This window comes from Oncorhynchus tshawytscha, linkage group LG13 (assembly GCF_018296145.1).
Source record: "Oncorhynchus tshawytscha isolate Ot180627B linkage group LG13, Otsh_v2.0, whole genome shotgun sequence".
Taxonomy (NCBI): domain Eukaryota; kingdom Metazoa; phylum Chordata; class Actinopteri; order Salmoniformes; family Salmonidae; genus Oncorhynchus; species Oncorhynchus tshawytscha.
This window is the reverse complement of record NC_056441.1, coordinates 27,349,061-27,482,072: the sequence shown is the minus strand read 5'-3', so window position 1 is coordinate 27,482,072 and position 133,012 is coordinate 27,349,061. Positions and strand designations below refer to the sequence as shown.

The window sequence follows — 133,012 nt, the reverse complement described above, 5'->3', positions numbered from 1 at the left end:
GATGTGCAGGAAAATGCTATTGTTGACATGGTTGTTGTCAACAATGCAATAAAACTGGGAGATTCAAGATAGAGTGCTGGCTGATAATGATATATTTGAAAATGTTAATTCTGTCAGCACAACAACTATTGCTCGAGTCCTAAAGAAACACCAAGTTACAATGAAACAGTTATACACTGTACCGTTCGAGAGAAACAGTGAACGGGTAAAAGAGCAAAGATACCAATATGTCCAGGTAAGACGTCTGAGGTTACGTACACAGCTATACAAAATATTTACAGTAAAAAAAAACTTTCTACAGTAAAACTGTGCACTTTCTGTTTTTCAGAGAGTAATGGAAGTGGAAGCACTGGAAAGACCACATTCATTTGTATTTATCGATGAAGCTGGATTTAACCTTGCCAAAACATGGCGCAGAGGAAGGAATGTTATAGGTCAAAGGGCCACTGTGGAGGTTCCAGGCCAAACGGGGGGAAATATCACCATGTGTGCTGCAATGGCCAATGATGGTTTGCTTCTCAACACACCACTCATTGGCCCATACAACACAGAAAGGCTTATAGCTTTCCTAGAACAGCTCTATGTTCAGCTAGTGCCAGCAGAACAGGGGGAGCCAGTAAGAAACCCCCAAGTTTTTGTCATAGTTTGTGATAACGTTGCTTTTCACCACTCTGCAGCTGTCACAGATTGGTTTCCAGCATATCACAGATTTATGGTTTTGTACCTGCCTGCATATTCACCCTTCCTCAACCCAATAGAGGAGTTTTTCTCTGCCTGGAGGTGGAAAGTGTTTGGTCACCACCCACATGACCAAATGTCTCTTTTGGAAGCCATGCCATGAGGACACGAGTCCAGAGGACTGCCAGGGATGGATAAGGCACTCCAGAAGGTTCTTCCCCAGGTGCATGGCAAGAGAAAACATTAGATGTGATGTTGAAGAAAACCTGTGGCCTGATGCTAGAGAGAGGCAGGATTAGCCCCTCAATTATTTGTTCGAATTACAGTATGTACTTTTAGTTTCTACCTTTTTTTTCTCATTACTGTAATTCCGTAAATTACTACAGACTATTGAAGCAAACTGCTAATTTTCATTTACCTTAAAGAATTGTTATGTTCTAAAAATTTTAATAAATCATGTGAAAGAATGTCACTCTTTTCTTTGAAGAAAATATTACTTTGTATGAAGTCACTGAAATTGTTCAAACTGTAAAGATGAAAAGTTTGTATTTTCTGTATTGGTGTTTGATGCTAGTGTTTTTACTCTCAGTGTGTTCTGAGTGACAGTGTGTGTTATCTCAGTGAGGGTTGTGCATAGTGTTTGGCTGCACTGAGCGTGTTTTGAGCCATGTGTTAAGAGTTGTGTTGCTTGGAATGAGTTTTGCAGGTGATGTGAACTGTTTAGCTCAGGTGACTGTTGGTAGTGCAGACTGTAGTTAGAGTTTTGCACATGTGACTCCAGTTGTGCCCACTGTCGTTTAGCAATCGAAAAAAACTGTAAAAGGGACCACCAGCTTTCATATGTTCTCATGTTCTGAGCAAGGAACTTAAACGTTAGCTTTTTTACATGACAAATATTGCACTTTTACTTTTTTCTCCAACACTTTGTTTTTGCATTATTTAAACCAAATTGAACATGTTTCATTATTTATTTGAGACTGAATTGATTTTATTGATGTATTATATTAAGTTAAAATAAAAGTGTTCATTCAGTATTGTTGTAATTGTCATTATTACAGGAGTAGTTGGACCAGGGAGGGGAGTAGTTGGACCAGGGAGAGGGGTAGTTGGACCAGGGAGAGGAGTAGTTGGACCAGGGAGAGGAGTAGCTGGACCAGGCCGAGGAGTAGCTGGACTAGGCAGAGGAGTAGTTGGACCAGGACAAGGGAGAAGGAGAGGTAGGGGGAGAGGAGTAAGAATGCGTGGTGGTGTTTAAAGGAGAGTAAGAGCTGTTGTCACTGATGACGTAAGAACCACCACCACGGACCATGTGATAAACCACGATCTATCGCTGAGAGATGCTGGTGAAAGAGCCCAGCCTAATCTCATACAGTCAACTGTGGCTTCCATTATCCAGAATTTTCAACAAACCAACAGGTATGTAATGCATTTCACAAGGGCTTCTTCTATCATTACTGTTGCTATGTCCCACAGTAACTGTAGACCACCAGACCCAATGCAAATACATATGTTGTTTTTTGTTCCTCAAAGGACGCAACGTCTTCCTCCCTCGGAGGAAGAGGAAAGCTCCTCCGTGAAGACCAAGAGCATGCCATTGTAGGATTGGTCATTGCTGACAATGCAGTAAAACTGAGAGAAATTCAGAGCAGAATTGTAATGGACAACCTGGTATTTCACAATGTGGAAGCATCAGCCTGACTACCATTGGCTCGGACTCTGACCAAATACAGAGTTTGAATGAAACAGTTGTACACAGTTCCTTTTGAAAGGAACAGTGAGTGGGTCAAGTAACTCCGGCACCAATACGTACCAGGTATGGTGTCTATCCAATATGTCTTGTTCTATAGTGAGATTTACACTATGGGGTCAGGGAACTCCGGCACCAATACATCCAGGTATGGTGTCTATCCAATATGTCTTGTTCCATAGTGAGATTTACACTATGCTACTCTACATGTAAACATGGGTTACAGTACATACAGTAGGACATACTGAAAAGCATTTACACATACTGTGTTTGATTAGTTTCAGAGAGTCAAGGAGTTGGAGGCTAATCAAAACCCACATGAAATCATTTATGTAGACGAGGCAGGGTTTAATTAAAAACTTCTTAGGGCTAGGCCCCTTTTTTCTCCACTTCCTGTCTGAATGACATGCCCAAAGTAAACTGCTTGTTACTCAGGCCCAGATGCCAGGATATGCATGTAATTGGTACCATTGGAAAGAAAACACTTTGAAGTTTGTATAAATGTTAAAATAATATAGGGGAATATAACAGAATAGATATGGTAGGAGAAAATCCAAAGAAAAACCAACCACAAATAGTTTTTTTGACAGCCGATGCTCTTACAATGGAAAGTACAGGGGCATACTGAATTCTAGCTCCCAGGATGCATTTCCTATGGCTTCCACATGTGTCAGCAGTCTATTTTTAAGGTTTCAGGCTTGTAACTTCCAAAACGAATAAGAAATATCAGTTTTAGTACACAGTCTTGGAAATGTGTGTATGTGCGAGCGATGAAGACAGAACGCACCTGCTAAAAATCGGTTTCCTATTGAACATACTTCTTTCCGTAAGAATTATTATAGTTTCATTACATTTTAGGGTATCTGAGGTGTATATTGAAACGTATTTTGACTTGTTGAAACAAAGTGTATGGGTAGATTTTCGGATTCCTTTCTCTGCCTGTTGAACGAGTGGATTACTCAAATCAATGGCGCCAACTAACCAGACTTCTTGGGATATAAAGAAGGATTTTATCTAACAAAATGACACTACATGTTATAGCTGGGATCCTTTGGATGACAAATCAGAGGAGGATTTTCAAAAAGTAAGTGAATATTTAATTGCTATTTGTGAATTTATAAAAACTGTGAGGGTGGAAAAATATTTTGATGTGGGGCGGCGTCCTCAAACAATCGCATGGCATGCTTTCGCCGTAATGGCTACTGTAAATCGGACAGCGCAGTTAAATTAACAAGAATTTAAGCTTTCAACTGATATAAGACACTTATATTTACCTAAATGTTTAATATCCATAATTTGTATGATTATTTGAATTGCACTCCCTCCAGTTCACCGGAAGTTGTCCCGGTAGAGGAACGTCTAGCCCTAACCTGGCAAAAACACGTCGGCGGGGAAGAAACGTCATCGGGAAAAGGGTCACCGTTGATATGCCAGGTCAGAGAGGAGCAAATATCACAATGTGTGCTGCAATCTCGAGTGCTGGTTTGTTCCTGCAGAAATGTCAGATTGAAACCTACAACAAGCTTTTGTTTATAGCTGACCTCCACCAACAACTGGTGCCAGAAGCAGAAAGGGAAAAGGTGGGGGGGGGGGACATGAGGACATTTGTGAATGTATGGGACAATGTAGCATTCCACCATTCACATGCAATCACAAACTGGTTTGCATCCCATCTAAGAATGGTTTCCCTTTTCCTCCCCCCCTACTCACCTTTCCTCAACCCCATTGAGGATTTTTTTCTGCCTGGAGGTGGAAAGTGTATGATCATCGGTCACATGACCAAATGTCCCTCCTGGATATGGATGCCGGCTGCTGACACATCTCAGCTGAAGACTGCCAGGGGTGGAAAAGGCAGGCCAAGCGTTTCTATCCAAGGTGCATAGTGAGAGACGACATAAGGTGTGATGTGGATGAGAACATGTGGCCAAATGCTGAAGATGGTATAGATTAGAACACGACTGGGCATTTTAGAGATTTTTCCCTTCTGGAACCAAAGGTCATGTATGTTGGATGTGTTGTTGATCCAAAGGTCATGTATATTGGATGTGTTGTTGAACCAAAGGTCATGTATGTTTGATGTGTTGTTGAACCAGAGGTCATGTATGTCGGATGTGTTGTTGAACCAAAGGTCATATATGTTGGATGTGTTGTTGAACCAAAGGCCATGTACGTGTATGTTGGATGTGTTGTTGAACCAAAGGTCATGTATGTTGGATGTGTTGTTGAACCAAAGGCCATGTACGTGTATGTTGGATGTGTTGTTGAACCAAAGGTCATGTATGTTGGAGGTGTTGTTGAACCAAAGGTCATGTATGTTGGAGGTGTTGTTGAACCAAAGGTCATGTATGTTGGATGTGTTGTTGAACCAAAGGTCATGTATGTTGGAGGTGTTGTTGAACCAAAGGTCATGTATTTTGGATGTGTTGTTGAACCAAAGGCCATGTATGTTGGATGTGTTGTTGAACCAAAGGTCATGTATGTTGGATGTGTTGTTGAACCAAAGGTCATGTATGTTGGATGTGTTGTTGAACCAAAGGTCATGTATGTTGGATGTGTTGTTGAACCAAAGGCCATGTACGTGTATGTTGGATGTGTTGTTGAACCAAAGGTCATGTATGTTGGAGGTGTTGTTGAACCAAAGGTCATGTATGTTGGATGTGTTGTTGAACCAAAGGCCATGTATGTTGGATGTGTTGTTGAACCAAAGGTCATGTATGTTGGATGTGTTGTTGAACCAAAGGTCATGTATGTTGGATGTGTTGTTGAACCAAAGGCCATGTATGTTGGATGTGTTGTTGAACCAAAGGCCATGTATGTTGGATGTGTTGTTGAACCAAAGGTCATGTATGAATGTATGTTGGATGTGTTGTTGAACCAAAGGTCATGTATGTTGGATGTGTTGTTGAACCAAAGGTCATGTATGTTGGATGTGTTGTTGAACCAAAGGTCATGTATATTGGATGTGTTGTTGATCACTGGCAGTAATTTCATGTTGCTAATAAAGCTTTTACTGCAGCAATTCTGTCACATACTATTTTTGTTGTACTGTACATTCTATAAAGTAAATATGACTCATTCACTTCTAGATAGTATGTTGCCAAAAATGCACACATTCGACGCTCAACCAAAAAATGTGGAGTGGTTTACAATAAAAAAAACTGTGGATTTCATTTCATTTCATTTTGTCTATTTTATGCAGGTAGAACTGAAACGTGAAAAGTAATGCAGTTTTTGAAATGTAATCAACTGTTAGTATTTTGAAAGCCGTTGTGCTATAATTGACTACATGTTCCTCTTGGATAGAAAACATGTGCTAGTGTTTTGACAGAAATGAGATATTGAGTCGGGTTTGGCGTGTTTTGATAGAATGTACGGAGAGAAAGTTTTTTGCATTTTGAAGTGTGGAGTTGGTCTTCAATGAACAAAATGTGGTTCTGAGCAGAAATGAACTATTTGTCTAATTGTGTGATGTAGGTGTGTTGCTGTGTTAAGAGTTTAGAAAAAGTATCTGAAGTATATGTAAACGCTTGTTAAAAACTGTAATGGCTAATGTTACGAATGTGTGGGGGTGCAGTTGATAAAATGTCTTGCTTGAGTCGTGTAGCTGGGGTACTACAGTAGGTGGTGTGCTTGGTTTATCCATACGTAGGGCATTAGTCTCAGGGGGAAAGCTCACTCCAAAACTGTGGAGAATCATCCCATAAGCTTGAGTAAGATTACCTTCAAACTCTGGTATACACCATAAACTGCCATTGTATAGCTCTGATTAGGTTGAAATCCTTTCTTTGGATAAGTGTTTACTCAAACACACAAAGATGATCAATTCCAGCCTGAAATATTGTACCCAGTGGAGTGGAAGCTTTATTGGGGTGTTTTTTAGGATGGGTGTGAGTCAACACCAGCTCCCGTGTCTTGCTGCATGTCTCCTCTCTTACTCAGTAGAGTGCGTGTGTTCTACTTCTGTCCCGACAGCTTGAAGAACACAGCGAGAGCTCTGGGATGAGTAGTGTGTGTTTGGTCAGGGAGGCGGTGGGAAGCGATGAGGGGTAGAGGGCACTGCCGCAGAGTATGGAGAAAACAGTGGGGGAGAGATTATGACAGATCAGACTTCCTGCTACAAAGACAAATTGTTACACCTTTCCTATATTCAAGTTATTTGAAACATATTCAAGTTATTAGCCTCATGAACATACAAAGATGGTTGCTGTTTCTGTGCCACAACTGTTCGATCTTTTAAATACGTCTTTACTGGTAACCAGAATGTGTTATGTGTTATGTGGCTACAATTAGATTTTTTGAAGTGTGGTTTTTTGATTGCTTACTAAAAAGCTATTGTTTACCTTCTATATTTCTAAATACATAATGTATATTTGTTTGGCTACCACTCAAATCATATTTTGGCCCAACAATCCCCAGGTCTCAATGATAATGTCTCCAATTCGTAGTAAACTGGCTGATTGAAACACCCTCACAACAGAGTGTGTACTCACAGAGGATGTCTACAAGCAGTATGACTAACTCGGGTTCGAGTCTGCGTCTCCATAGAACCACACGACTCTGTTAGCCTTCAGAGCTAAACCCTCAGTAATAAGTCATGAAGCAAACACAGCTCTTCCTCAACTCATCTGAGGCAAGGTTAGTTATCAAGCAAGAATGTGTCACTATACCACTTCCGTTACAGCAGCAAGATATATTTTCATGTTGTGCTGCCTTTTAAACTGTCTGAAAGTTACACACTGTGGACTGGAGCCCAGCGAACAAGGTCAATATTGGGACGAGTGATTAGCTAGTGGTGACAGAGTGTGATCAATGACTCTGGGTGTACGTGCCTAACATACAAAATGATGCCTGTGGTCCGGTGAAGCTGTGATCAATAAGGCAGTAATCAATATTCACCAGCGTCAAGAGAAGGAAGCGTTCCATCTCCGTCCCGTTTCTCCTGGAACCAAGGCCACTGACTGGCATTTTTTAAATGACCCTCTGTTCCCTGCAGCAGTGAATCTAACACACGCGCGCGTGTGGGGACATAGAGGTTGCCTCTGTCCAAGGTTGGATATGCCATTCTAGGAGATACTTCCCTCGATGTTTGGCAAGAGAAAACGTATCTTGTGATGTGGACGAAGTATTGTGGCCAGACCCAGGCCGGAGAAGAGATGAAGCATAGCTTAGCACTGGTGACTGCCCCCCTACAAATTCTAAAGAATATACTTTTGGTTTACATATGTTTATGGTTTTGTTGTATGCTACTCTATACAACAATAATGTTTGGCCTAATAAATATTTTCTGTTTCTACATTGCATTGGTGTTTACAGTGTACTTGTTACCCCTCTCAGCAGATTACTTTCACTGTGGAACATTGTATTGAAATGTAGATATAAGCCTATGAAAGACCAAAGAGCTTTAGATTTAGAACAACAGTGTTTACATGGTATATCCAAAAATGTACTATTATGAAAGCAGTGTTTGCCATTGGAAAGCAGTGTTAGCCATTCTTTCTGACATGTGTTTATGGCATTTTGAATGCAGTGTTACATTTTAAAGGAGATGTGAGGCATTTTGCATTTTGTGTGTGCAGTTTTAGGAATTGTGTGTAGAGTTTTGAAAAAAGGAGACAGTTTTGAAAACGTGTGTAAGCAGTTGGAAAAAACTGTAATACGACGTTGGAACAAATATCCCACGTTTTTTTTTCAAGCTTCCAACAGGGAGGATGGACATACAAAAACACCCCTATAAACTTGTGACATTAGCTAACTACTACAGGTCCAGAACCAGTTAAAAGGATAGCATTAACAGAGTGGGCACTGTGGGCAAATATCAAAGCTCATCTTCTCCCTCATTTTCTGTGATTAATGCACAGCTGTCATCAACATAGCACGTTGTGATGAATCCTGCCTTGATGCTGTAACCTGCTGAGAAAATGCTTCGGGTTGGCAGCTGCAACCCCCGTAAAAATATCCAAGCCAGTTCCCTGAACCGACTGTACCGTCCAGTGCTGTACAGAACACCTTATCCTTTTACCATCCTGCCAGTACTGGTGTGTTTCTGCTCCTGTTTGTGTGACACCGTGCATATGACATCATGGCTCTTCCCCCACCACCCACCCACGTCTTCTCTCCTTCTCTAGCCACTTCATCAACATCCACCCACAGAGCCCAGAGGCCACCCACTCGATGCGTCTCTCGTCGCATCTCCGTCTCAGTGTGCGTGTGTGCAAGAGTGTGTGTGTGCATCATATGTAAGCCATGGCTCCTGTAACATTGGCTCAAGGCAGATGGAAGTAGGCCAAGGTTTGGACAGTTAACACCAGAAGGGACTTGGTGGTGAAGGGGAGGTGTGTGTGTATGTGTGCGTGTGTGTGTGGAGGGAGTAGTGTAGGACTATAATCCCGATCACGCCAGTTTAGGGCTGGCGATGATGATTCTACATATGCAGATAGCAAACCCATCCAAGGGGTATAACAACGGCCTCTGATTCACTGTTGTTTTATAAATATGCTAAATATGAGACACTGCTGACAGTGGAGCTAGGAAGCACAGACAGATTCATAGATTAAGTTATGCTGAATCGAAGGGTTCTAACAGACGGAGAAAGAAACCTCCCATCAAGAACAATAAAAATGTCTGTATCCTGCTATATTGTGCCTCAGAACGCATCTGAGCACCAGAACCTCCTGGCAATAGTTTTAATCTGGCTCTGACTCGGATTTATAGTTTACTGCTGTTTGCGTATTGCTGCTCTTATAATGTGAAGAAACAGCCTCTCTGTTGCATTAGCCCAAACGTTTTTTTGATGCGAGTGTTTATATTCATTTGGGATCTATCGCATCCCACAACTGTCCCAGAGTACGTATGGAATATGTTTTTCTCACACAGAAGGACAAGTTGACCAATAGGTTAGGTAAACTGAATGTATGTACTATGGGGCATTTTAGATTGACATACCTGTAGGCTAGTGTTTTTGCTGTTCGTCAGACATACTCATCTTGTTGGCTGGCGAAAAGTAAATTTAGACAGTTCTAAGATCTTCAATATGCACCTAAGAATTCAGTAAGAAGGACACGTGCAGTTGCATCTCCGGTGTGTCTGTCTTCACTTGTAGCCTACTTTGGAGCTGAGATGCCTGTGAGAAGGACCCAAACACGTGACGGGCATTGGCTAATAATAATTCAGATTTATCCCATGATTGACACGTCTTTCAGCCATCTGTCATGCATATACAATAGATCGCCCTCCACCTGATCAATAGAAATATGTTATTATGTCTCGGGGAACTGAGATGATATGTACGCAATAGGCCATTTTGATGGTCTCAGTTCATCTCTCCATGACATTAGGCAGAATAAGGACAGCGAAGAGACTTTTGTGTGCAAGAGAAGCACGAGGAAAGATAAATCCACCCCAGCTGAGAGCTCAGAGCTCTGTGTCTTACCATACTACATATTGATTAGTTCCTTAACTACAGGGAGAATTCAGTACAGAAAGGAGAACATTTATCTAATTCCAACTCCAAAACAAATTGTGATTAAATCGCAACCCTCCCCTGATCGAGATCGAGGACTATAGAGCCTCCAGTCGTCTGGTAATTCGATGTGTGTGTCTATGTGTACATTGGCATGCGTGTCTGTGTGTCTTGATGAGATGTATTTTGACCTAAATGAATAGCAGGTCAAGTGCAGAGTCAGTAGGGTTTAACACTTCTGTGGGAGCCGTAGGAGCAGAAGAGTAAACAGCAAATGACCAGCAGCTCTCAGCAGCAGGCACTCGACAGCCCTGCCCCTTCTCACCCCTAACCCACCATTAGTCTTATACGCAAATGGGATGCCTAAACATGGGATGGTCATCACAATTCTGGCTCTAGGTCTCTTTGCTGACTTCCATTATAGCCCCAGTCCCCAGAGGGAATTAGCTGGTAGTGTTTATATAGTATGAGCTGTAAGTGTCTGTTTATACATGTTATCGACCAAGGAGAGGAAAATCAACAGGCTACAATGTATTTATTACTGAGCAACAGGGAACAGTTAGGTTTGGAGCTTACAGTCACTGTCAACTACTGACCAGCGCCCAGAGCTGATTTCCATATTCCAGTAAATGTTGTTTACTTCATTCTGAGTGTTGTTTGGTTTAATTTTGTTGTCATTTTGGCTTTTGAAAGGCAATAGCTTTTATGGTGAACACACACATCTGGACCATTGACTAAATGGACTTAATTTATCCACAAAGCCGTTCAGCGGAGTGCAAATATCTAGTCGACAAGCACTGTACTCTTTTAGGCAAACAAATGACAACACTAATGTAGGCTGTACCTCTACAGCCTTTTACATACAGACCCACGGGCAATGACTAACAGAATACTGTTTTGAAGATCAAGTCAGTTAAGATAGAATATACAGTTGAAGTCGAAAGTTTACATACACCTTAGCCAAATACATTTAAAATCAGTGTTTCACAATTCCTGACATTTAATGCTCGTAAAAAATCCCTGTTTTAGGTCAGTTAGGATCACATGCTCTTGAAAAGGTCTAATTAATAAACGCTAAAGAAAACGTATCTTTGGGGGAGTTACGGAAATTCTAAATTGGCTTATTTTAGAGGAATAGACCAAAGAAAATCAGAAGTAGTTATGATCTAATACAGATCCATAGTGGGAAATGTTATCAAGAAAATGTTCATCTTAAAACAGTGATCATGATCTGATCATGTCAATGCTTTACAAAAACCATACACTGAATTATGTGGTTAGAGCAATTTGTAGCTCACTAATGCTTTAATCTCTAATCACTCATTCAGATAGAAATAGAAATGTTTCCAAAAGCAATTAGAATAGCATGTTTTGCTGAACACACAGCAAGAGATCAATTATCTTTACTCATCTGCCTCTGTCCACAGATACACCAAGATGAAGACATCCACCAACATCTACATCTTTAACCTGGCTCTAGCGGATGCCCTAGCCACTAGCACATTGCCCTTCCAGAGCGCCAAGTACCTGATGGGGACCTGGGCGTTCGGAGAGGTCCTCTGTAAGGTGGTCATCGCCATTGACTACTACAACATGTTCACCAGCATCTTCACCCTGACCATGATGTCTGTGGACCGCTACATCGCTGTGTGCCACCCAGGTAAATGGAGAGAAGCATTCCACATGGGACCCTATTCCCTTTATAGTGCACTACTTTTAACCAGAGCCTAGGGAGTCTCTGGTTAAAAGTAGTGCACTTAATAGAGAATAGGGTGCCATTTGGAATTCATCCTGATCAACTCCTATCCTCTCGCGTAAATAAATGAAAGGGTGCTTAGAACCAATAATCCACCACATAAAATGTAAAAAAAGGCCAGCAGTCACTGTAATATATATTGCAATTGAACCGTAATTTCCTGTGTCACCCAGTGAGAGCCCTGGAGTTCAGGACGCCTGCCAAGGGTAAGATCATCAACGTTCTGATCTGGGTTCTGTCCTCTGCCATCGGAGTGCCCATCATGGTCATGGCTGTGACCAAAACGACAGACAGTGGTGAGACAGCATTGTTAAACTAGCACGTTTTTTTACACTTCTTTCAAAAGGTTTTCTTGTATAGCCTCACCCATGTTGGAGTTTTCATCATTTGAAACTCAACATGTTTTGGGCAATTTGTCTGTTAAATTTTTTGTTTTTTAATCCCATAAGGGGATAAATCCCTCTTACTGCAAAAATGTACAGTATATTAAATCTTTGGTCAAAATATAAATTATCTCTATAACATAAACCTACTATAGTCTCCTCTCTAGAACTGTCTGTTTTTTAATCCCATTAAATAAGGGGATTAAGTCCCTCTTCCTGCAAATTTACAGTATGTTAAATCTTTGGTCAAAACCCCTCTCTCCGCCTTTCACCCCTCTCTCCGCCTCTTCACCCCTCTCTCCACCCCTTCACCCCTCTCTTCCTAGGTCAGACTATGTGCACGCTGAAGTTCCCCGACCCTGACTGGTACTGGGACACGGTCACTAAGATCTGCGTGTTCATCTTTGCCTTCATCGTCCCTGTCATGGTCATCACCATCTGCTATGGTCTGATGATACTGCGTCTGCGCAGCGTCCGCCTGCTCTCCGGCTCTAAGGAGAAGGATCGCAACATGCGCCGCATCACCCGCATGGTACTCGTGATCGTCGCAGCCTTCATCATCTGCTGGACACCCATCCACATCTTCATCATCATCAAGACCCTGGTGGAGATCAACTCTACGTAAGAATTTGTTTTGTGGACTTTTATTTTCTTGTTAATTTTACTGTGTGCTTGTATTGCTTTTTTATTAATCTTGCTTATTTTATTAGGTCAAATTACTTGGAAAAAGGGCATAAAATAAAATGAATTATACATCATTTATCATTGCTTATTATTAACAGGAACCCCTACGTGAAAGCCAGTTGGCACCTCTGCATTGCGCTGGGCTACATGAACAGTAGTCTCAACCCTGTTCTCTACGCTTTCCTGGACGAGAACTTCAAGAGGTGCTTCCGGGACTTCTGCCTGCCCTGCCGGACCCGCGTGGAACGCAACTCCCTCAACAGGGGTCGGAACGCCAACAGGGAGCCCGTGTCCGTCTGCACTCCGACTGTAGCTGGGAAGGAAAGGAAGCCTGTATGACTAGGCATGGACCAGATCCCTTGTGGTTCTGGTTCTCAATCCAGGAGGGCCCAGCACGACTTGCAGTCTGAGGTCACCCAGATCTCCACAACAGAGTTCTGACAGGATAAGCATTGATTTGAGTTGAGTTGTCAGTAAAGAGGGGTCCAAACCACACCATAGGTTTTTTTTTGGACCACATAATTGATATTCCTCCCAGTGAGATTTAGGAATGTTCTTTATTGTTGCTCAGAAGAAGACAGATTCAATGTTTCACCATAAATCGTTTTCCGCTATCCAGAGACAATCTGTGACGGTGCCAGAGCTTTTGAGTAGCGCATTTCTGGTTTGTGACAAATGGATGTCTGGCTGCAGAGAGAATACACAGGATGTTGTCAAGGACAGTGGTCCAAAGAATGCCACATGGTTTCATCAATTAGTCGTCCTTGTTTGTGACTGTTTGTGCAGATGACAAGCTGCACAAATATGGGACTGGGGATGTTGTTAAAATATAGGCAACAGGGTAAGGGAAACCACCAAATGAGTAGACACAGTGCAATCTCCAACTATTCAGACCCCTTTTCTACAATTTGTTACGTTACTGCCTTATTCCAAAATGTATACAATTACAGCCTCAAGTCTTCTTGGGTATGACGCTACAAGCTTGGCACATCTGCATTTGGGGTGTTTCTCCCCTTCTTCTCTGCAGATCCTCTCAAGCTCTGTTAGGTTGGATGGGGAGCGTCACTGCGCAGTTATTTTCAGGTCTCTCCAGAGATGTTTGATCGGGTTTAAGTCTGGACTCTGGCTGGGCCACTCAAGGACATTCAGAGACTTGTCCCAAAACCAGTCCTGCGTTGTCTTGGCTCTGTGGTTAGGGTCGTTGTCCTGATGGAAGGTGAATCTTCACCGCAGTCAGGTTCTGAGCCCTCTTGAGCAGGTTTTCATCAAGGATATCTCTATACTTTGCTCTGTTGATCTTTCCCTTGATCCTGACTAGTCTCCCAGTCCCTGCTGCTGAAAAACATCCCGACAGCATGATGCTGCCACCACCATATTTCACCGTAGGGATGTTGCCAGGTTTCCTCGAGACGTGACGCTTGGCATTCAGGCCAAAGAGTTCAATTTTGGTTTCATCAGACCAGAGAATCTTGTTTCTCACGGTCTGAGAGTTCTTTAGGTGTGTTTTGGAAACTCCAAGCTGGCTGTCATGTGCCTTTTCCTGAGGAGTGGCTTCCGTCTGGCCACTCTACCATAAAGGCCTGATTGGTGGAGTGCTGCAGAGATGGTTGTCCTTCTGGAAGGTTCTCCCATCTCCACTGAGGATGTCTGGACCTCTGCCAGAGTGACCATCGGGTTCTTGTTGACCTCCCTGACCAAGGCCCTTCTCCCACAATTGTCCAGTTCGGCCGGGCGGCCAGCCAGCTCTAAGAATAGTCTTGATTGTTCCAAACATATTCCATTTAAGAATGATGGAGGCCACTCTGTTCTTGGGGACCTCCAATGCTGCAAACATTTTTTGGTGCCCTTCCCCAGATCTTTGCCTCAACACAATCCTGTCTCGGAGCTCTACGGACAATTCCTTTGACCTCATGGCTTGGACTCTCTGACATGCACTGTCAACTGTGTGACCTTATACAGACAGGTGTGTTCCTTTCCAAATCATGTCCAATCTACTGAATTTACCACAAGTGGAAAGTGGAAAGTTGTAAAAACATCTCAATTGATGATCAATGGAAAGGATCTGAGTACAAAGGGTCTGAATACTTATGTAAATAACGTTTTTCTGTTTTTTAATTTGAATACATTTGCAAAAATATCAAAAAACCTGTTTTTGCTTTGTCATTATGGGGTATTGTGTGTAGATTGATGAGGACCCCAAAAATATTTTTACACATTTTAGAAAAAGACTTTAACAAAATGTGGAAAAGTCAAGGGGTCTGAATACTTTCCGAATGCATTGCCTTGGTTGATCTTCTTTCTATTCCCTGGGAAGCAAGCACCTGTAAACTTACATTGATGAGGAACTTTAAAGATTGCTGAGGCATATTCTAAGCATCACACTTAACTCTACTCTTCCATGGAGTCAAATTAAGATCTCATGGGAAAAACAGAACATTATTTTCCACTTTCTCATCTACTTCAAAACAAAAGGAAAAACAGTGACATTTCACATGTAGAAGAAGAAACTACAGATTATTTTTGACAGGTTGGATGATGGATGAAAGCATTCTTTAGTGCAAAGCACTAGGGCACGAGACACAGAATCAACATGGGAAAATGGGGCTGATAGCTATGTGATTCTGTAGCCAACATAATTTTTTTATACTATATACTGTAAATAAAAACATTGCGTAGAGAATTCCCTACTGACTGACAATACGCTCCGACACCGCAGTTGTTGTCAAAGTGAGATAATATTACAACACTCCTGATATGAATTGAATATTTTATATTTTATGACATTCGCAACATGGAACATTTCTACATTAAAATCTACCACAGAGCTCTGTACCTGCTTGTGCCCTATAGCTGAGAATCCAGGGTTGTTCTATCTACTGTACCATAGCATTTCCTTTCCAACGACACCTTGGCTGTCGGCTCCAATCCTACTTTCATGGGTAGGTTTTATCGGTTGGAGCAGAGAGGAGCAGAGAGGTGGAAGGGACCACTGAGAGGAATAACTAAATAGTTATAGACCACTGATTGAGGTTGGAGGAGCAGACGGAAGACGCTGGGGCTGCATAGTCCAATCATGATCTACACTCTTTGTGAATGCATTACTACTCTGATGAATGTGAAAATTGAACAACAACTGCAGAACACTCACTGTGTACAGCACAACAACTTTAAACTGGAAGAGTATGGCGGCTTGTGAAACCGAAACCACAAACCTCTTGAGAATCACTGAGCATTTATATAGTTGAACAAAGTGAGATTTGAATAGGACTCACTATCTGTGTTACTGTGTAATTGGAGAAAAACATTGTGTCATCTGTCAAATAAAATCTATGGCAGATTAAACTATGCTTAAATAAGGATGCATTGAAAAGGCATCCTATTCTCTATATAGTGCACTACTTTTGAACACACAGTAGGTCCATTCTGCTCTGGTCAAAAGTACACTCTTAGGAAAAAAAGGTGATATCTAAAACCTACAAAGGGTTCTTTGGCTCTCCCCAAAGTAGAACCCTTTAAATAACCATTTTCGGTACCACGTCGAACCCTTTCCATAGAGGGTTCTACATATGGAACCCAAAAGGGTTCTACATTTTTGGGACAGCCAAAGAACCCTTTTGGAACCTTTTTTTAATAAGAATGTAGTGCACTATAGGGAATAGGGAGCAATTTGGCACGCAGGCTCTATGAAACTGTGCAGTTGGAGAGAAACATTGTGTCATCTGTCTAAATAAATCTATGGCAGATTAGAGAGACTTAACTATGGCATTAAGTCATGATAAGATTCCTAAAATAGATGATCGTAGCGCTCAATTATACTTTGAGGGCATCAATCAATGATAGCCATTAAGTTGAAAATCACCCTTCGTATTTCATAGGCTATAATTTGAGTTGATTATAGGGTATACATTCTCCCGGTAACCTTGCAAAAAATCAATGCTGATGAAATATCCAGCCTGTAAATCCTGCCATAGATTGCACCCCACATGGCACCATATTCCCTATATAGTGCACTACATTTGACCAAGTGGTGCACTATGCACGGATTAGGGTACCATTTCAGACGCAGTTATAGTTTTGAATGACCTTGGACATGATGCTATGTCACAAACCACTGTGACAAACTACAAAATGATGACGAAAGTTTTGTGAATCATTTAGCCAAATGATACTAGCTAGCACAGACTAAGAAATCAAATATAATATAATTACTGATTATGTCGACTTCATTCTTACAGGTGTAGGATCTTAATTGCTGCTGTGAATTTTTCTGCACAGTAGGAAATGGAAACTTGTACAGTATTTGAGTTTTGAAAAAGGCTTCCCGAAGTTTGCAATTTCCTATTTGAAATTACAAACTTAACTTAAGAAAAATGTATCACCTCCTACAAGAATTACCATGAATTATAAGCCACATAATCATTTCCCTTTCCTATTGCTGCATGATTATTTTCCTGTTGTAGCCAACTGGCTCAAATTAAGATCCTCCATCTGTAGATTACATGTAACTACTATGGTTAGATATTTCTAATGATGTGTATCTGTATGTCTGTGGACATACTGAAGTCAGAAGGATACAACAGCTGCCAAAACAAAAGTCAGTTCAAAACTAAAATCACTTAACATGACTTTGTAGTATACAAAACATTAAGAACGCCTGCTCTTTCCATGACATAGACTGTCCAGGTGAATGCTATGATCCCTTATTGTTGCCACTTGTTAAATCCACTTCAATCAGTGTAAATGAAGGGGAGGAGACAGGTTAAAGAAGGATTTTAAGCCTTGAGACAATTGAGACATGGATTGTGTATGTGTGCCATTCAGAAAGTGAATGGGCAAGACAAAAGATTTAAGTGCCTTTGAATGAGGTATGGTAGGTGCCAGGCGCACCGGTTTGAGTGTGTCAAGTACTGCAACGCTGCTGAGTTTTTCACGCTCAACAGTTTCCCGTGTGCATCAAGAATGTTCCATCACTCAAAGGACATCCAGCCAACGTGACAACTGTGGGAAGCATTGGAGTCTAAATGTGCCAGCATCCCTGTGGAACACTTTTGACACCTTGTAGAGAAAAATTGAGGCTGTTCTGAGGTCAAAGTTCGCTAACTTTTTCAGTTATAGGTGAAACAACTGGTGTATGTGATTCTGTATGCTTTCTTTATGATAACTTTATGATATTTTCATAGTGATAATTGATCACATAGTCTACTGCTGAGGCTAGCCCTAAATGCTAAAAACAAAAAAAGAAAGGAACTGATTCAGTCCGACTAATATTGTAAAAATGTAATTATAGACCGAGACTATTTTATACCTAGTCTTATTTGCAGTGTATTTCATGGCAGTGACTAAAAATGCTTCAGCACTAAGAACACAGACTACTGAATTATTTACAGCTGAATCAATTTCTGGTTTATGTGCTCGTCGCTTTTGTCAGTATTCCTGAGACCCACCTTATATGTGATTTCTAACATCATGTATTTACGTGGTAGCAACAAAGGAAGATAGTGTATTAAAATGTGAACAGCCTACACCGTTATGTATTACAGATATGATATTGACATGTTGACATGCATTACCTTTGCAAACAAGCACAAATCTACCGGGTAGAGATATTTAAGTACTTTTCTACCCTGTAACAATGTTCACACCTTCCGTAAATGAACTGTACATGGCAATATAATGGCCATCTAAGTATGGTTTTAACACCCTTTAATACACATTGGGATCATAAAGGTAACAGTACATCACACTGAAAAAAAAGCGTGCTAATGTCACAAATTAGAAAATGGCCACTACAACAGGAACGGTTGCTAATAGCCTACTATAGCCTTCTTGCCTCTGAGTGTCTGCTATAGAATAATGGATGTTATTTTGATTAAGGCTAACTCCTGCATCATTTTTCTCGAAACCCGCTGTCAATAGCTGCAGCATTGTACCTTTCCGTACTCTCTTTATGTGAATCACTCTTTGTGTTGAATCTCCTATCTTCTTTGTTCACAATCTGTCGTTCCTGTTCACACTTTATATAAGAGTTCATCTGCAGATGTTCAACAAACTATCTGTAGGCAATCAGCAGCATTTCAACAGCTTGTCTTTAGCCTACAGATTGACTATCTCATCCAAACAAAGTGTTTCCTATATTCTTTCTATCACTTCTTCTGCCGTGCTTTGGATATTGCAGGTAGCTCATTTTTTCATGAATTAATATAAATCGATATGGAACTCCTTTAAAAACGCTAAAATATTGGAACATTTCTGTAACATTAATAAAAAAAAGATGTATGTTTGCTTGTATTCAATGTATTGCCAGAGACTGTAAGGTATTTGTGGTATTCATACTTGAGTCCATCATGGTTAACCTTGCAGTGGTCATGCAGTAATCCTTATAGTTTATAGTTTAAGATAGATGAGCATCTATTGTAAAAATGCATTGATGAACGAACAGCAAGCCAAGGTGTTTTACAAGAAGCCTGTCTCGGATTATTGATTAAAACAACACAAATCAATAAAAATGAACATGGTAGCAAATTATGTGTCCCAATTTGTAAAAACCATGGGATGATTTGTGGAGCCAATGGTGCCTCACACCCATTCACATTATATTATGTTTTTTCTTGTGTTCCTCCATTTTATATGATATGTTACGAATGGTCTGGTGGAGGAATATCGGTAGTACAGTATCATACGTCTTGTTGCGTTAGCGTTTGTGGCTAGCATTAGCTAGGCAAGGGGTTAGGGTCAGGGGTGTGCTATGTCTAGTTTGAGGAACTGTGGATGGATAGCTAAACTGTGAGTTGCTGTTCTCAGAGTACACTGTAACAGTCAAAAGCCGAAAACAGAAGAACAAAGACCAAAAAAGACCACTTTATTTGGATAGTCCATCTGTAGATGCTCTACAACTATCAGTAGCATTTCAACTAACTATCTACTATCCCTAACCCTAGCTCTAACCCTAACCTTAACCCTTACCCTAACCTTAACCCTAACCCTAAACCTTATTCTAAACCTAACCATAACCCTAACTTTAGCAAGCAATTGCTTATCAACAGAACATTTGTTGGTAGTATGTTGGTAGCAGAGCATCTGGACTATCCAAATCAAGTGTGACCCAAAGACCTTCCCTACATAATTCATTATGAACCAATAAGTCTATGGAATTCACTTAAATTGGCAGTGAAGTCAAAATTATTTTCCTTTATATATATATACATATTTCCACTCTGTGAGGTTGAAACACTTTATGAAAAAATGCCCTTTTATTGTAAGAGCTTTTTTTTAAGCCCTGTTCAGGTGGGATGGAGTTTGTGGCCCACCGCATGACATCACAACCTGATCTGATTATTCTGAACAATTATTCTGACCAGTCATCTTTTATTTGCAAATGTATCTTCCCACTTTGAAGGGGTAGGCTAGAGTGTAGACAATCCTGTTCGCCAATCAGAGCTGTGTATGTAAATATATTGAAATTTCAAATCACATCTATTTATAAGATGTCACAAAGTGTTTATACAGAAACCCAGCCTAAAACTCCAAACAGCAAGCAATGTAGATGTAGAAGCACGTTGGCTAGGAAAAACTCCCTAGAAAGGCAGAAACATAGGCTCCGAGGGGTGGCCAGTCCTCTTCTGGCTGTGCCGGTGAAGATTTAAAAAGCACATGGCCATTAAGGCCAGATTGTTCTTCAAGATGTTCAAATTTTCACAGATGACCAGCAAGGTAAAAAATATTAATCACAGTGGTTGTAGAGGGTGCAACAGGTCAGCACCTCAACACCTCAGGAGTAAATGTCAGTTGGCTTTTGTAACCAAGCATTCAGAGGTCGAGACAGCAGGTGCGGTAGAGAGAGAGAGAGATAGAGAGGGAGGGAGAAAGAGAGAGAGATATAGGGTCGAAAACAGCAGATTCGAGACAAGGTAACACGTCCGTTGAACAGGTCAGGTTTCCATAGCCGCAGGCAAAACTGCAGAAACTGTATCAGCAGCACGACCAGGTGGACTGGGGTCAGCAACAAGTTACCAAGTCAGGTAGTCCTGAGGCAAGGTCCCAGGGCTCAGGTCCTTCGAGAGAGAGGGAGAGATGGGAGAATTAGAGACAGCATACTTAAGTTCACACAGGACACCAAATAAAACAGGAGAATTTGACCAGATAGGACAGACTGAGCCTAGCCCCCTGGCAGATAGACTATTGCAGAATAGATACTGGAGGCTGAGACAGGAGGGGAACACTGTGGCCCTGTCCGACAATATCCCTGGACAGGGCCAACCAGGCAGGATATAACACCACCCACTTTGTCAAAGCACACTCCTACACTACTAGAGGGATATCAAAACCACTAACTAACTTACTACCCTGAAACAAGGCAGGGTATAGCCCACGAAGTTCTCCTCCAATGCACGAGTGGGAGCAAAACCATACAAGAAGGTCACGTCAATGACTCATCCCACTCAAGTCGAGTATAGCTTTAAAAAACCTGGCACGACGTGACGCACCACTCCTAGGGACGGCATTGAAGAACATTAGGAAGTCAGTGACTCAGCCCCGTAATAGGGTCAGAGGCAGAGAATTACAATGGAGAGAGGGGAGCCGGTCAGGGAGATACAGCAAGGTTGGTTTGTCACTCCAGTGCCTTGCCGTTCACCTTCACACCCCTGGGACTGACTACACTCAATCATTGGACCTACTGAAGAGATGAGTCTTCAGTAAAGACTTATTAAAGGTTGAGACTGAGTCTGCGTCTCTCACATGGATAGGCAGACCATTCCAAAGAAATGGAGCTCTATAGGAGAAATCCCTGCCTCCAGCTGTTTGCTAAGACATTCTAGGGTCAAGAAGGAGGCCTGCATCTTGTGACTGTTGCATACGTGTAGGTATGTATGGCAGAACTAAATCAGAGAGATAAGTAGTAACAAGTCCATGTAATGCTTTGTAGGTTAGCAGTAAAACTGTTAAATCAGCCCTAGACTTCACAGGAAGGCAGTGTAAAGAGGCTAGCACTGGAGTAATATGATCAAAATGTTTTGTTTCTAGTCAAGATTTTAGCACTAACTGAAGTTTATTTAGTGCTTTATCGGGTAGCCAGAGAGTATCGCCGACACCAAATATCGCCGACACCAAAAATGTGAATATTATCTGCCATGGTCCGATAGGAATTCAGGGTTCTCAGTGAAGAACGCTGTATACAGCCCAGGAGGCCTGTAAACAGTAGCTATAAAAAGTGATTGAGTAAGTTGCATAGATTTCATGACTAGAAGCTCAAAATACAAAAACGCAGTCTTTTTTTGTACATTGAAATTTGCTGTCGTAAATTTTGTGGGATTCGCAGGGGATATGGTCACTAGTGTAACAAGGAGGAGAGGCCTCATTTAACACAGTAAATTCATCAGGCTTGGGCGGTCAATCACATCAAGGTTATGATCAGTGATTAGATCATTGACTAGTGAGTGGAATTGAGGGATCTAACATTATGTAGTCCTATTTTGAGATGAGAGGTATTATCACAATCTCTGTCAATAATGACAGGATTAGATGAGGCTTTATTCAGTGAGATTGTTAAGGCGAACACCGCCATGTTTAGTTTTGCCTGACCTAGATTGAGGCACAGACACGGTCTCAATGGGAAAGCTGAGCTGAGTACACTGACTGTGCTGGTGGCAAACTCCACTAATCTGGCAGGCTGGCTAACCGCCTGCTGCCTGGCCTGCAACCTATCTCATTGTAGAGCTAGAGGAGTTAGAGCCCTGTCTGTGTTCGTAGATAAGATGAGAGCACCCCTCCAGCTAGGATGGAGTCTGTCACTCCTCAGCAGGCCAGGCTTAGTGTATGAAAGCTAAGGAGATGGAGAAAATACCTGTCTCTGGATTACATCTTCAAACTAAGGGCAATCATGGCATCCGTGACAGAGGGAGAAGTGTCATTCAATGTCTAGCTAACTACGTTTTCAGATATTACACATTTCTAATTTTGTCATAAACTCGTTTTCATTTCAAGTCACTGCGAGCTGTTGGTAGACGTACCTGGTAAATTTACTTTGGCTTATCTACTCTGATTTCAGAGCACTCTAGTCTGAGTGTGCCAGAGAATAACTGACAAATGTACAAACTCTCAACACCCGTTGAATTGTGGCGGCAGGTAGCCTAGTGGTTAGAGCGTTGGACTAGTAACCGAAAGGTTGCAAGATCGAATCCCCGAGCTGATAAGGTAAACATCTGTCATTCTGCCCCTGAACAAGGCAGTTAACCCACTGTTCCTAGGCCATCACTGAAAATAAGAATTTGTTCTTAACTGACTTGCCTAGTTAAATAAAGGTTAAAAAAAATAAAAAATGGCCGGTGTCAGTAAACATTGGAAAAAAAGCATAAATTGTTGCCAGCAGCACAGATGCAGTCACCAATGCTCTGGATAACATACAAACAGTCTAACCAGCTCTGCCAGGATGAGACAGAATGCTCAGATCAACCCTTAAGGAGATGGGCGGGGATAAAGCTTAAGAGCTGAACGATGCTGAATGGGTGTTAGACAAAGAAGTGCTCTCAAGTAGGCGTACCACAACATTTGTAAAGGCCATTTCCTCAAAAGTGAAGTTTCAAGATTAGTAACTTTCAAAGCAGAATTATTTTGCCATTGTAGTGTATGTGACTTCCGGCGCCGACAGAGATGGCCGCCTCGCTTCGCGTTCCTAGGAAACTATGCAGTATTTTGTTTTTTTGTGTGTTATTTCTTACAATGCTACCCAAGAAAATCTTAGGTTTTATTACATACAGTCGGGAGGAACTATTGGATATAAGAGCAACGTCAACTCACCAACATTACGACCAGGAATACGACTTTCCCGAAGCAGATCCTCTGTTTGGCCTACCACCCAGAACAATGGATCGGATCCCTGCCGGTGACCCAAAACAACGACGCTGTAGAAGGGGCAGACGGAGCGGTCTTCTGGTCAGGCTCCGTAGACGGGCACATCGCGCACCGCTCCCGAGCATACAACTCGCCAATGTCCCGTCTCTTGACAACAAGGTAGACGAAATCTGAGCAAGAGTTGCCTTCCAGAGAGACATAAGAGACTGTAACTTCATTTGTTTCACGGAAACATGGCTCACTCGAGACACGCTATCTGAGTCGGTACAGCCACCTGGTTTCTTCACGCATCGCGCCGACAGAAACAAGCATCTCTCTGGTAAGAAGAAGGGCTGGTGTGTATGCCTTATGATTAACGAAACGTGGTGTGATCATAACAACATACAGGAACTCAAGTCCTTTTGTTCACCTGACTTAGAATTCCTCACAATTAAACACGAGTCTGCATTTATTGTAGCTGGGGATTTTAACAAGGCTAATCTGAAAACAAGGCTCCCCAAATTCTATCAGCATATCTATTGTGCTACCAGGGCTGGCAAAACCCTAGATCACTGTAATTCTAACTTCCGCGACGTATATAAGGCCCTCCCCCGCCCTCCCTTCGGAAAACCTGACCACGACTCCATTTTGTTGCTCCCAGCCTATAGACAGAAACCAAAACAGGAAGCCCTGTGCTCAGGTCTGTTCAACGCTGGTCCGACCAATTGGATTCCAGGCTTCAAGATTGCTTCGATCACATGGACTGTTCCGCATAACGTAGAATAACAAAATTGACGAATACGCTGACCCAGTGAGCGAGTAAATTAGCAAGTGCATCGGTGATGTTGTACCCACAGCGTATATTGAAACATTCCCCAACCAGAAACCGTGGATTGATGGCAGCAAAACTGAAAGTGCAAACTACTGCTTTTAATCAGGGCAAGGCTACCGGAAACATGACCGAATACAAAGAGGCTATTCCCTCTGCAAGGCAATCAAACAAGCTAAGCGTCAGTATAGAGACAAAGTGGAGTCTCAATTCAACGGCTCAGGCACTTTGTAATTAAAGATGTGGAACTCAATTCACGCTGCGCTTTGGTCCGCTCATTTCCAAAATCGTGACAGAATATCCCACCAAAAGAGGACCGAGCAGCGTATCCACGAGGTAAAGGAGTTTTGGACATGGGAAGAAGTGATGGGTGGATGCGAGACCCTTCCTTGGTGACAGACGGAAGTTAATAATGGAGGACAGTGACGACGTCAGGGTTCGCGTCCACAGAAAGCCCAAGGACAACCCCAATAATTTTAGGGTGCACAAGGGGTGGCCGGCTGAGCCGTGGGAAGAATCAGAGCACATGGAGCAGGCGATAGAGAAGTGGTCAGTCGACCCAAGGAGAGTGCCAGAGCCCTCATAGGAGTTGATGGAACAGTGTGAGGAAGGATACCGGAGAATAGAGTTGATTAGGAGTATGCGGCAGCGCAAGCGTGCTGAAGAGCGGGTCATCAGTCCGGTGCCATATGTGATGGCTCCACGCACCAGATCTCCAGTGCGCCTCCTTAGCCCGGTACGTCCTGTGCCGGTTCCTCACACTCGCCATGAGGAGGGTGTCGTGAGTCCGCTGCCAAATAAACCCCTAGATTATTTTTTGGAGGGGGCACAAGGAGCTGGCAGTAGAACAGCGGAGACTGTCAGAGCCTGTTTGTGACTCGGAGGAGAAATTTGATGAAAGATTCCGGACAGAGGTGGTACGATGAGAATGCTGCCGTACAGGCGTGCGTAAGAGCATGACACCAGTCCGGTGCCATCTGCACCGGTTTCACGCATCTGGCCTCCAGTGCGCCTTCCCAGTCCGGTACGTCTTGTGTCAGCTTCACGCATTCTCCCTGAAGTGCGTGCCACCAGTGCCTTCTCCCTGCACTAGGCCTCCAGTGCGCCTCCCCAGTCCGGCATGCCCTGACCATCGAGAGCCCTCGGTTCTCTATGGTGTTTAGGTCAGAGCGTGACTGGGTGACTGGGGGGGTATCTAGTTTATAGATTTCTAGGTTGGTGGTTTGTGTGGTTCCCAATTAGAGGCAGCTGGTAATCGTTGCCTCTAATTGGGGATGATATTTAGGTAGGCTTTTTCCCCACCTGCATTTGTGGGATATTGTTTGTGTTCGTGTGTTTGAGCACTACATCGTCACGGTCTTTGTAAGGTTTGTTATTTTGTTTCTAGTTTCACTTTGTAATTAAAGATGTGGAACTCAATTCACGCTGCGCCTTGGTCTTCTCATTTCCAAAGTTGTGACACTGAGCCAGCACCATCTTCAGGTTAGCCTTTACGTCGGTAGCCTTTAATCGCTGGAGGATTATTTTTAAGTCTAACATTGCGGGGAATGGAGTCGCCAATGACTAGGGTTTTAATTTTGTCAGAGCTAATGGTGGGAGGCTTCAGCAGCTCAGTCCCCGTAACCGGAGGAGGAGAGACCAGAGAAGGCTAAAGTTCTGTCTCTGACTTGTTGCTTCGTGGGGAAAAACTGGTTAGAAGTTTCTATCGGTTTAATGAGCGACACCGATTGAGCGAAAGTATATCTTTCAGAAGTCATGATAAAATTGTCCGGCTGCGTGGACTGGGCAGGGCGATTAAAGCTTCTACATTTATTTACTGTTGGCACAGACGCTGTATCATCCTTTCCTACATTTAAAATTCCCTTGTCTAACGATTGTGTCTGAGAAGCTGAGCCTGCAACTAGGCTATTCTCACCGTAAGGAGATAGTTATCCTATATATTAAGAGTAGAGCAACTGCATTGAGAAGGCATAATGTTACTTAGCTATCTTTTTGGGGGGACGGAGGAGGTTCTGCAGGTCTTTGTCCAGGTAAAGCATCTGGGTTGAAAAAGTTGAATAAAAAAAGTTGTGTGAGGACAAAACTAAGACCTTGGTATACTTGTCAAATACAGAATTTGATGAAATAGTTGAGATTAAAAAGCAAAAAAGTTTGGCAGGCAGCCAAGTAGCAACAACCAGTATGGCAGAACAATATGCTTGTACGACCAGAAGTAAATACACAGTCATTTATTAGACATACCAGTGATGATTTCAAAACAGCATTAAAAAGCGTTGTGGCTTTAATGCAAGCAAGCTTAATGTAAGTTTTCTTCATCTTCAAAAATGTAAACAACATCTGAGAAACTATTGTAGTGGAAGAATGAGAGAAAGTGATACTCTCGATTGGCTGGTGTGGGAGCACAGCGTGACAACTCAATCACGATATATATAATTGTTTGGATGGAAGACCATTGTGGGCTATCACAGGGGTCAAACACAACTTTTTTACTGACTCAAACTAAATTAACTGTGTTTTCTAAAGCAAGAAATAAACCCCTGAACCTTTCACCTATTACTACCTGTCAGGGCAAGGAGATTGAGGTTGTAACCTCATTTAAATATCTTGAATTTTAATTGATGACGGCCTCTCTTTTAAATTGCATATTCAACAATTTACAAAAAAAATTAAGCTGAAATTGGGATTTTATTTTAGGAATAAGGCCTGTTTTTCTTTTGAAGCCAGAAGGAGGCTAGTATATCAGCTACATTTATGCCTTTACTAGACTATGGGGATATTTTATATATGAATGCTTCCGCTCAGTGTTTGAGATCAATTGGCACCCTTTACCATGGCACTTTGAGATTTATTTTAAACTGCAAAACCCTTACGCACCACTGCACTTTGTATACCAGGGTTGGCTGGCCTTCTCTAGTCACTAGTAGGCTCAGTCACTGGTATACTTTAATTTACAAAGACATTTTGGGTTTACTACCTTTTTATTTGGGCATTTTTATTGTTCAGAAATGTGGTGGGTACTCTCTTCGTTCGCTGGACTTTATCCTGCTAACTGTTCCAAATGTCCGAACTGAATTTGGTAAAAGGGCTTTTATGTACTTTGCGCCATCGTCTTGGAACGCCTTACAAAATACTTTTAAACTGGAAGAACTTCTCCCGATTGGTATTTTTAAATCACTGATGAATGATCTTGAGACTGATTCCCTGACCTGTCAACGTTTTTAATTTGCTGTTTTTGATTTTGTTATACTCTTGTGAATTCTATGGATTTTACTAGATTACTTGTAGTTTTTCATGTTGTTTGTCTGTCATTTTTGTAATGACTTGGTGCTGCCTATCTTGGCCAGTGTCACGTTCTGACCTTAGAGAGCCTTTTTATTTCTCTATTTGGTTAGGTCAGGGTGTGATTTGGGTGGGCATTCTAGTTAGTCTATTTCTTTGTTGGCCGGGTACGGTTCCCAATCAGAGGCAGCTGTCTATCGTTGTCTCTGATTGGGGATCATACTTAGTCAGCCCTTTTTCCCACCTCCAGTTGTGTGATCTTGTTTGTGTGTAGTTGCTTTCTGCACTGCATATAGCTTTAGGTTAATTTTGTATTTTGTTGTTTTTTGGTGTCATTTAAAATAAAAGTATAATGTACGCCTACCACGCTGCACCTTGGTCTCCTAACAATGGACATAACGCTCTTGAAAAAGAGATTTTAAATCTCAATGGGCCCTTTCTGGTTAAATAAAGGTTAAATAAAAACACACCTTCTCTGTGGCAATGTCGAGGAAGAGATGTTCCTTCAGAATCCTGGGGTCACTGATGCCAGGAGAGGTGTGAAGACTGAGACTTGAATCAACTAAATGAATGTTACTCTGTGAAATAAATGATCATGTTTGGATTATTTCCAGAGGTCATAAAGAGCCACACATTTGTATGTTTTATTGTACTGTAAGTGCTCTGGATTTATTGTTGCAGGGATAATGTGTTATTTTGTTCGACTCATGGCGGAAAGTTCAAAGGGGAGCGACACAGGGGTGTGCTCCTATCGTTTTATTAGTTAGAATCGGGGTGTGTTTTCCAGTCTTTTCTTTTTACTAGCAAAATGCAAAGAAATACTAGGTTGGGGGTAGGATTCTGTTTGAATTTGGTTAAAAGGACAGTGAATTTGCTCATACTTTGAGAACTTGTTACCACACAGTTTTTTCTCTTAGATTATTCTGAATTGAAGACACGTGTAACCATGTTAAGTGGTAGCCTATTGGTGACAGTCTCTGTGTTGTTCTATCATGTATCTCATGTATACTGTAATTGTTTGGGTGTTAATTATTTCACGACTAATCAATTATATTAGTTGCATTGGGTAAATGCATTCCTCATTTGACAGAGTGACTTATAAGCTTATAATTTAGTAGGTCTATTGGTAATTGTTAATTACACTACTCAGTATAGTGCTTGCCTCAGTAAATGAATAATAGAACGCTGGTCACCAGGATTAGCTATTTGTATCTAATCTCTTAATTGCTGTGCAAGTTAGACACGTTCATTGTAGTCATACTGAAAGGTGATGTAAGGCTTGCTACCTTGACTAGATTCCTCCAGAGACGTACAGGGTTTGTTGCATTTATTCACATAATATTGTCAGATTGATGAATGTATTATTATATTCATAATTTTTTTGACATAACGATTGGATCATTTCCACCACACAACACTATCTACTGGCATTTCTAATGTCACAGAAATCATTGCCTCTTTAAAATAATACATTTTAAAGTGCTTCCGAAGTCTGTTTCAATAACAGGAAATCACAAAATCAAATCGTAAAGGCATTTCCAATTAGACGCCTTCAATATGAATGCGTCACAAAGATGGCCCGAAGGCCTCTGTCAGTGAGCTCTAGCGTGCTAGTGCCATTGCATCGAGCCATTCGCTGTCAGAAAATTAAAGTTCCTACTCTGTTTGCATCCTCTGCAGATCCAGCAAGCAACATCATTCACTGCCGTTACCATGGAGACAAGGGTAGAAACAACACTGCTCTCGGAGATGCAGAGCATTCGCTTCACTGAAGCATCTGAAGTGTTTATGGTTAATTAAGGTTTCTTTCTACCAGCCTCATATTGATTACCCTTAGAGTTCACCCAATTTCAGTTTATGTAGCAACACAAGCAGTCATTGTGTAGGGAATCATTGTACCATCTAAACCACTGTGAAATATATTTTCCATAACCAGAAATATTGTATTTTCAGATGTTCAGAGCTGGCATACAAAACTGAAAGTAAATGACAAAAACAAAAGTTAAGAACGGGAAGCATAGAAATAGAGCACATAGAAGAGATCTACCACTTCTTAGACTTGCCTTCAATGAGAATGAAAGATTTATAACTCACATTTCTATGTGAATTTGGTCAGTCCCCCAAAAAGTGACATTTGTAGCTTTAAGGATGAAAGATCAAAACAAGGAGAAAGATAATTATTCATATGAGGAATACAAAGGGGTTCAACAACTCCCATGGGCTGGATATAGCCTTATAGCTCACCATTTCACATGGCTAAAGAACCAATGGGGACATGCCACCGGCTATAGAATCTATCAACATTCCATAGATTCTGAGAATATTTGATTATATGGAAGAAGACCTAGAATGTCCATCATTGGCTAATTGGCTTGTGTGGCAAATGAATGCACAAAAACCATATTGTTTTTCCCTTGCAAAAGAGGCAGCCATTTGGACATTTGACCTATAGCGTACAGCGTCACTGTGTTATCATGCTCAATTCAATAATGAGAAAGCACATGTATTTTATCCCTCTGTTAATTCTAGAGGCTGACTGTATGTCGGCCCTAAAGGAAAAATAAATTATGCAGAGACCAAACCAGCCTCAGTGTTTCACTTTTTTATACGATCAGAGCATTGTAGTGCACTATATAGGGAATAGGGTCCCGTTTGGGACGCAGCCATGCTCCATTAGGCATTTTTTTTGTTCCGAGAGCTGTGCTCCCAAGGTTATAGTTTCCCTCGCATACTTTTGTTATCAGGTACAATAGGCTTTTCTGTAGTAGGCTCCCTGAATGCTAAAACCATTCCACAGAAGGATGTAGTTTATCTTAAGGTTGAAGGTTATTTGCCTCATATTCATCGTAAAATAAATCATCAAATGTTTAAAGCTCGTAAAACTTTCCCTAAAGGCTATCTTAACTCTGGACTTCATATAATGATAATGTTAGGGAAAAAAAGTAGGAAAGGATACAGGTTTTTAACAGGTACTAGGGTTGGAAAACTATGGTAATAAAACAAAAAATCCCAGGTTTTCCATGAATCCTAGTTGTAAGAACCCTATAATCAGGAGGGAATAATCAGGATATCCTGAATCTTCTGACCAGGTTTTCTGGAAAACCAGTGAATTTTGAGAAAGGATGCATTATTCGTCCTCCATTATTCTTCTGCTCTTTCTCATCCAACCATTTTACATAAGATCATGCTACTTAAGATATTCATCACCAGACCATAATATGTCTTGGTAATCAGGTTAGACTGTCTGCGTCCAAAATGCTAACCTTTCCCCTATGTATGCTGCACTACTTTTGACTAGGCTATGGTGCACTGTAGGAGGGAATAGGATGCCATTTCAACCACAGACGCAGCACCAGTCTAACCCGATTACCATGACTGATTCAGGCTCTGGTGAGGAATATCTTCAGTAGCATGATCTTATGCAAAATGGTTGGACGAGAAAGAGCTTCAGATCACAAACCCTCCAATGACAATAATGAATGATCATATTGATCTGATCTTCAGACTGGAGCTGAGCTGACTGAGAGGAACGAATGATGTGTTCACAACAATCCTCCAGATGATATGGAACGGTCTGAAGCAAGAGGAGTCACAGTGAGGTCAGAGATAAGGCTGTGGCTGAGTCTAAAGTGACACCCAAAGCAGCAACACGATTTGAACGTTTAGACCAGAATGTTGCTTGATCGGTGGTTATTACTGACCAAAAGTAGGCTACATGAAAAGTGCAATACTGTTAGTATAATCATGTCTTAGTGTGGGCTTTCAGTGAATCACGAAGCTCAACTGCATTTCTTGGGTTGCAGGAAAATTCTCAGCAAAAAAAAGTATGATCAAATTAAGATCTGACATCTGTATATAGGCATTAGGGTGCCATTTTGATTGTACCCTATGTGACTTTGACAATTATCCAGAAAGGAAGGATGGATGTGGGATGGAGATATGGGTCTCACTCAGGCAGACTGGATGTGTTGTTATCAGCCTCAGACAGAAAGAGAGAGAGAGCGTGCGCGTGCGTGTGTGGTTAGTTGACGGAGGCCTAGGGGAGATGGTGTGTGTGTAGGCATGGAAAGGCAATGAATACCTCCCTGCATCCCTATGTGCAAACGCCCACCACTCTCGCACACACGCAAACACACCCGCAAACACACGCACAAACACACGCACATACACATGCACACACATACAGCATTGGGGATACTACGAACAACAACATTTGATTTTCAGCATCTTTCCACTTTTTCTCACACCTGCAATGAATGTGAAGAGTCTGGAGCTGGCAGGACTTACAGAGTTGTTTGTCTTTGTCTTTGACTGTGGACCAGAGCCATGGAATGGGATTTTCAAGATGAGGACTGAGTCTGTGGCTATTCCCTTTTGTCTCCTTTGCCACCAGTTTTAAGGTAATTCAAAATACATTCAACAGAAACAGTCATGCAGGTTCTGATTCATTATAGCTACAATAAAAGGATTTGGGGAATTCACACAAGACTTGCTTAACTTTCCTTTCTACTACATCTCAACCTTCTTCTCAATGGAGAGAAATGGAAAGAGAACATGTGTACTGGTAGACTGCAAACGTTTCAAATGTCTCTAGCTAGATTGTCAGGTTCATGTTCGTGTCATGTCAACATCACACAGTACCAGTCAAATGTTTGGACACCTACTCATTCAAGTTTTTTTCTTTACTATTTTCTACATTGTAGAATAATAGTGTAGGTATAAAAACTATGAAATAACACATATGGGATCATGTAGTATCCAAAAAAGTGTTGAACAAATCAAAATATATTTGAGATTTGAGATTCTTCAGAGTAGCCAATCTTTGCCTTGATGACAGCTTTTAACACTCTTGGCTCTTTCTCAACCAGCTTCACCTTGATTGCTTTTCCAACAGTCTTGAAGGAGTTCCCACATATGCTGAGCACTTGTTGGCTTCTTTTCCTTCACTCTGCGGTCCAACTCATCCCAAACCATCTCAATTGGGTTGAGGTCGGGTGATTGTGGAGGTCAGGCAATCTGATGCAGCACTCCATCACTCTCCTTCTTGGTCAAATAGCCCCTTCACAGCCAGGAGGTGTGTTGGGCCATTGTCCTGTTGAAAAACAAATGATAGTCCCACAAAGCACAAACTAGATGGGATGGCGTATCGCTGCAGAATGCTGCGGTAGCCATGCTGGTTAAGTGTGCCTTGAATTCTAAATGAATCACTGACAGTGTCACCATCAAAGCAGCCCCACACCTCCTCCTACATGCTTGTAGGTGGGAACCACACATGCAGAGATCATCCGTTCACCTATTCTGCGTCTCACAAAGACACGCCAGTTGGAACCAAAGATCTAACATTTGGACTCATCAGACCAAATGACAGATTTTCACTAGTCTAATGTCCATTGCTTGTGTTTCTTGGCCCAAGCAAGTCTCTTCTTCTTATTGGTGTCCTTTCTTAATAGTTTCTATGCAGCAATTCGACCATGAAGGCCTGATTCACGCAGTCTCCTCTGAACAGTTGATGTTGAGATGTGTCTGTTACTTTAACATGTATTTTTGCTGCAATTTCAGAGGCTGATAACTCTAATGAACTTATCCTCTGCAGCAGAGGTTACTCTGGGTCTTCCATTCCTGTGGCGGTCCTCATGAGAGCCAGTTTCATCATAGGACTTGATGGTTTTTGTGACTGCACTTGAAGAAACTTTGAAAGTTCTTGACATTTTTCGTATTGACTGACCTTGATGTCTTAAAATAATGATGGACTGTAACTTCTCTTTGCTTATTTGAGCTGTTCTTGCCATAATATGGACTTGGTATTTTACCAAATAGGGCTATCTTCTGTATACCACCCCTGCCTTGTCACAACACAACTGATTGGCTCAAACGCATTAAGAAGGAAAGAAATTCTATGAATGAACTTTCAACAAGGCACACCTGTTCCTGGTTGAGAGAATGCCAAGCGTGTGCAAAGCTGTCAAGGCAAAGGGTGGCTACTTTGAAGAATCTGAAATATAAAATATATTTTGATTGTTTAACACTTTTTTTGGTTACTACATGATTCCATATGTGTTATTTCATTGTTTTGATGTCTTCACTTGTTTTCTACAATGTAGAAAATAGTCCAAATAAAGAGAAGTCCTTCAATGAGTAGGTGTGTCAACTTTTGACTGGTACTGTACGTAATCCATTTCTCCCTGTGTGTGTTCAAGTGTTTGAATGCCGTTTTAGGATTGTGACTATCTCTGTCTTGGTTGAATGATTGTGACTAACTCTATCTAGGTTGAATGATTGTGACTTCGAAGTAGAAAACAATAAACAACAGCTACAAGACAGCTCTCTATGTCCTGATATAAAAGAGAAATGTCCCTATTTGTTCTCCTGAATCACTTTTATGGCTTTTTAATCTCAGTGCAGGCATATATTTATTTATTTTATTTTACCTTTATTTATTTAATCAGGTAGGCAAGCTGAGAACAAGTTCTAGTTTATAATTGCGACCTGGCCAAGATAAAGCAAAGCAGTTCGACAGGTACAACAACACAGAGTTACACATGGAATCAAAACAAACATACAGTCAATAATACAGTAGAAAAATAAGTTTATATACAATGTGAGCAAATTAGGTGAGATAAGGGAGGTAAAGGCAAAAAAGGCAAAGTAAATACAATATAGCAAGTAAAACACTGGAATGGTAGATTTGCAATGGAATAATGTGCAAAGTAGAGATAGAAATAAAGGGGGTGCAAAGGAGCAAAAATAAATAAATATAGTAGGGGGAGAGCTAGTTGTTTGGACTAAATTATAGATGGGCTATGTACAGGTGCAGTAATCTGTGAGCTGCTCTGACAGCTGGTGATTAAAGCTAGTGAGTGGGATAAGTGTTTCCAGTTTCAGAGATTTTTCCAATTAATTCCAGTCATTGGCAGCAGAGAACTGGAAGGAGAGGCAGCCAAAGTAAGAATTGGTTTTGGGGGTGACCAGAGAGATATACCTGCTGGAGCGCGTGCTACAGGTGGGTGCTGCTATGGTGACCAGCGAGTTGAGATAAGGGGGGACTTTACTTAGCAGGGTCTTGTAGATGACCTGGAGCCAGTGGGTTTGGCGACGAGTATGAAGTGAGGGCAGGCCTACGAGAGCGTACAGGTCGCAGTGGTGGGTAGAATATGGGGCTTTGGTGACAAAACGGATGGCACTGTGATAGACTGCATCCAATTTATTGAGTAGGGTATTGGAGGCTATTTTGTAAATGACATCGCCGAAGTCGAGGATCGGTAGGATGGTCAGTTTTACAATGGTATGTTTGGCAGCATGAGTGGAGGCTTTGTTGTGAAATAGGAAGCCAATTCTAGATTTAACTTTGGATTGGAGATGTTTGATGTGAGTCTGGAAGGAGAGTTTACAGTCTAACCAGACACCTAGGTATTTGTAGTTGTCCACATATTCTAAGTCAGAACCGTCCAGAGAAGTGATGTTGGACGGGCGGGCGGGCGCAGGCAGCGATCGGTTGAAGAGCATGCATTTAGTTTTACTTGTATTTAAGAGCAATTGGAGGCCATGGAAGCTCGTCTGGAGGGTTGTTAACACAGAGTCCAAAGAAGGGCCAGATTGTATACAGAATGCTGAAATGTCTCTGGTGTTTTACTCACCTCATTTTCACACGTCTCTCTTTGAGGGCGTCCACTCTCACTAATTGACAGCTGTCAGTGTAGTGACAGTTTAGCACAAAACCATCTGTTCCACACTATTCCCTTTTATAGTGAACTATTTTGTGTACTATAAAGGATGGGGTGCCATTTGGGACACAGGCCAAGATTAGGGAAACATGAAAGAGGCCTTTGCTATATGAGACGAACTCAACCGTAGACCCAGACTAAAGAGTGCAGCGCTTTAGATAACAGTACTATTAGATATTTCTCTCTCTCACTCAATTCAATTTAAGGGCTTTATTGGCATGGGAAATATATGTTTACATTGCCAAAGCCAGTGAAATAGATAACAAACAAAAGTGAAATAAACAATACAAAATCAACAGTAAACATTACACTTACAAAAGTTCCAAAATAATAAAGACATTTAAAATGTAATTATGTATATATATATAGTGTTGTATATATATAGTGTTGTTCAAATAGTTAAGGTACAAAAGGGAAAATAAACATAGATATAAGTTGAATTTATAATGGTGTTTGTTCTTGACTGGTTGCCCTTTTCTTGTGGCAACAGGTCACAAATCTTGCTGCTGTGATGACACACTGTGGTATTTCACCCAGTAGATATGGGATTTTATCCAAATGTGTGTCTGTGTAATCTGGGGGAAATATGTGTCTCTAATATGGTCATACATTTGGCAGAAGGTTAGGAAGTGCAGCTCAGTTTCCACCTCGTTTTTTGGGCAGTGTGAACAGGTCTGCCTTAGCCTTACCAATAGCAAGGCTATTTTTTTATATATATTTTTTACCTTTATTTAACCAGGCAAGTCAGTTAAGAACACATTCTTATTTTCAATGACGGCCTGGGAACAGTGGGTTAACTGCCTGTTCAGGGGCAGAACGACAGATTTGTACCTTGTCAGCTCAGGGGTTGGAACTCGCAACCTTCCGGTTCCTAGTCCAACGCTCTAACCACTAGGCTACGCTGCCGCCCCGCCTATGCTCACTGAGTCTGTACATAGTCAAAGATTTCCTTCATTTTGGATCAATTTCAGTGGTCAGGTATTCTGCCACTGTATACTCTCTGTTTAGGGACAAATAACATTCTAAGTTGCTTAGTTTTTTTGTAAATTCTTTCCAAAGTGTCAAGTAATTGTCATTTTGTTTTCTCATGATTTTGTTGGGCCTGTTTTGCTTTCCTGGGGCTATTTGGGGTCAATTTGTGTTTGTGAACAGAGCCCCAGGACCAGCTTGCTTAGGGGGCTCTTCTCTGTAGGTGAAGGCTTTGTTATGGAAGGTTTGGGAATTGCTTCATTTTAGGTGGTTGCAGAATTCAGCAGCTCTTTTCTGTGTTTTGATAAATAGTGGGAGGATATTCTTCCAGAATTTTGCATGCAGTGTCGTCTCAATTTGGTGTTTATCCAATTTTGTGAATTCTTGGTTGGTGAGTGGACCCCATACCTCACAACCATGAAGGTCAATGGGTTCTATAACTGGTTCAACTATTTTTAGACAGATCCTAACTGGTATGTTAAATTGTATGTTCCTTTTGATGGCATAGAATGCCCCTCTTGCCTTGTCTCTCAGATCGTTCACAGCTTTGTGGAAGTCAACTGTGGCGCTGAAGTTTAGGCCGAGGTATGTATATTTTTTTGTGTGCTCTAGGGCAACAGTGTCTAGATGGAATTTGTATTCATGGTCCTGGGAACTGGACATTTTTTGGAAAACCATTATTTTTGTTTTACTGAGATTTACTGTCGGGGCCCAGGTCTGACAGAATCTGTGCGGAAGATCTATGTACTGCTGTAGGCCCTCCTTGGTTGGTGACAGAAGCACCAGATCATCAGCAAACAGCAGACATTTGACTTCAGATTCTAGTAGGGTGAGGCCGGGTGCTGCAGATTGTTCTAGATCCCTCACCAATTCGTTGATATATATGTTGAAGCGGGTGGGGCTTAAGCTGCGACCCTGTCTCACCCCACGGTCCTGTGGAAAGAGATGTGTGTATTTTTGCCATTTTTAACTGCACACTTGTTGTTTGTGTACATGGATTTTATAATGTCATGTGTTTTTCCACCAACACCACTTTCCATCAGTTTATATAGCAGGCCCTCATGCCAAATTGAGTTGAATGCTTTTTTGAAATCAACAAAGCATGAGAAGACTTTGCTTTTCTTTTGGTTTGTTTGTTTGTCAATTAGGGTGTGCAGGGTGAATACATGGTCTGTCATACAGTCATTTGATAAAAAGCCAATTTGACATTTGCTCAAATCAAATGTTATTTGTCACATACGTGTTTAGCAGATGTTATTGCGGGTGTAGCGAAATGCTTGTGTTTCTAGCTCTAACAGTGCAGTAATATCGAACAGTGATATTTAACAATTTCACAATAATACACACACATCTAAAGTAAAGGAATGGAATTAAGAATATAAAAATATTGGGCAATGTCAGAGCAGCATAGACTTTTAAACAGTAGAATAGGATAGAATACAGTATATAGATATGAGATGAGTAATGCAAGACATGTAAACATTATTAAAGTGACTAGTGTTCCATTATTAAAGTAGCCAGTGATTCCAAGTCTATGTATATAGGGCAGCAGCCTTTAATGTGCTAGTGATGGCTATTTAAAATAATTGAATATTCTTATTCTTACTTATGTTAGAAGCTGTTTTTCAGTCTCTCGGTCCCAGCTTTGATGAACATGTACTGACCTCACCTTCTGGATGACAGTGGGGTGAACAGGCAGAGGTTTGAGTGGTTGTTGTCCTTGATGATATTTTTGGCCATCCTGTGACATCAGGTGCTGTAGGTGTCCTGGAAGGTAGGTAGTTTGCCCCAGATGATGCGTTGGGCAGACCATACCACCCTCTGGAGTGCCCTGCGGTTGCGGGTGGTGCAGTTGCCATACCAGGCAGTGATACAGCCCGACAAGATGCCCTTAATTGTGCATCTGTAAAGGTTAGTGGGGGTTTAAGATGCCAAGCCAAATTTCTTCAGCCTCCCGAGGTTGAAGAGGCGCTGTTTTCCTGGCACTTCACTTCCAGGGCCATCACCTTCTCCCTGTTGACTGTCTCATCATTTTTGGCAATCAGGTCTACTACTGTTGTGTTGTCTGCAAACTTGATGATTGACTTGGAGGCGTGCGAGGCCACACAGTGATGGGTAAACAGGGAGTACAGGAGGGGGCTGAGCACACATCCTTGTGGGTCCTGTGTTGAGTGTCAGAAGTGGAGGTGTTTTCCTAGCTTCACCACCTGGGGGCGGCCCATCAGGAAGACCAGAACCCAGTCGCATAGGGCGGGGTTCAGACCCAGGGTCTCAAGCTTAATGATGAGCTTGGAGGGTACTATGGTGTTGAATGCTGAGCTATAGTCAATGAACAGCATTCTTACATACAGTCAGAAGTTTACATACACATAGGTTGGAGTGACTAAAACTAGTTTTTCAACCACTCCACAAATTTCTTGTTAACAAACTACAGTTTTGGCAAGTCGGTTAGGACATCTACTTTGTGCATGACACAAGTAACTTTTACAACAATTGTTTACAGACAGATTATTTCACTAATCATTAACTGTATCACAATTCCAGTGGGTCAGAGGTTTACATACACTAAGTTGACTGTGTCTTTAAACAGCTTGGAAAAATCCAAAATATTATGTCATGGATTTAGAATCTTCTGATAGGCTAATTGACATAATCTGAGTCAATTCGAGGTGTACCTGTGGATGTATTTCAAGGCCTATTTTCAAACTCAGTGGCTCTGTGCTTGACATCATGGGATAATCAAAAGAAATCAGCCAAGACCTCAGAAAAATATTGGAGATCTCCAATAGTCTGGTTCATCCTTGGGAGCAATTTCCAAACACCTGAAGGCAACATGTTCATCTGTACAAACAATAGTACGCAAGTACAAATATCACAGGACCTCGCAGCCATTACATCGCTCAGGAAGGAGATACGTTCTGTCTCCTAGAGATGAACGTACTTTGTTGCAAAAAGTTCAAATCAATCCCAGAACAACAGCAAAGTACCTTGTGAAGATGCTGGAGGAAACATGTACAAAAGTATCTATGTCCACACTAAAACATGTCCTACATAAATTCAAAGGCTGCTCAGCAAGGAAGAAGCCACTGCTCCAAATCCGCCATAAAAAAAACCAGACTACGGTTTGTAACTGCACATGGGGACAAAGATTGTACTTTTTGGAGAAATGTCCTCTGGTCTGATGAAACAATAAAATAATTGTTTGGCCATGATGACCATCGTTATGTTTGGAGGAAAAAAGGGGAGGCTTGCAAGCCGAAGAACACTATCCAAACCGTGAAGCACTGGGGTGGCAGCATCATGTTGTGTGGGTGCTTTGCTGCAGGAGGGATTGGTGTACTTCACAAACTAGACGGCATCTCAACACATCAGGCAGGAAGTTAAAGCTTGTTCGCAAATGGGTATTCCATTCCAGCCAGAAGAGGACTGGCCACCCCTCAGCCTGGTTCCTCTCTAAGTTTCTTCCTAGGTTTTGGCCTTTCTAGGGAGTTTTTTCTAGCCACTGTGCTTCTACACCTGCATTGCTTGCTGTTTGGGGTTTTAGGCTGGGTTTCTTTACAGCACTTTGAGATATCACCTGATGTAAGAAGGGCTATATAAATAGATTTGATTTGTATATAAACTTCTGACCCACAGGGAATGTGATGAAAGAAATAAAAGCTGAAATAAATAATTCTCTCTGCTATTATTCTGACATTTCACATTCTTAAAATAAAGTGGTGATCCTAACTGACCTAAGTCGGGGTATTTTTACTAGGAGTAAATGTCAGGAATTGTGAAAAATTTAGTTTAAATGTACAGTGGGGCAAAAAAGTATTTAGTCAGCCACCAATTGTGCAAGGTCTCCCACTTAAAAAGATGAGAGAGGCCTGTAATTTTCATCATAGGTACACTTCAACTATGACAGACAAAATGGAAAAAAAACAGAAAATCACATTATAGGATTTTTTAATTTATTTATTTGCAAATTATGGTGGAAAATAAGTATTTGGTCAATAACAAAAGTTTATCTCAATACTTTGTTATATACCCTTTGTTGGCAATGACAGAGGTCAACCGTTTTCTGTAAGTCTTCACAAGGTTTTCACACACTGTTTGGATGGTCACAGATAGTATATTTCGAGAGAGCCATGTTTCCGTCAGAGTATGTTACAATGCCTTTTGTCTCTCTGGAAAGAATTCCTTGCCCTGAGCTCATAAGCTTTATTATCCAGAGACTGAACAGCCGAGTAATATACTTGAAAGCGGTGGGGGGTGTGCGCGCTTCCTAAGTCGGACTAGAAGACCACTCCGAGTACCTCTCATCCACCGCTGTTGTTTTGGTTCGGCTCCTGGAATCAGTTTAATTGCCCTGGGGGGTACGAACAAAGGAACCGATTTGGGAAAGTTGTATTCCTGGTTGCAATGCTGGTAGTTCTGGTGAGTTACCACTGCTCTGATATCCAATAGTTCTTCCCGACTGTTTGGAATAACATAAAACATTTTCTGGGCTAATGATGGAAGAAATAACAAAAAAAACAAAATAGTACAAGGTTTCATACGAGCTATAAGCACTGCAGCACTCTCTATCGGTGCCATTTTTACAGATCAGAACGAGTCTGCTGTTAATGATAATGCAGAGGATTTTCCCCAAATTGCTGTTGACGCATATCCCACGGTAGTTATTGGGTTCAGATTTGTCTCCACTTTTGTGTATTGGAGTGAACCAGCCTTGGTTCCAAATATTTGGGAATATGCCAATGCTGCGGATGATGTTAAAGAGTTGAAGTATAGCCAATTGGAATTTGTGGTCTGTGTATTTTATCATTTAATTTTGGATAACATCAACCCCACCGGCTTTAAGGGGTTGAAGGGTTTGTATTTTGTCCTGTAGTTCATTCAATGTAATTGGAGAATCCAGTGGGTTCTGGTCATCTTTAATAGTTGATTCTCAAATCTGTATTTGATCTTTATATAAGCTTTTTTTGTTTGTTCCTTGTTATAGAACCAAAAACATCTCAGTTTTGTACAGAGAACTCTGTGCTGTTTGTTTAGAATTTTCCAATTTTCCCAGAAGTGGTTACATTCTATGGATTCTTCAATTACATTGAGCTGATATCTCACGTGCTGTTCCTTTTTCCATAGTGTACTTCTGTGTTGTTTTAGTGATTCACCATAGTGAAGGCGTAGGCTTCCTGGGTCTATATGTTTTTGGTTGGATCGTTTTTTTGCATTCTTCACCAAACCATTTGTCATTGTTGTTTATTATATAGGTTGTCTGCTTGACATTTTCAGATTTGATAGGGAAGCTGAGAGGTCAAATATACTGTTTAGGTTTTCTACTGCCAAGTTTACACCTTCACTATTACAGCGAACCATTTTGTCCAGGAAATTGTCTAGAAGGGGTTGAATTTGTTGTTGCCGAATTGTTTTTTGGTAGAGTTCCACACTACTTTTTTTTCAATAGTGTTTCTTAATTGTATTCAGTTCCTTGGCTTTGATGCCTCATGATTGAGCAAAGCTCTGTTCAAGTAGAGTGTGATTTTGCTGTGATCTGATAGGTGGTTAAAGGACTGACTGTGAACGCTCTGAGAGACTCTGGGTCGAGGTCAGTGAAAAAATAGTCTACTGTACTACTGCCAAGAGATGAGCTATATGTGTACCTACCATAGGAGTCCCCTTGAAGCCTACCATTGACTATGTACATACCCAACGTCCGGAAGAGCTGCAGGAGTTGTGACCCATTTTTGTTGGTTATGTTGTCGTAGTTGTGTCTAGGGTGGCCTGTGGGTGAGGGAATACTGTCACCTCTAGGTAGGTGTTTGTCCCTCTGTGTGCTGAGGGTGTCAGGTTCTTGTCCAGTTATGGCATTTAGGTCACCACAGACTAGTACATGTATTGTTAATGTCATTGTTAAAGTATGGAGATTCTATTGGGGGATATAGGTAGCACACATTAGGACTTTTTTCTCTGTTGAGATTATTTCCTTATTAATTTATAGCCAGATGTAAAATGTTCTTGTTTTGACTCATTTAACAGAGTGGGTTATGTCTGCTCTATATCTAATTAGCATACCCCCTGAGTCTCTTCCCTATTCACACCTGGTAGTTTGATGGATGGGACTACCAGCTCTCTATAACCTAGAGGGCAACCAGTCTTCTTTATACCATGTTTCTTGTAGGATAACAATGTCTGTATTTCCGATTTCTTTGATGAAGTCTGGGTTATTGCTCTTTAGGCGAAAGGCAGATAATCTCAGATCTTGTATATTCCAGGATGAGATCGTAAAACCTTTGTGTTACATAGTGTCTAGTGTTGTGTCATGTCCGTCCTTTGAGAATCAGAATGGGCAGATCAGACTGATGTGAGGGTGACAGTAATCAGGCCTCTCTCTCTCCTACAGCTCCTGGATGGTCACCTTCACACCATGTCATAAATCAAGCAGGAGAGAACTCTCTCTGGCTCTCTAGTATTGGGATCGAAATATTTTTGTCTAGAGAGACTTTTGCCCTTCAAAAACGAATGTCCAAAAAGTGAACATTGGAACATTATTTCTAACATGTGGGAAATGGTCATTGAGTAGATGTAGAAAACTAATGTCATATTGCTTTTCATGTTGACGTCATTAAAAACTGTATGAACCAAATGCTGTAACTTAGGAAGGAAACCCCCTTCGGCTGTCAAGTTTTTACCCAATCTGATATGAATACAATTTGAAGAATGATGAAAGTATTTCCTAAGATAGAAATGTGATTTTAGTTTTCTAATAAGATAATGTGCAAAGTATTCTCAAAACAATTAAGTAGCCACACCTCAAATGAGGTCAGAGAGCTTGTCAGCATGATGGAACCACCCTTTTCGACCAGTGCTTAAAAGGAATGACTAAGAAATCACTTATCATACCAGACGATGTGAGACCATAGTCCACACATTGAAATGGTTGGAAACTCAAACTCTCAACCTCAACACGAGTTGAGAAGATAACCTCACCTACCAGCCCAGGAAACGTGGAGTGTTAGCTACATCTGGGAAATGGTTGAAATGTTTAACCAACACGAAGTGAAGAAGATAAACGCACCAGAATATACCTGAACATGAACAGGCTGCTGCTGTCCGTGTAAAAGGGGTTCAAATTCTGACTATCCACATGAGCTAAGAACAAGTTCTGAAGAAAAACAGCCCATTGGAGACCGGACAACAAAGAAGAAGGACATTGTGACCTCTGGTGGACAATCAGAGCCTTACACCCATGGGAGAGCCCCCTGAAACAACCTTCTGAGAGGGCTTGGTTCTGACTGAGATAGATGACAAACGAAGGCATTCAACATGTAAAATACATTAGTCATTTTTTGACCACAAACTGGCAGTGTTTCATGCACAAGGTATATGATTTAATGTCAGAATAGTTATAGAATGTATCCACGATAAATGTCCCCTTTTCTCTCTTTATTCCCCCCCCGTTTTCTGTTTAAGAAGCCATCATGGCTTGTCAATCCACTAGGGACCTTTGTCTCATGTAAGTGTGTATGTGTATTCTGTGTTTTTACTTAGTTAGTTAGTAAATAAATTATTAAATCAATTTGTGTAGTACTGAATGACGAGCAAAGGTTGGGGTTCTTGCAGATCCAAGAGGGTTGCAACTGATTGATTAGTCTTATTTTGAACAATCAAATTGATTTAGAAAGCCCTTCTTACATCAGCTGATGTTACAAAGTTCTGTAGAGAAACCCAGCCTAAAACCCAAACAGCAAGCAATGCAGGTTTAGAAGCACGGTGGCTAGGAAAAACTCCCTAGAAATGCCAAAACCTAGGAAGAAACCTAGAGAGGAACCAGCCTATGAGGGGTGGCCAGTCCTCTTCTGGCTGTGCCGGGTTGAGATTATAACAGAACATGGCCAAGATGTTCAAATGTTCATAGATGATCAGCAGGGTCAAATAATAATAATCACAGTGGTTGTAGAGGGTGCAACAGGTCAGCACCTCAGGAGTAAATGTCAGTTGGCTTTTCATAGCTGATCATTTAGAGTATCTCTACCGCTCCTGCTGTCTTTGGAGAGTTGAAAACAGCAGGTCTAGGACAAGGTAGCACGGCCGGTGAACAGGACAGGGTTCCATAGCCGCAGGCAGAACAGTTGAAACTGGAGCAGCAGCACAACCAGGTGGACTGGGGACAGCAAGGAGTCATCAGACCAGGTAGTCCTGAGGCATGGTCCTATGGCGAGAGAGAGAGAGAGAGAGAGAGAGAGAGAGAGAGAGAGAGAAAAAGAGAGAGAATTAGAGAGAGCATGCATAAATTCACACAGGACACCGGATAAGACAGGAGAAATACTCCAGATATAACAGACTGACCCTAGCCCCCCGACACAATTGCAGCATTAATACTGGAGGCTGAGACAGGAGGGGTCAGGAGACACTGTGGCCCCATCCGACGATACCCCCGGACAGGGCCAAACAGTCAAGATATAACCCCACCCACTTTGCTAAAGCACAGCCCCCACACCACTAGAGGGATATCTTCAACCACCAACCTACTATCCTGAGACAAGGCCGAGTATAGCCCACAAAGATCTCCCCCACGGCACGAACCCAAGGAGGGGTGCCAACCCTGACAGGAAAATCACGAAAGTGACTCATCCCACTCAAGTGGCGCACCCCTCCTAGGGACGCCATGGAAGAGCACCAGTAATCCAGTGAATCAGCCCCTGTAATAGGGTTTCAGGCATAGAATCCCAGTGGAGAGTGGAACCGGCCAGGCAGAGACAGCAAGGGCAGTTCGTTGCTCCAGCGCCTTTCAGTTCACCTGCACCATCCTGGGCCAGACTACTCTCAATCATAGGACCTACTGAAGAGATGAGTCTTCAATAAAGACTTAAAGGTCGAGAACGAGTCTACATCTCTCACATGGAAAGGCAGACCATTCCATAGAAATTGAGCTCTATAGAAGAAAGCACTGCCCCCAGCTGTTTGCTTAGAAATTCTAGGGACAGTAAGGAGGCCTGTGTCTTGTGACCGTAGCGTACATGTAGGTATGTACGGGAGGACCAAATCAGAAAGATAATTAGTAACAAGTCCATGTAATGCTTTGTAGGTTGGCAGTAAAACCTTGAAATCATCCCTAGCCTTAACAGGGAGCCAGAGGCTAGCACTGGAGTAATATGATCAAATTTTTTGGTTCAAGTCAAGACTCTAGCAGCCGTGTTTTGCACTAACGGAAGTTTATTTAGTGCTTTATCCAGGTAGGCGGAAAGTAGAGCATTGCAGAATTCTAGCCTAGAAGTGAAAAGAGCATGGGTGAACTTTTCTGCATCATTTTTTGGACAGAAAGTTTCAGATTTTTGCAGTGTTTCGTAGATGGAAAAAAGCTGTCCTTGAAACAGTCTTGATATGTTCGTCAAAAGAGAGATGGGGTCCAGGGTAACGCCAAGGTCCTTCACAGTTTAATTTGAGACGACTGTAAAACCATCAAGATTAGTTGTCAGATTCAACAGAAGATCTCTTTGTTTCTTGGGACCTAGAACTAGCATCTCTGTTTAGTCCGAGTTTAAAAGTAAAACATTTGCCGCCATCCACTTCCTTATGTCTTAAATACAGGCTTCCTGGAAGGGCAATTTTGGGGCTTCACCATGTTTCATTGAAATGTACATCTGTGTGTTGTCCGCATAGCAGTGAAAGTTAACATTATGTTTCCGAATGACATCACCAAGAGGTAAAATAAATAGTGAAAACAATAGTGGTCCTAAAACGGAGCCTTGAGGAAAACCAAAATGTTCAATTGATTTGTCAGAAGACAAAGCATATACAGAAACCAATTGATATCTTTCCGACAGATAAGATCTAAACCAGGGCCGAAATTGTCCGTGTAGACCAATTTGGGTTTCCAATCTCTCCAAAACAATGTGTTGATCGATGATATCAAAAGCAGTACTGAGGTCTAGGAGCACAAGGACAGATGCAGAACCTCGGTCTGACGCCATTAAAAGGTAATTTACCACCTTCACAAGTGCAGTCTCAGTGCTATTATGGGGTCTAAAACCAGACTGAAGCGTTTCAAATGCACTGTTTGTCTTCAGGAAGGCAGTGAGTAGCTGCGCAACAGCTATTTTTACAAATTTTGAGAGGAATGGGAAATTCGATATAGGCCGATAGTTTTTTATATTTTCTTGACTTTTTCAAGAGAGACTTTATTACTGCCACTTTTAGTGAGTTTGGTACACATACACAAGCATAGGAAGCAGCTCTTTCAGTAGTTTAGTTGGAATTAAGGTCCAGTATGCAGCTTGAAGGTTTAGAGGCCATGATTATTTTCATCAATGTGTCGAGATAAAGTATTAAAAAACTTGAGTGTCACCATTGATCCTAGGTCCTGTGTTGTGCAGACCCAGGACAACTGAGCTTTGGAGGAATATGCAGAGCAGTCCGTAATTTGCTTTCTAATGATCTTTTCGACAAAGGAGTTCATGAATGTATCACTGCTGAAGTGAAAGCCATCCTCTCTTGGGGAATGCTGCTTTTTAGTTAACTTTGTGACAGTATCAAAAATACATTTTGGAATGTTCTTATTTTCATCAATGAAGTTGGAAAAATAGAATGATCGAGCAGCAGTGAGGGCTCTTCGATACTGCACAGTACTGTCTTTCCAAGCTAGTCGGAAGACTTCCAGTTTGGTGTGGCGCCATTTCCGTTCCAATTTTCTGGAAGCTTGTTTCAGAGCTCGGGTATTTTCTGTATACCAGGGAGCTAGTTTCTTATGACAAATGTTTTTAGGGGTGCGACTGCATCTAGTGTATAACATAAGGTTAAATTGAGTTACTCAAGTGAGGTGGTTAACTGATTTTTGTACTCTGACGTCCTTGGGTAGGTGGAGGGAGTCTGGAATCTTTGGGTTGTCCGAGAATTTATAGCACGGATTTTGATGATCCTTGGTTGGGGTCAGAGCAGATTATTCGTTGCGATTGCAAACGTAATAAAATGGTGGTCCGATAGTCCAGGATAGCTGATGTTCTGAAAGAGCTGCATAATCTGGACCCCTACAAATCAGCCGGGCTAGACAATCTGGACCCTCTCTTTCTAAAATTATCTGCCCAAATTGTTGCAACCCCTATTACTAGCCTGTTCAACCTCTCTTTCATATCGTCTGAGATTCCCAAAGATTGGAAAGCTGCCGCAGTCATCCCCCTCTTCAAAGGTGGTGACACTCTAGACCCAAACTGCTACAGACCTATATCTATCCTACCCTGTCTTTCTAAGGTCTTCAAAAGCCAAGTTAACAAACAGATCACCGACCATTTCGAATCGCACCGTACCTTCTCCACTATGCCATCTGGTTTCAGAGCTGGTCATGGGTGCACAACAGCCACGCTCAAGGTCCTAAATGACATAACCGCCATCGATAAAATAAATTACTGTGCAGCCATATTCATCGACCTGGCCAAGGCTTTCAACTCTGTCAATCACAACATTCTTATTGGCAGACTCGACAGCCTTGGTTTCTCAAATGATTTCCTCGCCTGATAGAGTTCAGTGTGTAAAATCAGAGGGCCTGTTGTCCGGACCTCTGGCAGTCTCTATGGATGTGGCACAGGGTTCAATTCTCAGACCGACTCTCTTTTCTATATACATCAATGATGTTGCTCTTGCTGCTGGTGATTCTCTGATCCACCTCTATGCAGACGACACCATTCTGTATACTTCTGGCCCCTCTTTGGACACTGTGTTAACTAACCCCCAGAAGAGCTTCAATGCCATACAACTCTCCTTCCGTGGCCTCCAACTGCTCTTAAACATAAGTAAAACTAAATGCATGCTATTCAATCAATCACTGCCCACACCTGCTCGCCCGTCCAGCATCGCTCTTCTGGACGGCTCTGACTTAGAATACGTGGACAACTACAAATACCAGGGTGTCTGGTTAGATTGTAAACTCTCCTTCCAGACCCACATTAAGCATCTCCAATCCAAAATTAAATCTATATCGCAACTAAGCATCCTTCACTCAAGCTGCCAAGCTGCTATGGGGTACTGTATTGTAATAACCTCTGGACAGGGATAAGCCATGGGGACTTCAAAGGCCTCTACATCTGGGTGTGGGGGGAGGGGGGGGGGGCTGTGGAACTCTCCTGCCATTGTTAGGCTCAAGAGTTCACACCTCTCACTTCACATGTCAGTGCTAATTGATCAGGTCAGTTTCTTTCCTAGGAGTTTGGTAGTTTATTAGCCTTATTTATTAAGCTTTATATTTCCTGAGATTATTGTCTCTTACTTTTTCTCCTTCAGAAGTAGGTTCAGACTGAACATTACTCACTCAGTTGTGTGTTCCGCTGTGTTTCTTCTGCAGGTGTTGGTTTGTAAGAAGTTTTTTTCTTGATAGTCCTTGGTAGTAATAGTCCATGTAGGTCATTTTGTCCAATAACAAGGTTTTAGGTCTGGTATTGTGATTTGGATTGAAGGTTTTGATGTTGAGGTTAGTGTCTTGTACAAGTCCCTGTGAAAAAAATAAAATGTATCTATATTTATCCAACTATAATTCTACATTTTTACAGAAGAACTCAAACCCACGCTCTCTGTCTCTCCTCTCTGACTCTCTCTCTCTCCTCTCTTGTTCATGGCCGCAGTGCCAATTAGAAAGCCTTCATTAACATCCACCCCATTAGAGTACAACAGCTTCATCACGCAGCTAGTCTGGAGAGAAAAGGCTGTTTATACTGAATACAAAGTTTATACCAGAGTTTATACCCGAGTTTATACCAGAGTTTTTAGCCAGAGAAGGATTTTTTAATAGAGAGCGCAAACACCGTAAACTTTGAGTTTCACCAAGCTTTTAATCAAAAGCTGAGATAATAGAAATTTGGTGAACATCTAACACGTTTATGCATGTGTGTCATTTCAGCTCACCCAGGGTATGGCCAGAAAGAAAACTGTGCTCACACAGAATACAAAGACAGTTTTTACTAGAATTGAACTGCTGGTGCAGGGAGATTCAATACTTTCAATAGGAACTCAGAACGTAGAGTGAGCACGGTTGGCTAAACTTTCAATCTAAAGTTAAGATAAACCACGTTTCCATCCAACCATTGCGGATGAATTACCTGACGCATGAAAAAAGTCATGACAGGGCTGATGGATACAATTATATAAATGTCAACACACAATTTGTTTGTTTGTCATTGTTGGATCTTTTTGAGTCTGGAAAATGTATTATGCGAGAAATATCGGTGGAAATGCCTTAATGCGCAAATATTGATATAATAACCACCATATTGAAGTAAACTTGGAGTCACGTGATGATATGGTGTGTGGTCCTCCCACTCCTATCCATAATAATCTCATAATGCAGCATTTCCCAATATCGGTCCTCGGGACCACAAAGACTGCAAGTTTCCGTTTCTACCTTACACTACACAGCTTATTCAAATGATCAAAGTTTGATGATTATTTCATTATTTGAATAAGCTGTGTAGTGTTAGGGCAAAAACGAAAAGGTGCACCCCTTGTGGTCCCGAGGACCGAATGTGGGAAACTCTGTCATAATGTATGTAGCCTAACCCACACTGTATCTGCAAGCTGTTGGCAAGTGCGCATGTGCCAAGACCAGAGTGGGCACATTTACTATTTAACAAAAGTTTTTGTGAGAAAACCATCAGTAGAGTTGAAAATGTGATGGAAACCCATTTAACTTGTATTTTTCATCCGGTACATGGGAATTTAATGGCAAAAGTTAGTTGTACGTGCACTATGTAATCCCGCACAGCCTTCTATCCGCAAAAAGTCTGTTTGCTGGAAAAATCTCTGGTGGGGAAAGTGCTCTTATTGTTTTATGCAGATTTTAGAAATCCTCTTGAAAATCTGTCGCAAATTGGATGGAAACCTAGCTACTGATAGCACTTATTCTGAAAAGTTTGGTGAACGTGTATTTATCTCTTCAGAGAGCAGTGCTGTATCCTGACTTCCACTTAAGTTACATTTTCACTTTGGCATACACTGACGTCAATGGGAGACTAAGTGAAAATTTAACTAAATTGAAGTTAGGATTTGTCCCTGAGAGAGTAATTATTGTTCAAGCACTATAGAACTACATTTGGTTTATGGGCTATTAAGTAATTTAGCATTCTGTTCCTGGAACTTGATATTCCAGTGGGATGCAGTCTGTTTATATTTTTCCAGTTTAACCTTCTACCCTGATGCATATGTGACTGAATTGACACGGCTGCTTCAACTCATCCTCACTGTTAATGGCTGTTAAAGTGGCTGTCCAAACTGTTGCAACTAACGAACTGAAAACACCAGCCGTCCTGAGAGCGGGCTGGTGTGTGTGTGTGTGTGTGTATCCTTAAGATCATACTGAAAGCACTTTGTCCTGGCTTTTGGTGATGCTGGGCCTTATCTTTAGGATCAATTGATGGCTGTTTTAAAGAGTATTATCAGAAACAGCACATGGAGTTTAGTCAATGCCAAAGCTTTAATGGATTGTCTAAAAGAGGGTGTATTGTGGAGGTAGGAGACAAGAAGACAGGGAGCAGTGTTGAACCCACATCAGGTTCAAGGAAAACGTTTTTTAAAAATGGGGTAATGGGTTTAAAATGTTAGGCCGTGTTTTTGTGACATTCATGGAAGAATACAAGAGTGAATTCAGAAGAAACCAAGATGGAAAATAATTATTGACTTTCTGACCACACAGACAAAACTGTCCCCAAACCCATTAGGAAAATAGATGCCTGGAAACTGCCAACAGATTAGATGTGGAATAAACATCATGATCCATTAACTATAATGTTCCAATTACTTAATTACATTAAATAGCCCATTCATCAAAAATAGAATCACAAGGAACATCCATAATGGTCAAAGCAAACCATGTTGCTATCATTGCTATAGCATGTAAACAGGTTCAAGGACTGAGTTATAGTGTGTCTCCAAAAAGTGACAATGTATTACAGTAGCCTGAATCTCAGACCTGTTTTGTGCTAACATTCTACTCCTTGTAGTCTGAGTCATATGCCAAACACATCACGTTTGACATGAAAAGAAGTGGAATGTTTGCACAAACGGAATGGTACCCAGGCTATAACAACAGTGGCACATACAGTGCATAGCTACATATACAACCTTATTACAGAAATGTAAACTGATAACCACGTAACAGTTTAAGGACTGGGTGGAAGGAGTGTGGTATAAACATACAAATAGAATCTAATTCTAGTTATGTGGGTATAGCAGGCATTACAATACAGTACGGGACATTGCAGTACATTCGGCCGCTGCTTCTAGAGTGATTTGGTGCAGAAAATACTGTGGTTGCGTCTCAACATGGCACCCTATTCCCTATATAAAGCACTACTTTTGACCAGGGACTATGTTGAGGGATGCAAACTATGCCACGGTCACCTCAAAAGACAGCTTGTACAACAGCTTATCAACATTTTTTCTCTCAACTCGTCGGGAGCACACATCTTTCTTCTATTCCAGGAACACGGAGTATACAGCATTTGTCCTCTTTCAAATCCCAAAGTCTTCTCTGGCCCCAACAACTCTCTGCAAAGAGTTTTACACAATGGCCAAGATGTACCATAACGGTGATCGATGGCTGCTATAATTTCCTGAAGGACCGATTGCTTGTTGTTGTCCTATAACTTTGCCGTGACAGAATCTTTTCCATTAACAGATGGGTCAGGTAGGTAAATGAGGCTGTGTGCAAACACACAGATGGAGCTGAAAGTGATCAACTCATCTCATTGACATCCGCTTCCAGACTTTCAAACAGGACTTATAGGGTGCTTCTGAAATGGCACCCTATTCCCAATATAGTGCACTCCAACGGGTCAGGTAAAAAGTAGTGCACTAAGTAAAAGCAAAAGGGTGCCATTTCGGTGCAGCCAAAGACTCTTAAACACAATTTGCAGTCTGGACAAGGCTATGTTATGCAGTGTAGGACACATTTAACAGTCCATTAGATTCACTGACTCAACAATGGTGCCTTCGTTTAGAACGGCAAATATAATTGAGGTACACAGACAAACAGACGCACAGTTGCGGCGACTGAGACCTTGATTGCTTCTAGCGAACAGCGTGGGTTCGGTAATTGAAAGGTGTGTTGCTTGTGGCAACAGATGCATGTCATTTCATTTCTGCTGAACTCCTGTGAGAAATGTATTGTAGATGGAAGGCAGGAAGGCACAGGGAGGTCCTGCTTCAACCTGCCACCTTGAACACGCACGCATTCTGGCACGTAACTACGCACACAAGCACGCACACCCTCCAGGGCGACATAAATCCTAATCCGTCTGTCTGCTGGTACACAGCCACGACAGTGTACTAGTATACATTATGTTACATACATGTCAGTATTTGTATACATACCTTTATTGAATGTATGTCATATTAAATACACAGCCTACATATAATATCGTGCTCCACAAAGTATTTGCCAAATGGCAGTAAATGATGTGTTTGATTTACCTAAACTCCTGTACAGACACACACTGTATGTTCATGTTGTAATCAAAATGTATGAGATGTTTTGAATAGCATATTTTCTAGGTCAAGCTTCGGCTTGTCAGCTGGTTGGGCTATGATGCGCTTACAGCTGATGAGGAATTGAAGCACACAATCTTAAGACTATTGTATTTTAAAGCAATATTGCACACTGTAATCCTATTGGACTGAAACGTAAACTGAGGAACACATTATACAAATACAAGAGGCGGCAGGTAGCCCAGCGGTTAAGAGTATTTGGCCAGTAACCAAAAGGTTGATGGATCGAATCCCCAAGCCGACTAGGTGGAAAATCTGTTGACGTGCCCCTTGAGCAAGACACTTAACCCTAATTACTCTTGTAAGTCGCTCTGGAAAAGAGCGTCTGCGAAAAGACTCAAATGTACAAATACTGTGTTGTCCACAAAGGCAAGGGTAAAAGTCAATACTTTAGTGGCACTGCATCTCAGTGCTAGAGGTGTCACTACAGACACCCTGGTTCGAATCCAGGCTGTATCACAACCAGCCGTGATTGGGAGTCTCATAGCGCGGTGCACAATTGGCCCAGCATCGTCTGGGTTTGGCTGGTGTAGGCCGTCTTTGTAAATACGAATTTGTTCTTAACTGACTTGCCTAGTTAAATAAAAACAAATTCTTGCGCTGCCATGACAACCCTGTAATACGAGGTCGGGAGGTCGCTTCCACAATAACTGGTAACGATGAAAAGCAATAGCAACAAAAAATAGTTGCTAGTCCTGCTCTGTGTAGAGTTCATAATCACAATTATCTTGCTTGTTGTTTCAGCATTAGTTCTTATCTTCTATGATGCATGCTACGAAACCAAAGACTGGTTGTACTTCAAAGCATTCTGCCTGAAAGCCCTTGACATTACATTAGCATTATAACATGGAAGAGTTGTTGATTATTCTGTCCTCGGTAACCACCACTTACCAAGCCTGAGAGCATTGTGTGTGTGTGTGTGTGTGTGTCACCCTGAGAGGAGTGAGTTAATGGGTTCGTTCAAAGAGACACAGAAATCATTTCAGGACACCAAACTGAACACAGACTCCAATAGGTTTCTATTGATGAAATTTGCATATGTAAATGAGGGGTTTTGTTCAGAAACCTCAGAACTTACGTTTTCTGTAATGACACCTTCTCAGTCAGTCAATAATCTTACTGGCCCAGTTCCTTCCTGCGAATAAATATCCTAGCTAGGTGGATCATTACTGGTGCCTACAGTGCCTTGCGAAAGTATTCGGCCCCCTTGAACTTTGCGACCTTTTGCCACATTTCAGGCTTCAAACATAAAGATATAAAACTGTATTTTTTTGTGAAGAATCAACAACAAGTTGGACACAATCATGAAGTGGAACGACATTTATTGGATATTTCAAACTTTTTTAACAAATCAAAAACTGAAAAATTGGGCTTGCAAAATTATTCAGCCCTTTACTTTCAGTGCAGCAAACTCTCTCCAGAAGTTCAGTGAGGATCTCTGAATGATCCAATGTTGACCTAAATGACTAATGATGATAAATACAATCCACCTGTGTGTAATCAAGTCTCCGTATAAATGCACCTGCACTGTGATAGTCTCAGAGGTCCGTTAAAAGCGCAGAGAGCATCATGAAGAACAAAGAACACACCAGGCAGGTCCGAGATACTGTTGTGAAGAAGTTTAAAGCCGGATTTGGATACAAAAAGATTTCCCAAGCTTTAAACATCCCAAGGAGCACTGTGCAAGCGATAATATTGAAATGGAAGGAGTATCAGACCACTGCAAATCTACCAAGACCTGGCCGTCCCTCTAAACTTTCAGCTCATACAAGGAGAAGACTGATCAGAGATGCAGCCAAGAGGCCCATGATCACTCTGGATGAACTGCAGAGATCTACAGCTGAGGTGGGAGACTCTGTCCATAGGACAACAATCAGTCATATATTGCACAAATCTGGCCTTTATGGAAGAGTGGCAAGAAGAAAGCCATTTCTTAAAGATATCCATAAAAAATGTCATTTAAAGTTTGCCACAAGCCACCTGGGAGACACACTAAACATGTGGAAGAAGGTGCTCTGGTCAGATGAAACCAAGATTGAACTTTTTGGCAACAATGCAAAACGTTATGTTTGGCGTAAAAGCAACACAGCTCATCACCCTGAACACACCATCCCCGCTGTCAAACATGGTGGTGGCAGCATCATGGTTTGGGCCTGCTTTTCTTCAGCAGGGACAGGGAAGATGGTTAAAATTGATGGGAAGATGGATGGAGCCAAATACAGGACCATTCTGGAAGAAAACCTGATGGAGTCTGCAAAAGACCTGAGACTGGGACGGAAATTTGTCTTCCAACAAGACAATGATCCAAAACATAAAGCAAAATCTACAATGGAATGGTTCAAAAATAAACATATCCAGGTGTTAGAATGGCCAAGTCAAAGTCCAGACCTGAATCCAATCGAGAATCTGTCGAAAGAACTGAAAACTGCTGTTCACAAATGCTCTCCATCCAACCTCACTGAGCTCGAGTTGTTTTGCAAGGAGGAATGGGAAAAAATTTCAGTCTCTCGATGTGCAAAACTGACAGAGACATACCCCAAGCGACTTACAGCTGTAATCGCAGCAAAAGGTGGCGCTACAAAGTATTAACTTAAGAGGGGCTGAATAATTTTGCACGCCCAATTTTTCAGTTTTTGATTTGTTAAAAAAGTTTGAAATATCCAATAAATGTCGTTCCACTTCATGATTGTGTCCCACTTGTTGATTCTTCACAAAAAATACAGTTTTATATCTTTATGTTTGAAGCCTGAAATGTGCCAAAAGGTCGCAAAGTTTAAGGGGGCCGAATACTTCGCAAGGCACTGTATCTGCTGGTGCAAATATCTTGCGCCAGCTCTCCATCCATCATACAGCAACGTAATAAAATGTTTTAAAGTATTTCCGAACACATCATGTAACGCCATCTCATCGCCAGAGTGAAAAAGCTGTGTGAGTACAACAGCAGAGTGGAGGGTGACAATCAGGTAAAAATATCTCACTAGGACGGCGAAGAAAATGGACTTGATGGAAGGACGAATGGAAAAGTGACCTGGCTCTCCACCTAATCTCTCTCTCTCAGATTTACAATAATCCAAATTGTCAACGTAACAACAATAACCAAGGGTCAAAAATAACCATACAATAACAATAAGCATAGAGGACATGTGCAGGTTGGTTGGTCTGTCAGACACTGTCCCTCATCTCTCTCTCTCCCTCTCTTCCAGCAGCAGCAGCTAACACATTGTCATTTAGCCAGAGGAGCTAAAGACAGAAAAAGAAGCATGTCTTCCCCTTAGTCCTCATTGTACTGAACAGAGGTTATAGAGGGCTTCTGGGGTCTGGAGCATTGGGACTCACATGGCTGATGGATTCTTGTGAGCCATTTATACATTTGCGATATTCCAACAACAAAGAAGAAACATTTTTCTTTCCCTTTGACGTCGTTGCGAGACTCTCCTCACCTCCGCTTTCTCCACAAAACAAAAACAATACAACATGTTGGTGAGGTGGACAATGGCGCTGTTTCCCCTAATGCGGATTCCATCTTTAAGATTGAACATGTCAGATGCCTGGCGTTGACTGTCCAGCCCCGGAGATGTCTCCTGCCAAAGAGACCGTCTGATAGAAGTGCACAGATCGGGGATGGATTCACAGCCAAGCCAGGCGGGTGTTTGTGACAGCTGACAGGCTGAGTGGCATATTGTGTGGCCGAGCTGAGACGTCGATCGATTCACAGCTGCTGTGATGGCCCAGTGTGTGCCAGCGCGCTGCTGTGACCGAGACAAACATGTGCACCATGCCTCTGTCTGTTTATGCCAGTCCGAACCGTCCCCTGCCTCCACAGAGCCTGCCAGGAATGTCATGCTGTGTCACAACAGCCGTTCACAACTCCCAGATCGACTCACAGAGAAGTCAACACAGCGGCACATTTTACAAATACATTCTTTGTAGAATAATATTTTTCAACGTGAGTTATTTAGAGCAAGATGAGCTCAGATGAGTCAACTTCTTTGACTCTCTCATCACTCAACATTCAGAGAGCAAGGCTACTGAAAAAAAAAGAACAAAACTGAAAACACAAAGCTCACACGCAAAAATCACACACATAATTCTTCATGGCCCCCAACCCAGAACCCCAAAAACAAGGTCTAGTCATGAGTCACAACTCAAAGTGAACAGCTGCACCGTAAATCCACTCTACCATTCGAAGAGCCGAAGGCCCTCTCTGCTTGATAAAGGAAGCAATACAATTTCAACCTCAAAATGTCTTAGTAATAGTTTACTGTCTTAAAGGTCTTCATTTACATTTATTGGTCACTGGGTTGTGTGTGTAAATAAAAAATAAAAAGCAGGTTTGCATCCGTCACAGGTTAGCAAGGCATAAAGCTGTGTTCTTCAGAGTACATTTTTAGAGTGGTCATTTGAAAATCTGCAGGCCTCTTTCTCTCGCTGCTTTAGTGCTCCTAAGTGGGGATTTTTCTCCCTGCTACCCTTAAACATCAACCACTCACAGGCTACAATACTTTTTGGCTCACTGTATGTACCAACAGGCACCCTATATAACACACTAATGTTGACCAGGCCCATTTGGGAAGTGTACATTGTTCCCATTCTGGACTGGGGGCTGAAAGGTGAGGGGAATACATAGAAAATAACATGTGCTCAAAATGACACCAATTTGAAACGTTTTTATCATTGAATGTCCACTAGGCCCAAGTCTGCTGCAATGACTTCTGTTAAAGTACTCAGATAAAAAGGGCTCATCTTGAGATTTGGAGTTTTGTCTGCTCTGATAACAATCACTTCAAGGCCATGATTGAGCTAAATTCATGTTAACATGTTTGAATTATTTGTTAACATATTTCATAGACTCCAGACATAAACATAAACAAACCATCTTCAAAGTTTCTGGTTCTCAGAGGTCCTGGCAAAACAATTGGTGGCACTTTGTGCACGACACATACATTTCCTCTTAAAGAATTCACCTCCTATCCCCTTTGAAGAGACTCAGTGTGGTCCTTTCCTAATTTCGTTTTCAGCTCGAGGGGACAAAATAAAGATTGATTCATGTTTTGAGGACGAATAAGATATAGCTTTGCAGATGCACACCATAGATTTGTGTTGTTTCATTATTGATGAAAATGTGTTAATGGATTGATTATTGACGTTGGTCAAAGGTCAGGTATCAGTAGCGTACTGACGTCACCAAAGCAGGGTCATGATGGACAACATGAAGAGGTCATATGATCACCATAAAACCACAGAGCATGGAGCCTGAAGTAAAACTATGATATGAGAAAACAAATCTAGCTACAGTATTTCCACAGAATGGGTCTAAATTATTATTCTATTGTATTAATAATGTGATGTTACCACCCACCTAGCCTACTCTCCAGAGTCACCAGCCACCTCTCTGACAATGACAAAATAACAACTTTAACAAACTTCTTTGTTCCTTTGTGAGTTTTGTTGTTCATTGAGTTTCATGTATTAATTTGTTTCATTATAAACTCCTAGTGGAATGGATAAGGACGTCAACAAAGCTCTAATAGTTCATTAGTTTTAGAATGCCAAGCATGGCAGCAGCATTTTCTTAATTACAGCCACAGTCACAGTAGAGGCTGCTGGAGCGAGGAGGGGGGTAGCACTCCTCTGAAGATTCCCTTACGAGCCAGAAGGGGGAGCCGGTGGACCCAGGGACCAGTCCACAATACCTGTGTCCCAAATGGCACCCTATTCCCTATACAGTGCACTGCTGTTGACCATGGCCCAGAGGGAATATGGTTACATTTGAGACACACATCGGCTAAGGTGTGCTAGTTAGCAGTTAAAGGCTAGCAGTTAGCAGGCACAGGGGGGGTTCAGGGTTTTATAAGAGGAAAGGGGGTAATCATAAAAAGTATTTTGCGTGAAGCTAGAGGAGGCTGATTTGAAGTGGAGGATTGAGGTTCATGGAAAACGGTTAATTAGCCCCCTGTAGTGTCTAACCCGGATTTTTGAACAACAGTGTTCACAGTAAAGTCACTAACAGGGAGAGTCTAGATAAATGCCGTGTTTTTTGAGATGGGATACAGCTTGAGGAAACGCGAGGGATTCTCTGTTGTCTGTGTTCAAATTCAAACAGCTAGTCTCTGAACAGAACAGTTGCCCTACTTACTGCATAAATCCACATGGACATTGAATATTTATGATGATGTTAGAACGTTTTCAACGTCCTCCACAGAGGCTAATCAATGTTCATGTAACAGCAGCCGGGGGACTCAAGAGTCTGAAAGGGTGTGAATACAGTTTGATTCACGAGCCAGATAACTCACAACAAGCATCCAATCACACAACCCTATTGTCCTTATGTTAGTATACAGTAATAACTCTCCTAGCTGCTATTAATCCGATCCACGGAGAGACGAAGTTGTCTCTCCAGTGGTGAGGGATGGTCTGTCTCTCTGGGTTACCACAGAGTAGGAGTTTCAGGTCATTATCTGATTGCATCAAACACTTGTTGTGTCCCAGCAGCATCAAGGCCACTGGCTGCTAACACTGCTGTTGATGCAGTTAATGAAGACACTGTAGAGGCGTCATGCCTCCCAGAACAATATCCCAGGGGAAGGCTGGAGGACAGTGTTTAGGGGAGGAGAGATTCATTTGGGAGGGAGAGGACAGGAGTACATTGTTGAATCATCCCGAGAGGAGTCTGAGACACTAACAGACCCTCCCTCAGGGGAAGCTCTGGGATTGGGACACTGATGCGAGACTGTAATTACAATGTGGACTGTAGGTCTTACAAAGCTGCCTCTCTGTCGCTCCTCCGCTCTCCCTCACACTCCCTCCCTGTCTGTCTCTGGCGTTACTGTCTAATGGTGATCGCTGCTCTTGGCCTGTGGTGACTGTGTTTATACCAGCTACAGCTCAGGAGAATAGACCGTGGCAGGTGAGGTGGTGCCTCAGAGGGACGGAGAGAGAGAGATGATGGAGAGGCTGTGTAGAGGTATAGCTCAGAGAGGAGGACAGATGGACATGGAGAGGCTGTGTGGAGGTATAGCTCAGAGAGAGGAGAACAGATGGACATGGAGAGGCTGTGTGGAGGTATAGCTCAGAGAGAGGAGGACAGATGGACATGGAGAGGCTGTGTGGAGGTATAGCTCAGAGAGAGGAGAACAGTTGGACATGGAGAGGCTGTGTGGAGGTATAGCTCAGAGAGAGGAGAACAGTTGGACATGGAGAGGCTGTGTGGAGGTATAGCTCAGAGAGAGGAGGACAGATGGACATGGAGAGGCTGTGTGGAGGTATAGCTCAGAGAGAGGAGGACAGATGGACATGGAGAGGCTGTGTGGAGGTATAGCTCAGAGAGAGGAGAACAGATTAGTCTTGCATTTTTATGGCGGTTTTGGAGCAGTGGCTTCTTCCTTGCTGAGCGGCATTTCAGGTTTTGTCGGTATAGGACTAGTTTAACTTCACAAGGTCCTTTGCTGTTGTTCTGGGATTGATTTACACTTTTTTTGCACCAAAGTACGTTCATCTCTAGGAGACAGAACCCGTCTCCTTCCTGAGCGGTATGACGGCTGTGTGGTCCCAAGGTGTTTATACTTGCATACTATAGATTGAACGTGGTACCTTCAGGCATTTGGAAATTGCTCCCAAGGATGAATCAGACTTGTGGAGGTCTACAATTTATTTTCTGAGGTCTTGGCTGATTTATTTTGATTTTCCCATGATGTCAAGCAAAGAGGCACTGAGTTTGAAGGTAGGCCTTGAAATACATCCACATGTACACCTCCAATTGACTCAAATTATGTCAATTAGCCTATGAGAAGCTTCTAAAGCCATGACACCATTTTCTGGAATTTTCCAAGCTGTTTAAAGGCACAGTCAACTTAGTGTACGTAAACTTCTGACCCACTGGAATTGTGATACAGTGAATTATAAGTGAAATAATCTGTCTGTAAACAATTGTTGGAAAAAATATCTGTGTCATGCACAAAGTTGATGTCCTAACCGACATGCGAAAACTATAGTTTGTTAAACCTAAGTGTATGTAAACTTCCGACTTCAACTGTATGTGTGCCATTCAGAGGGTGAATGGGCAAGACAAAAGATTTAAGTGACCTTGAATGGGGTAATTCAATATTACACAGCTGTCAGAGCTCTAGTGGCTTTGTGTGTGTGTTGAGGGCAAGGCTGACCTGGATACTTGGACGTCACAGTCTTACTCTATGGTTGTATTTAAAAATATGAAACATTTATTACATGAAGCTAGAATATTTGCCTCCTATATTCAGTGCATTCGGAAAGTATTCAGACCCTTTGACTTTTTCCACATTTTGTTACGTTAGTGTTATTCTAAAATTGATTACATTTTTTTCCCCTCATCAATCATCATACAGTACCCCATAATGGCAAAGCAATATTTGAAGATGTTTTAAAAATAAAAAACTGTAATACCGTATATACATAAGTATTCAGACCCTTTGCTGTGAGACTTGAAATTGAGCTCAGGTGCATCCTGTTCCCATTGATCATCCTTGAGATGTTTCTAGAACTTGACTGGAGTCCACCTGGGGAAATTAAATTGATTTGACGTGATTTGGAAAGGCACAAACCTGTCTATATAAGGTCCCACAGTGCGTCAGCGCAAAAACCAAGCCATGAGGTCGAAGGAATTGTCCGTAGAGCTCCGAGACAGGATTGTGTTGAGGCACAGATCTGGAGAAGGGTACCAAAGCTGCAGCATTGAAGGTCCCCAAGAACACAGTTGCTTCCATCATTCTTAAATAGAAGAATTTTGGAACAATCAAGACTCTTCCTAGAGCTGGCCACCTGGCCAAGCTGAGCAATCTGGGGAGAAGGGCCTTGGTCATGGAGGTGACCAAGAACCCGATGGTCACTCTGACAGAGCTCATGAGATCCTCTGTGGAGATGGAATAACCTTCCAGAAGGACAGCCATCTCTACTATACGCCATCAATCATGTCTTTATGGTAGAGTGGCCAGACAGAAGACACTCCTCAATAAAAGGCCTATGACAGCCCTCTTGGATTATGCCAAAAGGCACCTAAAGACTCTCAGAACATGAGAAACAAGATTCTCTGGTCTGATGAAACCAAGATTGAACTCTTTGGCCTGAATGCCAGGCGTCACGTCTGAAGGAAACCTGACACCATCCCGTGGGTGAAGCTTGGTGGTGGCAGAATCATGCTGTGGGGATGTATTTCAGAGGCAGGGACTGGGAGACTAGTCAGGATCGAGGGAAAAACGAACAAAGAAAAGTACAGAGAGATCATTGATAAGGGACAAGTCTCTGAATGTCCTTGAGTAGCCCAGCCAGAGACCAGACATGAACCTGATCGGACATCTCTGGAGAGACATGAAAATAGCTGTGCAGCGATGCTCCCCATCCAATCTGACAGATCTTGAGAGAATCTGCTGGGATTAACTCCCCAAATACAGGTGTGCCAAGGTTGTAGCATCATACTCAAGAAGTCTTGAAGCTGTAATCCCTGCTTTGTTATTATGGGGTATTGTGTGTAGATTGATGAGGGAAAAAAACAATTTATTTGGAAAAAGTCAAGGGGTCTGAATACACTGTATTCTTCAGTCTTGGTAGTTGTCTGAGCATCTGCATGAAAATAAATATGATATTTAGAATTGAAACAATACATTTTGTTCAGACACCTATGAATCAACAGAGGAGTAGTGTTGTCTTGTACACCTGTAACCCAGCTGCAAGAGATGAAACTTCTCAACCACAGAAGTTTTTTGGGGGGTGCCTCTAAAAGCAGACAAACTCAGCAAAAAAATAAACTTCCCTTTTTCAGGACTCTGTCTTTCAAAGATAATTCGTAAAAATCCAAACAACTTCACAGATCTTCGTTGTAAAGGGTTTAAACATGGTTGCCCGTGCTTGTTCAATGAACCATAAACAATTATTTACCTGTGGAACAGTCGGTAAGACACTAACAGTTTACAGATGGTTGGCAATTAAGGTCAGAGTTTTGAAAACTTAGGACACTAAAGAGGCCTTTCTACTGACTCCCTAAATTGTATCAGCATATCGATTGCGCACCCAGGGCTGGTAAAACCCTGGATCATTGCTATTCTCACTTCCGCGACACATATAAGGCCCTCCCCCGCCCTCCTTTCGGAAAAGTTGACCAGGACTGCATTTTGTTGCTTCCAGTTTACAGACAGAAACTAAAACAAGAAGCTCCCGCCCTCAGGTTCAACGCTGGTCCAACCAATCTGATTCCACACTTCAAGACTGCTTCGATCACGTGGATTGGGATATGTTCCGCATTGCGTCAAACAACAACATTGATGAATACTCTGATTCGGTGAGCGAATTCATTAGAAAGTGCATTGACGATGTCGTACCCATAGCAACGATTAAAACATTCCCAAACCAGAAACCGTGGATTGATGGCAGCATTCGCGTGAAACTGAAAGCGCAAACCACTCCTTTTAACCAGGGCAAGGTGACCGGACACATGACCGAATGTAAACAGTGTAGCTATTCCCTCCGCAAGGCAATCAAACAAGCTAAGCGTCAGTATAGAGACAAAGTAGAGTCGCAATTCAACGGCTAAGACACAAGAGGTATGTGGCAGGGTCTACAGTCAATCACAGATTACAAAAAGAAAACTAGCCCTGTCGCGGACCAGGATGTCTTGCTCCCAGACAGACTAAATAACTTTTTTGCCCGCTTTGAGGACAATACAGTGCCACTTACACGGCCTGCAACCAAAACCTGCGGACTCTCCTTCACTGCAGCCGAAGTGAGTAAAACATTTAAACGTGTTAACCCTCGCAAGGCTACAGGCCCAGACGGCATCTCCAGCCGCGTCCTCAGAGCATGCGCAGACCAGCTGGCTGGTGTGTTTACGGACATTCTCAATCAATCCTTATCCCAGTCTGCTGTTCCCACATGCTTCAAGAGGGCCTCCATTGTCCCTGTTCCCAAGAAAGCTAAGGTAACTGAGCTAAACGACTACCGCCCCGTAGCACTCACTTCCGTCATCATGAAGTACTTTGAGAGACTAGTCAAGGACCATATCACCTCCACCCTACCTGACACCCTAGACCCACTTCAATTTGCTTACCGCCCAAATAGGTCCACAGACGACGCAATCGCAACCACACTGCACACTGCCCTAACCTATCTGGACAAGAGGAATACCTATGTGAGAATGCTGTTCATCGACTACATCTCAGCATTTAACACCATAGTACCCTCCAAACTCTTCATCAAGCTCGAGACCCTGGGTCTCGACCCCGCCCTGTGCAACTGGGTACGGGACTTCCTGAGGGGCCGCACCCAGGTGGTGATGGTAGGTAACAACATCTCTGATACTCAACACTGGGGCCCCACAAGGCTACATTGTGAGCCCTCTCCTGTACTCCCTGTTCACCCACGACTGCGTGGCCGTGCACGTCTCCAACTCAATCATCAAAGTTTGCGGACGACACTACAGTGGTAGGCTTGATTACCAACAACGACGAGATGGCCTACAGGGAGGAGGTGAGGGCCCTCGGAGTGTGGTTTCAGGAAAATAACCTCACACTCAACGTCAGCAAAACAAAGGAGATGATTGTGGGCTTCAGGAAACAGCAGGGGGAGCACCCCCTATCCACATCGACGGGACAGTAGTGGAGAGGGTAGTAAGTTTTAAGTTCCTCGGCGTACACATCACGGACAAACTGAATTCGTCCACCCACACAGACAGCGTTGTGAAGAAGGCACAGCTGCGCCTCTTCAACCTCAGGAGGCTGAAGAAATTTGGCTTGTCACCAAAAGCACTCACAAACTTCTACAGATGCACAATCCAGAGCATCCTGTCGGGCTGTATCACCGCCTGGTACGGCAACTGTTCCGCCCACAACCGCAAGGCTCTCCAGAGGGTAGTGAGGTCTACACAACACATCACCGGGGGCAAACTACCTTCCCTCCAGGACACCTACACCACCCGATGTCACAGGAAGGCCATAAAGATCATCAAGGACTACAACCACCCGAGCCACTGCCTGTTCACCCCGCTATCATCCAGAAGGCGAGGTCAGTACAGGTGCATCAAAGCAGGGACCGAGAGACTGACAAACAGCTTCTATCTCAAGGCCATCAGACTGTTAAACAGCCACCACTAACATTGAGTGGCTGCTGCCAACACACTGACTCAACTCCAGCCACTTTAATAATGGAAATTGATGTAAAAAAAAAAGCCACTTTAAACAATGTTATAATGTTTACATACCCTACATTACTCATCTCATATGTATATATATATATATATATATATATATACTGTACTCTATATCATCTACTGCATCTTTATGTAATACATGTATCACTAGCCACTTTAAACTATGCCACTTTGTTTACATACCCTACATTACTCATCTCATATGTATATACTGTACTCGATACCATCTACTGCATCTTGCCTATGCCGTTCTGTACCATCACTCATTCATATATCTTTATGTACATATTTTTAACCCTTTACACTTGTGTGTATAAGGTAGTAGTTTTGAAATTGTTAGGTTAGATTACTCGTTGGTTATTACTGCATTGTCGGAACTAGAAGCATAAGCATTTCGCTACACTCGCATTAACATCTGCTAACCATGTGTATGTGACAAATAAAATTTGATTTGATTTGATTTACAGGGCGAAAGGACGGACAGCTGAGCATCCTTGCAGTGGCAGACCAAGTGTAACAACACCTGCACAGGATTGGTACATCCGAACGTCACACCTGCGGGACAGGTACAGGATGGCAACAACAACTGCCCGAGTTACACCACAAATTCACAATCCCTCCATCAGTGCTCAGACTGTCCACAATAGGCTGAGAGAGGCTGGACTGAGGGCTTGTAGGCCTGTTGTAAGGCAGACATCAAACATCACCGTTGCCTATGGGCACAAACCCACCGTCGCTGGACCAGACAGGACTGGAAAAAAGTGCTCTTCACTGATGAGTAGCGGTTTTGTCTCAACAGGTGTGACGGTCGGATTCGCATTTATCGTCGAAGGAATGAGCGTTACACCGAGGCCTATACTCTGGAGCGGGATTGATTTAGAGGTGGAGAGTTTGTCATGGTCTGGGGCGGTGTGTCACAGCATCATCGGACTGAACTTGTTATTGCAGGGAATCTTAACGCTGTGCGTTACAGTGAAGACATCCTCCTCCCTCATATGGTACCCTTCCTATAGGCTCATCCTGACATGACCCTCCAGTATGACAATGCCACCATCCATACTTCTCGTTCTGTGAGTTATTTCCTGCAAGACAGGAATGTCAGTTTTCTGCCATGGCCAGTGAAGAGCCCGGATCTCAATCTCATTGAGCACTTCTGGGTCCTGTTGGATCGGAGGGTGAGGGCTAAGGCCATTCCCCCCAGAAATGTCCGGGAACTTGCAGGTGGCTTGGTGGAAGAGTGGGGTAACATCTCACAGCAAGAACTGGCAAATCTGGTGCAGTCCATGAGGAGAAGATGCACTGCAGTGCTTAATGCATTAATGCACTGCAGTGCTTAATGTAGCCACACCAGATACTGACTGTTACTTTTGATTTTGACCCCCCCTTTGTTCAGAAATACATTATTCCATTTCTGTTAGACACATGTCTGTGGAACTTGTTCAGTTTATGTCTTAGTTGTTGAATCTTATGTTCATACAAATATTTACACATGTTAAGTTTGCTGAAAATAAACTCAGTTGACAGTGACAGGACATTTCTTTCTTTGCTGAGTTTATGAGAGGTATTTTGAAAAACTATAGCCCTGCTTCAAGGGAAGGAAGCCTGTAGGCATCTCACATCTCAGAGTCCCACAAGCCCAGATCCATCGCACATTTTAGGCATTCTGTTCCCTGTCTCCATGGTGAGAGAGAGGTCCATTCGCCACAGCTTTCATGTGGCTTCTGAAATCTCCCTGGGTACAACCCCTGCAAAGTAAAGTGCATCAGGCAGACATTATCCTCTATCTATACACTTACACTTAAGAGCCATGAGATGGAGAAAATACAACTATACAGGAATGAGAACTGCACAGGGAGAGGGAGAGAATGAGAAGAGAGTCTAGAGTTTTTTCCCCTCTGGTTGCACATGTGAAATGCTGGTAGAAATGAGGTGAAACGGATTTAAGGTTTGCCTGCATTAAAGTCCTCGGCCACTAGGAGCACCACTTCTGGATAAGCATTATCTTGTTTTCTTATGGCCTCATACAGCTGGTTGAGTGCTTTATTAGTGCCAGCATCAGTTTGAAGTGGCAAATAGACAGCTACAAATAATATATATAACCTCTCCTGGTAGATAGAGTGTGGTCTACAGCTTATCATAATGTACTCTACCTGAGGTGAGCAATACCTAAAGACCTCTTTAATATCAGACATTGCGCACCAGCTGTTGCTGACAAATAGCATCCATGTCATCTGACCACTCCCCACTCTTATCAGACGTAGAGCCTCTGTCCTGCTGATGCATAGAAAATCCAGCCAGCTCTATATTTTCTGTGTCGTCGTTCAGCCTGGACTCGGTGAAACATAAGATCCTTCGTTGGAAGGATAGCCTTGATCGTCTATCATCCATTTTATTTCCCAATGATTGCACGTAGGCCAATAGAACGGACGGTAGTGGAGGTTTACTCACTCCCCTACGAATTCTCACCTCCGCCCCCTTTTTCTCAGTCTTTTCTTCACGTAAATGATGAGGATTTGGGCCCGTTCCCGAGAAAGCAGTGTATCCTTCGTAATTGACTAGGCAATAGGATAGATAAGAAAAAAGTACAGAATAGGAGCAGTATATGATGAATGTGAACATGTGTTGGCAGCATGCGCGCTGTGTGTGTGTGTGTGTGTGTGTGTGTGTGTGTGTGTGTGTGGGGGGGTTGTGAGTGTCGGTGTAGTGTGTGGGTGTACACAGTGCCTTCAGATACAATTCATACCCTTGGCTTTTTCCCCACATTTTGTTGTTACAGCCTGAATTCAAAATATATAAAATATATATTTTTTACATCTACACACAATACCCCATAATGACGAAGTGAAACTTTTTATTTAAAAAAACAAACATTTTTACACATTCATTTACTGAAAATGAACTACAGAAATACTTTTGCCGGCAATTACAGCTTTGAGTCTTCATCAGCTTTGCACATGTGGATTTTCTCCCATTCCCCCCTGCAGAGTTTATCAAGCTCTGTTAAGTTAGATGGGGAGCAGCAGTGAACATTAATCTTCAAGTTTTTCCACAGATTTGAAATGGGATTCAAGTGTGGGCCACACAAGGACTTTCAAATTCTTGTTCTGAAGCCATTCCAGTGTTGCTTTGGCTTGAGGTCATTGTCCTGTTGGAACGTAAATCTTCGCATCAGTCTAAGATTGTTTGCACTCTGAAGCAGGTAGGTTCAAGGATTTCCCTGTATTTGGCTGCATTAATTTGGCTCCATTCAAGGTATCCACATAGCAAGATGTTGCCACAACCATGCTTGACAGTAGGGATGGTGTTCGATGGGTGTTGAGCTGTGCCTGGCTCTCCAGACAGGGCTTTTCATTCAGGCCAAAGAAGTACATTTTTATTGGTTGCAACAAATCTGATTAATGCACAACTATGGGGTTGGCTTAGATTGTTGACAACATGTAAAATATATTTCCTTTCCAAATGTTTATTGAAAACAATTACATTTGCACAATGAGCACTTGTCTCATACTGTACATAGTTACAGCTGTTGGTTAGCTAGTAAATGTTTGTCTTATTAGCATAGACATGACAAGAGTCAAGATATGGTACGAGCCAACTACGATTCCCCACATGGCAGCTTCTTACCAATGTTACCAAGTATCTGACCAATCCGAATCATACCACCACAGGCATCAGATGCGCACGCATCATTTGTGACATTGTCAGCCAACACGTTTAAAGTGGGCATAGAGTCCGTGCAAGAGAGTTCACTAAATGTATACCCAGAGTATTTAGCAGTCTTATGGCTTGGGGGTAGAACCGGTCCAAGAGCAGATGGTCCAGTACCGTTTGCCCGGATGGTAGCAGAGTGAACAGTCTACGGCTTGAGTGGGTGAAGTCTTCGTTCATTTTCCGGGCCCTCCTCTGACACCGGCTGATAGAGGTCCTGGATGGCAGAGAGCTTGGACCCAGTGCTGTACTGTGCCACCCACACCACCCTCTGTAGCACCATGCGATCGAGGGTGGTGTATTTGCCTTAGCAAGCAGTGATGCAGCCAGTCAAGATGCTCTCGATGGTGCAGCTGTTCTGAATGACGTTGGTATCGGTAAGGAGAGGACCCACTGATGGCTATTGTGGGTGGAACACATTGTTCACAATTGATAGTCCAAGGACTCAATGAAAGAAAAAAATGGAACAATAAAAAACAGAATACATCAAAGATGAAAGGCAATAAAGAAAGAAAGAGTGGAAGAGTATTAGATATTCACTTTGCTAAAAAACTTGCATAACAATATTCTACAGCTAATTGGCTTAGAAGAACTAACATGAGGTCGAGTGGGCACAATGAACACCTCTCTTACGTGGCTTGATAATTAGCATTTCAAAGGCTGTAAAGAGGAGCAAATAGGACCCGATTTAACTTGGGGTTTGATGTGCAGTATGATATAACAAGTCTGATCAAGGAAGGCTGTTTATCCCCTGTATCAACAGTTGAAGAAGAATACAAGAACACTCTATTACCAGAGTTAGGCTACACGTTTCATCTGCATGTATGACGATAGTGAAGGTTCATAATAGTTTGTTGGCTATTGTTGACCCAAAACACACAACGTTTCCCTGACATTTCCAACCAGAAGAGTTTGAAGATGCAGCCAAACAATAGATCTTGTACAGTATAATACTGCCCTCACCTGGAGTATATTTCAAAAGGCAAGTGGTTGGGATAATGACAAGTTGACAACATTCTTTAGGATGATAAACCATTTATTTTAATTTGAGTGAGAGTTGACCATTCATTTATACAGTAGGTTTGCAAATCATTTTAAAGATCTCTTTATAAAAAAAAAAACATCTGTAAAATAAGGGAACCCTGTTTCGGTACCAACTTCTGTAACATTATTAGAAAATAGCACTGTTGTAACGCTTTAATTACATTTAAAAACAAATTTGTTTTAACATTAGGAAGACATAATATAAAGTCAATTAAATCAATCTACAGGATAAGTCTATACAGCTGAGGCCAACCAATGACCTACATACACAAAGTAACAATGTGAAGTAAAAATATATCCATGTTCCTGCCGCAGTCTTTCAAAATCAACCGGTAAATAATTATAGTGTACGTAAAGCTTTAGGTTGTGTCTTAAATTATATTAGTTCTAACGTTTCAAATTGTACAACTTCCTTTTTTTTCTCTTTTTTTTACTTTAAATGTCCATTTTAACAATATGGTTCCTTATTACTACGCTGAACAAACGATTAGTCAGCTTATATTATGGGCTGTCACAAAATCACTTAGATAAATCAACAGAGCGCAGTTAAAATGCACATCATTGTGTATGGGGACAATGGAGCGATGCTGAATAAGGTCTATGTAACACAGCGAGATAGCTGACTAGTAGACACTACATTTGGGTTTCAATTTAACTAATGTCTTGTGGTTGGACAACTAAACCCATCACCGACATGTAGGCTAGCTATAGCCATTTCACATTTACTCCGTACAGTTTCCGTACCACTCCATGTATTGTCCCATTAGAGATAAGGGCGGTACCATTGGGTACCCATAAACACACGTTTGAGGGTTTCACCAGCGTCATGTAGTCTAACAAAGTTCTGTATCACATTTAGTTGAACATTAAATCATTAATACTACCGTGTACTAATGTTAACCATCGTCATGATCAACAATCAGTACGTATACAATTATTTTCTGTTCTCAATTAAAAATAGGGCAAAGTGTTGAAGGAACTCTAAAAACCAGGTACAGTAAAGGCCTCTTGGGAACATTCTTGCTTTAGGGAACGACAGAGAATGGAGGTGATATGAGGAACAAAACAGGACATCCTTTGTCACAATCGCCGTCTGTCCCTCTTGTCCTTCCTATTCTGATAGTCAGTGTTGGCACAGGGAATCTACAAAATGGCAGCTGAAATAGGCCTAAACCACTAAACCTCTTCCAGCTAGTTCTTCTCCAGCTCTCCCTGTGGGGTTGTCTGGTCAGGCAGATCAACGCTGGAGTACAGTAGTACCAGTAGTCCCATGGATTCATATGCAAGGGGTTGGACCGATGGAGGTCACCTCTAGTCCATGGTTTAAACAGTAAGTGGTTTGACCAAGAGGCCAAATCCCTAGTCCATGGTTTTAGATGCAAGTCGTTTATCTATAGGCCACACTTCTAGTCTGTGATTTTAACAATGACTGGATAGACTGAGGGGCCACATCCATAGTCCATGGTTACAGACAGGCTATACCTCTTGTCCATGGTTAGACAGGCTATACACCTCTAGTACATGTTTAGACAGGCTATATACCTCTTAGTCCATGTTTAGACAGGCTATACACCTCTAGTCCATGGTTTCAGATGTAGCCATCAACAGTGTTCCTTACAGGAGAGGAACAGGCTTGTGCCAGGACAGGGGGCTGTGGAAATTGCAGTCACCAGGGGTCTGTGTGCTCCGTATTGCAGTCCTGCAACCCCCCGGCTCAGTATTGCATTTAAGTGCTTGCTCTGCAGCCGGGCCAGGGAGCACAGCTAAGGCCGATGGAATCTGAGGAGTGGGGACAGAGAAAAGTCATAATGTGCACTGGCTAAGAAGATCTAAGGTTTCAACTTGCAAAATCTCAACCACAGTTTGAGTTTTAGAGAAACCTTGGTTCGTTTGGGGTCCCGGATCAGGGTATGAGTAAATAAAATAAATATTGGTAATGGATAGGACACTAACCTGGTATAGATCCTGCTCTCTTCGTGAACCTCCATCTCAGAGCTCTTGAACTCGTTCAGTTCCTTGCGGATGGCAGCCTAGATTGAATAGAATAGAGAGCAAAGATTGTACAGTGCATCACATAACACCTGAGTCATACAGCAACATCCTGGAGCAGGTGTACTCGTTAGTAATGTACAGTACAGAAACAGATCAATAGATCAGTGCCTATAGTTCAGAATCAGTCTTTTTTGGATATGAATAAAATGAAAATGGAGCCACAGAGTATGTTCTCTCCAGCTGTCAGACATATTTGCGATGGCACACTGCCCCATATCCAAATACTGGCACCTCAAAACTCATAAATATCAACCTCTGAAGATTTTAACTTGTCAATAAAAGTCCTGCAAATTTAAAAAAACAAAACAGCAAATGATTTAAGACCTCAGTTTTAATCAAAGAAATGGTCAAACTACTTTTTTCCTCAGGGATTTTAAACCTCTGAACAGCAGAAAGTATGCAATAATTTGTGTTTCAACCTCTTCTCCTAGCTTAACTGGTATACTCTGGGGACAACTCAACAAAGCCATTAAGCAGCGGTTATATTGCATTCCTGGGATTTTGGTTTGACACGGTATACAGTTGAAGTCAGAAGTTTACATACACTTAGGTTGAAGTCATTAAAACTAGTTTTTCAACCACTCCACAAATTTCTTGTGAACAAACTATCGTTTTGGCAAGTCGGTTAGAACATCTACTTTGAGCAGGACAAGTCATTTTTACAACAATAGTTTTACAGACAGATTATTTCACTTGGTCAGAAGTTCACATACACTAAGTTGACTGTACCTTTAAACAGCTTGGAAGATTCCAGAAAATTATGTTATGGCTTTAGAAACTTCTGATAGGCTAATTGACTTCTTTTGAGTTGGAGGTGTACCTGTAGATGTATTTCAAAGCCTACCTTCAAACTCAGTGCCTCTGACATCATAGGAAAATCAAAATAAATCAGCCAAGACATTAGAAAAAAAATTGAAGAACTCCACAAGTCTGGTTCATCCTTGTGAGCAATTTCCAAATACCTGAAGTACCACGTTCATCTGTACAAACAATAGTACGTAAGTATAAACACCATGGGACCATGCAGCCGTCATACCGCTGAGGAAGGAGACGCGTTCCGTCTCCTAGAGATGAATGTACTTTGGTAAGAAAAGTGCAAATCAATCCCAGAACAACAGCAAAGGACGTTGTGAAGATGCTGGAGGAAACAGGTACAAAAGTATCTATATTCACAGTAAAACAAGTCGGTTTATATCGACATAACCTGAAAGGCTGCTCAGCAAGGAAGAAGCCACTGCTCCAAAACCGCCATAAAAAAGCCAGACTACGGTTTGCAACAGCACATGGGGACAAAGATCGTACTGTTTGGAGAAATGTCCTCTGGTCTGATGAAACAAAAATAGAACAGTTAGGCCATAACGACCATCGTTATGTTTGGAGGAAAAAGGGGGATGCTTGCAAGCCGAAGAACACCACCCCAACCGTGAAGCACGGGGGTGGCAGCATCAGGTTGTGGGGGTGCTTTGCTGCAGGAGGGACTGGTGCACTTCACAAAATAGATGGCATCATGAGGCAGGACAATTACATGGATATATTGAAGCAACATCTCAAGACATCAGTCAGGAAGTTAAAGCTTGGCCGTCATCTTCCAAATGGACAATGACCCCAAGCATACTTACAAAATTGTGGCAAAATGGCTTAAGGACAACACAGTCAAGGTATTGGAGTGGCCATCACAAAGCCCTGACATCAAGCCTATAGAAAATGTGTGGGCAGAACTGAAAAACGTGTGCGAGCAAAGAGGCATAGAAATCTGGCTCAGTTACACCAGCTCTGTCAGGAGGAATGGGCCAAAATTCACCCAACTTATTGTGGGAAGCTTATGGAACGCGATCCAATACGTTTGACCCACCTTAAACAATTTGAAGGCAATGCTACCAAATACTAATTGAGTGTATGTAAACTTCAGACCCACTGGGAATGTGATGAAAAAAATAAAAGCTGAAATAAAATCACTCCACTATTATTCTGATATTTCACATTCCTCAAATAAAGTGGTGATCCTAACTGACCAAAGACAGGGAATCTTTACTAGGATTTATTGTCAGGAATTGTGAAAAACTGAGTTCAAATGTATTTGACTAAGGTGTATATAAACTTCCCACTTCGTCTGGAATTCCAAACCCTGCTGAAATGGTTAAGTAAAGAACCTCAGGACTTCCTAGTATAAAGGTACAAAGATGTTAAAGATGTATCACTATACTATAGTTGAAGAGCACTCTTGCCATTTTTGACCAATCTTTTACAATCTACAATGTATTTAGTTATTCGCTTAACTGCGACTCACCTTGTCGGAGGGAGTGAGCTTAGTCCAAGGTTTGTCTGCACGGCGGTCGTAGTCTTGAGTCGTGGTACACTCTACGTACTCATGGAAACGCAGGATCTTCCTGGCCTGAAGCTCTGCTATGGTGGGCCTCTGGGACAGCTGGGGGGAGGTAGAGAGAAAACACACTGAGTGACTACTGTCCAACTAAAATGATAAACTCTGGTTAGTTACATTTGAGTGTTTTATTTCTATATCCGTGTACGATGGCTTTGTCACCGGTGTGTGTGTATGCACGTTGGTGTACTGTATCTAAATGTGTTTCAATTCTGCAGTGTTTGTGTGTGTGTTAGGTGTGTGTGTGTGTGTGTGAGAGTGAGTCAGGCTAACCTTTCTGGTGAGTCTGCGTTTGATCTCGCTCCGCTCTGCCCTGATATCAGCTTCGTTCCTGGCTACAATAAAACAAGACATTCCATCCCATCAGAGACAGAACAAAAACATGCATAGTCAGAGAGGGAGAAAATGGTAGTCAGAGAGGGAGAAAATGGTAGACTGGACCAGGGCCCATATTCACTAAGCGTATCAGAATAGGAGTGCTGATCTAGAATCCGTTTTTTCTTTTTAGATCATAATGAATATGATTATATGGTCAGGGGGGGACCTGATCCTAGACCAGCACTCCGGGCCCTGAGCTTCTCCTGGCGTCTTCACAGGAGTAACGGGAGTCGTTTTAATCAGTCTTTACCCTCTGGGACAAGGAAGTGCATTGTCTTAGATACACTGCAGTCTGAACATTATGTAGTCCTTTTACAGAGCTGTCTAAGGACAACGCTTTTAAGTAGTGCTTTCAGAGTCTAAAGATAACCAGAAGACAAACGTGAAAAACTTTACCTGTAGGCTACATGAGTGAAAATACGTTTTGGACAATATATCAAATTCTAAAAGGTGTTGGCACTACCATTTTGGTGCCAATGCTAAACTCAAGAACAAACAAGAGCAATGGTCAAAATGCACCATGAATCAAATCATCGCTTTTATTTTATGTAAGTACTCTTACAGACCACAAGGGGGCATCTATAGGGCAGACAGACTGATGTATCGTAATAGATCGTTTTGGGTCACTAGTAAAACCAGAGATGCTTATCTATCTAGAGGTGAAGGACATTAAACCAACTGCGAGGGGAGATGAACCATGAAGTTGATATTGACTGAAAAAATAGAAGTGACAGAGAAAGAGGGAAAGAGAGTTACCTGGAAGGATGTTTCTCTGCTCCAACTCCTCTGCTGTGGGTCTCTGACTCAACCTCCTGATTAGAGAAACACACAACACACACACATTTAGGGTAGGGGAACACCCCCCTCCCCAACTCACAGCGATCTCTAGATGTAGTTACCTGTTGAGCGTGGTACCGATCTTGTTCTTGAGTGCCTCCCACTGCTCTCTGCTCTGCCAGCCGACTCCATCTTGTCCCTCTCCTCCCTCCCGTTCCAGCTTCAGGGCCAGGGTGTCCTTCCTCGTCACACGGCTGGCCAAGGCACCTGTGTGGTGCAGACAAACAGTTGCAGTAACATGGGACCATACTTTCGCTCTACATCACATTTGAAAATTGTAAACTTCAGATTACACTTCTCATTTGGGTTAACACGGAACCCAAACCGGCAACGCGCGTGCGCCATCGTGCATAAATGTATTTTGGCCCCCCCCCACACCAAACGCGATCAAGACACGCAGGTTAAAATATCAAAATGAACTCTGAACCAATGACATTAATTTGGGGACAGGTCAAAAAGCATTAAACATTTATGGCAATTTAGCTAGTTAGCTTGCACTTGCTAGCTAATTTGTCCTATTTAGCTAGCTTGCTGTTGCTAGCTAATTTGTCCTGGGATATAAAACATTGAGTTGTTATTTTACCTGAGATGCACAAGGACCTCTACTCCGACAATCAATCCACACATAAAACGGCCAGCGGAATCGTTTCTAGTCATCTCTCCTCTTTCCAGGCTTTTTCATCTTTGAACTTATATGGTGATCGCATCTAAACTTTCATAGTATTACCACGACAACCGGCAACAAAGTTAGTCTTTCAATCACCCACGTGGGTATAACCAATGAGGAGATGGCACGTGGGTACCTGCTTCTATAAACCAATGAGGAGATGGGAGAGGCAGGACTTTCAGAGCGATCTGCGTCAGAAATAGGAATGACTTCTATTTTAACCCTTGGCGTCGCAGACGCTCGTTGACGCGTGCGAGCAGTGTGGGTGCAGTAATTGAATAACATGGATTTCTAAATGTATTTTGCGGCGCTCGGTCACGCGACGTGTCCGGTCAGCATGTTAGCTTTACCTGCAAGTAGTAAAATACATACAATGAAGGAAGAAAATAGAAAGACCGATTTGGAATATCCCTTATTGATACTTTTTTACTAATATTGAAAGGGCCTTCTTTGATAGTACTGTATCTACAACAGACCCATGTGGCATTATCACCAGACTTCACATCGACACCAGACATGTGGCATTATCACCAGACTTCACATCGACACCAGACACATGTGGCATTATCACCAGACTTCACATCGACACATGTGGCATTATCACCAGACTTCACATCGACACCAGACACATGTGGCATTATCACCAGACTTCACATCTACACATGTGGCATTATCACCAGACTTCACATCTACACCAGACACATGTGGCATTATCACCAGACTTCACATCTACACCAGACACATGTGGCATTATCACCAGACTTCACATCGACACCAGACACATGTGGCATTATCAACAGACTTAACATCTACACCAGACACACGTGGCATTATCACCAGACTTCACATCTACTTACTTGGTGGATCGTCGTCCTCGTCTTCATCGTCATCTCTGTAGAGGATGGGTCCGTCAGAGTCTGTCTCCTCATCCTCCTCACTGCTGTCTCCGGGCCCCCGGCCCTCTGGGATGACACTGACCCTGGGATCGACCACCAGACCCCTCCTGCTCCTGGGCTCCAGCTCAGGCTGCCTGGGGGGAAGCATCCTTCTGGGGTGAAGCTTCTCCAACTCCTCCTCCATGTCAAAGTCATCATCCTCAGGTCTGGAGAGAGAGGGACAAATGTTCATTGAATCTGACTGTTGAATAGAGAGTGATCAAGTGGGTATGATGTATGCATATACAGTTGAAGTCGGAAGTTTCCATACACTTAGGTTGGAGTCATTAAAACTCGTTTTTCAACCACTCCACAAATTTCTTGTTAACAAACTACAGTTTTGGCAAGTCGGTTAGAACTTCTACTTTGCGCTTGACAAGTAATTTTTTAGTATTTCAGTTATAATTCACTGTATCACAATTCCAGTGGGTCAGAAGTTTACATACACTAAGTTGACTGTACCTTTAAACAGCTTGGAAAATTCCAGAAAACTATGTCATGCTTTAGAATCTTCTAATAGGCTAATTGACATCATTTGAGTCAATTGGAGGTGTACCTGTGGATGTATTTTAAGGCCTACCTTCAAACTCAGAAAAAATCTAAATAAATCAGCCAAGACTTCAGAAAAAAAATTGTAGACATCCACAAGTCTGGTTCATCCTTGGGAGCAATTTCCAAACGCCTGAAGGTACCACGTTCATATGTACAAACAATAGTACGCAAGTATAAACACCATGGGACCACGCAGCCGTCATACCGCTGAGGAAGGAGACGCGTTCCGTCTCCTAGAGATGAATGTACTTTGGTAAGAAAAGTGCAAATCAATCCCAGAACAACAGCAAAGGACCTTGTGAAGATGCTGGAGGAAACAGGTACAAAAGTATCTATATTCACAGTAAAACAAGTCGAGTTATATCGACATAACCTGAAAGGCTGCTCAGCAAGGAAGAAGCCACTGCTCCAAAACCGCCATAAAAAAGCCAGACTACGGTTTGCAACCGTGCATGGTGATGAAGATTGTACTGTTTGGAGAAATGTCCTTTGATCTGATGAAACACAAATAGAACTGTTTGGCCATAATGTCCATCATTTTGTTAGGAGGAAAAAGGGGGAGGCTTGCAAGCCGAAGAACACCATCCCAACTGTGAAGCACGGGGGTGGCAGCATCATGTTGTGGGGGTGCTGTGCTGCAGGAGGGACTGGTGCACTTCACAGAATAGATGGCATCATGAGGCAGGACAATTGTGGATATTTTGAAGCAACATCTCAAGACATCAGTCAGGAAGTTAAATCTTGGTCGCAAATGGGTTTTCCAAATGGACAATGACCGCAGGCAAACTTCCAAAGTTGTGGCAAAATAGCTTAAGGACAACAAAGTCAAGGTATTGGAGTGGCCATCACAAAGCCCTGACGTCAATCCCATAGAAAATGTGTGGGCAGAACTGAAAAAGCATGTGCGAGCAAGGAGGCCTACAAACCTGACTCAGTTACACCAGCTCTGTCAGGAGGAATGGGACAAAATTCACCCAACTTATTGTGGGAAGCTTGTGGAAGGCTACCTGAAACGTTTTACCCAAGTTAAACAATTTAAAGGCAATGCCCACCCGAATACTAATTGTGTATGTAAATTTCTGACCCACTGGGAATGTGATGAAAGAAATAAAAGCTGAAATAAATAATTCTCTCTACTACTATTCTGACATTTCACATTCTTGAAATAAAGTTGTGATTCTATCTGACCTAAGACAGGGAATTTGTAGGATTAAATGTCAGGAATTGTGAAAAACTGAGTTTAAATATATTTGGCTAAGGTGTATTTAAATTTCTGACTTCAACTGTACATGTCTTAATCTATTGCAATGATCAGAGTCACGTTTTTAGGTCAGCGTAAATATTGTTCCCGTTTGTACTGTGGTTAATAGATATGCTGTGACATTATGGAAGTATGATAGAGTAGTATACTCACAGTCTGAGGGGTTCTATGGTGACGGGTAGGGAGCGTCGGCCTCCAGCCTCAGTGAGGAACTCTGGGGGGGACTCAAACAGCATGGAGTGGGCTCTTTGGGACCCATCTGGGTTAGCCTGAGCCGGGCTGGGGGAGCACAGGGCCCGCTGGATCAGGATGTGAAGGGGGATGGCTGGGACTGAGGCTGGGGGGTGGCTGGGCGGCTCTGTGGTGGGGCTGGGAGGGTCCTTCTGAGGGAAGGGGAGTGGGACCGGGAGGGGTGCGGAGGCAGGGTTGGGGAGCTGTAAGTGGGGGTGGGAGCTGGGAGTGGACGTGGGTATATGGGACAGAGGTCGGGGTGCTGGTGCAGGGTCAGAGGTGGGTAGTTGGAACCCTACTGCTCTGAGGGTGTCCCTGGTGTCGTCTCGGTCTGTGCTGGGGGGTACAGAGACAGTAGGTATGGGGACTGGGATAGGGACAGAACCAGAGGGGCCCGAGGTCTCTGGCTCAGGAGACGGGTCGCCAGAGTGGTGCTTGGTGACGGGTGTCATCCTCTTGGGCGGAGTGGGAGGAGAGCGCCTGGTGGGGGCAGGAACAACGATGATACCACTGCCAGCCTGAGAGAGTTCCGCTATGGAACAAAACACACAACAGAATGAATACTAGTCATTAAACAAGGACTGACACGCACGCAGTAGACACAGAAAACAGAACTGAAAGAGAAAGTGTTACTAATCTGAAATATAAAAGGCATCACATTCACACTTAAGCAAACTGGTTAAAATGATTATCATGACTTGTTTAGTTTCATGAAGGCACAATGCACGACTTACCAATGATTAGATGGAACATATTTAAAAAGCATGATGATATCAGGCCTGGACATTAGCAGAACGGTACACATCTAACCCTATGGTTTAGATGTAAATCATTCACAGCAGGATTCAAGCCTGATTCATTTGAAAACAACCAGAAAAGCATTTTATTAGTCCGAATGCATTATTTTGAAGTCATTTCACACGTCTCCGGAGTCTCTCTTGACCTCTAATCGAAGTCATCCAACAAGCTGGGGCACACTGCCTGGCAGTTATCTTAACTTCCATGCATTGTTTTTATTCCAGCCAAGTCAAGTTAGTTTAGCAACAACTCAATCCGACATGCAATGAATGAAGTAGTGTGGGACCATCGATCTATGCTGGTGGTGCTTCACACCATGGGCTATGGGCAGAATGGGTAACAATTATTCAGTTGTTATAGACACCGGTCAGGCATTAGACTTGGTGGTGTGCAACAAAACGTGCTGTGGAGCGGTTATGGTTATTCAGAAGGACAGCGTCACAGCATGGCAGGCTTGGGTTGCGCCCCTCAGGACAGGGTACCTGAGCAGGCTTGTTCAGTCCGTCGGCGGTGGAGGTAGGTGGGCAGGGAAAGGTACAGGCCCAGCTCCCCCTGCCTTCTCCAGCTGGTACAGTAGTGAGGAGAAAGGGGACCTTGGACCCTGGAGGCCCTGTTCAATGTGGACACTGACAGAGATGAGGGAGGTCAGAGGTCAAGGCCTTCAGCAGGCTGCTTGAAGGTGCGGGACACTGAATAACTGGTCACTGTTGCCCAGCTATGCAGATAGTAATTGAGGTAACAATCTAAACTAATATCTTACTAAATGTAATATTTAGCCTGTAAGGATAGAAAGCTGACAGGTAAACACATGATTGTCTGGTGAGGATGTAGACCTATCGTATGTACATATTGTGATGATACACAAACCACTGTTCTCAAACAGAGAGAATGGATGTTTGCAATAGGACCAATGACAGGGTTATATACACCAAGTGTACAAGACATTAGGAACACCTTCCTAATATTGAGTTGCACCCCCCTTTTCCCTCAGAACAGCCTCAATTCGTAGGGGCTTGGGCTCTGCAAAGTGTCGAAAGCATGCCACAGGGACACTGGCCCATGTTGAATCCAACACTTCTCACAGTTGTGTCAAGTTGGCTGGATGTCCTTAGGGTGGCGGACCATTCTTGATACACACGGGAAACTGTTGAGTGTGAAAAACCTTGCAGCATTGCAGTTCTTGACACACTCAAACCAGTGCCCCTGGCACCTACTTCCATAACCTGTTCAAAGGCACTTAAATCTTTTGTCTTGTTCATTCACCCTCTAAATGGTACACACACACAACCCATGTCTCAGTTGTCCCAAGGCTTAAAAATCATTACTTAACCCGTCTCCTCCCCTTGATTTACACTCATTGAAGTGGATTTAACATGTGACATCAATAAGGGATCATAGCTTTCACCTGGTCAGTCTATGTCATGGAAAGAGCAGGTGACCATAATGTTTTGTACACTCTGTGTATATGATATAACCACTGACCCCTGGGATTAGCCAGGAGACATGGAGGGAAAACAGCAGCAGCTGCAGGACTTAAGACTTGCTGAGTGTGTCACTGTAGCAGCAAAACAGAATACAGACTCTGAAAGCCTATCAGAGAGGAGATCCAAATGATGAAAACTATCATTTCTGCTGTACACAACTTTATGTTCAGCAGATGTCCGCTGAGTGAGTGTGAAATAGAGTAACGCATCTATGAGGACCACACCTTCAGAATGGCATAGGAATGTTCTAATTGCGTCACAACAACTGTTACTACATTGACTGTTGGGATGGGCTCCGACCTAGGGCAGCTGCAGCATGCTGGGTAAGAAGACACAGAACACTGAGGCAGCCAATCAGAGCACTGGACGCTCCGGAGTCACTCCCAGCCTGTCGGATGAGTGCCAGTGCGGCAATGTGTGTGTGTATGTTGTGCTTGCATAAACGCAGCAAAGGCAAACCCCCTGCCCCTCTCTTTGGAAAGTGTCTTGATGTATACTGAAAATGCAGACTAGGGCCTTTTCAGTGAGCCGGAAACTGAAGAGTGGTTGACCTGACCTGAGCCCTAGGACCATGCCCCAGGACTACCTGACATGAGGACTCCTTGCTGTCCCCAGTCCACCTGGCCATGCTGCTGCTCCAGTTTCAACTGTTCTGCCTTACTATTATTCGACCATGCTGGTCATTTATGAACATTTGAACATCTTGGCCATGTTCTGTTATAATCTCCACCCGGCACAGCCAGAAGAGGACTGGCCACCCCACATAGCCTGGTTCCTCTCTAGGTTTCTTCCTAGGTTTTGGCCTTTCTATGGAGTTTTTCCTAGCCACCGTGCATCTACACCTGCATTGCTTGCTGTTTGGGGTTTTAGGCTGGGTTTCTGTACAGCACTTTGAGATATCAGCTGATGTACAAAGGGCTATATAAATAAATTTGACTTGATTTGATTTGAGGAGTGTGTCAATTTTCTAATAGGCAAACGGAAGATGGTTCTCCAATCCTCGATAGCCTCCTTTTGGCGAGGAAGCACAAGTGTCTCCTACCCGGAGTTCTTTGCGGCAGAGTTCTGAAATCTGTCACACCCCCTTTGAATCAGCTGTTGTTTTCTTGGAGAAAATTATGCAAACATTTAGAAATTATATGCTACTGAAAATGTCTTGCACAACTAACTTAATTTGTTTTATCACTTTACACAAATTTTGGGATCCACCCCTGTAAACGTAATTTGACTGATGAGAAGCGAGTGGAGAAGGCAGGTCATTTCATACAAGAGCATTTTCATCCACATTCCCTCTCCCGATTACCTTTGACCTTTTTCAAAAGGAAGCGACAAGACGAGAGGACGCAGGATTTGAGCAAATCCAGGAGAAAAGGCCAAGTTACTGTATAGAACAACACCCTGCGTTTCAGTATGCATCAAGTCTAACCATGACACTGAAAAAGACACTTGGGTTGAAAAAGGTCAGGGTTAACTCACCAAGCAGAGCAGGGTTGCTGTTGCGGTTGGTGGGTTTGGGTGGGGGTACAGGTGGCTGCTTGGCATGGGGGGGTACGGGGGGAGGAGTGGCCGATTCCCCCGTGGTGGAGGAGGGGGGTACCTGGCTGGAACGTACAGGGGGGACAGGTTTGGAGTGGGTGGGAGGAGGGTCATCACTGATGATCAGGGAGACAGTCCTGGCGGGCTTGGCCACTGCTACAGCAGGGGAGGTAGAGGAGGAGGGTGGGGTGGAGGTCCGGACAGGCTCCGTGGAGGTGGTGATAGTGGGGTGGCTCTTAGGAGGGAGCATGGCCTGTTTGGTAGGAGGCGGCTCTCTACGGGAGGAGTCAGGATCTGGGGTGTGGACAGGGGCGAAGCGGACACCAGTGGACTCTACAGACAGGCACAGGACACACACACACACACACACCCACACAGAGAGAGAGAGGGGGAGAGGTCAGGAGGACAATAGGAGTTTCTATTCCCCCTGATCCCGGGGCTCAAAGGGCAACCACAACAAGCACACTGTTACTGTACAGTGCTGATCACATAGAACACAGAGCTGAGATAAGCTGCACCTCAACGTTGGACAATAAGCAGCTTTTTAACAGATTAACTAAAGACGGATTCTGGTCAAGTCCTCACACCTTTCACAGGGCTGAGAACAAGGAGATTCACAGCGTTACCAGATATACAAAACAGAATCTCCTAGACACTTAACTAGCAGACAGTAACAAATTGCACTTGCAAAGTGCACCATAAACAAAGCTTCGTTCCACTAAGAATTGTTCAACTTCAACAACTTCAGAGCAACCTTCAGACATACAAGCGAATGCATTGAATTTTACGCCACAGGCTGTTTCTTACCTGCTCGTCCGCGGGTCTCCCCTCCTTTGATCTCCTCAGATGGCATGTACCTGGGCAGGGTGCTCCCGCGGTAAGCCTCAGAGGCAGGACGGACCCTGCTACGGAGGTCCTCTGAGGAGGTCTTCTGGAGACTCTGCCTTAGCTCCATCTCAGAGTGAAGTCTGACCACAGGACGACCCTCTTCAAAAGGTCTCAAGAGGGTCTCTGGTTTAGCAGGCCTAGGAGGACTCCGCCTCCTATCGCTCTCCTCCCCCCTTTGTTGCCCATCATCTCTCCTTTCGTCTGCCTTTTCACGAACAATTATCTTGTACCGGTCATCTTTTCTTTCCCGGTCATCTCTCCTGTCGTCTCTTTTCTCACGATCATCTCTTCTCTCTTTTCCCTCTCTTCTGTCATCTTTTTCTCCTCTCTTCTCCTTGTCCTCCTTCTCCCCCTCTTTGCTCTTCTCTCGATCATCTCTGTCCCTCCTTTCCCTCTCCTCTCGCCAGTCTCTCTTTTCCCTGTTCTCTCTCTCCTCCCTCTCATCACGAGGACCTCTCCTCTCCTCCTTCCAGTCTTTCCTCTCCTCTCTCTTGTCCTCTTTCCCGTCTCTCCTCTCCTCTCTTTCGTTTTTCCTCTCCTCTCTCTTGTCCTCTTTCCCGTTTCTCCTTTCCTCTCTCTTGTCCTCTTTCCAGTCTCGCCTCTCCTCTCTCTTGTCCTCTTTCCCGTCACTCCTCTCCTCTCTCTTGTCCTCTTTCCCGTCTCGCCTCTCCTCTCTCTTGTCCTCTTTCCCGTCTCGCCTCTCCTCTCTCTTGTCCTCTTTCCCGTCTCGCCTCTCCTCTCTCTTGTCCTCTTTCCCGTCTCGCCTCTCCTCTCTCTTGTCCTCTTTACCGTCTCGCCTCTCCTCTCTCTTGTCCTCTTTCCCGTCTCGCCTCTCCTCTCTCTTGTCCTCTTTCCCATCTCGCCTCTCCTCTCTCTTGTTCTCTTTCCAGTCTCGCCTCTCCTCTCTCTTGTCCTCTTTCCCGTCTCGCCTCTCCTCTCTCCCATCTCTCCTCTCCTCTCGCTTGTCCTCTTTATCCTCTTTCCGTTGCCTCCCCTCCTCCGGAGCAGGTCCTCTCGGTAGTGACCCTCCTCTCCTCTCTGACACGTCAGACGGCACTCTACTCCGTCTCTCCAGATCTATGACCGATAGCCTGGCGTGTGAGTCTACGTCCAGTGGGGCTCGGTTGGAGCGCGAGGCGTCAGAGGGTACCCGGCTCCTGCTCCGGAGGTCGTCTGAAGGGACGCTGCCCCGCCGTGGGTCCTCTCCCTGGGGTAGCCAGGTGGGGTTGAGCCCTGGGCCTGCCTCCCCCCGGGACACCTTGATCCCTGTCTCTGAGACCCGGTCAACATCCATAGGTACTGGCTGGCCATTCTTCACCACTGGACCTTTGGAATGGTTCACGTCGTTGCCCTCTGTCACACAGAAATACATTCTGATAAGGAATTTGAGGTCAGCAAAGATTCTCTACATCTCAGCATTCTTTAAAAGTGTTACCCAACTATTAGTTTTGTTTCCCGTTGATAAATTATAGGCTACTAGTATTTATGTAGGCCTTTGTCTACTCCACTATGATCAGGGCCCGTATCCACAAAGCATCTACGAGTAGGGAGTGCTGATCCAGGATCTGTCCATATAATCTTTTTTTTATTATAATCAAAAGGCCTGATCCTAGACCAGCACTCCTACTGACAGGCTTTGTGGACACGGGCGCTAGTCTGCATACCATTCTCCGGCAGTTCTTTCAGCAATCCTCTGTCAATCAGCTCCTGACGAGGTCTCCTTACTGAGATCTTCCTCTCCAACACTGAAAGTAAACAAATAGGTTTCATTTCCCCGTAACAGAGGTGGCTTGATGAGTAACCTTGTCTGAGACCATGAAGACTTGAGCTCTCTTAAAGGTAACGTCTAGGGTTCAGCCCATCGGGCTAGCACAGTCTTGTTCAGAATCAGTAAGATATAAGACAACGTTCAACTTCAACACGTCCTTACAATGATGTACAATCCATCCATCAATTTGACTACTTCTAAAGGGCAGGTACCTATTGAGGTTTCCAGAAAGGTCTCGCTGCTCTTCTTCTTCCTCCACTTCCAGGGCTTGAACATATTCCCGAAGCTGGAGAACTTGCCCTTGCGTTTGGAGGGAGGGGTTCCACCTGATGAGTCACCCCCCTCACTCCCTGTCGTACTCTGCTGCAAGTCCACCTCATCATCTGGAGAGGGAGAGGTGAGTGGCATGACACTTATTACAAGACAGAAAATTAAGGCATGGGGAAATTATAAAATAGGGCAGCACTTTTTTACGAACGTGCTGCCCTGTTCGTAAAAAAGGGATACATTTCCTCTATAGACTAGGCCCTAACTAACTCTACAGTATGTCTCCAACAGTAATTTTTAAGAATTTGGTATTTTATTAGGATCGATTAGCTGTTGCGAAAGCATTAGCTACTATTCCTGGTGTCCACACAAAACATGACATTAATAGACAAGAACAGCTCAAAGACAGAACTACATCAATTTAAAAAAGGAACACGTAGCCTACATATCAATAAACACACACTACCATGGCCAAATCGAGGAGAGGCGTTGTGCCGTGAGGGGTTACTTTATCTGTTTTATTTAAACCACATTTGCTGTTTATTTGTGCAATATGAGATGGAAGGCAGTTCCATGCGATAACAGCTCTATATAATACTGTATATGCTTTCTTGAAATTATTTCTGGACTTGGGGACTGTGAAAAGACCCCTGGTGGCATGTCTGGTGGGGTAAGTGCGTGTGTCAGAGCTGTGTATAAGTGGACTATGCAAAAAAAAAAAAAAAAAAAAAAAAAAAAAAAAAGGAATTTAACACAATGTTTCTTGTAAAAAGAAGTGATGCAGTCAGTCTCTCCTCAACTCTTAGCCAAGAGAGACTGTCATGCATAGTATTTATGTCAGCCCTCTGATTTACAATGAAGAGCAAGACGTGCCGCACTGTTCTGGGCCATATGCAGCTTAACTCGGTCTCTCCTTGCAGCACTCGACAGGACAATAAACAAGATAGGAAAAAACTAGAGCCTGCAGGACTATGAACTAGGCTTGTGCTAGTTGGTGCTACATTCCAGCGCCATCTTAGAGTGTGTCTTACTAGACCACAGTACAGACTGAGCCAGGCTTAAAGTTGAAGGCTGGTCTGAATTCCACTCTTAATGGCTGTTGAGTTGTACCAGCTGGCAGAGATTCTTATGTAGGTAAATTGATAAGAGCAGCAGCCAAATACGTATTAACACGAGAGTTTAACATCGAACTAGAGTGGGATGCTTTCAAAACTGTTTCAATACAAACATAAGTCCATTAGTCAATGGTAAACACATAATTACCACAGAAACTGCATTTAAAGAGCAGAGTAAACAAAACACGTTGGAGAGGACAGGGTTAGGTTACTCTCCCAGAAACAATGACTCATAATTGCTCTCCAGCTGATGACATCACCTGTTGCTGCAAATCATGTAACAGATCCAGGAAGACTGGGTATGAAATATCCACCCATTCTTAGGTGATGAGTCGACCGTGCACACACTCGTTGCACAAGAGGACGATGTATAGGACACACAGCAATCAAATGCACTTCCTAAGGAACCAGCCAGGAAGCTTTGAATAGCATGAGGTCCCTACACAACCAGTTCACATTGAGCTCTATATAAAAACGCCACACATCTGTTATAGTCATCTGGCTTATATTGCGGAGGTCACACCAATCCAGTTTATGGGTCACACTTTAGGGCAGAGCCAATTTGCAACTTCATCCTCCGTCCATCTCTCCCTCATCCCCCTCGATTCTGACTCTTACCAGACACCCTGTCATGCGAAAGAGGGATAAAAGGTAAGTGGAAAGCCTTGAGCTAGCCTCGACCTAGGCCCATATACCAGCTAATTCTGGCTAATTCAGCTTCTAGCTACAATAAATATTTTGCCAATTGGCCTGGACCCTTTATTGTCGACATGGAGCCCTGCCGATCCAGCAAGACTGGACTGCCGACGTGATCGCCCGATGTGGTCTCAACAGGTTATTCTGTTATGATGTCTCCGAAGAACCATCTGCTATTCCCGGCCCGCTAGCTTTCGGGAACGCTGTGTCCCCTGCTCGCCTAGTGTAGTAGTGACTACCGAACGGCACCCTGACTCACCTATTGCTGCTCTTTTGACCCAATGATCACTCGGCTACACAGCTGATGCCCCCGGGACAGTTTCAATAACACAGTACCTCATTTTGTTTACCTGTCGGCCTTAGCCTTGAACTCAGGTCCTGTATGTACCTAACTGACCTGCTGTGCCCATTCATCAGGATTTACACGTCGTCTTAGCTCTCCTGATCAACACCTGTGATTGCTTTATGCCTCTCACTGTCAATATGCCTTGTCTACTGCCGTCTTGGCTAGGTCTTATTGTTTTATTTCACTGTAGAGCCCTCAGTCCCGCTCAACATGCATTAGATAGCTCTTTTGTCCCACCCCACACACATGCGGAGACCTCACCTGTCTTAATTGGTGACTCCAGAGACTAAACCTCTCTCATCGTCACTCAACGCCTATGTATACCTCCATTGTACTCAAATCCTACCATACCCTTATCTGAACATTGTGCCCTGAATCTATTCTACCACGCACAGAAATCTGCTCCTTTTATTCACTGCTCCCAACGCACTAGACGACCAGTTCTTATAGCCTTTAGCTGTACCCTTATCCTACTCCGCCTCTGTTCCTCAAGGTGATGTAGAGGTTACCCAGGCACTATAGCCCCAAGTTCCACTCCTATTCCCCAAGCGCTCTCATTTTTGGACTTCTGTAACAGTAAAAGCATTGTCTTCATGCATGTTAACATCAGAAGCCTCCTCCCTAAGTTTGTTTTATTCACTGCATTAGCACACTCCGCCAACCCTGATGTCCTAGCCGTGTATGAATCCTGGCTTAGGAAGGTCACCAAAAATTCAAAAATGTCCATCCCAACTACAACATTTTCCACCAAGATAGAACTGCCAAAGGGGGTGGAGTTGCAATCTACTGCAGAGATAGTCTGCAGAGTTCGGTCATGCTATCCAGGTTTGTACCCAAACAGTTCGAGCTTCTACTAATAAAAATCCACCTTTCCAGAAATAAGTGTCTCACTGTTGCCGCTTGTTACAGACCCTCCTCAGCCCCCAGCTGTGCCCTGGACACCATATGTGAATTAATTGTCCCTCATTTATCTTCAGAGTTCGTACCGTTAGGTGACCTAAACTGGGATATGCTTAACACCCCGGCCATCCTACAATCTAAACTAGATCGCCTCAATCTCACACAAATTATCAAGGAACCTACAAGTTACAACCCTAAATCCGTGCCCACCTTCATAGATATCATCCGGGCCAACCTGCCCTCTAAATACACCACTGCTGTCTTCAACCAGGATCTCAGCGATCACTGCCTCATTGCCCCCCCCCACGCTTCCTAACACACTTCGGCGAGCAGGCCTTTCTAATCGACCTGGCCCGGGTATCCTGGAAGGATATTGACCTCATTCCGTCAGAAGAGGGTGCCTGGTTATTCTTTAAAAGTGCTTATCTCACCAACTTAAATAAGCATGCCCCATTCAAAAATGTTGAACTAAGAACAGATATAGCCCATGGTTCACTCCAGACTTGACTGCCCTTGACCAGCACAAAAACATCATGTGGTATACTGCATTAGCATTGAATAACACCAGCCACCATGCCACTTTTCAGGGAAGTTTGAAACCAATATACATACACAGGCAGTTAAGAAAGCAAAGGCTAGCTTTTTCAAACAGAAATTTGCATCCTGTAGCACAAACTCCAAAAAGTTCTGGGACTCTAAAGTCCATGGAGAATAAGAGCACCTCCTCTCAGCTGCCCACTGCACTGAGGCTAGGAAACAGTCACCACTGATAAATCTACAATAAACGAGAATTTCAACAAGCATTTTTCTACCGCTGGCCATGCTTTCCACCGGTCTACCCCTACCCCGGCCAACAGCTCTGCAACCCCCACAGCAACTTCCCAAGCCTAACCTACTTCTCCTTCACCCAAATAGCTGATGTTCTGAAAGAGCTGCCAAATCTGGACCCCTACAACTCAGCTGGGCTAGACAATCTGGAACCTCTTTCTAAAATTATCCGCCAAAATTATTGCAACCCCTATTACTAGCCTGTTCAACCTCTCTTACATATAGTGTGAGGTCCCTAAAGATCGGAAAGCTTCCGCAGTCATCCCCCTCTTCAAAAGGGGGACACAATCTAGACCCAAACTATTACAGAGCTATATACATCCTACCCTGCCTTTCTAAAGTCTTCAAAAGCCAAGTTAACAAACCGTCCATTTCAAATCCCACCGTAGCTTCTCCGCTATGCAATCTGGTTTCCGAGCTGGTCATGGGTGCACCTCAGCCATGCTCAAGGTCCTAAACAATATCATAACCGCCATTGATAAAAGATAGTACTGTGCAGCCATCTTCATCAACCTAGCCAAGGCTATCAACTCTGTCAATCACCGCATTCTTATCGGCAGACTCAACAGCCTTGGTTTCTCAAATGACTGCCTCGCCTGGTTCAACAACTACTTCTCAGAAAGAGTTCAGTGTGTCAAATCGGAGGGCCTGTTGTCCGGACCTCTGGCAGTGTCTGGGGGTGCCAGAGGGTTCAATTCTCGGGCCGACTCTTTTCTCTGTATATATCAATGATGTTGCTCTTGCTGCTGCTGATCTCTCTGATCCACATCTACGCAGACGACATCATTCTGTAAACTTCTGGCACTTCTTTGGACACTGTGTTAACAAACCTCCAGACAAGCTTCAATGACATACAACACTCCTTCCGTGGCATCCAACTGCTCTTAAATGCAAGTAAAACTAAATTCATGCAATTCAACAGATCGCTGCCAGCACCCAACCACCCGGCTAGCATCACTACTCTGGACGGTTCTGACTTAGAATATGTTGACAACTACAAATACCTAGTTGTCTGGTTGGACTGTAAACTCTCCTTCCAGGCTCACATTAAGCTTCTCCAATCTAGAATGGGCTACCTATTTCACAACAAAGACTCCTTCACTTATGCTGCTAAACATACCGTCGTAAAACTGAATATCCTACCAATCCTTGACTTCGGCGATATCATTTACAAAATAGCCTCCAACACTCTACTCAGCAAATTGGATGTAGTCTATCACAGTGACATCCATTTAGTCACCAAAGCCCCATATACTACCCACCACTGCAACCTGTATGCTCTAGTTGGCTGGCCCTCGCTTCATATTCATCGTCAAACCCACTGGCTCCAGGTCATCTATAAGTAATTGCTAGGTAAAGCCCCGCCTTATCTCAGCTCACTGGTCACCATAGCAACACCCACCGGTAGAACATGCTCTAGCCGGTATATTTCACTGGTCATCCCTGAAGCCCAAACTTCCTTTGGCCGCCTTTTCTTCCAGTTCTCTGCTGCCAATGACTAGAACGAATTGCAAAAATCACTGAAACTGGAGGCGTATATCTCCCTCTCTAACTTTAAGCATCAGTTGTCAGAGCAGTTTACTGATCACTGTACCTGTACACAGCCCATCTGTAAATTGCCCACCCAACTACCTCATCCCTGTTTTCTTTTTGCTCCTTTGCACCCAAGTATCTCTAGTTGCAGATCTTCTGCACATCACTCCAGTGTTAATGCTAAATTGTCATTATTTCACCACTATGGCCTATTTATTGCCCACCTCCCTAATCTTACTACATTTGCACAACACTTTATATAGATTTTTCTATTGTGTTATTGACTGTGCGTTTGCTTATCCCATGTGTAACTCTGTGTTGTTTGTGTGGCACTACTTTGCTTTATCTTGGCCAGGTCGCAGTTGTAAATGAGAACTTCTCTACTGGCCTGCCTGGTTAAGTAAAGGTGAAAAAATTCAAAAGTTGTGTGAGACGGGGCAAAGATTCAGGAGGGGAAGATGGGGTGCTGATATCCCTGTGGCAGGCAGGCCGCCAGGTTCATCTCAATTCCACAGAACAGGTTGAGAGAGACAGAAAGAGAGAGAGAAGCCAGTCAATGCCAGCAAAAACAAACCAGACCATTGAGTTCAGTTGTTTTGGTTGCAGCCTCTAACCCAGGGGTTCTAAAACTTTTTTGACGACCCATTTTGTTATCTGAAAATTCTCACAACATGAAAAAAAAAATGTTTTTAATTAACAGGCAAAGTTCACTTTTTTGTTTGGGGCTATTGCGGTTAAATGAAAACATTGTAGCAGTATTTCTGATTGTCTTCTCAACTCACCATCACACAGTGGTGTAAAGTACTTTTACTTTTAGTTCACCACATTACTAATGAAATTATACTTTTTACTCCATACATTTCTCCAGACACCCAAAAGTACTCGTTACCTTTCAAAAGCTTAGTAGGACAGGAAAATGGTCCAATTCACACACTTATCAACAGAATATTCCTTGTCATCCCTAATGCCTCCGATCTGGTGGACTCAAACACAAATTGTTCCTTGGTAAATTGTGTTGGAGTGTGCCCCTGGCTAGCCGTCAATTTCAATAAAAAACTAGAAAATGGTGGCGTCTGGTTTGCTTAATATAAGTTGTGTGACATTGCTAAAATATAAGTGTCAAAAAAGAAAATCACATTTACCTTTGATATTTAAGTATATTTAAAACCAAATACTTTTACACGTTGTATTTTACTGGGTGACTTCACTTGAGCCATTCTATTAAAAGGTATCTTTACTTTTCCTCAAGTATGACAATTGGGTACTTATTCCACCACTGCCATCACATCATTTTAATATGGAGCTATGACAGTTAATTGCAAATGATGTCAACTCACCAGCACTAATAAGATGGGTGTGCTTGATGAATGTCGTGTCGGAGCTTCTCAAAGTCATCGGGCATGGACGACGGTACACACACACACATACACACCTCTGCTGTCACATCCAATCTGGATAGATTTTTGGTTTTAATGCTGACGAGAGCATTGAATCCAGCTTCAAACAGATACAGTCTGAGCTGGCGAAGGGTGTCATGAGTTTTACGGTGCTTTCAAGATAACTCGGAACTCTGAAAAATATGAGGCCAAATCATGATGTCAGTGATCTTTAGGTTGGAGCTCTGGATGGAAGGCCGAGTTACTGAGGTGGGTGACTGTTCCAAACAATTTTATTTCCAGTCTGAGTTCTGTTTTTTGAGTTCCCAGTTGTCTTGTGCGGCCCCCCAAAGAAATGCCACCCCACACCATGACTGACCCACCGCCAAACCGGTCATGCTTGAGGATGTTGCAGGCAGCAGAACTTTCTCCACCGCGTCTCCAGACTCGTCTGTCACGTGTGCTCAGTGTGAACCTGCTTTCATCTGTGAAGAGCTCAGGGCGCCAGTGGCGAATTTGCCAATCTTGGTGTTCTCTGGCAAATGCCAAACGTCCTGCACGGTGTTGGGCTGTAAGCACAACCCCCACCTGTGGACGTCGGACCCTCATACCACCCTCATGGAGTTTGTTTCTGACCATTTGAGCAGACACATGCACATTTGTGGCCTGCTGGAGGTCATTTTGCAGGGCTCTGGCAGTGCTCCTCCTGCTCCTCCTTGCACAAAGGTGGAGGTAGCAGTCCTGCTGCTGGGTTGTTGCCCTCCTACGGCCTCCTCCACGTCTCCTGATGTACTGGCCTGTCTCCTGGTAGCGCCTCCATGCTCTGGACACTACACTGACAGACACAGCAAACCTTCTTGCCACAGCAAACCTTCTTGCCACAGCTTGCATTGATGTGCCATCCTGGATGAGCTGCACTACCTGAGCCACTTGTGTGGGTCTCATGCTACCACTAGAGTGAAAGCACCGCCAGCATTCAAAAGTGACCAAAACATCAGCCAGGAAGCATAGGAACTGAGAAGTGGTCTGTGGTCACCACCTGCAGAACCACTCCTTTATTGGGGGTGTCTTGCTAATTGCCTATAATTTCCACCTGTTGTCTATTCCATTTGCACAACAGCATGTGAAATTTATTGTCAATCAGTGTTGCTTCCTAAGTGGACAGTTTGATTTCACAGAAGTGTGATTGACTTGGAGTTACATTGTGTTGTTTAAGTGTTCTCTTTATTTTTTTGAGCAGTGTACATTTGATTTGAACATTGTCATGCGCTGATCCCATATCTCCAGATATACTGAACAAAAATATTTAAAAAATGTAAAAATATAAAAACGCAACTTTCAAAGTTTTTACTGAAATCAGAAAATCAGTAAACTTAAATACATATATTAGGGCCCAACCGGCCTCACAACATTGACCTCAGAAAACCGCTCCCACACAACCACCATACAAGCGGTCTGCAGTTGTGAGGTCGGTTGGACGTACTGCCAAATTCTCTAAAACTTAGTTGGAGACAGCTTATGGTAGAGAATTGAACATTAAATTCTCTGGCAATAGCACTGGTGGACGTTCCTCCAGTCAGAATGCCAATTGGTGCACCTGTGTAACGATCATGCTGTTTAATCAGCTTCTTGATATGCCACACCTCTCAGGTGGATGGATTATCTTGGCAAAGGAGAAACGCTCTAACAGGGATGTAAACCAATTGGGGCATAAAATGTGAGAGAAATAAGCTTTTTGTGCATTTGGAAAATGTATTTTATTTCAGCTCATGAAACATGCGACCAACACTTTACATGTTGCATTTATATTTTTGTTGAGTGTACTTTTGCGAACAGGCAAGAGCACAGTGGATGTAGTTTACAATCAAAGTTACCTGCTGCAGTATACCGGAGGCATGTGCTCAGCTCTTTTGCCACCAGTTGCTCTCAGTGGCAAAGGGAAGCACATTCACGGCCTGCCCGCCGTAGATGGAGCCCCATTTGTGCAAAAGCCCACCATTCGATCCCATATGGAATCTGTTCTTCGTCAATATAGCCATGGAGAACACTTAACATCACCTGTGCAGTTTCATGCTCGGGAATCATGAGACAGAGAATATGTCCTGGTGAATATTATCCCCCAACACGTATAGCGAACAAAATGCAATGCGTGGGCTAGAGGTCGACCGATTATGATTTTTCAACGCCGATACCGATTGGAGGACCAAAAAAAGCAGATACCAAATTAATATATATGACAATTACAACAATACTGAATGAACACTTATTTGAACTTAATATAATAAATAAATAAAATAAATTAAGCCTAAAATAAATAATGAAAATGTTCAATTTGGTTTAAATAATGCAAAAACACAGTGTTGGAGAAGTAAAAATGCAATATGTGCCACGTAAGAAAGCTAACTTTTAAGTTCCTTGCTCAGAACATGAACATACGCAAGCTGGTGGTTCCTTTAGACATGAGTCCGCAATATTCCCAGTTAAGAAGTTTTAGGTTGTAGTTATAGGAATTATAGGACCATTTCTCTCTATACCATTTGTATTTCATATACCTTTGACTATTGGGTGTTCTTATAGGCACTATAGCATTGCCAGCCTAATCTTGGGAGTTGATAGACTTGAAATCATAAACAGCGCTGTGCTTCAAGCTAAGAGCTGTTGTTTGAATGAATGCATACGAGCCTGCTGCTGCCTACCACGGCTCAGTCAGACTGCTCTATCAAATCATATACTTAATTATAATAAACACAGAAATACAAGCCTTTGGTCATACAGTGGGGCAAAAAAGTATTTACTCAGCCACCAATTGTGCAAGTTCTCCCACTTAAAAAGATGAGGCCTGTAATTTTCATCATAGGTAGACTTCAACTATGCCATACAAAATGAGAAGAAAAAAAATCCTGAAAATCACATTGTAGGATTTTTAATGAATTTATTTGCAAATTATGGTGGAAAATAAGTATTTGGTCACCTACAAACAAGCAAGATTTCTGGCTCTCACAGACCTGTAACTTCTTTAAGAGGCTCCTCTGTCCTCCACTCGTTACCTGTATTAATGGCACCTGTTTGAACTTGTCATCAGTATAAAAAAGACACCTGTCCACAACCTCAGTCACACTCCAAACTCCACTATGGCCAAGACCAAAGAGCTGTCAAAGGACACCAGAAACAAAATTGTAGACCTGCACCAGGCTGGGAAGACTGAATCTGCAATAGGTAAGCAGCTTGGTTTGAAGAAATCAACTGTGGGAGCAATTATTAGGAAATGGAAGACATACAAGACCACTGATAATCTCCCTCGATCTGGGGCTCCACGCAAGATCTCACCCCGTGGGGTCAAAATGATCACAAGAACGGTGAGCAAAAATCCCAGAACCACACGGGGGGGACCTAGTGAATGACCTGCAGAGAGCTGGGACCAAAGTAACAAAGCCTACCATCAGTAACACATTATCATCCAAGATGGCGTAGCAGTAAGTCGTCCTGTCGCGTCGTGTCCCTTGTATATAGTTTCTTTTTCGTTTTTTACATATTTTTCTTCGCATATCTCTTTAAAAACATTTTGCTAAACCTAAGCTTCCAAATACTCTCCTGCAACCCGCCTCACCCAATGTAGCCATTTTTCCTAAAGTATTTATATTTACTTCGGAACCGGAACCCCTCAACTGAAGCTAGCCAGCTAACCACCAGCTATGCTAGCGGTCTTCAGCTAACCGGTCATCAGCTAAGCTAACCTTTAGCTCGGAAAGCTCTCGCCAGTTCGAACAACGCGACTCTAACCAGAGCATAACGGACCTATTTATTTTTCATCCCCGGATTCATCCCGGATTCCCACCGCAAACGGAACATTTTTCAGCTGGATCTTCACAACTAGCTATCTAGCTAAACCGCAACCCCGGATGATTACTCCTGGCTAGCGTTTCCACCCACTTAGCGTGAAGCTAGCCCGGCCAGCGCACCTGTACTACCACCGTAGCATACTCCTGGGCTACAATACCCGGGCCCACGACCGGTCTATCGATGTCACCGCATGAAGAGGAATAAACAGACTCACCCCATCGCGACGTCCCCCAAAGGCTAACTCTCTAGCCCTCGCTATCTCCCTGCTTGCTAAACTCGGCCTGCTAACTGCTAGCTTGTCTAGCCCCGGTCCGCTAACTGCTACCTTGTTTAGCCCGGGCCTACGAACTGTTAGCTTGTTAGCACAGGCCTGCTAACCGTCTGAATCGCCGCGTCCCAAACACTCACCGGACCCATATTTACTTTCTATTTCTTCTTGATTTTTAATCTGTTTATACCTTTCCGGAAACCTGCCTCACCCAATGTGATACGGAATCGCTATTATTTTTTATTTTTAGAACACACTCAAGAACCTCCAGAAGCTAACCAGCTAACTAGCTACAAGCTATTTAGTCATTGTTAACTTTTTTTCAACCTGGATAACACTCGCCAGTCCAGCTTCCCTGCCCCATCCACCGCTGCCCCCTGGACACTGATCTCTTGGCTACATAGCTGATGCACTCTGGACTGTCCATTAATCACGGTACTCCATTCTGCTTGTTTATGTTTTATCTGTCGGCCCCGTTGCCTAGTCAACGCCATTTTACCTGCTGTTGTTGTGCTAGCTGATTAGCTGTTGTCTCACCTACTGTTTTAGCTAGCTTTCCCAATTCAACACCTGTGATTACTGTATGCCTCGCTGTATGTCTCTCTCAAATGTCAATATGCCTTGTATACTGTTGCTCAGGTTAGTTATCATTGTTCTAGTTCACAATGGAGCCCCTAGTTCTACTCTTCTACCCCTGATAACTCCTTTGTCCCACCTCCCACACATGCGGTGACCTCACCCATTACAACCAGCATGTCCAGAGATACAACCTCTCTCATCATCACCCAGTGCCTGGGCTTACCTCCGCTGTACCCGCACCCCACCATACCCCTGTCTGCGCATTATGCCCTGAATATATTCTACCATGCCCAGAAACCTGCTCCTCTTATTCTCTGTCCCCAACGCTCTAGGCGACCAGTTTTGATGGCCTTTAGCCGCACCCTCATACTACTCCTTCTCTGTTCCGCGGGTGATGTGGAGGTAAACCCAGGCCCTGCATGTCCCCAGGCACCCTCATTTGTTGACTTCTGTGATCGAAAAAGCCTTGGTTTCATGCATGTCAACATCAGAAGCCTCCTCCCTAAGTTTGTTTTACTCACTGCTCTAGCACACTCTGCTAACCCTGATGTCCTTGCTGTGTCTGAATCCTGGCTCAGGAAGGCCACCAAAAATTCAGAGATTTCCATACCCAACTATAACATCTTCCGTCAAGATAGAACTGCCAAAGGGGAGGAGTTGCAGTCTACTGCAGAGATAGCCTGCAAAGTAATGTCATACTTTCCAGGTCCATACCCAAACAGTTCGAACTACTAATTTTGAAAATTACTCTCTCCAGAAATAAGTCTCTCACTGTTGCCGCCTGCTACCGACCCCCTCAGCTCCCAGCTGTGCCCTGGACACCATTTGTGAATTGATCGCCCCCCATCTAGCCTCAGAGTTTGTTCTGTTAGGTGACCTAAACTGGGATATGCTTAACACCCCACCAGTCCTACAATCTAAGCTAGATGCCCTCAATCTCACACAAATCATCAAGGAACCCACCAGGTACAACCCTAACTCTGTAAACAAGGGCACCCTCATAGACGTCATCCTGACCAACTGGCCCTCCAAATACACCTCCGCTGTCTTCAACCAGGATCTCAGCGATCACTGCCTCATTGCCTGTATCCGCTACGGAGCCGCAGTCAAACGACCACCCCTCATTGTCAAACGCTCCCTAAAACACTTCTGTGAGCAGGCCTTTCTAATCGACCTGGCCCGGGTATCCTGGAAGGACATTGACCTCATCCCGTCAGTTGAGGATGCCTGGTCATTCTTTAAAAGTAACTTCCTCACCATTTTAGATAAGCATGCTCCGTTCAAAAAATGCAGAACTAAGAACAGATACAGTCCTTGGTTCACCCCAGACCTGACTGCCCTCGACCAGCACAAAAACATCCTGTGGCGGACTGCAATAGCATCGAATAGTCCCCGTGATATGCAACTGTTCAGGGAAGTCCGGAACCAATACACGCAGTCAGTCAGGAAAGCTAAGGCCAGCTTTTTCAGGCAGAAGTTTGCATCCTGTAGCTCCAACTCCAAAAAGTTCTGGGACACTGAAGTCCATGGAGAACAAGAGCACCTCCTCCCAGCTGCCCACTGCACTGAGGCTAGGTAACACGGTCACCACCGATAAATCCATGATTATCGAAAACTTCAATAAGCATTTCTCAACGGCTGGCCATGCCTTCCGCCTGGCTACTCCAACCTCGGCCAACAGCTCTGCCCCCCCAGCAGCTCCTCGCCCAAGCCTCTCCAGGTTCTCCTTTACCCAAATCCAGATAGCAGATGTTCTGAAAGAGCTGCAAAACCTGGGCTTGACAATCTGGACCCCCTATTTCTGAAACTATCCGCCGCCATTGTCGCAACCCCTATTACCAGCCTGTTCAACCTCTCTTTCATATCGTCTGAGATCCCCAAGGATTGGAAAGCTGCCGCAGTCATCCCCCTCTTCAAAGGGGGAGACACCCTGGACCCAAACTGTTACAGACCTATATCCATCCTGCCCTGCCTATCTAAGGTCTTCGAAAGCCAAGTCAACAAACAGGTCACTGACCATCTCGAATCCCACCGTACCTTCTCCGCTGTGCAATCTGGCTTCCGAGCCGGTCACGGGTGCACCTCAGCCACACAAGGTACTAAACGATATCATAACCGCCATCAATAAAAGACAGTACTGTGCAGCCGTCTTCATTGACCTTGCCAAGGCTTTCGACTCTGTCAATCACCATATTCTTATCGGCAGACTCAGTAGCCTCGGTTTTTCGGATGACTGCCTTGCCTGGTTCACCAATTACTTTGCAGACAGAGTTCAGTGTGTCAAATCGGAGGGCATGCTGTCCGGTCCTCTGGCAGTCTCTATGGGGGTGCCACAGGGTTCAATTCTCGGGCCGACTCTTTTCTCTGTATTTATCAATGATGTTGCTCTTGCTGCGGGCGATTCCCTGATCCACCTCTACGCAGACGACACCATTCTATATACTTTCGGCCCGTCATTGGACACTGTGCTATCTAACCTCCAAACAAGCTTCAATGCCATACAACACTCCTTCCGTGGCCTCCAACTGCTCTTAAACGCTAGTAAAACCAAATGCATGCTTTTCAACCGATCGCTGCCTGCACCTGCATGCCCGACTAGCATCACCACCCTGGATGGTTCCGACCTTGAATATGTGGACATCTATAAGTACCTAGGTGTCTGGCTAGACTGCAAACTCTCCTTCCAGACTCATATCAAACATCTCCAATCGAAAATCAAATCAAGAGTCAGCTTTCTATTCCGCAACAAAGCCTCCTTCACTCACGCCGCCAAGCTTACCCTAGTAAAACTGACTATCCTACCGATCCTCGACTTCGGCGATGTCATCTACAAAATGGCTTCCAACACTCTACTCAGCAAACTGGATGCAGTCTATCACAGTGCCATCCATTTTGTCACTAAAGCACCTTATACCACCCACCACTGCGACTTGTATGCTCTAGTCGGCTGGCCCTCGTTACATATTCGTCGCCAGACCCACTGGCTCCAGGTCATCTACAAGTCCATGCTAGGTAAAGCTCCGCCTTATCTCAGTTCACTGGCACGATGGCAACACCCATCTGTAGCACGCGCTCCAGCAGGTGTATCTCACTGATCATCCCTAAAGCAAACACCTCATTTGGCCGCCTTTCGTTCCAGTACTCTGCTGCCGGTGACTGGAACGAATTGCAAAAATCGCTGAAGTTGGAGACTTTTATCTCCCTCACCAACTTCAAACATCAGCTGAGCAGCTAACCGATCGCTGCAGCTGTACATAGTCTATTGGTAAATAGCCCACCCATTTTCACCTACCTCATCCCCATACTGTTTTTATTTATTTACTTTTCTGCTCTTTTGCACACCAATATCTCTACCTGTACATGACCATCTGATCATTTATCACTCCAGTGTTAATCTGCAAAATTGTAATTATTCGCCTACCTCCTCATGCCTTTTGCACACATTGTATATAGACTCCCCCCTTTGTTTTCTACTGTCTTATTGACTTGTTAATTGTTTATTCCATGTGTAACTCTGTGTTGTCTGCTCACACTGCTATGCTTTATCTTGGCCAGGTCGCAGTTGCAAATGAGAACTTGTTCTCAACTAGCCTACCTGGTTAAATAAAGGTGAAATAAAAAATATATAAAAAAATAACACACTACGCCGCCAGGGACTCAAATCCTGCAGTGCCAGACATGTCCCTCTGCTTAAACCAGTACATGTCCAGGCCCGTCTGAAGTTTGCTAGATCATTTGGATGATCCAGAAGAAGATTGGGAGAATGTCATATGGTCAGATGAAACCAAAATAGAACGTTTTGGTAAAAACTCAACTCGTCGTGTTTGGAGGACAAAGAATGCTGAGTTGCATCCAAAGAACACCATACCTACTGTGAAGCATGGGGGTGGAAACATCATGCTTTGGGGCTGTTTTTCTGCAAAGGGACCAGGATGACTGATCCGTGTAAAGGAAAGAATGGGGCCATGTATCGTGAGATTTTGAGTGAAAACCTCCTTCCATCAGCAAGGGCATTGAAGATGAAACGTGGCTGGGTCTTTCAGCATGACAATGATCCCAAACACACCGCCCGGGCAACGAAGGAGTGGCTTCGTAAGAAGCATTTCAAGGTCCTGGAGTGGCCTAGCCAGTCTCCAGATCTCAACCCCATAGAAAATCTTTGGAGGGCGTTGAAAGTCTGTGTTGCCCAGCAACAGCCCCAAAACATCACTGCTCTAGAGGAGATCTGCATGGAGGAATGGGCCAAAATACCAGCAACAGTGTGTGAAAACCTTGTGAAGACTTACAGAAAACGTTTGACCTCTGTCATTGCCAACAAAGGGTATATAACAAAGTATTGAGATAAACTTTTGTTATTGACCAAATACTTATTTTCCACCATAATTTGCAAATTAATTAATTAAAAAAGATTTTCTGGATTTTTTCCTCATTTTGTCTGTCATAGTTGAAGTGTACCTATGATGAAAATTGCAGGCCTCTCTCATCTTTTTAAGTGGGAGAACTTGCACAATTGGTGTCTGACTAAATACTTTTTTGCCCCACTCTATATGGTCAAATCCGGAAACTATGATTTCGAAAAAACAAAAACGTTTATTCTTTCAGTGAAATACGGAACCGTTCCATATTTTATCAAACGGGCACCCATAAGTCTAAATATTACTGTTACATTGCACAACCTTCAATGTTATGTCATAATTATGTACAATTCTGGCAAATTAATTACGGTCTTTGTTAGGAATTAATGGCCTTTCAACAGTTGGCAACGAGCCAGGCATATACCCTGACTCTGCTTACACTGAACGCAAGAGAAGTGACAATTTCCCTAGTTAAAAGAAATTCATGTAAGCAGAAAATATTAACTACATATATGCAGGTTTAAAAAAATATATACTTGTGTATTGATTTTAAGAAAGGCATTGATGTTTATGGTTAGGTACATTATTGCACCGATTGTGCTTTTTTCACAAATGCGCTTGTTCAATCATCACCCGGTTGGCAAAATGGAAGTAGGCTGCGATTCGATGATCAATTAACAGACACCGCATTGATTATATGCAATGAGGAACAAGCTAGTTAACCTAGTAATATCATAAACCATGTGTAGTTAACTAGTGATTATGTGAAGATTGATTCTTTTTTTTATAAGATAAGTTTAATGCTAGCTAGCAACTTACCTTGACTCCTTGCAGCCACAAGGTTCTTTTGATGCTGCACTCGCATAACAGGTGGTCAGCCTGCCACAGTCTCCTTGTGGATTGCAATGTAATTGGCCATAACTGGCCTTTACGGATTGTTATGAAAACTTGCAAATCGGCCCTAATTAGATCGGCCATGCCGCCCATTTGAAAAGCATAATATGGGGAGTTTGAGTCGTTCAGGCAGAGTTTCCTCTTGACTGGTAGCAATACCTAAAATTCATATTTTAACAGTGATATCTGACAATGGTATTGATGTGAGTTTCTGTGCCTCTGCCTCCCCACATATTGTTTTCACAATATCAATTGCGGCCAGTAATATCAAAGACTGCAAAAGTGTGTGGTTTCATAGTGTAGTGGGCCGAGCCATTCACTGTGGGAATTATTCAAGTGCGGCTTTTTCCCATGATCTAAGCACTCTCTGGTTGAATTTGATATTTGAATAATTTTCATTTAGATTTAAGGTTGATAATACATATAGAGAACAGAAATGCAGACAAATGCAGTTCCCTACAGTACGTCTTCTTGAGGTTAGTCTAGGGTAAATGTATCAGCAGCTGAGCTCAGAACATATTTCATTTGGGTACAGACAGTTCCATACTTTATCATGGTCACCAGAACTGGCCGTACCAACTGATCACCAGCAATCACCATGCCAAGTCACTATACTAATAGCTTAGCTACACTGTATTCTACATGAAATCATTTGGGAGTAAGTCTAAGCCTTAGTTTACGTTACTGTGAATGATCTCATTCAAATGAGTGCTCCTCTTTTCTTTGTCGGTTCAGTTGTGAGTCTCGTGTGATCCCCGGTTGACCGCAGAGAGGTCTTAACCGGAACTGGTTGGCAGTGCAGAGATGCAGGGGACAGGGAGGGGTGGTGGGTAGTGAATCTTCCCTCCGTCAAACACACTGGCCTCACAGCTGCTCCTCACACTATATCCTAGACAGACAGACTAAACAGGTGCTGGGAGGGGAGGAATAGGGGGTTGTCTGTCTCTTGGTGTGGGTGGCAAGGCGACCATGTTACAATAAAATACGACAACGTGAGAAGAGAAGGCAGTTATCCGAGTACAGCAGAGATGAGGAATAAAGGTGACGCCACAGTCAGAGATCTAGACCGACAGGGCTCCCCCGCCACACAGAGACCGACAGGGCCACACAGAGACCGACCCCCCCGCCACACAGAGACCGACAGGGCCCCCCGCCACACAGACCGACAGGGGCCCCCCGCCACACAGAGACCGACAGGGCCCCCCCGCCACACAGAGACCGACAGGGCCCCCCCGCCACACAGAGACCCCCCCCCGCCACACAGAGACACAGGGCCCCCCGCCACACAGAGACCGACAGGGCCCCCCCACACAGAGACCGACAGGGCCCCCCGCCACACAGAGACCGACAGGGCCCCCCGCCACACAGAGACCGACAGGGCCCCCCCACACCACACAGGAGACCAGAGACAGGGCCCCCCCGCCACACAGAGACCGACAGGGCCCCCCGCCACACAGAGACCGACAGGGCCCCCGCCACACAGAGACCGACAGGGCCCCCCCGCCACACAGAGACCACAGGGCCCCCCGCCACACAGAGATCGACAGGGCCCCCGCCACACAGAGACCGACAGGGCCCCCCCCCGCCACACAGAGACCGACAGGGCCCCCCCACAGAGACCGACAGGGCCCCCCGCCACACAGAGACCGACAGGGGCCACACAGACCGACCCCCCCGCCACACAGAGACCGACAGGGCCCCCCCGCCACACAGAGACCGACAGGGCCCCCCGCCACACAGAGACCGACAGGGCCCCCCCCGCCACACAGAGACCGACAGGGCCCCCCCGCCACACAGAGACCGACAGGGCCCCCCCCGCCACACAGAGACCGACAGGGCCCCCCGCCACACAGAGACCGACAGGGCCCCCCCGCCACACAGAGACCGACAGGGCCCCCCCCGCCACACAGAGACCGACAGGGCCCCCCGCCACACAGAGACCGACAGGGCCCCCCGCCACACAGAGACCGACAGGGCACCCGCCACACAGAGACCGACAGGGCCCCCGCCACGCCCCCGCCACACACCGACAGGGCCCCCGCCACACACAGAGGGCACCCGACAGGACAGGGCACCCGCCACACAGAGACCGACAGGGCACCCGCTACACAGAGACCGACAGGGCACCCGCTACACAGAGACCGACAGGGCACCCGCTACACAGAGACCGACAGGGCACCCACTACACCTATCAGCACACACACTTCTTGTTTGAACAGATATCTGTGACAATATTGTCAAGGTGTTGTTTGTTTCCCGGCTTTAAAATCCACCTGCTGCCATTACTGTGTTAACATGACAAGCCGAGAGAAGCAGTAAGAGCTGCTAGAGTAGGAGTAATACTGAAGGGTCCATACGGTAAATGACCCATACCAATGCCATGACACGAGTCAACAGCTTCTGACATCTACATGGAGTAACATAGGAATATAATGTAATTCCAATGTCTGGTCTTTTGCCCATCGAAATCTTTTCTTTTTATTGGCCAGTCTGAGAAATTGCTTTTTCTTTGCAACTCTGCATAGAAGGCCAGCATCCCGGGGTCGCCTCTTCACTGTTGACGTTGAGACTGGTGTTTTGCAGGTAGTATTTAATGAAGCTGCCAGTTGAAGACTTGTGAAGAGTCTGTTTCTCAAACTAGATATAAATTGCACAACTCGTGCACAGTTGTGCACCGGGGCCACCCACTCCTTTCTATTTTGGTTAGGGCCAGTTTGTGCTGTTCTGTGAAGGGAGTAGTACACAGCGTTGTACGGGATCTTCAGTTTTGGCAATTTCTCGCATGGAATAGCCTTCATTTATCAGAACAAGAATAGACTGAAGAGTTTCAGAACAAAGTTGAGCCTGTAATCGAAACCACAAATGCTGATGCTCCAGATACTCAACTAGTCTAAAGAAGGCCAGTTTTATTGCTTCTTTTATCAGGACAACAGTTTTCAGCTGTGCTAACATAATTGCAGAAGGGTTTTCTAAAAATCAATTAGCCTTATAAAATGATAAACTTGGATTAGCTAACACAATGTACCATTGGAACACAGAAGGTTGCTGATAATGGGCCTCTGTACACCTATGTAGATATTCCATTTTTTTTCCTTTTTTTTCTTTAAATCAGCCGTTTCCAGCTACAATAGCCATTTACAACATTAACAATGTCTACAGTGTATTTCTGATCAAATGTTATTTTAAAATGGACAAAAAGTGCTTTTCTTTAAAAAACAAGGACATTTTTAAGTGACCCCAAACTTTTGAACGGTAGTGTATATATGTATGTACTGCACTGTATGAGTAACTTCCTGACATTCATAACATTACCAACTCAGTTTAAAGTATGCAATTCCTGCTAGGCCTACACTACATTAACATTCCCCAAGGGGCTCCAATATATAAAAACACATGTACTTTTTTTTATTTAACTAGGAAAGTCAGTTAAGAACAAATTCATATTTACAATGACGGCCTGCCCCAGCCAAGCCCTAACCCGGAGGACTCTGGGCCAACTGTGTGCTGCCCTATGGGACTCTGACTCACGGCGCCACTCGGGTGCCCAAATCTGTATACATTGTACAAATAAAATAGCCAAACCAAGGCATACAATTCCTTTACTTTTTTAAAAGAGTTCGAAGTGCACAACAAAACAATGCCAACGTGTAAAAGTCCACAACATCACACTAGGGCCATATAAAATATTATATCACGGTATTTAAATAAATTGGACAGTGTGACGGTATTTAAAAAGAAAAAAGAAATATATATATATATATATATATATATATATATATATGAGTGAGTGACCCTAAGGTGGCAACATTTACATTCTAAGTGATTTCAATGAGTCTCTCCATTCTGATTGTTTTATACTGTTCAATTCAACCAAAACATATTTCAGCACTTTTATCATTTCCGCATTTCCTGCACTCAATTGCAGTGGTGAAAAAGTACCCAAATTGTCATTTATTTTTACTCAAGTATGTTAATAGAAAATGACTCAAGTACAAGTGAAAGTCACCCAGTAAAATACTACTTGAGTAAAAGTAGTTGGTTTTAAATATACTTAAGTATCAAAAGTAAAAAGTACAAATTCCTAATTTTAAGCAAACCAGGTGGCATCATTTTCTTGTTTTTGTATTTAAAGATAACCAGGGGCACACTCAGACATAATTGACAAAGGAAGCATGTGTTTTTTGTGAGTCCCCCAGATCAGAGGCAGTAGATGACCAGGGATGTTCTTGACAAGTGCGTGAATTGGACCATTTTCCTGTCTTGCTAAGCATTCAATATGTAACGAGTACTTTTAGGTGTCAAGGAAAATATGAAGTAAAAAGTACAGTATTTTTTTTTAAAGAATGCAGATACCAGACAGATACCAGAAGAAAAAAAAACTTAAGTCGTACTTTTAAGTATTTGTACACCACTGCTCAATTGAGATCATTTCCACACTGCCACGTAGGGCTGCACGATATGGGCAAATAATCTAGGACTTATTTTTAACCAAATGTTGCAATTGTGATTTGACTTGGGAATTAGAGCAAAACTGTTGGAATCATGGAAACAGAATGACTATTGTAATTCTATAGCTAGAACATAATAGTGGACACTTTGAATACAGTGTTGTTTGAAATGACAAATTCAAATGCCCGGGAGGAGATATTGTGACAGGGTAGGAACGAAAGTGTTGATAAGTGTTTCCTAGGGAACCCTATAATCTTTGGCTACATTTAATGTTCTCTTAGCTACTTCATGTAGCGAACATATTCTTGCTTCACATAACCCTCTTTGATTTCCTCTCTGTTGCACAAACATGCCAATTTAGGTCTACACCATCACTGGTATTATCAGGCTGTATTAGCTAGCTACATTTGCTCTTACTCAGTACATGTATTAGTTAGCTAGCTATTAACATTAGCGGCTAGCAATCAACGACTCAAGATTTAGGGCAACTTGCTAAGAAAAGACAAACTAATAGTGTCATTATAGGAGGCTAGTGGATTTATATTAAGCAGCAAAGTGAAAACAGCATCGTCGTCATCAACATTGTTGCATGTGGGCTCCCGAGTGGCACAGAGGTCTAAGACACTGCATCTCAATGCAAGAGTACGTCTGGGACCTATTGGATCGGAGGGTGAGGGCTAGGGCCATTCCCCCCAGAAATGTCTGGGAACTTGCAGGTGCCTTGGTGGAAGAGTGGGGTAACATCTCACAGCAAGAACTGGCAAATCTGGTGCAGTCCATGAGGAGGAGATGCACTGTAGTACTTAATGCAGCTGGTTGCCACAGATACTGACTGTTACTTTTGATTTTGACCCCCCTTTTGTTCAGGGACACATTATTCCATTTCTGTTAGTCACATGTCTGTGGAACTTTTTCAGTTATTCTCAGTTGTTGAATCTTATGTTAATACAAATATTTACATGTTAAGTTTGCTGAAAATAAATGCAGTTGACAGTGAGAGGACGTAAAAAAAAAAATCTGAGTTTATATTGTCATATCGCCCAGCCCTAACGCAGACTGAACACAAGTGGTTCAGGATCAAACGCGCTCCTTGAGTGACAAGGGGCGTGGCTAGGTCTGTGTGGAAAGTGGCACAGAGAGAAAGAGCAGAGAGGGATGACTCAAGTGGCGAAGTAAACTATACAAATTGACATTACACATGGCGTGTCACATTTAACAAACCAAACATTCAAATACCGGCATAGAAGGTAAAGTAAAAACCCAACCCGGTCCCTGCATCAATACCGGTATATAGTAAAATACAGTATACCGCCCAGCCCTACGTCACACAGCAAACACTGGCTGGCCAGGCCATGTAGTGCGGTTCACTTTTTTACGAAGGGCGGGGGGGGCTAAATGAGTTGGATTAGAAACTAACAATACAAGCACAATAAACCTATGGGGGGGAGCTAAATGAGTTGGATTAGAAACTAACAATACAAGCACAATAAACCTATGGGGGGGGGGCTAAATGAGTTGGATTAGAAACTAACAATACAAGCACAATAAACCTATGGGGGGGCTAAATGAGTTGGATTAGAAACTAACAATACAAGCACAATAAACCTATGGGGGGGCTAAATGAGTTGGATTAGAAACTAACAATACAAGCACAATAAATCTATGGGGGGCTAAATGAGTTGGATTAGAAACTAACAATACAAGCACAATAAACCTATGGGGGGGGCTAAATGAGTTGGATTAGAAACTAACAATACAAGCATAATAAACCTATGGGGGGGAGCTAAATGAGTTGGATTAGAAACTAACAATACAAGCACAATAAACCTATGGGGGGGGCTAAATGAGTTGGATTAGAAACTAACAATACAAGCACAATAAACCTATGGGGGGGGCTAAATGAGTTGGATTAGAAACTAACAATACAAGCACAATAAATCTATGGGGGGGGCTAAATGAGTTGGATTAGAAACTAACAATACAAGCACAATAAATCTATGGGGGGGGCTAAATGAGTTGGATTAGAAACTAACAATACAAGCACAATAAATCTATGGGGGGGCTAAATGAGTTGGATTAGAAACTAACAATACAAGCACAATAAACCTATGGGGGGGCTAAATGAGTTGGATTAGAAACTAACAATACAAGCACAATAAACCTATGGGGGGGGCTAAATGAGTTGGATTAGAAACTAACAATACAAGCACAATAAACCTATGGGGGGGGCTAAATGAGTTGGATTAGAAACTAACAATACAAGCACAATAAACCTATGGGGGGGGAGCTAAATGAGTTGGATTAGAAACTAACAATACAAGCACAATAAACCTATGGGGGGCTAAATGAGTTGGATTAGAAACTAACAATACAAGCACAATAAACCTATGGGGGTGGGGGTAAATGTGTTGGATTAGAAACTAACAATACAAGCACAATAAACCTATGGGGGGGGGGCTAAATGAGTTGGATTAGAAACTAACAATACAAGCACAATAAACCTATGGGGGTGGGGGTAAATGAGTTGGATTAGAAACTAACAATACAAGCACAATAAACCTATGGGGGGGGCTAAATGAGTTGGATTAGAAACTAACAATACAAGCACAATAAACCTATGGGGGTGGGGGCTAAATGAGTTGGATTAGAAACTAACAATACAAGCACAATAAACCTATGGGGGGCTAAATGAGTTGGATTAGAAACTAACAATACAAGCACAATAAACCTATGGGGGCTAAATGAGTTGGATTAGAAACTAACAATACAAGCACAATAAACCTATGGGGGGGGGGATAAATGAGTTGGATTAGAAACTAACAATACAAGCACAATAAACTTGAGCTCAAGAAGAAGCGGGATAATGAGTTGACTTTATTGTCCACAGAAATTAGCATGCTGCTTCATCCCAATGACAATAAGACAATCTCGGATGAGCTACCACCCCACCATAAGTCTACACGGTACAGAGATCCAGATAACTGGGCCTAATTCCAACTGTAATGTGTTCTTCTCACTGACTACAACTCACAATCCAAGCCTAATAAATTAGACTGGAGCTCAACTATACCGCCATCAAGCAGGGACTGGAGATCGCTCTCTACATACAGTTTACAGAGGAACAGTCTAAATCCAACAGTTATGTGTTCTGCCCTTTCAGTCATAGCAGCAAAAACAGGTTTCGGTTTCTGTGTGAATTAGAGAGGAACAATGGTGGCTTTAGGCAAACTGTACAACCCCACAAGAAGAGATGGAATCCTGACACACACACTCGAGATGGCAGCTGGTGCCTTGCACTCCCAGCTCCACTGTTTTTAATAAAAGATTCCATGTTCCATCATAAAAAAAGGGGTGAGGGAGAGATGGAGAGTGAGGGAAAAAAAGAGTAGTTTAGACAGCAGAGTGGTCGGTGTAGTTTAGACAGCAGAGTGGTCGTGTAATTGGTGTAGTTTAGACAGCAGAGAGGTAGGTGAGGTTGGTGTAGTTTAGACAGCAGAGAAGTCGGTGAGGTTGGTGTAGTTTAGACAGCAGAGAAGTCGGTGTAGTTTAGACAGCAGAGTGGTCGGTGAGGTTTGTGTATTACGCAATCACCACATTCCAGCATCCATTCCCTCACACCTGTCTGTGCCTGCACTTCTCTGCCTCCGTTCTTTCTCTGTTTCCAACACAAAAACACCTGCACCACATTTCCTCCATATCCGCTTACCCTCTCGGTTCCATGTTAACACAAACACTTCTCTACAAAACATTCCAAACAAACAAACTCCTCTTCCAAAGACACCAATACAAAAACAGGTCCTGTTAGGTCCTCTGTTCTCCCACGCCAACAAAAACAAATAGCACTATCCTGAGTAGGCTACTAAACAGTCAAACTCCTCTTCCTAAAACAAATCCAAAGTCAAATACAAAAGCTCATGTAGTCAGGTTCTGTACATGCACCTGTCCTGTCCTTAGACTCACCGGTGTTGTGTTGAGCAGGTTGCTGTTGGTGTTGCTGGGGCACTGTCTCAGCGTTGCTGGCATTCTGTCCCATGCTACCCCACGCCCCTGTCCCACCAGCCCCTACCTCTCCTGGGGTCCACGGCAGGGAGGAGGGATACAGACACACTGAGGAAAAAAATAGATCCCAGCTACGATCCTCGCCAACAAACACAACCGCCTTAACGCTCCTGTAACCAAAGACACTCCTACTTCCTCGGCTCACATCGTTCTCTACCTCTTTTTCTCTTTCTTTCTAGTCCTGCCCTGCCCTTCCGTCTATTGCTCTGTGTGTTTTGGTCTTGCTCTCTCTCACACACTCGCTAACTCACTCTGTTTGAAGCTAGCCCCTCCTCCCTTCCTTCCTGTCTGTCTAGCTGACTTCATAAATAAAGTATGCCAGTTATAAGGCAGCAGCATACCAGCAGTCTCAGATGCCGGTCATTCCTCACTGCAGATCTTTCAGGGGCAAAGTTTACAGGAGGTGAGAGAGTGAGCTTGGTAGTGGTGGGGGGGGTAGGAGAGGAGTGGAGGGTAGGCCCAGAGTGTAGTCAAGCCCAGATAGGTTTGAGTCAGAGTGGGCCCCTCCAGCAGAGCAGCACCCAGGCACAACGGCTATGGGAGGGCTCTCTGCTCGCTGGATAACAGACTTGGGGTCAAATATTATTCAATATTTTTTCAGATACTTTATCTGGGCTTGATTGAGGTTGCCTAGCACAATGGGACCAATGTAATATGTGCAAGAGTGCAAACTCCACCCATCTGGTACTCCAGGCAGACTAGAGCAAAAGCTAACACTATTTGAGAGAATTAAAATAGTATTTGAACCCATGTCTGCTGGGGAGAGAAGAGATTGGTAACATGAGAAGTGGTGGAAGGTGAGATGGGTCTAGGTGGAAGGTTGTGCTTCGCACCAGGAAAAGGGGAAGTGATGTCACTGAGGTTTTGTGTTACTCTCCCGGAGTCAACCACATAGCCTATAATGTGAAGTGCACCACACATGAGTGAAGGGAGGACAGAAGCATGTGCCGTTGTCCAGAAGGACAGCTGAATGGTAGAGTTGTTGCTGACAGGTTCATCAAAACACTTTTCTTATTTTATGGATAGTTTGAAAAGGCCCAACTGTTGAGGAAGAGAGAAAACACTAGCATAACAGCTCACCTAAGATGCCCCAACGTTAACACAATGCTAAAATCAACACCGGCACAATATCGCAGGGCACGCTGAATTCTACAGAACACCTGAGCACACATTTCCTCAAGGTGTTTCTGCTTGCTATCGGTCTTTTTTTCACAGTGGGAATATTGGGGGAAGTGAACTGACAAAGGGAGCAGGACATTTCAGTGAGTGTTTAACGTGTCAGTCAGAAATCCCTTGTTTAACAGCAATGTTCCTTCAGCCCTGCTTCACTGAACTGCAGTAGCAGTGTGGTTACATAGAGACACTCCGTTTAGGCTGAGGGTGTGAGGGGAGAAATAGCTACTGGAAGGAGAGATAAGGTGGGTTATAGAGGGAGGGAGGTAAGAAAGGGGTGGGAGAGGAAGGCATGTCTTTCCTCCAGCCAATCAGACCGAGCGGGCTGTGCACGAGACTAAGGATGCAACCCTTTCAAGTCTACAAGAAGATACAACCCAGAGTCCACAAAGACATTCCATTTACTGAGAATCTTATCAAGAGCAGATTTGACAATCAGCGTTGCCTGGTTGACCGTGAGGCCAACATGTGAATAGACTGTATAAATGCCTTCACTCAAATTCAGTCTGTGCCAATACATGTAACAGTACATATCAGCTTACCTAAAAATGTGAAACTGCTATGAAATACAGGAAGCCCTGCTGGATGAGAGATGTTCTCGCAAATAGCAACGTGCAAAGTCCATCTCAAACTCTGACTGCAGAGCATGAAGGAAATCAACAGTTGGTTCTTCCCCTAGCCTAGCTATAATAGCCTAAGACTAAATTAACTAGTAGCCCAGTGAACCTAAACAGTCACAGAAATGCATTTACTCAACCTTTAGAGACCAGCCTACAATATTGACAGTAGGTTAATAGAAGGCAAACAAACTAAACCAGGAAATGTGGCTCATTAAAAGACAACTAAAAACTCATATAGTGGAAGTCGGAAGTTTACATACACTTAGGTTGGAGTCATTAAAACTTGTTTTTAAACCACTCCACAAATGTATTGTTAACAAACTATAGTTTTGGCAAGTAGGTCATTTTTCCAACAATTGTTTACAGACAGATTATTTCACTGTATCACAATTCCAGTGGGTCAGAAATGTACATAAACTAAGTTGACTGTGCCTGTAAACAGCTTGGGAAATTCCAGAAAATGATGTCATGGCTTTAGAAGCTTCTGATAGACTAATTGACATCATTTGAGTCAATTGGAGGTGTACCTGTGAATGTATTTCAAGGCCTACCTTCAAACTAAGTACCCCTTTGCTTGACATCTTGTGAAAATCAAAATAAAATCAGCCAAGACTTCAGAAAAGAAAATTGGAGACCTCCAAAGGTCTGGTTCATCCTTGGGAACAATTTCCAAACACCTGAAGGTACCATGTTCATCTGTACCTACCATAGTACATAAGTATAAACACCATGGGACCACGCAGCAGTCATACCACTCAGGAAGGAGACGCAGTCGGTCTAAAAGAGATGAACGTACTTTGGTGCGAAAAGTGCAAATCAATACCAGAACAGCAGCAAAGGACCTTGTGAAGATGCTGAAGGAAACAGGTACTAAAGTATCTATATCCACAGTAAAACGAGTCCTATATCGACATAACCTGAAAGGCCGATCAGCAAGGAAAAAGCCACTGCTCCAAAACCGCGATAAAAAAGCCAGACTACGGTTTGCAACTGCACATGGGGACAAAAATCATACTTTTTGGAGAAATGGCCTCTGGTCTGATGAAACAAAAATAGAACTGTTTGGCCATAATGACCATCGTTATGTTTGGAGGAAAAAGGGGGAGGCTTGCAAGGCGAAGAACACCATCACAACCGTGAAGCATGGGGGTGGCAGCATCATGTTGTGGGGTTCGTTGCTGCAGGAGGGACTGGTGCACTTTACAAAATAGATGGCATCATGAAGCAGGAAAATTATGTGGATATATTGAAGCAACATCTCAAGACATCAGTCGGGAAGTTAAAGCTTGGTCGCAAATGGGTCTTCCAAATGGACAATGACCCCAAGCATACTTCCAAAATTGTGGCAAAATGGCTTAAGGACAACAAAGTCAAGGTATTGGAGTGGCCATCACAAAGCACTGACCTCAATCCTATAGAACATTTGTGGGCAGAACTGAAAAAGTGTGTGCGAGCAAGGAGGCCTACAAACCTCCTTGCACCAGCTCTGTTACACCAGCTCTGTCAGGAGGAATTGGACAAAATTTACACCAACTTATTGTGGGAAGCTTGTGGAAGGCTACGAGAAACGTTTGACCCAAGTTAAACAATTTGAAGGCAATGCTACCAAATACTGAGTGTATGTGAACTTCTGACCCACTGGGAATGTGATGAAAGAAATAAAAGCTGAAATAACTCATTCTCCCTACTAGTGACATTTCACATTCATAAAATGAAATGGTGATCCTAACTGAAACTAAGACATTAAACGTCAGGAATTGTGGAAAAACTGAGTTTAAATGCATTTGGCTAAGGTGCATGTAAACGTCCGACTTCAACTGTAGCCTGAGTGGAACAATGTGAATAAACCTATTGAAGCTCAATATAATATACACTCAATCACTAGTTTATTAGGTACACAACTCTGTTCACGAAAATGATTTACACCCACAGACAGTGAGTTACCACGGCACCGTGGCTTGCTATATAAAGCAGGCAGACAGGCATCCAGTTACTGTTTGATTGAACGTTAGAATGGGCAGAACAAGTGACCTGGGCAACTTGAAGCATGGTATGATCGTCGGTGCCAGGCGCGCCAGTTCCAGTATCTCAGAAATGACTGGCCCCCTGGGCTTTTCAAGCACGACAATGTCTAGGGTTTACTGAGAATGATGTGGTAAACAAAAACATCCAGTCAGCGGCAGTCCTGTGGGTGAAAACAGCTCGTTGATGAGAGGTCGAAAGAGAATGGCAAGAATCGTACAAGCTAACAGACGGGCCACAAACAGGCAAATAACGGCGCAGTACAACAGTGGTGTGCAGAACGGCATCTCGGGAACGCACAACTCATCGATCCTTGTCACGGACGGGCTACTGCAGCAGATGACCACACCGGGCTCCACTCCTATCAGCTAAAAACAAGAAGCTGCTCCAGTGGGCACGCCATCATCAACACTAGACAATTGATGAGAGGAAAAACACATGAAACTAGATCGGTGAACTTAATAAACTGGCTACTGAGCGTATATGAATAATAATAATGGCCATTGAGCAGATGCTTTTATCCAAAATAACTTTTTTTGTTTTGTTACGTATGGCCTGGTCTCGGGAATTGAACCCACTACCCTGGCGTTACAAGTGACATGCTCTACCAACTGAGCTACAAAGGTCCACCATAACCAATGAATGATTTACAGACTAGTTGGCTGTGGGAATGTGCAGTTTGTTGACACATTCCTAAACCGTTCAGTTACAGGTGTCACAATTCTTGGAACGATAACTTACTTGACACTTGTTCAAACCTGTCAATGTTTCAAACAGTGCTATTTTGAATACAGAGTGTAACCTATAAAAGTAGGCAACTGTTTACTGCTCTGAATGTAGTCAGTGTGTGAATGTCTACAGTGAATGACCTTGACTTAAAAATAAAAAAAGATTGAGTGTGCGTCTTTTCAAATCTGACACTACTCGATTCAAAAACCTGTTTGCCTCTGTTGAGCCACAGTGCAGAACACAGTAGCTCCCTCTAGAGGTAAATTCAAGACACTGAGCCCTCGCTCAAGAGGAAATGACAGGCAGGAATGTTAGGAATGCGAGGCTATAGGTCAGCTTTTTGATACAACCTCCTAATCTGGGAACCATAGCTGGCTGTCAGCTGGTCCCTACATGGATCCATACCGGCCTTATTGACTATTATCAAAGGAATATCTGTGATAACAAAAACGTTTATTTGTTTGAGCTGAATAAAAATAGGCTAGTGCATGACTCAACACAATACAAATTCCATAATACTGATGAAACATCATCAAGTCACACACAATACAGGAGTCAAGGGCAAGAGAATGTTCTTATTGCTTACATGACTATACAAATAGATTGATTTACTGCCACTGACCATGTCACTCCAGTCACTGCCAAAACCACCACCACTGATAGAAAAGGCCCCATCAGAGCCCTGTACAGCTCTGGGCACTATGATGGGGAAGGAATCAGTCCGGTTTAAACACCTCCGTTAAAAACTGTTTAAGAGACAGGGAGGAAATCAAATCAGTCAGGTGTATTTATACTGAGCTGGGCCACTAGGACAGCCAGGGTCAGAAAGCCAGCCAGGGTCAGAGTTGAGTAGATCTGGCCTTCTATTCTGTCCTAGCTGGTGACTGTGTGTCTGTTCCTCTAAGCCTAATAGTGGCAGGTAGCCTAGCAACCCAACGGTCGCTGGTTCGAATACCCGAGCCGACAAGGGGGGTATAAGTCACTTAAGCCCAATTTGCTCCAGGGGCGCCGTAGTACTTTGGCTGACCCTGTAAAACAACACATTTCACTGCATTGTGACAACATATTTATTTGTTTTTGTGTGTTGGTCGACCAGGACACTGCCCTGACCTGTCCAGAACTGCACCAGACCAGCCCCCACGTCTTTCACTGCCTGGCTTAGGAAGACCAAAGGAGGCCACACATACAGCGCCTATCAAAATATCTCGGGCAGCTTAAAGTACAAACAATCACAAGGCTCCCCAATTCAGTTGTCAAGTTCAGTCTTTTAGACTCTGCTTGATAAAACTGCCTCATAAATAACTTTGACATTGTTCACCAGTTTCAAACAAATAAAAATTTTAAAAAACAATTGAACACAAGAACAGAACAGAGAAATCACAAACAGAAACAGCATTTTACTCACATCGTACAGCCATTGCTAGGCCTTTCAGAGATCAATAAACAGACAATACATCCAACGATAGAACACAACCGATCGGTCTGCGACAGGGAGACACTAACGAGACTGTACTTGATACTGTCTCCTCTTCCATGGACTCACGTGGAGGTCCTTCCGCAGTTGAAACTAGAGACTACAGCCAAGGCCGCGTGGGGAAACACTGAGCTGCTTCCTAACCTTTACAAGTGTGTCCTCTGCTGGGAGAAAGGCCCAACCAGATAGCCCCTGTCAACAGAGCCATGCGTCATGCTGCACCCAACCCCTAACGGATAGGACAGGTTGGTATCGCTTACCCAGCACAGGCAACTTCGCACTTTACACTGTTAGTGTTGACTCCCCACTTTCGGCTTTCCTGATACCATTCCTGATGGTAATCTCCAAAGCACACCACAGTAACATGCAACACTTATAACATCTAGCTAGGTTAGAACACTCTTATGTGTGGGTTTTCAGATGTTTTGACTGAGGGCAAAAGCAAAGACCACCACAAACAAAATCTAAATTTTCCTAGACAATAAGAGCCAAGCCATTCAAACAGTAAAAGGCATGCCACACTACTACAGCTAGGCTAAATCCATTTTCATAAATCAGTAGGCTAGGATAGAATTTAGGCCTGAATTGAAATCATACTTTTCTTACCACGATTTTCCATCACAGTCCAAAGGCCAGTAGTCAGCAGCTCCTGAGTCAGACAAAAAAGGAAGAAGCAGAGCAAATGAGGAAGTAGAACGACTAGATTAAAATATACAGACAAAAAAAAATACATGGCCTAATTAGACATTTGTTTGACCTAGCCACCCTCATCCTGCATGACTGTGGTCAGAGGTCCTTATACCTCAGATAAGAGCGTGTGTGTAAAAAGAGTAATTCACACCACATCAGATCATCTTTCTAGCAGGCAGAGCATTCAGTCTGTAAGAGGAGAGGAGCCACAGAGTAGTAAAGTGGTGCTTACCTCTCATCTACCCCAACAGACACCAGACAGGCCACAAAGCCAGGAAGGAGCAGTTTAGTTACTGTAAAATTAATAACTAGTCTAATATACAGTACCAGTCAAAATTGGACACACCTACTCAATCAAGGGCTTCTGTATTTTTACTATTTTCAACATAGTAAAGTTTCTTCAAAGTAGCCACCCTTTGCCTTGACAGCGAAGCACATTCTTGGCATTCTCTCAACCAGCTTCATGAGGTAGTCACCTAGAACGCATTTAAATTAACAGGTTGGCCGTGTTAAGTCATTTGTGGAATTTCTTTCCTTCTTAATGCGTTTGAGCCAATCAGTTGTGTTGTGACATGGTAGGGGGGTATACAGAAGATATCCCTATTTGGTAAAAGACAAAGTCCATATTATGGCAAGAACAGCTTAAATAAGCTAAGAGTAACAACAGTCCATCCATACTTTGACTGACATGAAAGGTCAGTCAAGCCAGAACATTTCAACAACTTCGAAAGTTTCTTCAAGTGCAGTCAAAAACAAATCAAGCGCTATGATGAAACTGGCCACAGGAAAGGAAGACCCAGAGTTACCTCTGCTACAGAGGATAAGTTCATTGGAGTTACCAGCCTCAGAAATTGCAGCCCAAATAAAAGCTTCAGAGTACAAGTAACAGACATCTCAACATCAACTGTTCAGAGGAGACTGCGTGATTCAGGCCTTCATGGTCAAATTGCTGCAAAGAAACCACCACTAAAAGGACACCAGTAAGAAGAAGAGACTTGCTTGGGCCAAGAAACACAAGCAATGGACATTAGACCGGTGGAAATCTGTCCTTTGGACTGATAAATCCAAATGTGAGATTTTTGGTTCCTACCACTGTCTTTGTGAGAAGCAGAGTAGGTGAACGCATGATCGCCGCATGCGTGGTTACCACCGTGAAGCATGGAGGTGGTGGTGTGATTTGTGGGGGGTGCTTTCCTGGGGACACTGTCAGTGACTTATTTAGAATTCAAGGCACACTTAACCACCATGGCTACCACAACATTCTGTAGCAATACAGCATCGCATCTGGTTTGGGCTTAGTAGGATTATTATTTATTTTCAACAGGACAATGACCCAACACACCTCCAGGCTGTGTAAGGGTTATTTGATCAAGGAGAGTGATGGAGTGCTGAATCACTTGACCTCAACCCAATTGAGAAGGTTTGGGAAGAGTTGGACCACTGAGTGAAGGAAAAGCAGTCAGTATGTGCTCAGCATATGTGGGAACTCCATCAAAACTGTTGGAAAAGCATTCCAGGTGAAGCTGGTTGAGAGAATGCCAAGTGTGGAAAGCTGTCGTCAAGGCAAAGAGTGGCCACTTTGAAGAATCTCAAATATAAAACGTATTTGATTTTAAACTTTTGGTTACTACATGATTCCATGTGTTATTTCAAAGTTTGTCTTCACTATTATTCTACAATGTAGAAAATAGTACAAATAAATAGAAACCCTTGAATGAGTAGCTTAGAAATCACTCTCTCACCTTCCCTAGCCGTCCCTAGTTATTAACAACTTGTGGTGCTCACTGTGTTATGGACTCTGGTCACACACATACACAAGACAGGAGGAAATCGATGTTGAGCTTTCCACTCGACACAGAAACACACCTCAGATTAAAATGTAGGACTCTGGGCATACGGGATAGTAGCAAATCAATGTAGTGTTCCACAAGCTTGTCCAGACTCAGATTGGCTCAGTGTAAATGATCAGAGAGCAGATGGAAGTGGAAGAGGATGACTTCTAAAAAGACTAGCTTGAGCCAGCAGCTGTGACATAATTGTGCATTAGTCAGCCTAGCCATGAATCAGACAGGTGACGCCCGGCCAAGTCAAAACTAATTTCATTACACTGGCAAAATGTAAACACCTGTCGCTATCAAGCAATTACTTTGTCTGAGCCAGATCTGAAGTTTCTGGCCATATGAAAGAGACCAGGTGATGGAGGAACGAACCAATGTCATGTGAATTGTCTGGGTTTTAAACTAAAATGTTGCTAACCCAGCCAAAAGCAGTCAGCTGACTTGTTGATGTGCTCCAGGCTTTTAGAGAACAGATCCAAGCAGGGTTGCATCACAGGTCCTCAATGTATGTTAGCCAATTACAACCAGCTGATTTACAACCATAATCAATTACACCCACAGTACCAGCTGCACAGCTTCTGGTTATTAACAACATGTGTGGAGGCAATAACACGTAGGGTTTCTTTTAGAGTTGAACCCATTTTCTTCCTTTTGCTTGATCTCATTGATATTATTACAATTATTATGACCATCATCATTATAACAATAAATAATGTCATTACCATTAGCAGGCTTAGTATGGCAGCCTTGTATAACCACCATCGAGCTGTAGGCCTAAGAGTGCATCCTGTTGAGCCATCTTAATACCGTAACTTACCGAGGCCTATATGTCAATATATAGGTTACTATACCAATCAATCATTCATTTGTTCAAGTTCACAGCATAGGAGTCATTCATGATTCGAAATGCAATTTTAGTTTTAAAATTAAATAAAGGGAGCCTTGAGTAATTACCCTAAAGAATTCATCTGTTCCATGTCGGCAATTGCATTCACGTATGCATGCGGCTGTTTTTAGTCTTTGCTATAATAAAAGGCTTTACAAAAAAAGTATGCTTATAATATATTTATTGTTTACACTGTTCCAAATGGTCAGAAGAAAATGTATTGTATTGTAACAGCACCTGTTTGGCACACAATATGAACGCAGAGCTTCTTACGTTCTGCAGTCTCCTGCAGTTCAGTCAAACTTCATCCACTCATCTGTCTTTCCCTCCTGAGCAACCAGTAAACATTCCCCTTTTAGAGGTTATTTTTCCTGTCATGCTCATCCATTTTGCTGACATGTATTACAGTGTTCGGAGTTTCTTATAAACAACTTATTGATGCGATTATGATAGGCATAGGTAAGCCCCATTGGTCACGTGCATGTGATGGATACATGTGTCAGGTGAAGAGAGCAGGGGTTGAATAGGGAATGTTTTTTTTTGTTGCTCTAACCAGGTTTCCATCAAACATTTTATGTGAGTGAAGTAAGAAATGTCATCACCGGCCTGATGGAAAAATATTTTTTTTCGCTCAACTTTCCAAATGTCGACAAAACTAAATACAAGGTTGGTTCTTTTTGTGTCGTGCCAATACCAGTGTGGTTTCTCTTTGCTTAATTGACCGGTTCTTGCCATAATATGGAGTTGGTCTTTTAGCAAATAGGGCTGTTCTGTATACCAACCCTACCTCGTTACAACAACTGATTGGCTCAAACGCATTAAGGAAAGAAAGAAATTCCACAAATTAACAAGGCACACCTGTTAATTTAAATGCATTCCAGGTGACTAACTCATGAAGCTGGTTGAGAGAATGCCAAGACTGTGGAAAGCTGTCATCAAGGCAAAGAGTGGCTACTTTGAGGAATGTCAAATATATTTTGATTTGTTAAATACTTTTTTGGTTACTACATGACTTCATGTGTGTTATTTCATAGTTTTGATGTCTTCACTATTATTCTACAATGTAGAAAATAGTCAAAATAAAGAAAAACCCTTGAATGAGTAGGTGTGTCCAAACTGTTGACTGGTACTGTACACGGGTAAAAAAGTTCCACCAATCGACTGGTCAAAAGTACAGATGACTCAGTCAACAAATATACATGTTTTACTTCGGGAAAGACCTAGTTTCTTTACTACTAAGCTATAACCTACTACATGACACAAACAATATTTTAGCAAAACACCCGTTAGTTATTTTCTATTCTGGACAATGGGACAAGACAAGCGCAGCCAGTGACTTATTGTATTAAATGGAAGCCTACTGTCTGTATATGTGGCCCGCAGGAACAATCACCTCTTCAAGAGATCAGGTACTTTTCCTGTAATCACAACTAAGGACAGCTTTAGTGGGTATCCAGGGAGGCTCAGAGCTGCTCTTTGAACTGAGAGACAGTCAGTGGGAGTGTTTGTTCGTTGAGGCAGACACACCCAGACCCAGGGCTGGATCAGGATCTGACAAAGTTGATCACCACAAAGGGCCGATCGTCAGAGTTGAACGGTCACCGCAGCAACAAAGAATGCTGTGGTCGCCTAGCTTGTGATTTGATTGGCCGTGTGGAGTAGGTGTGGCCCTGGCCTATCGTTGCAGAAAATGGGCGGCCGGTTTGTGGTAGGTACAGTATCGGCCCTTTGCTGCACTTTGGAATGTAGTAGTCCCTGACCGAAGTCCACTGACCAAAACAAACATTCCCTCCCTGCTGCTCATGTGACCAACCTGAGCAGAAAAAGGGCTGCGTTCATCTTGGTGCAATGTTGTGAAACGTCCAGGTAGAAATATGTCATGTAGAACAAACATACCTCCCTGAAATGTAGAATAAGGCTCAATTTATGCCATTTCTATTTGCAACTTTCATCAACATTCACCTTGTGAAAATGGCCCAGAGCTCAATCAGGAAGTCAAATCTTTGACCTACATATCAATCAGAAGGTAACACCCCTGGCAAGGTGCCCAGTGAGCATGACTGGGGCCGACAGCTAGGTAACTTACTCACTTCAGAAGGCCATAGGCCTTGTAACGTCCCCAGTCAGTAGTAGTGTCTGGGATTCCTGACCCAGCCAAACCAATGCAGCCTATTATATAAATTGACAAGGAAGTTTTAAAAGAGACAGCTGTGACAGGCATGAAGACAAAATTGACAACCATTAGAAAATAGAAACACATACACGCAGCCTGTCCATAGCCTAATGATCAGCCTGTCCATAGCCTAATGATCAGCCTGTCCATAGCCTAATGATCAGCCTGTCCATAGCCTAATGATCAGCCTGTCCATAGCCTAATGATCAGCCTGTCCATAGCCTAATGATCAGCCTGTCCATAGCCTAATGATCAGCCTGATCCAGCCTAATGATCAGCCTGTCCATAGCCTAATGATCAGCCTGTCCATAGCCTAATGATCAGCCTGTCCATAGCCTAATGATCAGCCTGTCCATAGCCTAATGATTAGCCTGTCCATAGACTAATGATCAGCTGTTGATCCATTTTCAGAAAACAATGGGTGGTTATGTTGACATTACATTTCCATTTGAGTGGCTTATCTAAATATGTGCAACACACTTATTGATAAGGGTAAACGCCAGCAGATATTTCCCTCTGTCTGTCAGGGTTGTCTATAGCACAGGTGGTCATGGTCAGGCCTAGAAGATATAGGCTAATATATAGGGTATACAAATGATGCATTCATATATTAACTTCTAACTTACACATCTGTCTTCTTCACTGCTCCATTCCTGTGCAAATCACAGATCTCTGCTGCCAATTCCACTGGCCTTTCTCTTCCCTCGCTCTCTAGCTCTTGAACGAGTAGCTTATATATAGACAATGAGCAGCAATATAGTTTGAAACTTATTTCAAGCTATATTTTTTTTAACTAATAGGCCTAGCCCTATTCGAGGAGAGAAGCATCGATCGAACCTCTTGCGTTGGCAATGAACTGGTGGGGAAGTTTAAATAGTGAGAGCGACGTGTAGCCTAGCACTGGGGTAATGAGACTACATTGGCTAAATTGATACCTTGCTTCACTGATGCAATGCAAATGTTTAAAAAAAACAGGCAGAGAGAAATTAATTCACACAATGTACCCACCGACATGTCAGTGGCAGTGTCTGAGATCATTTCTATTGGCCAACTTATTTTCACATGTGAAAAGACGCAAACCCCTAACCTGTTCCAAATAAATAATTGACAGACTGTGGCAGGACGATATTTCACAATTGGTGTGAACGGGGTAATAAACAAGAAGTGCTTGTATGTGGTTTTTTCTTCCTAATTATTCAGACAAAAATAACAGATTTGGTGAGAAAGGGCCTTTTCTGAAAATAGGCCTTTTACAAGATTAAATCATTCTTATAAAAATAGATAATACAGACAGGCTACTTTAGGAAACTTCCTGAATGGACATCTAGGCCTATAGAGAGAATCAGCCAACTCACACTCCCGTAAAAGGACCCATCAATCAAAGCCATCAGCGTATGTCGCACACAAGAGCAAATATTTCTAATTTCCTTAAAAAGGTATTAAAAAACCTGGCCCTACCTTAGCCTACTTTCAGAAAGCCTATAAGATAATGAATTGACAAGGAAAGTATGAAGGGGAGAGAGACGGCTATGCAACAGTATGACATTGACAATCATTAAAATAGAAACAAATACACACAACATGTCCATAGCCTATTTATCAGCGTTAGTCTATAAATTACAGTTTCGTATCAAATGAAACCATGCCAGGTTGGAGAGGATTGGCGCCTTGTCCATTTGACAACATTAGTGGCCTCATAGCCATAACAACCTTGTCGACTGCTGTTGAATAGTTAATGAACATTCAGACACATCCAACCGGTTTGAAAAGACCAATTTATTCACTAGCAAGCAATGGAAATGTGCATTGTATTAAAAGTTTACACATCCTATATGCTAGCACTTCTACACCCACGCACAACTAGCGAATTAGCTGAACGAGCATCAGACAGATGGAAAGAAGAGATGAAGTTTCCATAACTGCTTATAAATCATGAGTAAACAATCATGCTATTAGGTGAAGTTTAACTACAAGAAAATAAAGTTTATACAAAAAACACCTATTTAAACAACTTTGACGGTTATTTTATTTAAATGGTGGTCTCCATCCATAACCGTCAGTTACACTCATTCAATTACAGTCACAGCCCTAATCATGAAGAGTGACAACACCAAAAACACACTGCTTGAACTACTGAACCTGAACACTAATTTAGCCGAAATAAATCATTCATAGAACAGTCGGGCTAAGTTGTCCTGTTGCAGTTGCAGCAATCTCACGCCTGGTCAGCTGTGCTCTGTCTAACCGGTTTGGAGACTAGTCCAGTGTTACTGTAGTGTACACAGACGCACACACGTGATGTCATTCCTCTCAGCAGTAGCAGTGTCCGTCTGTATGCCACTCTGTACACCACTTAAATTAGCCGCCCAACTAATCCCCACTGCCAGCCGGATCATCAGGCACTTGGTGGAACTAGACAGAGCCTGCAAAGTGTCTGCCTGGCCCTGGTTACTCTGCTTTTCCTATATTTAATGGGATAATCAGTAGGCTATTTATGTGTAGACCTACACTGAGTGAGCAAAACATTAAGAACACCTTCTCTTTCCATGACATGGACTGACCAGGTGAAAGCTGTGATCCCTTATTGATGTCACTTGTTAAATCCACTTCAAATCAGTGTAGATGAAGGGGAGGAGACAGGTTAAAGAAGGATTTTAAGCCTTGAGACATGGATTGTGTATGTGTGCCATTCAGAGGGTGAATGGGCAAGAAGAGATTAAAGTGCCTTTGAACAGGTTATGGTAGTAGGTGCCAGGCACACTGGTTTGTTTGAAGAACTACAACACAGCTGGGTTTTTCAACAGCTTCCAATGTGTATCAAGAATGGTCCACTACCCAAAGGACATCCAGCCAACTTGACAACTGTGGGAAGCACTGGGGTCAACATGGCCAGCATCCCTGTGGAAGACTAGACACCTTTTTGAGTCCATGCCCGACAGATTGAGGCTGTTCTGAGGGAAAGGGGGAGGGTCCATAATACACCACAACAGGTCCACACTTGAACAAGCAACAGATAGTTACACACACACACCCCTTTGTCTACCGCCATTTTACATTGCGTCAAAGTGTAAGCGAGCAGAGCAGGTGACGACCTGTCTCTCTGTGCTTACTGGTATGTTTAGGTTGTTTGCATACACGAGTGACTGTTTTAGAGTCCTCTCTTGCCTCAGGAAAGCAGAAAATTACACAGAAAGGAATAAAGTAACATAGGAAGCCAGATTTCCAGGTTTGGTAAGGTGATCAGAGTATTGTATGTACTTTCACTGTGTGGGTGCTCCCTTGACTGTGCCAATTACATACATACCTAGCTTGCATGGGTGGCAGGTAGCCTAGCGGTTAGAGCACTGGGCCAGTTAATGAAAGGTCGTTGGTTTGAGTCCCTGAGCAGACAAGGTGATCTGTTGATGTGCCCTTGAGCAAGGCACCTAAACATAATTGCTTCAGGGTCGCTGTTGATAATGCCAGACCCTGGCCATGACCCAACTGTCCTAGGGGGTCTCAGGAGTAGTTGGGATATGCAAAAAACACATTTCCAACTCACACATACGTATAATACACACTTGTGGGAGATGGGACAAATATAAGCACCTGCCAAATTATTAATGTATTACTTATTAGGCTATAGATTAGTAATGCATGAACTGTAGGAGGGCAATAACTGCATAAGGCTAAAAATGCCTACATAAAATGCCTTCTGGTGCTAAATCAGCTGCTCTCCACTTTAATTGTGTGATAGCTTTCAGAAATATTGTAGCGAGCCACAACCAGTGCAGCCTGTTCTGACATCTTATTAACGGCTTGTTTCTAGAGCAGAGTAAAGCATATTGCTGGGTGGGCACAATCACCCATTGTGTCAAGTTAATTCTGCAGCACTGGCCAGCACTGGCCATGTCCACACACAGAGTTGGGGGAGGGGGGGGATTGCATTATAGGTCTGAAACAATAATTAAACACATATGATTAACTTTCCATTTCAAACAATTATTAACTAAATTAAGGCCTATTATAAGGTAGCCTAGATGTGATGGATGACAGGCACTGAATTGGAAAGCGAAGAACTCAGTAATTTTCTGTCCTGAAAAATTACATTCCAATCTCTTCCCTAAAACCATGGACTTGAACCCAGACAAAAGTTCCATCACCTTTTGCAGGGCAGTGTTAAAGCAGCCTATAGAAACAGAGCCTTACCTTTAAAACGACCCACAATATGATAGAACTGTAGTAAAACAATCCCTTTCTTTCATCTTCTCTCTAGAAGAACCTGACAAGTCAGACAAACCTTGAGGTATCCTGTGCTACAGAGCTTTTTCCAACCTCCAGTCAGCACTGAAGGCAGTGGACACTTGTTGGAACACGCAGAAAATGAATGCAATGGAATGCCTGAGAAGTATTTGCTCCTCTACTCTAAATTTTTGGAAACTAAACGCCCAGTGACATGATTTACATTGTTACACACTTATTGTTTTAAATCACAAGCATAATGAAACCAGAGAGATGAAACTGAACTAGGCATAGGCTTATTAAACTTGCGAGAGACTAATAATAATGCTGCTGAATGAGACATTGCTCAAGTTGCAAGAACTTATAAAACAGTGAAACTAAATTGTAGTTCATCCAGATGGGGCTTATGAAAAAGAGCCCATATTCAAGGGCTACTGTATGCTTCGTCCCGCAACGAGCCATTGTTTACATATGTCTTGTAGCGGAAGGTTCCGTAGCCTGGCATCCATGATCAACCTAGCCTATTCGGTTTCACAAAAATAACGGTTTCCCGTCAACAGAGGCATATCCAATATTTCTACGACGGCCCTAAAAGAACTTGACTGGACTCTATGTAAACCATATATCCTGAGGCTGCATTTATTGATGTATTGTAGCTGGGGATTTTAACAAAGCTAATCTGAGAACAAGCCTTCCTAAATGATATCAGAATATCGAATGCGCGACACGAGCTGGTAGCATTCTGGACCATTGCTACTCTAACTTCTGTGATGCATACAAAGCCCAATCCCGCCCTCCTGACCATGAATCTGACCATGACTCCATTTAGTTGCTCCCAGCCCGTAGACAGAAACTAAAACAGGAAACGTCCATGGTCTAGGAAACGGTGGTCTGACCAATTGGATTCCTTCAAGATTGCTTTGATCACGTGGACTGGGATATGTTCCGAGTAGCCACAGACAACAACATTGACATATACGCTGACCAGGTGAGCGAGTTTATTAGCAAGTGCATCGGTGATGTTGTACCCACTGTGATCATTAAAAACCGTCTCGAACCAGAAACCGCGGTGAGATGGCAGCATTTGCGCAAAACTGAAAACATGAACCACCACGTTTAATCATGGCAAGACGACTGGAAACATGACCGAATACGAACAGTGTAGCCATTCCCTCCGCAATCAAACAAGCTAAGCGTCAGTATAGAGACAAAGTAGAGCTGCAATTCAACAGCTCAAACACAAGACGTATGTGGCAGGATCTACAGTCAATCACAGATTACAAAAAGAAAACCAGCCCGTCGCGGACATCGACGTCTTGCTCCAAGACAAATTAAACAACTTCGTTGCTCGCTTAGAGGACAACACAGTGCTACTGACATGACCTGCTACCAAAGCCTGTGGGCTCTCCTTCACCATGGCCAACGCGAGTAAAACATTTAAACGTGTTAACCCTCGCAAGGCTGCTGGCCCAGAGGGCATCCCTAGCCACATCCTCAGAGCATGCGCAGACCAGCTAGCTGACGTTTACAGACATATTCAATCAATCCCTATCCCAGTCTGCTGGGCCCACATGCTTCAAGATAGCTTTCTTGGGAACAGGAACAATGGTGGCTAAGGTAACTGAACTAAATGACTATGGCCCCGTAGCACTCACTTCTGTCATCGTGAAGGATCAAATCACCTCCACCCTACCTGATACCCAAGACCCATTCCAATTTGCTTACATCCCCCACAAAAAGTCCAGATGACACAATCACCATCACACTGCCTTATCCCATCTGGTCAAGAGGTATATCGACGTAAGAATGCTGTTCATTGACTACAGCTCAGCATTTAATAGCATAGTACCCTCCAAACTCGTCATTAAGCTCGAGACCACGGGTCTCGACCCCGCCCTGTGCAACTGGGTCCTGGACTTTCTGACGGGCCTCCCCCAGGTGGTGAGGGTAGGAAAAGACATCTCCACCCCACTGATCCTCAACACTAGGAGCCCACAAAGGTGTGTTCTCAGCCCTCTCCTGTACTCCCTGTTCATCCAAGACTGCGTGGCCATGCACACCTCCAACTCAATCATCAAGTTTGCAGACAACACTACAGTGGTAGGCTTGATTACCAACAACGATGAGATGCCCTGCAGGGAGAAGGTGAGGGCCCTCGGGAGTGTGGAGTCAGGAAAATAACCTCTCACTCAACATCAACAAAACGAGATTTCAGGAAACAGCAGAGGGAGCACCCCACTATCCACATCGATGGGACAGCAGTGGAGAAGGTGGAAAGTTTAAAGTTCCTGGATGTACACATCACAGACAAACTGAAATGGTCCACACACAGACAGCGTGGTGAAGGCGGCGCAACTGCGCCTCTTCAACCTCAGGAGGCTGAAGAAATGTGGCTTGTCACCTAAAACACTCAAACGTTTGCACATACACAGTCGAGAGCATCCTGGCGGGCTTTATCACCACCTGGTACAGCAACTGCTCCGCCCTCAACCGCAAGGCTCTCCAGAGGGTAGTGCGGTCTGCACAACGCATCACCGGGGGCAAACTACCTGCCCTCCAGGACACCTACAGCACCCAATGTCACAGGAAAGCCAAAAATATCATCAAGGACAACAACCACCCGGGCCACTGCCTGTTCACCCCGCTATCATCCAGAAGACGATGTCAGTACATGTGCATCAAAGCTGGGACCGAGAGACTGAAAAACAGCTTCTATCTCAAGGCCATCAGACTGTTAAACAGCCACCAGTAACACATAGTGGCTGCTGTCAACATAGACTCAAATCTCTGGCCACTTTAATACATTTAATAAATGTATTTAACAAATGTATCACTATGCACTTTAAATAGCACCACTTTAATAACGTCTACATTACTCATATGTATATACTGTATTCTATACCATCTACTGCATCTTGCCTGCATCAGCCATCGCCATCCATATATTTACATATTCATCCCATTACACTTGACCATGTGTATGTGACCAATACAATTTAATTTGATAAGTGGGACAATAGTATAGGTTGATCAAGGATGCTAAGCTACGGAGTCGTCCGCAACGAGCAATCTGTAAACAATGGCTTGTTACTGGACGAAGCAAGGTTACTGTATGGGTCTATCTACAGGTTTTTTTGTTGACACAATGTCCTGAAAACAATCCAACTGATGGCTTTACTAGACAAAATAGATCTAGCCTATTTAAAAACGCCTTGTTGGTACTTTTGCGTGTGTCTGCTCAACTGCTTTTAGGCCTATTCGATGGTATACAGATGGAAACGTAGTCTGAAATGGTGGTTAAACTCAAAGTCTACTTCAATTACCTGGAATTCTGTCCACAATATTGTTGTTCTGGCACTTGGCATTGCAGGGGGCCAAACCAGCAGGGCACTGACTGTCTATCACCAAACAGAAATAACTAAATGTGCCAACTAAATAACGTACCATCAATTTAACCAACATTTTGCCGACTAAATACTATGTCATGTAACGTTATAGTGGCACGAAAGAATAGCCAAACGTCTTAAGGAATATGGGGGTGTGCACTGTACCTAACCTGCCTGGATAGCTATCTAGTTGCACTAGCTTATCAGCTAGCTAGCTGGTTAACTAAAATAGGAACATTTAGTGAGACGTTATAGATTTACTCGAATAGATTTACTATAAAGTTAATGACAAAACTAGATTGCTTATTGATACCAAACAAGTAGTGTGATAGACTAGCTACAGCACAGTACTATAGTTTACAAGCACAATTGCTAACGTTAGCTTGCTCTAGGTAGCAACAGGTGGCTAGCTTTCAGAGTTCTGGCTAATTCATCACTAGTGTAGTTATATATTCGCTAACCAGTTAACAACTTTCATGAACTAACAATGAACACAATACATGTACATTCTCACCGAGACAGTTGTGTATCTTGAGAAATAAGATATAATAACTAACATCAGCTGCACTTTACCTTTGAAAGCTGCTTCCTGCTTCGCTCGACTTTAAATCCCTTGTTAGCTGGCTACGTCGTTCAATCAACACAACTGAAGCCAGACGGAACTAGCTAAACTAACCAGCTAATTTAGCTACCAAAAGTACTAAAACCTAGGCAACAACTATTATCAGGTTAGAATATTCAATACATTTTCATTTGTACATAGCTACACTGCTTAGATAAATATTAGCTTGCATAGCTAGCCAGCTAACAATTTGAATACAGTGCTCAGAAATCGCTGTCGAAGGTGTACGGGGATTAGTTCGCACAGGCGCACTGAAGGTGCAAGATGAAGCGCTCCACCTTTGCAATTACGTGAAATAACACATATGGAATCATGTAGTTACACAAAGTGTTAAACATGATTCCAGGTGTGTTATTTCATAGTGTTGATGTCTTCACTGTTATTCTACAATGTAGAAAGTAGTAAAATTAAGAAAAACTATTGATTAAGTGGGTGTGTCCAAACTTTTGAATGGTACTGAACGTGTATTTCGGAGTGGGCTGGTTAAAAGCGGAAGGCAAATTTCGGTTGAACCTTGTGTGCAATTAACCGATCATGCTATGTTAATCTTATTGTGGTATGATTGCATTGTTGAAGTTACACTAATGCTCGTTGTGCAGCTGCAGGACTATGTCAAAAATGTGAGTATGCTGATCTCTGCTGGTCATTATGTCAAATTGCAGGGTAAAGGTAAGGCCACACCTTACTTGTGCTTCACACTTACTGCAACATGGAGAGCATCCTGACTGGTTGCATCACTGCCTTGTACAGCAACTGCTCAGCCTCTGACCGCAAGGCACCACAGAGGCTAATGTGTGTGGCCCAGTACATCACTGGGACTAAGATGCCTGCCATCCAGGACCTTTATATCAGACTCCAGCCACCCCAGTCATAAACTGTTCTCTCTGCTACCGCATGGCAAGCGGTACCGGAGCGCCAAGTCTAGGACCAAAAGGCTTCTCAAAAGCTTTTACCCCCAAGTCATAAGACTCCTGAGCAGCTAATCAAATGGCTACCCGGGCTATGCATTGTGTGTGTGTAGATTGTACAGTCAACATGATAACATGGGGCGGCAGGGTAGCCTAGTGGTTAGAGTGTTGTACTAGTAACCGGAAGGTTGCAAGTACAAACCCCTGAGCTGACAAGGTAGAAATCTGTTGTTTTTCCCCTGAACAGGCAGTTAACCCACTGTTCCTAGGCCGTCATTGAAAATAAGAATTTGTTCTTAACTGACTTGCCTAGTTAAATAAAGGTTAAATAAATAAGTAAATAATTACAACCAATCAGGGAACAGAACTGAAAGCTGGACATAGAACAACAATTTTTGAGGAAAGGAAACAGAACCGGGAACAAAAGCGATCTATAGTGTTTCGGGAACAGATCTGTTTTTTCAAATCTTGAGAACTGGTTAATAATGTTATTTTATGTTCCAAAAATTGTATATCAAATCTAGTATATCATTTTGTAATTCAGTGAAATTATGATGCTAGGAATAGCCTAACTGATCAATTAAACATGTTCTAATTGTTGAGGTAAAATAATGAGCTCATTTTTTTTAATGAATGAAAAGTAACTATATACAAACCGTTACTTTATAATGTTGGTCTGAACACTGGAACGGAATTTAAAAAATAAGGGGTTCTGTTCGGAACAGAACGATTGGAAAATAATTTCAGTTCCAAACCCTAATTACAAGCAATTAATCTATAAATGGAAACATACTGTACATCCAGGATAATCCGGAATATAATTACAAATCATTTGCAGACTTCAAATTGACAGCAAGAAGGCAAAACATAATCATTTCAAACCTTTCTTACATTTGTATACGAAGTGTCTCTCTATTATGGATGGGAATACTTGGGAACAGATTTCCTAAATTAAAATGAATAGAAAGCTGATTTCTTGTTTTTACATCATCAATCATGGAAATAAAACTGCTGAAAACAAAATAGTTCCCTATTTAAATACATTGGCCTGGGAGGCTATGAATATTGGTCATCCATAGTGCTCCACCAATTATACATTTTTCAATTTAAAATATTTATTTTATCCCCCCCATTTTTTTTTTTACATAAACGCTCTGTAGTTTAAAGCTTCAAGCCTTATTTGCTACATTCATTTTTGGTATGGAATACCCTTATATACCCATTGATTCTTGAAGAATA

At 43.1% G+C, this 133,012-nt stretch overlaps 3 protein-coding genes across 3 annotated transcripts in view; 1 reads left to right on the top strand and 2 right to left on the bottom strand.

Moving 5' to 3' along the window:
* Positions 1-13,660, top strand: part of LOC112264629 (delta-type opioid receptor-like) — a 26,369-nt gene extending 12,709 nt beyond the window's left edge. The window contains exons 2-5 of the mRNA XM_024441363.2: positions 11,312-11,544; positions 11,814-11,936; positions 12,350-12,644; positions 12,806-13,660. Coding sequence (XP_024297131.1) covers positions 11,312-11,544; positions 11,814-11,936; positions 12,350-12,644; positions 12,806-13,046 — 892 coding nt within the window. The 3' untranslated portion in view covers positions 13,047-13,660. The remainder of the gene's footprint in view (positions 1-11,311; positions 11,545-11,813; positions 11,937-12,349; positions 12,645-12,805) is intronic.
* A 56,073-nt stretch (positions 13,661-69,733) lies between these two features.
* LOC112265997 (phosphatase and actin regulator 4A) lies at positions 69,734-84,159 on the bottom strand. Its single transcript, XM_024443504.2, has 11 exons — positions 83,678-84,159; positions 82,811-83,203; positions 80,333-80,476; positions 78,975-79,584; positions 76,931-77,175; positions 75,469-75,613; positions 75,326-75,381; positions 74,465-74,526; positions 74,099-74,236; positions 71,713-71,789; positions 69,734-71,538 (listed from the first exon to the last, which is right to left on the bottom strand). The coding sequence occupies exons 1-11, from the start codon at positions 83,823-83,825 to the stop codon at positions 71,523-71,525; spliced, it is 2,034 nt and encodes a 677-aa protein (XP_024299272.2). The 5' UTR covers positions 83,826-84,159; the 3' UTR covers positions 69,734-71,522.
* A 437-nt stretch (positions 84,160-84,596) lies between these two features.
* On the bottom strand, positions 84,597-131,103 carry LOC121839051 (phosphatase and actin regulator 4B-like; the record flags this gene model as incomplete). The annotated part of the gene is made up of 6 exons (XM_042295493.1): positions 130,817-131,103; positions 117,656-117,698; positions 110,933-111,079; positions 85,739-85,909; positions 85,423-85,503; positions 84,597-85,111 (listed from the first exon to the last, which is right to left on the bottom strand). Coding segments are annotated over exons 2-6 (927 nt in total), but the record flags the coding sequence as incomplete, so codon positions are not given.
* Between the last annotated feature and the right edge of the window lie 1,909 nt (positions 131,104-133,012).

Excerpts from the sequence above, each read along its gene's own strand:
- LOC112265997 (XM_024443504.2), bottom strand. The coding sequence starts at position 83,825 with ATGGAGCTAAGGCAGAGTCTCCAGAAGACCTCCTCAGAGGACCTCCGT. Across the intron at positions 80,477-82,810 it reads CAGCAACCCTGCTCTGCTTG|TGTCCACATTGAACAGGGCC; the intron begins GTGAGTTAACCC and ends CATCTCTGTCAG. Across the intron at positions 77,176-78,974 it reads ACCATAGAACCCCTCAGACT|ACCTGAGGATGATGACTTTG; the intron begins GTGAGTATACTA and ends CTCTCTCTCCAG.